Source organism: Platichthys flesus, chromosome 10 (genome assembly GCF_949316205.1).
Source record: "Platichthys flesus chromosome 10, fPlaFle2.1, whole genome shotgun sequence".
NCBI lineage: Eukaryota > Metazoa > Chordata > Actinopteri > Pleuronectiformes > Pleuronectidae > Platichthys > Platichthys flesus.
The window spans coordinates 7,082,814-7,210,673 of record NC_084954.1 but is presented as its reverse complement, the minus strand read 5'-3'; the positions used below and the strand labels follow the sequence as shown (position 1 = coordinate 7,210,673).

The following is a 127,860-nucleotide window of genomic DNA, read 5'->3' as shown; positions in this document are numbered from 1 at the left end:
TGTGAAACTTCGCCACTTTGCATCTAAATGCCGGGACGCAGACAGTAAACTGAGTGAGAAGGAGACACGTCTAGCTGCAGATGTAAACAATTGGTCTATGAGGAGAACTGGAGCTGGATTTATTGGCCACCGAGGTGATCGAAATGGAAAAACGTCAACTTTCAATCTTATTTCACTGATGAACAAGGAAATCAGACTTATAAATATTTCAAATATCAAGTCAAACTAATGTTCCCTGTGCGGTTTGTTGTACTTCTTTCCTTCTTTTTTGTTTTACATTAATCACACCCGCTCAACGTTCTCTCTCAGACAGTAATCCGTCCTCCCCCTGAAGTAAAACACAATCCTGAACTGGTCATTTTTTATCAGAATATGTTTCATTTTTCATAATTTCTCCTTCAGCAGTTATGTTGACATTTATTACCTCCATGGCCCATCAAGAGGCCACCAAGAGAGGTAACAGAGCCCTTAATAGTTTATACTGTCATTCATATAAATACAGAACACAATGAAGTATGTTGTACTTTAACACAATCAAAATATAATCAAGTTTGTACGCTTATTTTTCGGGAAGATATTGTAGATAAAGCGTGGACATAATGTTTACAAACCTTTGTGTTAACAGTTTTGGGAAATTGATTTAAGACTATTTGTTTGTTATTTTTGCTTTAAGTGAACAGCTTATTTTTTTTAATCAACTTTATATGGTTATACTTATTTTGTGTTGTTATATATATCGTTTCACAAACACTTTTGGGAATCACCTTTAAGAAGGTTTGTTAATTTATTTAATAACAGCTTATTTTGTTTAAATTCTTCTTCACATGGTTACACTTATATTTATGGAATGCATAGAAGATAAATGTGTAGACATAGTGTTAACAAACCTTCATAAAACAGTTTGGTAAAAGTCATACAATAGTTTTTTTGACAACTCAGTAGTGAGGGAAATTAATGTATAGAATATTCACCTAACATGTTGAGCTTAAAGTCTTTCATTATGTTCATTAGTGTGTAAAATAAAGGGGTTAAAACGGATCTAGTGGATTCTCTTCAGTGGTGGAGTGTGAATCTGTGTCCTGCAACAAAAGATCTCATTAGAGCGTCATCTGAGGAATCCTGGGACCAATCAGATCAAATGCTGCACTAAAGCACATGGACAGATTTATCCTCGTAATATGCAGCTGCAATAGAGTCCACGTTTTATTATGACTTTCAAAATTCATTAATTTCATTCGATATAATCCCCACAGATGTTTACTCACTGCCTTTGCCAATGTAGTTCATCCAGAGCTGGCAACAGGTAACCGCTGTGGATGGCTATTGTTTGAAGTGAGCAGCTTTTTATTGTCTTTACCGGGCAAACTTCATCGAGCTTCAGGGTTCCTGGGAATTTCCCCACACCAGTACTGAGACCAGTACTGGGGACAAACTGCAGAGGTGGATTCACTCTCTGGTCCACTGCATATGTGTCATTGTCACAGTCCAGGGATTTGGCTTCAGGTAATGATTGAAGAGTCTGCAGGTTTTGGCTCAGTGAGACAAGTGAAACTCACTGAAACTTGTCTAAAAAGTTTAATTTCCACAGTAAAACACATTTAATCAAAAACTCAACAACTAGAATAAGTGTTGCTAGTCTGAGATCTTCAGCTCAGATGAGTTTAAAAAAAGAAGGTCAGAGTGATTCTTTAAAGTTTGCTCTGGAGAGAACTTATTTTGTTAATCATTATTGATCTCCTCACTGACCCTGACAGGCTCTGGTTGCACAGTCCTATGCCCCGTTGAGCTCTTCACTGCTGAGCCTTTAGATAAGTACCCATGCAAAAAGGTGCAAATCATTGGCATGTGCGTGGTGTGTGCATCTGTGCGTTCATGTACATGTGTGTGCATGTATGCATGTGTGTGTTTGTGCACTCGTCCATGTGTGTGGCTTTAGAAACGTGCTGTATGACTCAAGCCACTTAGTGTCCCTGCACCTTCTCACACATACCATCCGCATGACTCTAGTCGCTGGATCTCAAGCTGTGATTGTCTCATTTCAACACCATTACTAAAACCATTTGTGTTTGGGGACCTCGTCATGCACAATTTATTTATCGGTCGGACCTCTCAGGCCTCGCTTTTCATGTTTCCTGTTTTCACTTTCAAGTTTTAATGACTGGGATTAATCATGCTGATGACCTAATGGTGTATGGGTTTTTAAAAATGATCCAGCATTCCTCTTGGCCAGCCAGCGCCTCATGAATTAATATTATTACATAATTGAAGCAATGTTCATCTTGAATGCAGCTGAGGGTCCTTCAACAGCTCTGCAGGTAGACGGGTCATATCATATTTTTCACAATATTACAGTTTTGAATGACTGCTATCAAACCTGCAGCTGTTTTCAAAGTTATTTTCTCACTTTAAGTCAGTGGTTTGCAAAATGTTTAAAATTGGATATGATTTACCTTTTTTATTTATTTATTTTTAACCTTCAATCCCTTCAAGTCAAAATACAATGTGACACAAAATCCCCTAATAAAATGTAGTAAATCATTAAAAAAAAACAGAATTCAAAATAAAAACAACTGCAATCTCAAATAAAGAGTGCATACCTTCATTAATATGTGTTTGTGTCAGATTTTTACATTAATTATTCCTTGGGAAATCTGTGAAAGTGATGTAAACTTTAAACCGCCCTATCTCACACTGCTAAGAAAGTGAAAATAAGTCCTAAACCTGACCCCGGATCTGGATCCACATCAAAATGTTATGGGTTCTTCTCTGACACGTGGCGCATTCTTCCAACAAGTTTAGCCAAAATCCTTCCAGTTGTTTGTGTGTTATTGAATTACAAACAAAACAACAAACAAACAAATGGACTGGTTTTGAAAATATATAATGTTCTTTGTGGTGGTAATAATAAAAAATAAAACGTCAAATTAATTCTATAGTTGTGCAATACGTCAGTGAAAAATGAAATGTGCACTTTGATTAGAACACTGCTGTTTATTATCTTTCAGTTTTGATAGTTGTTAGACCTCATATTACTTCATTTGATTGCACTTCGTTCCCCTATCCATAACACATGTGACGAGACACACGTGACTACACATTGGTGCAGTCTTACACAAACATCACAACAGCACTGTCTGTTCCAGGTAAACTAACAAACACCGAAATCATTACACAACAAGATGCATCTGTGACATCACTGAGACATGAGACCCCCAGATGCCACGTCGGTGTGTAATCTGCAGATGTTTCAAAGACAATCAGACAAGACCACACCGGCACAACCCAAGACCGCGAGATGCAAAACTGCAGATAAACCTCAAAACTGTCACGAAAACAGAGTTTAAAGACATTTGTTTTGCTCAGATAAGATAAACATCCACCTGTGTAGTACCAGTGTACCAGTAGAGTGGAAAAAGAGACGTTTGTATAGTAACAGATCAGATCGTGCATCAAGTGCGTCACTCGTCAAACATAAGGGGTGGAGTTTATGTGAGGGAGTTCTTTCATGCAATTTATACGTCTGGACACTATGCCACAGACAAAGGGTATCAAAGTATCATACAAGTTTCTGCTTTAATGTAAGAAATATCATGTTTGATTTTGTTTTAAATAAGTTGTAACCGCATTAGACAAACTGCACCAACACATTTGTTTAACGTTAATGTCCCGATTCACATTACTTTACAGAAACTGTATATTTTACAGATATGTTTAATGGTTCCAGCAGATTTTCTTTGTTTACATGTTTCTCTGGACCCTGCTGATGGCAGCAGTATAACAGTATACGGTTGATGTTACAAACGTTATAGGTGTTGTCCTAGGTGTTGACCAGGCTTAGCCCCTTTGAGCCCATCCAGTTCCGAAGGAGATTACCGACTGCGGGTGGCTTAGACCCGCAGGCAGAAATTTCCCTAATTACGATCTGAACGTACGATCCAACAGTGCTATTGTCGTGGCATGGGTCGACAGTAAAAAATAATCTAAAAGTGTCCAATTAAAAATCCTAAAAAGGAAAGTATCTCATGCATCCATCCAACTATAAAGTTATTTTCCCACTTTTTGTGTGATGGAAAGGTGACTGCACAAACCTGTGGAAGGTTCACCTGCCCTAACTTTCCTTTGAGCAAGCTGAGCACATAGTCGCAGAGCTCCCTTATCTGCTGACATGTGCCTTTGGCCATTTAGGGGAGAGGTCGGCCGCTGCTTTGCTGTTTTCTCGTTAGTTTGGAGTGTGGGGTCATTTCACCTCTGTGCGCCCGTGTCACTAAATCCTGCTCGGAGCCGCTCACCTGTGAACGCCGGCCCTTAATCAGCAGCAGCTCAAAGGCGACCCGGCCACGTAGACCCCGAGCCCAGTGTCATAACACACCTCCATTTTCTCTTTCTTCTCTTTCAGGCGCTCCGTGAAGTGTTCACTAGTGCCGACACGCGCCGCAGCCATTGATCAAACCTCAGCTTTCACTAATGCTCGGACCTCTCTCGTTGGAACATTCTTCAACCCAGCCGCCTTGTGTTTCTTTGGGTGCTCGGGCCGCTTGTCCTGTAATCCCCTAAACCAGCCCTGGGACCTGAAAGCCTGTAAGTGGTGTGAGGGGTTAAGGGAGGGAGAAGGACGAGGGAAACAGAGTATGAGGATGATTGGACAAACTATTTTAATCCCTGTAATGGAATTGGCATGTAAACTCATGAACCTAGAAGTAAACAGTAAGAAAAAGGAGAGGGGTTGGATGTTGAATTGAGCCTGGGGAGCCGGGGGAGCTGTGTCGAAACTCACATCTCCCAACTGCTCGCAGCCCCCTACCCCCCATCCCTCCTTCGGCAGAACAAAGATAGGGTCGAAGTCTTTTCCGGATCTTCTTCAAGCCACATCACTGTTTAGATAAACACTATAAGTTTCCTTCTAAAGGGAATGTTTAGGTTTGAAGTCAGAGATTTTGTTCTAGTGCTGTCGTCCAAAACAGAGAATAGAGAGTTTTGGCCTGACTAGCTTAGAGGGTATCAGCAGCCTGAGTTGTTTTAATGATAAGATAAAAAGCAACTGGGGTCGGAAATAAAAAGTGGCCATCCAGCCATCATCTCATCTAACACTCTTGCTGGAGAATATCATCAAACCCATTAGACACTCCAGCGTGTGCGATTAAGGTTCAGTCTGCGGATGCTGTGGAGTTGCGGGCTGCCTTCCTGCCAAGTGAGTGGCAGGACTTTAATGTCCTTCCATCTCCTGCTGTCGCTGCTGCAAACCTGCCCCTGCCAGATGTTATCAAAGGCAGCTGGTCAAGTGAGTGGTGGAGGGGGCCTTTTTTTAGGCCTTTCCTTCCCTCTGTCAGGGTGCAAGGAGACACACTCTGGCTTCAACACTGTCCAGACGCAGCCTGAGTGGGGCAACGCCTGCTGCCGGGCCTCTGGGGGGTTGCGTTGGGAGAGTTTCTCAATGGATTAAAAAGCTTTTTTATCACCATTTGGACCGGCACTTGAAGATACTCCTTTAATCTGAGAGGGGAATTGACTTTGCCCACACCATAGTCCCTAAGAGGCCAAGCTAAGAGGCAGCTGGCCTTGCGATAGAGACCCTCACAAGTGTTGTGTTCTGGAGCGTGACACAGGAATTAATGGAAATTTACCAAAATAGAACTTAATTAAATAGCTTGAAATGCATTAGACTGATAGAGTTCCATAAGAAGTGTGATGTGACCTGTCTCAAAATTGAAGATATGGAATTCTTTGAAGGCCAAACTGTAATATCCTTAAAATGGTATTTTAATTTACTGCTCAAAGCTACCATTCAATTCAAACTTTCAAACATTCCTACTCCAAATTTTCCAAAGGTCACCTAGACTGAAGGCGAAAAGGCAAAAGCCTCAAAAGTATTGATACAAATCAAACTGCACGTCAACTCCAGTTGTTAGTTCTGTCACTGGTAAAAGGTCTAACCTCGTAAATCAGAAATGGACCAGAGACCAGCCGCAGCCATCCCAATAAACCGCTTTGAAGTAAGACGTCAACACAAGACCTAACAGAGGCGGAGCACAGTCAAAACCTCTGCCCTCATTTCCAAACTCACCACCCCTCCATATTACAGTTTCACCGCATCCCCATCGCCTAGAGCCGTCTTAGCATTTAAGGCTACGAGGAAGCTCTTAAAGGGGCGAGTGTCAACATCGTCTTTTCGAACCATGACATTTAATACAGCATGTAAATCACTCCGGGGACCTGTTATGCCGGCAAGAATGTAATTGCATACTTTCAAATAAAACATGAAAGGGCCCAACAAGTTTTAAAACGCAGTGTGTGCTCTCAAGACGGCAGGAAGGAATTCCAAGCAGTTGGAAAATGCTAACATCCCTACGTGGGCGAGGAGAGTGTTGAAACGGGAAGATAGAAAATGATACAGTGCTCAATTCAGTGATATTATTTTTAATCTGGGTTTGTATTTTACTGGTTTAGCCATTAATGTCATCAACTGGCCCTCACCTGAAAGCGCCACACCAGTTACTGTTGCTACAGCTGTCAGGCTTTCTCTTCTCACATTACCCACAGTTTACTGTAATAACATCGGCAGATTTACTACTTGAAATCCGCCGTCGTTATTTAAACAATGGGTTTTCAGTTTCAGACAAAGATGGAGGAAACACAACCGCCTCCTTTCCAGCCAAATAAATGTCACTGACAACCTTTATCAGCGGTAGTTTTCTGGCAGAGTACGCTAACGTCAGCGCAACGGACTGGTTTGAAACTGTCTCAAGTTTTAAAATGAGAATCTAGTAAAAGATGATTTAATATGCACTGGGTACAATTATACAGGTGCTAAAAGACGAAATCTAAAGCTGCATGTCTCAGGCCAAACAATAGCACCCCCACTCACTGATGAGACTAATGGGGAAAAGACATGCTTGTTCTCGTATTGTAATGTGCAGTTTTTTTATCGTTAACCTTTAAAAGTTCCAATCCAGTAGCTCATTATACTCCCTAAAACTTTTCCTTCCTTATTTTTGCGAATGGAATCTAGGAATATGTTAATATGGCCCCGCCCTCAGCTTCTGACCACACCCATACAATGACAGGATTTATTTGTGACATCACAAACCCTGGCTGTTTAAAATAAAACAAATGTCAGACTGGCATTGTGCATTGCAGTGTGAAGGTGGAAATAATCAGCCAGGTTATGGTAACCAGGTTTATGATGGTCGGGGTTCCTAGACAGTGCGAATGATGTGATTTGAACTCTGTTGAAGGTTAACTTTTCCCCTGTTAGCACCATTTAATTACATTACAGCAACACAAACAGAGCCCAGTTCTTATTACATGTCTATATATCATATCTTCTTATTTTGACTGCAGGTCAAAAGCTGTGGTCCTTTGTGAGTAATCTACATATGCTGTGCAGTCACCTCACTGACTGATTATGTGCTTGACTCAAATGTCAAAACACTAATAAAAGCAACATGAATTGATTTATTAGGAGAGACTGATTTGTTTATCAAGCTCGGGGTCTCCAGCTTGGATATTTGTCAAAGTGAATTTTTTTGTAATGTCAACACTGCACAACAGCTGGATGCCGAACAGAGGGGATGAGGAGACCTTTGTCAAAGAAATATACACTTGATTGACTGGAGAGCATCAGTTTGTCGCTCCGTAAAACACGTGACACTGATTTTCAATTACTCTCAGCCAAATTACATTTTGTCACAAGAGACTTTTTTTAAACCGCAAACGTTTGCAGTGAAACGGTTGTGTGGTATTTCTTTCCCATATGTGTGAAACAGCATCTCCACGGTATCTTTTAGCCTCTCAGCGTCCATTAAATGTACTGTAACAGTGTAAACTGAATTATACGGCTGCCAGAGATGACAAGTTTCCTCTCTTTGATACGGTCTACTCACCGGCCTAATCCAGTCTGAGCAAAGCTCCTGTGTTTGTGAGTATGTAAAGCTTTTCAGACCGTGGCTCAGTGTCCAGTGACTCATTCCTGACGTAATATTTCACGGTACAGTCGGATGTTACTCTCAGGGGTGTCTGGCTGCTGCTCGGGATTTGGCACGGAGCAGTAGGTGGTCAGGCGATTAGGTCACCACACAGCTCAGAGATCCAGGAATGCTGTAACCCAGGTTTTGCGATCGGCCATGCTTCCGATCTCTCTGTGGGAACCGATACGTTGCATGCTTGTGCCATGGAAAATGCACTTAGGTCGGGGCAGAGAGGAGAGAGTAGCCTCCAGGTTCCACCCTGCACCACATAATTAAACTAGGAGGGAATTTTGCACACTTTAAAGAGAGAACCTCTCCACTTTGCTTTGGGGGGGGAAGGAGCATGTAATTGCTTCTGCTGGAACGGTTGACGTTTTAGGAGTGGTCGGAATAGCTTGGTGGCAACAAAGCTCTCGTGCTTGGAAGTCTGAACCTTTTGTGGTTGTTTGGGGAGGAAATTCTGCAGAAATGACCGTGATGTGACACACGCACACTCAACCACCATTTGTCAGTGTTCTTGGAAGCTTCATAAACCCTTTAACAAAAGCCCAGGGACGTATTTAAAAAGCAAGTCCCTTCAACAGCCTTGATGGTGTTTGAGGAAAAAAGGTACTGCAGGGTGGACTACTGAAGAATTCCCTTCTGCAGGATATCCTGTGATCTTTTTCTGGATGGCTGACTGAAAACTTAATTTCTAGCTGGGCTTGTAATTGTAGGTCATTTCGCTCCATGAGTGCAATTGCAGATTTGATAAACAAGGTCCTCTGGCAGTGCACTGTTTACTTTCAGGACCTTGATTTGAGAGCTGAAGCTCAAGGGTGGGATACAGTTTACCCCACATGCACTCACACAGACACGCTAACACAACATACTGTATGGGTGCACGCGCACAGTCATGCACGGATGAACCTTGGACAAGTGCTTGTTGAACAATGTAGTCCAGTCAAAAGGTCCTTTCTTACTATTTTATTCTAGATTTTTCTTATCATCAACTAAATGAGATGAAAATATTGAAACCCCCAAACTGATCTTCCTTCTTTCTCTATGATTTCCCTAGACTGACGATGTCCAAGACTGGATATACATCTTTAAAAAGATTTGATAAAAGGTCACGGAGAGAGTTACTCAAACAGGAGCAAAAATGTGTTTGTTTGTAAGCAAGACAAACAAGAGTTACTGGACGCAATTTGGTGGAAGGTTGCAGTATAGGTCAGGGATGTATTCATTAAAATGGATCCGTGGGCGGATCCAGGAATTTTTCTTTCACTTTCTTTGACATTGCGAGATAGGGAGTTTTTCAACAGTTTCCTTGAGAGAGTATTCCATTCCATCTTGATATACAAAAATCTGGCTTGTTTAGGAGACTGATATGATAGTGTGCAGTTTGGTGCTAATTCAAATAAAAATGTGTACTTGAGTATTTAAGGCAGCAGGACAGTTGTAACGAAAGCAAGCTGCAATGCCCATGATCATCGTACTGAAGTGAAAGTAAAAGCAGTGAGACCCACTCACTGTTTGAATGGCTTTTGGACTAAAATGGAGATCTATAGCACAGAGACTTGAAAAAAGCATCTGTTGATTGTTAGTTCTGGTCTTTTCACGATTATAAGAAAAAGTTAATTTATCATATCATCTCCAGATCTCTTCTTTAAATTCATATCACTGCTGAGAAGAATCCGATTCATGAAGAGTCATGGTCTGCCCTTGTGGTGGTCCAGTGCAGATCCTAAGTCAGATAATTACGAGGCCCGGATGTAACTGAAGTCGTTGACTGCTGGGAAGCTCTTAAAAGCCTGCTTAGTCACATTATCTGTAAGTCCACGTCAAATCAAGCTTCTCGGTGAAAGCACAAGTCTAACGCAGGGAAGTTTGGAATGCCGGCACGGTGGAATACCAGAGGAGGCTTGGTCCTGTCGTAAAAGATGCTTTAGTCTCTACAAACAAACACAGACTCAGAACAAATAAAGCTTTAAAAAAAAAAAAAAACAGGGGAGGGAAAGCGAGTTAGGTTTATCGGCTGTAGTTTCGGAGACATGCTAATGGACGCCGCTAACTGGAGCCACATTTCCCTGCTCTCTGTGTGTGCTTGGTCCCCGGGGCCGGGTCGAGATGACACAAATTTTCCGCTGACAATAAAATAAATAAACAAATAAATAAACAAAGGGCTTGGTGATTCCAATATGAGTCAGGAGCATTAAGACTGCCTGTGCTTTTTTTTTATTTTACTGCGTGAGCATAGTTTGAGGCCTGCAGCTGGAGATCACACACAGGTTTAGGCGAGGGCCTCCAAGGGCCTGCTGGGTTGAAGCAACAAATTAAACTGAAAAATGAGCATCTTGTTTTTCCAAATAACCCCTCAACTCAAAGTCCTTTCCCCCAATAGCACAACCGAATGTACGATGATTGCGTGTTTATATATCCATCAGTCTCCGTTTATCATTCAGGAAATAAAAATACGCCATTTCTGTGGTCGTGCTTGCAAACAGTGTATCCTTTTCACAGAAACCAAAATATGCTCCCACCAAAGTCAGGGAATAAAAGCTTACCGGAAAAAAATGTTAAATACAAAGAATACCACAGTTTTAGTGATATTAGCCAGGATAGTGATGCATGTGTTGTTATGAAATGTTATTCCAGTTTCGTGGTTTGGCTCACTTTAAATTGTATCTGAGGGCTCATTTGCAATGTTTTGTTTATTTATACGAGCGCGGATATCCGGGAGCAGGATCTAAAAAAGATGCATATAAACATATTACTCGAAATTTGATTTTAACCAGAACACAACTAAAAGTCCCAGCAAAGAATGAGTAAACCTCCTTCCCTCGCTCCATCCTTTGGGCCCTGCAGCCGACACTCTCCCGCCCGAACAGCGTCCTCTCCTCTCGAGCTGTAAGGTGTGAAGGGGAAGCCCGATCCGTGCTCCGGGAGCTCGCTGGTCCCCGTGGCAGCTGCTCAAACACGGCGGTGATTGGTGTTGGGTTAACTGCCAAATTTGTTGCGTTACTCCACCGGTTTCCCTTCCAGTACCTCACCCCACCCACAGGGAGCCGTGGTCGCAGCAGGGGAGAGGAGGTGAGAACACGGGAGGAAGGGAGGAGAGGAAGGAGAGGGGAAAGAGGGCAAAGTTCCCATCCTTCCTCACAGCACACTTCTCCGTGGCTTTCCTCTTCTCTGTTCCTAGCACAGAACTCGTAGGTCTTTGTTATTTAATAATCATATATGCTGCACACATCTTGCGTCTCATGCCAAAAATGTAGATCAACACCACCCATGCTGTCCAGGCCAAATATAGCAGACACATTAATTCCAATGAGGAGAAAAATTGTTGAACTGGGAACACAGTACAACCTCGTCTATATCGGCCAATCAGATACGTGCAAGCACATGTTCCTGGTGGCGGGGCGTAGCCAGAATTTTGGAAATAATGACGTAATGAGTCCGAATTCCTCCGACAGGATCGCCTCTGCACTGAGAAATGTTTGACCGGCAACCAACCAAAATAATCACCAAAATTCTCTGGTTTCACTTCTATTCGAGTCCAATAACAGTCAAGTTATTTAATATTGTATAATATATCTAATAAATATCTCATGTCTCATGTCAGAGCCTAATAAAACGATATTGTTACAGGTCTGTAACTTCAAACTCCTCCATGTTATCAAACCACAAAGAGATGTTTCTGAGCACATGACCTCAGTGTCCTCAGTGGCAGCTACAGCTGTGCATGGTAACGTGCTTTGTAATGTTAATAACAACCTTCTACTTCATGAGCAAAGTGATCAGCTGTCAGTGGTCCTTTCTCAAAGTCACTCAATCCTGTCACAGTTTTATAAACCACTGAGTACAAATCAAATACATTTCAGTTTCAAGTGCTTATTGTATGTTCAAGTGCAATTTTTTTCGAGGTGAGTGGGTTTAAATGAATTATTCGATGCTATAAAATGGGGTGAAAGATCATGATTGACAGCTGAGACTGACTTATGATTGATTGTTGCTGATTCTGACGTCACTGGGGAAAGATGGCAGTGTTTGCATCCGGGGTATTCAGGCTCCATTTCTGTAAACTGAATATAAGTGGAGACGGGTCAGCCATCTTTATAAACAGTCTCTATGGTTCACGCTCATTAATCTGGAGGCGGGAGAGGTTGTTTTCTCATGCCAGCCACTGAGCAATTATCAGTCAGTGTCTGTGTTTGCTGAGGGATTGGATGAATTGGGTTTTCCCAGGAAGGATTCCACACTGTGCAATCAGTATTACATACACTGAGGTGACTCACGGTCTGATTTAACTCATCCACCTTCGTGTCATTTCGGTGTGATTCCAAATTAGCCGGCAGGCTGCTTGAGAGGGGTTGTTGACAAAGGGACAACAAACATTTACAGAAGCTGCTGCTGCACCCTTCTTGGCAAGACTAGCGGGAGATGACATCAGAGGAAATCACAATAATTCACTGTTTACGTGGTTTATTTTGGGTCCTGATTCCGTGTAACTCCGCGGCTTTAAGAACACCTCCAACCATCGGGGCTTCAGCCGTTGTTATTATTTCCTGCATCTGTCGAAATCCAAACTATGGCGGGTGGTCACCTGTCATCAGGGAATGATGGGAATGGGTTCCGTGAGGTACAACCATATGGCGCAGGCACGGCTGTGACATCATTGCTTTTAAATTTGTTTTCTGTCTGTTGGCTAGCAGTGACAGGACTGGGCTGGTTGGAGAAGGCGGGGTGATCAAGGGAGTAGCAGTGTGTACGTGTGTGTGTGTGTTGTGTGTGTATGTGTCTGTACTTGTGATTGCATCCAGTGCAGTATGTGTGATTTTGTTGATCCTAAACGTTTGTTTTTTGGGTTTCACCTCGTTTTTTAAGACGATCACCACGAAGCTGTTTAACCCACTTTAGACTTTGAGCCTCGAGACACTAGCAGGAGAACGATTTGCAAGATCGCGAGGAATGTGAGGTCTTCTGGGTAAAAGTCGAGTTCACCCAGAGACAGAGATAAAGTAGGTCTGGAGCGGCCGAGCACTGATCCACCTTAAAACTCTTTGACACTCTTCCGGTCTATTCCACTAAGCTTGTGCTATTTGTGCAACCCAGTCTGCATTAAACGCACGTATGACTGCACACACAAACACACACAGACACACTGCTACCCACTACCGCCACCCTACCCACACTCTATTTCAGTCTGGACTTAACCGTTCCAGGGACCACAGGCCCCGCCACATAGAGAGGACTGTGTTGGGCTCTCTAACCCGAGTCAGACCAGGCTATTCGCAGGGTTGGGGTGGGGTGGGGTGGTGGTGCTGGTGGTGGGGTGACGCTGATGGTGGTGGGTGGCGGGGTTCAGTGCTATCTCACAGCTGTTTCGCTAAGGACAGACGAGGTCTCTCGGCATAAATTTCGCAGATATCACCTCCATCAGAGGGCTATAAAGCTGATTTATTATAAATACAGCTCTCGTGTGTTTACTGCGCGCATTCTTGGGCCTGCAACATCTTTCAAAGTGAGCACTTGCAGGTGCTCTGGCTCAGGCTCCGTGGGGCAGCCTGAAGGAAATCAAGGAAAAAAGAGGAGAGAGGGAGAGAAAAACAACGACGGGGAGCCACAGAGAGAGAGGGGTGAGGGTGAGGGTGGGCAGGAAGTGAGAGGGACCTGATGAAGGTGGCAAATTAGGAAAACATGGCAGTGGTGACTTTACTGTGTCTTAGCTGATGAGGATAATATGGGGAAGTACTGGGTTACTTTCCGTTGTCTCTTTTCCAGGTCCCAGAAAATCAATCGGCTGGTGAGATTCCATCCTCTGCTGCGGACAACACGTTCCTCCATCAGAGATCCTCACACCAGCAGCTCCAGCATCGTGATGGACGACTTGAACACAACACGCCACAGCAGCAGGAAGTCTTTAGGGTTGAAGCTGCAGCAACAAATGTAGAAAATTACAAATTACTAAGAATCAAGGATCATTATAATTTGGGTCATTGGACCAAACTTTATTTCTGCATGGGCTTAGCTGAAGACTAAAGATGGACGACTGCAGCAGACTACCTCCTCCATGTAAGTGGATGGGACTTGGTACACACAGGGTTGTCATTTAAGGTCTTATCACACTGATGTTTTTTCAAGTGTTCATTTTTCCAGTGAGTTTGGTTTTAGGTTAGTCATTAGAAGCTAGACTTGGCATATGACTCGCACATGGTTGATTATGTGTGTATCAACCTCGCTGCCACAGCTCCATTCCTCGATCACTACTGTTCAGACTCCGGCTCCAAAAGAACGTCATCCGCAGCGTTCATGTATGTTTTGGCTTCATTTGTGGATAGTTGGAAGGGAGTTGAGACACATCCACCATCTTTGTTTACCTTCTATGGTTTGACCAGATTGTTCTGAAAGTGATGACATCACAAGCTTTCTCATTGTGGTTGCTCAGTGGTCACCGGACAAACATTTTCAAACTTTCGATGCTTTTGAGAACTTCTCATTCAAGAGGTTGTTATTCTGCATCTTGCTTCTTATTGGCCATTTCATAAAAAGCAACCAAAACCACAAAACAAGATTTAAATCATAATTAGATTTCTGAGGACTTTATACATTTAAATGAACATCCTCAAAGTCTTGTAAATGTAATCATAAAATATTTTTATACAAAACAAACTGAAATGGAAACTCTCCTAGTTTTCCCACATTTGTTGTTCTAGTCACCAGTTTCCATCTTTAAACAAATCTCAATTAACAAACTGCTTCTGTTCTCAGAGGAGCAGGGGGATAAAATCTCGTCTTTTCCGGTTTCGGGCCTGAATCTGTTTTTGTATACCAGCGCTGCTGTCAGAGGGCATGGGAAAAACGTGTGTCAGTGATGACATCAAGCAGCATTTAATCTTGTTTATGAAATAATAGACTTGACAGCGATGATGCAGTGGTGAGAAAATGAACAGTTCTCATCTTACAACTCCTGTTTATTTTAAACACTTTAATCCACTCACATCACAGCCCCCCCCCCCCCCCCCCCCCCCCCCCCGCTTGTCACTTCGTTGTTTGATTGCAAAGCAGAACGACCAAAAAGATAACATCTAAAGGAAACAAAATGGAGTCCAGATGACTCGAGCTGGGAGGATTCTCCACCGCTCGCTCGGTGGATTCGCTTTCTCTTGATCTCACCTCGGTTTCCGACCATGACACGGCAGAAAAGACTTGTCAGGGGGGAGGAAATGAGTGTGTGTGTGTGTGGGGGGGGGGGGTGGGTATCTTGGCTCTGCGAGTAGATGAGCAATAATTAAAAGAGAGGAGAGAGAGAGAGAGGGTCAAGAGAGAGAAATGTGAGTCATTCCAGAAATGCGAGGGAGCTGCTTCTCTTTGTGGATACAACAGGAGATTGACTGAACCCAACACCGGGAACTGGGGGCACACCACTGGGCTGCATCCTTGTGTCTGACCTCTCTCACACACACACAGAGACACACAGAGACACATACATACACACTTCAATATTTTCGTATCTGATGCGAAAGATGATGCTGGAAAAGAGAAGCGATTTTGACATGAGAAACACAGAAGTTACGAGACCAAAGAAAAGTTAAAAGAACGGCTGGCGGCCCAGATTGTTTTTGGGCATGTGAAGAAACCGGGATGATGATGATGAAGAAATTTAACAGTTTATTGGAAGCCTTTAAACAAATCTGTCAACGACGAAAGTGTTCATGTCAGGCTGGAACAATCCACCCTGGCTCTTCACTTCTCATCAATCCTCTGTTCCCCCCGCTCCATCCCTCCTCTTTTCTCTCTCTCTTTCTCTTCTATTTGCTCATCACTTCACAGTAAAAACAAGGGAAGCAGCTTCGGTAAACAGCAACGTGAAGCTACCATTGTTTTGGAGGCACCTGCTCTGCCATGGAGCGCGGTTAGCCTCGGTATTTATTTTTTCGAAGGCACTCCACACACGCACTCGCACACACGGCAACACGTAAACAAATACCCACAATCGTCCCACCACCGCTCCGCAATCTGGCTTGTGTTTGCTTTCCGGCATTTCTCACAGGGTGGAAATATTTAGCCATGATGAAACATGCATTTATCTTGCCTTTTCTTTTTTCTTCTCCCCAAACCACAGCCTCTAAAAATCAAATAAACGAGGGAGCCCTTATTCTTTTTTTTACCTCCATAAAACCCCATCAGGAGGAGGAATGCTGGTAATCCATGTCTACTCCTCCATCGTGCCTTGTTCCTCTCATTACCAGCCATGTTGTTCCTATTACGCCTCAACATCCTCCGCCCGTATCAAGATAAATGCGCTGAGATATCATTTCATGTTCCCCCATTTTGCTATTGCCTGCCCCAACGCGGAACACAGGTTCACTGCACTGAACCAATTTGCTGCATGGTTGTGGTGTGGGAGTTTCTTCTTCTCTTTTTTTTAGCTTTGTCCACTCTTCCTTTTTTCTATTCTTCCTGAAAGCTTTTCCACTGACATTCCCGGCTGCTCCAGGCATTTTTTTTTTGTCTTTAACATAAGGAGTTGTTTACTTGGCTCCGGTCAAAGAACACAGGCCTCAGAGACTTGAGTGAGTTAAAGTGATGCAGTGAAAGAGCGGCAACGACGTGCATGTGACAGATACCACAATAGGGGCACAAAAGGGATTACTACAATAATTGAAAGGTCTTACTTTAGAGGAGGTAAATATGGATTTTATTTTGAAAGTCTGTGTTATTCATCATTTTGAATCCTGTACAATAAATTAAATATAATCCTTGAAGCAATAGCATCCTGGACAATTAAGCACCTCACATTTGTTTATGTTCAAGGACAATGCATGGAAGAGAATTCTACAGTCGTTAGGGTTAGGGGTCTCACAGCCACTCGCTCATTGTGAACTTTCCATGTTTTTTCAACACACACACTTGTCAGAATAATAACTTTTAATGTCGCCCTAACTGTTTCTCCCTCATCTCTGCTTATCCCCTCTGCCGTCCACTGAATGCTGATATCAGATGATGATGCACAAACCCAGATTTCCATATCAATGTTACTTAGCATCCATCATGTCCGTATTTTAAAACCACTCCTCTCTACGGTATCTGCACATGGAACCTATGGGGCTGGTTCAAGGTCAGGCAAAGAGTGTGGCTGTTGCAGGTAAACTATGATTAATGTTAGGTCAAGAAGAGATCATGGCTATGATTTATAGGGATAAAACCACCAGCTGAAGGTCTGTCACATGACGTATTACATGCACATCTGCCACACTTATGCTTTCCGCCCGGCTACATGAAGGGGGAATCTCCTTCCAGCACTGTCATCGAATGTTGACCCGAGACGCAAATCGTACTTTCCCTCTAGGAATCCTAGTAAATGACTCTATTTATATTTCAGCTCAACCGTTCGAATCAAATTCACATGCACATACTCTTCTGTCACACATCGTTCATACACTGCTCATAGCCATCAGGGGCCATTTATGGAGGTTCAGTGTCTTGCCCAAGGACACATGAGCATGAGCCGGGGATCGAACCACTGACCTCCTGGTAAGTGGATTACCTGTCAACCTTCCAACAGAGTGTCAGAATATGTTTGTGAAAGTCTTTAAAACAGATAGATGAAATATATGTCAATGTGAAATATGCATTTTTGAATATACCATAGATAAAGTTAGGGAGTAAAATAAAATATATTGATTTTTGAATTAGCATTTTTATTTACTGGTAGAACAGGTCTCTATGCTGCCGTCGTCTATCATGTCTTCACTTTACATGCAAACTCAGAGTTGTCCAAGATAGAGAGAGGGAGCAAGAGAGAGAGAGCAAGAACAAGAATGAGTACAATTAGCCAGTGTGTGAACAAGCTCTTGTTTATTGACTTTCGGGGGGGAATTTTATTAACCTGCCCGGCCCTGAATGGAAGACACCTGCTGTTGGCACTTAGGCTGTCATTACTGCAGTGGAGAGCCGCGGGGAGGGCCCTCGCCCTGCCCAGCGCCGCCTGTTGTTCCATTGTCCGGCACCCCATCATCCAGCAATTGAACGCTACAACGTTTACAATGAGATTGCCCTTTGTTGGGTATCGTCGCTAAGCTGACAGACCTTTCTCCCCTCACTTGTCAGCAATCAAATTATGGTAGGCGAACCCACCTACTCCGGTTTTGTTCCTTTTGTCCGTCGGCGGAAAATAGGCGCTGCCCGTGATTGACTTTTTTTTGTCGAGGTTGCCGTTGGTGAAGTGGGTGATTGCGAAAGAATTGAATTCACTACAATGCCAACAAAAACAACCAGTTAAGGTGGATAAAGAGCCAAACTGGGAGACACTGAGCCTTTGTCGGCTGTGAGTGAGTGAGAGTGGACGCTACAGATAAGACGGGCCTTCACACTCTGTCCTGTCAGAGAGGAATTCAACCTCACTTGGTTTCCTGTAATTTGCAGTTACTCTGTCAATGCAGGCGATTTAATAAAATTTGGATATTTTGGATTTTATTCTCACACGTGTTTGTTTACAGCACATCGACACCAGCGTCCGCACCAAACACCAAACATTCTCGAATCCTGCTGTTTTTCCAAGCTGACACTTTTTTGGCGTTACATGATACAAAGGTCATCAACAGGTCCACTTGTAGGTTTTCCAGATATTCTTTTGCTGTAATTTCACATGGGCCACACTCCGATATCTTCCAGACATTATAAAAGGGGGTCAGCAGGAAGAGATCAGGGAAATGTCCACAGAAAATGAGACACTCCACAGTCCCTCTGGAAGATTTCAGGGAAATATCCTGACTTCAGTGCTTGTCTGATAGCAGCTCAAGGGTCAGTGCCCCTGAAGTGTTGGTACTAATCTCTCATTACACGGGAAAACTGCACAAACAGCTGAAGTGAGTGTTGAAATTCCCATTTGAACCAGAAAAGCAGTCCACTTAAAATTGAAAATGGTTCAAATTTGACCATTTAAGCATTTCCCTTAATATCCAGTCCCAAAACAGGAGATCTTACTGATGGTTGCATGAATATCTGATATTCGTGTGTCATACCCTCGTATTTCTAGTTTTTCTTTTTCTTAATAACTGGATTACAACAATCTTTTGTCTGTTAATGCAGACGAATGATTGTACTTTATGCAGGTATTGCATTACAAGCATTACTTCAGTCTTATGACAAACAGGAACGATGAGCAAAATTACAAAAATATGATTCAGGTTGGATGAAACCAGTATCTGTCGGACTGAAAAAATTTAAATTCCAAATGTCCACAGTCCGTTTTGATTCCGATCATTGATATTTGTTGCAATAATTTTTTACTTAATAAACCCATTGGGTCTAATGTGTCTGTCTGTGTAAACTGAATGAGGACGATTCCAGTCCTGCCCCAGAAAGGGCGACTAGCTGTCACTGAGGAGATGAGAGGATGGATGGGTCCTCCTACTGAGTGATACTTCCTCTAAAGTGCATGGTGTCAATGGCTGACTTTCAGCAGCAGATAAAAACCCTGCTATCCTGGCTTTTATCGTCCGTCTCAGGGCTCACGGGGCACTGATACCAACCATTACAAGGACAGCACTGAGGCGAGCCTGGATGCGTGGGCTTTGTCATGTCTGCAGCTAAAAGGAGTGTCAGTGTGTGGATGCGTGTGTGTGTGTGTGTGTGTGTGTGTGTGTGTGTGTGTTTGTGTGTGTGTGTGCGTGTGTGTGTGCTAGTCCATGCTCTTATTTGTGGTCACTAAAAAAAAAGAGTCCGGAGAGGGAGAATTATGGCGATAGAGCCGGAGTGTGCTTCACCGTCTAAAGTCTCTCTGTACAAGTGTGTATTTAATTATTTGTTCTCATTCAGGAAATTAGGTAACTGAAAACCAACAGCAGTTTAAAACCAAACATCCACAAATATACAAGCTGTGCAAATCCCACTCTTAACCTTACCGGGGGCCAACATGTACTCTGTGGACCCCTCCGGCAAACATTATGTTGATGATCACAGCTCAACAAAAATAATGTTGCAATGTCAGCTATTGGCTTGTCCTTCCGTCCTCTCAGTGCCGGGCAACAAACTTGTTTATACAATGTTGGAAAAGACTCGATAGCAGACGCTGAATTTCCTGCTTTTGCTTCTTTGTGTGCTATTTTCTTTCTTTCTTTTTTTTTTGTTGCTGCTCTCATTCCTGTCACACTGGCCCGCAGTTCTGAGCGTGTACGAGGGAGAGAAAGAGAGCTGGGGTGATTAGCTGTAGCAAATTCCAGAGGATTACCAGTTAACTAACAGGTACAGGTCAGCCCTGCCTGCCTTCAGAAATACCAAACTGTAAGCGAGTCAAAGCCTGACATAAGCACATGTTTCGGTCCGGCCCTGCTGCAAGCCTGCATTCTACTGTACCCTCCAACGAGCTGCTGTGTGGTTTGATCTAAAGAAACTGTACGCTGGAAATGAGGTGTCAGCACTGTAAAACAAGAACCTGAAAAATTGCCGTGCACACTTTCAGTTATTAAATCAAGTGAAAAAAATTGATATTGTGAGTTTTATGTATTTTCTTTAATGAAATAAACTTTTTAAACTTTCATTTGTAAAGATGCCCTCAATACTAGTAATAATATATTCTACTGTTCATCACTATATTTCTTTCTCTCTCTCTCTCTCCTTAAGGGAAACAACCATTTCCTGGGTGGCTGTGGCCCAGGTGGGAGAGCAGGTCTTCCACTGAGCATAATGTTAGTGGTTCCTCCGATCTGCATGCTGAAGTTCCCTTGGACAACACAATGGAACCTCACCCAGGTAGTAGACACATGTGGGAAACTTCAGGCAATAATGGTGTAGCACTTCTGGCCTTGTGGCCTGGGAAAAAAAAATATATGAGCCTAAAGTTGCCCACTTGTAAAATAGTGATCGTGGCCCAAATATCCTAAAACAATTGTGTCGTATTAAAACTCATAATATGTCTGTCTTTATTATAATTATGTTGGCATAACCGTAAGTGTTTTTTTTTAAAAACATAGTAGATTGAGTTAACCTCAAAATTAAAAATTCTAATGTAATAAAGTTGCCTCGAAGTTCTGAGTGTACCTAACTTTTACATTTTTGCCGTGTGTGCATGTGTGTAGTGTGGGAAGTGTTAATTAGGTGTGGAATGATGACCTTTGCCTGGCCTAACGGGACCTTTTATGCATAGCAGCCCCCGAGAGATTAATAGATATTGCCGGGCAACATGAACGAGCGGTCTGCACATTCTGCCTCATATCATTAAAACCACTTCATTTGGCCAGTCCATCGCCAGAACCACGTGCAGGGCTCAGATGTGGATTGTAAAGCTATGATTTAACCCATAAAGACTACCTACGCTCATTTTGTGCCAGGTTTCCCTGAAGTAAGTGATTCCAATGGGTTTGTATCCCTCTTGACTTCTTCCATTTTGCTGACAATGATAAACAATGCAAGGATGAGAGAGGCCGAAGAGTATTGCTGAAGCTTGTTTTCATTGTTTTCTCGCTTAGCCTAAAGCTACCAATAACACAGATTATCAAGGACTGATGTCTGTTTAACTACAAATGTATTGTCGTCTACCAGAGGTGGATTTTTCTCCCAAAACCTCCCTTCCACCCTGCGTGCGCTGCTTGCTGGCCAGACTCTGTTCACCAGCCTGCTCCAGAGAGAGGCAACCTCTGTGGTGGATAGAAACATAAAAATAGATATTATAACTTGGACGCCGTGCCTCTCTCTGTCTCTCTCGCTGTCTGTCTCATTCCGTCTCTTGCTTTTTCTTTCTTTTCTGTCTTGAGGCCTTCTATCTGATCCCTGTTGCGTTTGAGCTGAAGCCACTTTTGTGGCGCTTTTCAAGAGGAACCCCTTTCAGAGGCAGCTCCTCCGGGACTGGGGACAGGCAGTCGGCCAGCTTCCAGAGTAAACATATAATCATCCCTCGGACGGCTATAATTAAATCTGGGACGTGAAGGAACAGTAGCGAGCGTGAGGCAGGCAGATACACAGTAGCCGAGGTAAAGCCGGGAGACATTCACTTAATATCTGTTTTCTGCCGTTAAAATAAAGATCAGGTTTGTGTTCGGGCAAACAGTGTGGGGAGTGGAGCCGGTGAAACGGCAAGTCGAGCTCGCGGCCTGTCGTGGCGAGTTCGGAGGTTCGTCCCGGGCAGTGGCGTTTTTTGCCCGATGCAGACGATTCATGTTGAGAAATGTCTGCTTCCATGCACGTGCGCTCGCACAAACGCAGGCACACCTTGCAGGCACATCTCAGCCCACATACGGTTGAACCACATGAGGAACAGTGGGTGGTTTCAGTGCCCCCCCCCCCCCCCCGCCTCCCTTCCCGAGCCCTGTTCTTTAATTCAGCATCTCTCAACAGAGCGACTTTAATGCGGTTAACTAACTAGCAGGCTTTGTGGTCAGCTCACATTCCTGAAGGCCACGCTGAAGAGGAATTGATTGCAGCGGCTGGCAGGAAATTCAAATGACTTCCAGGATGTTTTTTTTTATTTTTTTCGAGATTAAAAATGAATTTGTCACAAGCAAGCAGAGGAAAGGAAAATGGCCGCTGAGTACCTGTTTGCCTTCGCATCACCTGACTTAGCTTGAAACCAGCCAAGCCCTCGTCTTTTATGTGAAAGTTCCCCTCTAATTTTCCTTGTCTGTGGTGCCCTGAGGCGGGCTGGATGGGAGTGGGGAAGGGTGACATCACACCATTTAGGCAAATTCCATATGTAAGAAAGAAAAAAGAAAAGGGCTCAAGTTATTCTCTATAAAACAGTGGAAACACTATAAAGTTATAGGAAGCGATTAGCTGATAATTAAGCAACCTAAACAAACCCCCCCACTGTTCTCACACATCATTACTGCCTCCCAAACATACAAAGATGTGCACATGGGTGTACAAACACACACACACACACACACACACACACACACACAGAGGAGGCTGTCTCCAGGGCCGTGGGTTCAGGCATCAGGAGCAGAAGGGACCGAGGAGGGGGGGGGCAGAGGGAGCAGGCTGCAGCTGGGGTCAGGAGAAGGCACGTTAATCACCGCTATCCTGTCAACAACAAAGAGCGGGCCTCACCCAAATGCTCCGCTCAGTAGCCATAATAACACCGCACAGGTATCACTGTGAGTCAAGCCGAGGTGTCACCAGAGAGCTGAGGAGCAGGAAGTGAGGACACAGAGCCATGATGCAATTACAGGAGTAGAGCAAGAGGAGGAGAGGAATACGAGCGAGATGGAAAAAACACTAATCTCACGTGGTTCCTTTTCTAGTTCGAGAAATGACTTAATTACAACCACAAGGGTTTTTTTCTGGAGAGGGATCCCACACACTCGCTCAACCCTCAATGAAAACGCTATAAATTATGATCATTGGCTGTTGTGTGACATGACTTAATGTTTGTTGGCCCCACCCATCCCCATAAACACAGCTACTCTTTTCACCTGGACCAGACGCGCTGGAAGAGAGTCAGACACTGAACTTGGACACATGCACTCCCTAGATTTTCTGTATTTCTTTACTGTAAGGAAGCAGGGTTTATTCATGAAGCATTTTCACGGTCACAAGTGCGTTGTGAAAATCTAAAAAAGACTGAGATAAGAACAACACAAGAGAAACACACAAGGTACCACATTAAATATACAGTGTGAGGAAAGTAGATTTAAGACACTAAATATGATTTAAGTTACCGAAATAAATGTCTGAACAGATGTATTTTTAACTTCTTTTAAAAGAGTCTAATATCTCAAGCTTATAAGGAAACTATTCTAACGTTTAGCTACATCAATTAGTTTTTGTTATAAAACGCATCATTGTTTACAACTGTCGTCCACACCACTCCAGAGTTTATAATAGTCTGAAAACTCTTAGAAACAAATCCCTCTCGGTACTTTTAACCACAGTTGTTTTTCTTTCCTAGTATTTTCGGTAACCAAAGCGTTTTTCAGACAATAAATATTTTCTGGAGCGTTTCGATTCACGTGTGAAGAACGCAGCAGGAGAACGTCTGAGTCACATTTAAGGAGCTCAATTCCGGCTGCAGAAAGCTCAGGGTTTTTTGTTTACAGCACATTGACATGGGTCCTTACAGCGGGAAAGTCTTTCTGTGTCAACATCTTTGACTGTGTCTTCTACACAAGCTCCTATTTTTCATCCGAATGCCCACTTGCATGCACCATATTATCCGGGACTTTTCTTGCTGTGTTATCCGGACATGTTAGCAGGAGGCTGGCTGGACAAGCTCTGCAAAATGTCTGGAGCAACTGAATCAGACACACTGTCTGGACTTTACTGCATATGTCTGAAGGAAGTTTGAGCAAACGACTGCCAGTAAGGACAGAAATCATTTTAGTTTTTAAATAAAAATGCATTAGTATGGCTGTAGCCTGCGAATTTACAAAGAGGCATCTTGAGTCCCCCTCACCTCTCTGTGCACACACTCTCATGTCATTGAAACACAAGCCCTTCCTGCAGTGACCAGACTCCGACCCCTCGTCGGGTCACATTACTGAGCAATGGACATGTTTAGATTTTTCACTCCAAAAGAAAACATCATTAGGATGTGAGAGTGGATTTCACTTTTCCCTCATGTCCACAACTCGAAGGTAATGACCCCCCTCCCCCCCTGCGAGGACCGACCTCACCTTCAACCTACTGGCCTTTCACAGCACACACACACACAAACACACGGAGAGACTACACGTTTTTCGCCATTTGAAATTTAAAACAGCATTACCATTTACACAAGTGCAAAGTGTCTCCAAGTGGTGATTTTCTTCGCTCCCCCATCTGGACTGTCTCTGCTCCAGCAGTTGTCTGATCTGACACTCAGCCTGATAATAGGGTCGGGCCCAAGTGAAACCAGAAACAATTTGTTTTGGTCTGAGCTATCATTCCATTTCCCATAAGCCTTGCCTCTCCCTTCTCTCCTCTCAGCCCCTCTTTGTATCTCTTGCCAAGAATTAAAAGGCATGACTTTAGACACAGTTACAAAAAGCAGCTGCTGAGTAGCTTTCCTCCTCGAAACATACTAAAGGCCATTCCAGATTTACATATCTTATTCCAAATCACGGACTGCATGCCTTTTAGAAGAGCCCGGAGGCTCCACAGCGAGGCCCTCTCCTCGCTCAGATGGAGCAGCGCTTCAGAGCCCTCCTCTGGAATGAATAAGGGAGGAAGTGGAGAGGCCACACTCACCCTAAGGCAGGAAGTGACATACGCTCAATGACGCTGGACAGCAGTTGTTTTGAATCTTGCAAGACAAAAAGAAAGTTCTTAAAAGCAGCGATAGAGCGATGGGAGAGGATGGGGAAAGGAAAAGAGAGTAATTTGATTAAAGTCGTTGCCTACAGCAGCATTTCCAAATCTAAACATGTCCGTCCTAAACCCTGTGATGTAAACACAGCATGCTCTCTGACCTCTGTGGTAAACATGTGTTCAGGGATAGGCTTTCACCCTCATCTGAGCACCGTCTGACGTTACATTGATGAATACGCTTTTAATCACCAAAAGCAACACATAAAATGAATCTTCATTATCTACTTAAGCAAATAAGTAAACACTGCTGTCTTGTGAGAACCAGAGACACAAGTGAAGCTTCACATCAAGCTTTATTGACACAAACGAAATAGACGTTCTGAGCCTGTGATTAGTTAACTATGAAGTCTCTAATCCATGAAGGGTTTACACAAACTCAGAGTCTTGAACATCAAATCAGATTGGGGGGGTTGACGACTGAAACTGAAATTCCTATGACTCCTCTTCATCACTTCTAACCACAAACTAGCGAATCTGTCCTCAATCTTGCCACCAAACATGGTCCACATGTATATGAAGTTCTATTGGTATCATCTGCAAGAGGAGACAAACGGAGTCTCGGTGCCTCAGGATGTAGGAAGACATGCCTTGGGAGAGAAGGAAGACCCTTGAAAGGGCGAGCAGCAGCCGGTGGGTCCGGGGCCTGGGCCTCATAAAAAGAGCCGCAGCCGGCTAGGCCAAGGGGGAGGAAGGAGGCAATTACAAGAGCCGCAAGTGGCTTTAGTGTTGGGCACCAGCTGAATTTTATCGTGTCGTGAAGTAACTATATGCAAGGGTGATGGCAAAGAGAGAAGGAAGCGGAGAGAGAGCGAGACTGTAAGCGAGAGAGAGAAATTAAGTTGAATATAGAGGTATGGTGTGACTGGTTTGGGCCTAGATCTGGTCGGACCACCGCTGAGAAAAGGAGCACGCTATCAAGACAGACGACTTCCTACTGGAGTTTGATTATGCCCTGGAGGCCCAGGGAGAGCCCAATAAAAGCCTCCTCATTAAGACCGGACCATTTATAGACGGCTTAATGAGTCTAGGCCACTAAAAGAAGAGAGGGACCAAGGGACTGATAAAGAGAGTGTCCACTTACGACTTTGGGGTTCATGTCTCTGCACCTCCCTGCCCTCAGAGGACTATTTGTTTTAAATCACAACAACTAGGTCCAAAAGAAAAATGTCACATGTTCCAGGAGAGCAATCTAAAAAGAGCATACTCCAAGTTCAGACATTTTATTTCATATAACCAAAAGTCAAGTTATTTGTCCTAAAAATCCTTGTCTGTACCTCTGCTAGAACTGTTTCAGGTTTTGATTTACAGTCCCTGGGGTTGAATCCCTTATTTCAAAGACTCCCAAGAAGTGTGAATGGGACTCCATGGTACTTCCGTTTTATCCAAGTGTACAGTACGTTGGAATGTGCTCGACCCCCTCCCCATGACCTTTGATACGATTAAGGAGTAAGATAAACGTGCTACTTGGGTTACACTGTTCCCTGATCACGAATGTATATCCAAACCTGATTGCTTTCTTAACCTGGTGCAACAGGTCCTGCAATTGAATTCTTTGACGTTTTGTTTGAAGTTACTACTCGTTAATTTTTACTTAATCATTCTCGAAAGGGCCGGCCCAACGGCTCACACTTTTTCGCCCGAGAGGCAAAAACTGAACCTCAACCAAGTGGGGTTGAATGGGCCCTCAGCATCTGATAAGTCCGGCAGTACAAACAGAGCGATAAGCTCCTATAGGTCATTCTGCATACCGCTCCCCCCTCAAGCACCATGCATCCTGGTCGCCGCCCACCATGACTGATAACCCACACTGATCCTATCTGTCCCTCTGAGAACAACAAACGCCACATCTTGACACCAGCTCTTTTTAAGTGTACACATGACTTGCATGCGTGTGGACCCACCTGTGGTAAGAGTGCACAAGTATTTAGATGCACAAACACACATAATCGAAGCCACACACCTCCATGATGTTTCATCTAATTAAAACCAGATGCTCCTTAGTGAAATGTCTTGAGAATATTTCAGCTTCATTCAACAAAAAGATCGGGGAGGGGGGGAAGTATTCCTCATTTACACTTTATCCAACATTATCCTCCAGACCACATTGTAAAATCCCTGTCAGACTAATCATGCAATACTTATAATAATGCAATACCCATAAATGGTGCAATAAAAGTGTTGGCAGAAGTCCTGGAATCCTTTCACAGGGCCCTTCTAATGACTGCAGATGGACGGCTCTCTGCTTCTTCCCCTGCTCGGTGGCACGCTGGGTGTTAGTCACCCTCTTGGAAATAAAGAGGAGTTTTGTTCTGTGAGAGAAGGGCTTTGGGGTGGTATCACTGCGCCACTTTGTGCCAAGGCGTAGAAAATGAAAGTGAGAAGCATGTGAGACGGTCTGAGGAAGAAAGGTTGTCAAGCGCGGACGATTACTGACAGTCCCGCAGGCAGAGGGCAGTCAGACAGGTAGTCAGACACAGCAACAATAAGACTGGATGATTAGAATCTTACACATTTAATGAGATAGTTCCCCTCCTGCAGATCCCTTTAGCATTAGAATCGAGGTTACAGCTTAATGCTGCGACTCCCTGGGACATCGGCAAGAAAACTAGACAATCGAAGAACAGCGGAACCCGAGGGATTTTTTTTCCCCCCTTTCAGCCAAACCGGGAAGCACCTTGGAGCATGAAATGTGGCTCCAATTGTTTCTCTGTGTATCCACCCATAGCGCTGCAGCAGGGTTATTGGCAGGCAGGAGGAGGAGGAGATGGGGGGGGGGGGGGGGGGGGGTTCGGGAGGGGATGCTGAGCTGAGAATGCCAGGAATGTCCAGCCCTGTTTACAGCCCGGGCCGGTTCACACCTGCAGGTCAGGGTGCTATCACCAGCCCCGGCCCCTCCCCTCCCTTCTGCCCCCCTCATTACAAGAGGGTCAAGCTCAGAGGTGACCTAATTAGAAGCTCATTACATCACAGACAATCTCCATTAGCATGCCAAGCTGGCCTGTTAATCCATTAGCACCACAGAGGCCCCCAATGCAGCCTTTACATTCCTGCCCCTGTGGCCCTAACTGAGGGCCCCCAACACACAAACACATAGTCACACACACGCCCATCTCTATTTAGATAATAATGCGGCTATCCCACCACACATATGAGGAATGACTCTAATGTCAATCAAGAGCGAAAACGTAATTGCCTGGTATTTATCTATTAAAATATTCAATTGGTTATCACCAGTTAGACGACAGGATCCAGCTCCAATCATTGTTCTAATGTTAATCCATTACATTACATTACATTACATTACATTTAGCTGACGCTTTTATCCAAAGCAACTTACAATAAGTGCATTCAACCCCGAGGGTACAGACCCAGAACAACAAGAATCAAGAAAATACAGTTTCTGCAAAATAAAGCAAAACTACTATAATCCAAATAAGGTGTGCTTTGATAGCCTGTTATCCTTCGTCCAAATGGTTCAACCCACCTAGTCTTGGATTTTAGTTTTGGCAAGTTTAGTTTTTCATAAATACAGTTTAAATGCTGATGTCAGGTATCTGTTATCTCTTGGTACAACCCAGCACATCATCAGTGGATGAATAGGTCAACCTGTCACCACTGGCATGTAGTGAAGTCCAGTTGAGAAAATCAAAATACCTCATGCAGAAACTTTGGTTGTGCAGATTTTGTGAAAGGTACAATTCAGAAAGAAATCACTTTTCATTTTAGATGGGCCCCCGGCCAACATGAAGGTTTGTCATTTCAATGAGGCGGTGATGCCCTGACACTTCAAGGTCTGTAGGCACAGTGGGACAGACAGGAGGGGGGAGGGGACATGTCAGTTACTTTTTATATGAGTGTGGGCTCTAAACAGGGCTCCCACAGTGTTTTGGCGGGAGAACAAGTTGGACACAAACTCAGAACATGTTAGACCTGCTCTGTCTTTTCTACATCTGCCGAGGAGCAATGCGCAACTCCAAGATAATTCCTTTCCTCCCCCTTTTGACCATTAGAGAAAGAAAGTCATATTTTGGCAAGGTGTTTTTTGGAACTGAAATTGCTAAGTTACAACCCTCTAAATACTTTTGTGTATTTAACCCGGGTGTGCCTGTCATTATTATAAAATTAAAGCTGTTTTGAAAAGTAAAAAAAAAAGTGAAATATTACACATCCTCTCATTGTAAGGTGCTGAGATGGAGTCAAGCATGTGTCAACAAATTTCCCCTCTCCCTTTTCTTCTGTTTGCCCCCATATATGAGCTTCCCTCGCTGTGTCTTTGTTGGATACGGCCTCTAAAGTGCCGGGTGCAGCTGTGCGGCTCTGGCCCGGTGCTGGGGACTGAAAGGGTCAGTATCTATCTCCTCGCTGGGGACCTGGGAGACACTGAGCCCCACTACCTTCCCTTTGAAACCTTCCCCTCTGGTGACTGGCAGACCATACAACGCTCAGAGCTTTGTAAGTGACTCCATTGTCGGGGGCAGATTGAGAGGAAAAAAGGGGGCTACCCCTAGGGATAGAAAAGCAAGGTGAAACAAAAAGGTCTGGCTCTGTGGTCTGAAGAGGGCAGGAACGGATCAAAGGGCTGGGTGCTGACCTGCGGCCTTTGTCCGTCAGACAGCCCTGGCTTCATTTAACCTCTCTCTGGAGGCCGGCAAAGCCCGCTGGGATATCGAGCTACACAGGAGCCATGCCCTATGGGGACATCTCAGTGCCTCTTCTGCAACCCCTCCACCCTTCCCTCTGTCTCCTCCTCCTCCACCCCTCCACCTGGGACAATATCACAGGTGAAAGTGGATGGGAGGGGTTGGTCTGTGCATCGCCCCAACCTGTCAGGGATCCACCACAAAGGGAGCTGAGCCCTCTCTCCGGATGCCCGGCGGCCAAGTCTTACCTTACTATACAGTGTTCACATGGCCTCGCTGCCTCCCTGCCCTGGCTCCACTGGGAGAGCCGCAGCATGGAGGGAATCACAACAGAGGGGAGCTCTCAGTCGCTCACCTGGGGTTGGTAAACCTCAGCTATGTGGCAAACAAAGGTGAACTTAGTGGATCTCTGCTGCATTGTTAAGTTGTGGAAACTTAAATCTTCTAGCCTTAATGAACGGTTGAATAGGAAGGATTTTCTATGGTTCAAGGGGCCATGTGTGACTTTTGAAAACCTGTCCATCATTCTTTCTATAGAGGCAGGCCCAACAAACAGGCTGCACACAATCCTAGGATCTGTTCTGAGGCAGTCATTACACTTTTAGGCCCACTGTCTCTTGAATTGATATTGAGCAAATCATTCACAAATAAAAACAATGAACATGTAACCTGCTGGTTTTAGGTGAACGCCCCCGCTCATCCTGCTTATCATGAAATTAAGGTGGGTTGGCGCCTTTAGAACAACAGGTTGTACTGGCGTACGAACGAAATACAAGCATTTCTAAAAGATTTGCCAATCAGAAGCAATTTGCAGTATTACTGCGTTGCGTTGCCCCAAAATGGAACTAGGGGTCACGATTTGCAGATGTCAAAGAAGAAGAATGGAGCTGAGGATGGGAGACAGTGGAAGCAGGAGGAGTACCTGCACTGAGATTGGGATGGGGATGTGGAGGTATAACTATGTTGGGAACGAAAGCGGCCAAATTGTCCGGCTTTCATTAGTGCGCTGAGTGAAGCCTCTGCCGAGGCCTCGATTCCCAAGACTCTCAGATAACAAGTGGCTTCCCACACTGAGGCTTTCTGTTTTCTGTTTCCTCTCCAATAAAATGTAGCCCGAGTGCAGGAGAAAGAGAGAGAGAGGGAGAGACGAGGGAGGGCGAGTGATAGACGGGTGGGGAAAGGGGAGAGGGGACCCCCGTGGTCTGCTGTTATCTGTCTAATTCAGCCATTTGGGTGCATGGTGGTGGTGGTGTGTGTGTGTGTGTGTGTGTGTGTGTGTGTGTGTGTGTTTGGGGGTGGGGGGCAATTTGGTTTATTTTCCCCAAGCCCAATGAATGGCTGCCGACAAGGCATTTCTGATGGCCATGATAAGATATCCCACCCCCAGTGTCCAACCCCTCCAGCCTCAACCAGACCTCCAGCCCCAAGCCTTTCAAGTAACCTGATTAAACGTCTCTCCAAGAGCCGGTAGTGAAAGACAAAGTAAGGTGGTCTCGTGCTGAAATGCTCAAATGTAGCAGGCTGAGTGAAAGCGGAAGGTAATGAGCGGAGGTCACTTATGACCTCCCACACACACAGTAATGGACAAACCAAGACAAAAACATTCCAAACGCACTACCAGCCGTCCTGTTAGTGACAGGCTCAAGATAGGGTCTATATAGGACTCTACTCTGTGCAGCTGGCTGGTGTGTATGCAGAGAAAGTTGTGTTTGTCTGAGGCCCGGCCCCACTCACATGAATGCAGATATTTTGGATGTACAGAGGTCAGTGCTGTTGACTGTTTAACCAGCTGCTGTCACACTGTAAAATCAATGCATTTTTTACAACAGGACAATTATTGGTAAAGTTTCACCTGATAGACGCTTTTGCTTTGTGAGACTAGCTCATCTTCAGGTTTGAGAAAATTCTACATCGATGATACAGGTGCTTTCATATGAGCCCTGCAGTGTGTGATAACATGGATGGACTCTGTCTTCTGTAGACAGGCCAAGTTTAACACCGCATAAAAAAGAAATACGGAGGCCAAGGAAGAGGTGGAATCCAGCAGCGAAGCCTTACTACTTCCTGTCATATCCGCTATCATATCTATACATCATCCCTTCCCTTTAAAAGACAACATGACAGTAGCTCCTTCAAATATACACACAATGGTCCCACAAGGAACGTTTCATTTTTCTTGATTTTGGTACCTCTGTGGACAAAAGCAGGAGTGTTTCCACTCTCACCTGTCGTAAAAACCAGCGTCCAGACAGCATGTTCATTTGTTTTGCAGGGAGTGAAAAAGAACACATGTAGCGAGCTCAGGAAACATGGACTGCATCAGTTTACATCCTCTTCTCAAACCATTGTCTCTCTCTCTCTCTACAAAACACTACATACTTCCCAATTTGACTCGTATCAAACCACATCAATACACACAGCTGTTTGCAGAATGCATAGCGATGAGGTAACATATCGTAATTCTCATTCTGACCTCATCCATCTTGTTTGTTAGAGACTTGGAGTTGGCGAGGAAAATACTGGTCTTACTGGTGGTTAGCCTTTAGCCTAGCGTGTAGACCGGCTCGCTTCCCTCCACCTAAACATCTAGAGGCTTTTCCAGTCTGACTGCCAAAGATCTTTGCTCTGAATTGGCAGATAATCCGTACAAGTGTAACAGACATTTAGAATAGTTTATAGAAAAAGCCAATTTTCTCCCTGATTTTCTCATTTGTTGTTGTATGTCATAAAGAGGAAACATTATCCTACACTTTCCTTGTAGGTGAAAATAAACACACAGACATACTAATTTACATAGTTGTTCATCTATAGCCAATATAACAAGCAGCAAGCAAGAACTTGCAAGGCTTTCTTGTCAGTCCTGAGAACACAGCATTCAAACTGGGATACTGAGAAGCAGCATGGGCACAGAAGCCAAACACATGCACCAATATACACAAACACACAACCGCAGCATACTGAGCCAATCTGCTTCTCATTTAGACTTTCTTCTGCGGCACGCTCGCACACGCACAACACCAAATGGTTCTAATCGAAACCTCCATGCTCTGCCCCGTCCGCTCACCTCTGCTGATAGCAGCTGGAGGATGCTGGGCGAGGCGGCCGCACAGAGGCCGCGAGGCAGGGGGGGACGGAGAGCGGAGTGAGCGGGTGTTTGTGTTGGAGAGGTGGGGTGGCAGGGGTGATAAACTGTGACCTTCCCCTCATACTGCAACATGCCTAATGGCCGCCCTGAGTGCCCTAACTCAAGGTGTCTGAGCTTCTAAATGGAGGGGTATTTTTATCCTCCTCACTCACACACACACACACTTACACACATACACACACACACATATTAGCAAACACTAGGAATGGTTCATATAGCCGTAGCTGATGTCCGGGTGCACCACAGGGTGAGCAAGGGCTGGCGAGTTGGCACGCAGCGCTGGCAGCACTCAAGTTCCTGATAGCTTTCAGGGCCCTCTGATGTTCTTTGCATCCCCCCAGCCCCCTCACAGTTCCATCCCCCTGGCCTCCCCCTCGCAGGAAATTGCATTCTGTCCGCTGCCATAGCAGATAAATGAGGCAGGAGAGGGGCTGCACACTGTCACCAGCCGACCTGGCCTGTCTCACACGGCAACCTGCAGTGTGTTAGCCGCGTGTGCTCCGATCCAGCACCCACCGCCTGGCCTTGAGGAGACAGAAGGCATATGCATACACTCACACACACACATGTGGAGAAGCACAAGCCTGCCGTTGTATAATCTCTCACACACACTCAATCCTGGTAGCTTAGATGTGTAGATGCTACCAACTGATACCCTGCTAGTTAACACAAGAATTACTTCAATGCAATTATGCAGGTATACAGAGAAATAACATATTCTGCAACAGTGCAAACCTTGTACATAAGTATATGTGTTCACACCATCTCTCTGATGTTACATGTTGCTTTAGTGTCAGACATGGATAACAACACTCTTCACGCTCGCAGCTAGCGTGTGATATCCGATTACCTCATGGGGAGATTCCTGCAATCCCTCCGTACACATTGTCTGGGAATGTCGAGATATAATGCAGCTAAAAGCGGCTGCTCACGCAATGGGGACCCCAGTGGTACTTATGGGCATGGAGGCGACTAGAAACTTACGGGAAGTTGCCTATGTGAGCGTGTGTGCATTTGCATGTGCATGTGTGAGATCATGCGATGTTTGAGATTGTGTGCATAGTGTGCACATGTGACTATAGGTGCACGGCTGAGATCATGGGCGTATGTGCAAGCGACTCCACTCAGCCGACAAGTATGTTTGATTAGTGTTCCACTACATTCAACAGGGTCCACTGTAGCAAAATGAGTTACAGCTCTGAGGTGATGTCAGTGCCATTGGAACCCAACAGCACGGCTCCACCCTCCATGCTGAAGGCTTGGCGCCCCTACACCAGGGGGCCACTATGTCACAATGTTTAAATAAAAAACTAAAGTGGTGTTCTCTAAAAAAAATGTCAAACTAATGGGATTTCACATAATAAACTATAAAAAGTATTTCAGTGTTCAACTAATGCTATACATCTGACCCCGGCTATTATCTTTTGGGAACCTTAGGTTCATCTATAAAGTTTTATGTGGCGTATGACTCATAGAGGCCATGAGCATGTTCATTACATGGAACATTTATACCTTTAATATAAACTTGTCTCTCATCCCAGTCGTAAACCCTCCTCTTTTCCTAAGTCTAATGACTGGAGATGTTTGGCTAATGCAAGTGGGTCTGTAACAAGTTGAGGAGAGCACCACTGGTTTAGAATGAAGACAATCTGTTCCATCTTCTTAGCTGCGTGTGACCAAGAAACCACAACTCTTTAAGATAATATGTCCTGACCTCTGACCAGAAGGGTGTTTGTAAATCATTGTGTAGAATCACTGCATATATGTTATATATGATGTATAAATTCTGCTGTGGCAAGCAGTGATTTGGTTTTGAGAACATCAAATTTGGCGTCTGCTCTTATCGGCAAAAGCTCTTGAATCCCGTTGTCTTTCCAAGTGGAAATTTCATTTGCATCTTCTTCATGTACGAAATCTCCACACATATCAGACGAGAGGTGGTGCAGGGGGCAGAGGCAGGATGTAACATATTGATTCTGCTCTAGGATCATGTGATTTTGTTGAAAGCACATCAACACACTGGCGTCGGCTCTTTATCACCACAAACTATCTTGACATCTTTGTCGGTGTTTTCGTGTATAGCTCCGCTTTTTCACCCAGAGATCGGAGTTATTGGAGTTAAACTTGGACGTTTGTGTTCACAGACACACATGTCTTCCGGAGAAACTGTGGAGGATCTCCAGGTTCGGTGCTTGTTTGAAAGCAGCTTTACAGGGAGTCCAGAAGTCAAACTGGGATTCGTAACATTCTTGAGGAAGGAATTTAACCACGTTGGTGAGGATTAACTTGAGTTTTCAAACATTTCCACTTTGCATTGAAAAGGCCTGTCTTAGAAAAACCCAAAAGCACAACAAATTAAAAAATTTAAACAGCAAACCAGGGCCTTACACCCCCCTACCCATCCACCCCCACCCTTTCTTCTGTGTAACCAGCAACACACCCCTCCCAGCAACACTCTTCTGTTGATGGGAGTGATCCTGCATGTGGTGAGTGAGGAGTGCAAGGACACCATGTGGTTCTCTCCTGTGTAACAAACACACCACATGCACACACACACACACACACACACACACACACACACACACACACACACACACACACACACACACACACACACACACACACACGAACACGCACACGCACACACGCACACACACCGACCCCATTACCCACCACCACCACCACTGCAACTGCCCCACATGACCCTTCATCCTCTCCTGAGCTGTAGCAGAGCTCCCCTACACATCAGTGGGCTCCTGATTGACAGGCCGTGAAGATACACCAACATGGTCTCCATTTAACTCAAGTACCACACCACCATCACCTCAGACACCCTCACCCGCCCTCCTCTCCACGTCCCAGGAGAAAACACACTTGAGCCAAAGTGTTTCAGAGCAGGATGTTTCCTGGGGAGAAAAGGTTTGTCTCGGGTCAGCGTGCACTGCTGTGATAGAGGGTGCTTTTTCACGAGGGTGTAAGGGGGGGGAGGGGGGGGGGCTTATGGTGAGAGGGAGAATGGAGAAGAGGAGGGGCAGGGAGAAGTAGAAACAAGGCTTTGGGATGTTTGAGGAACCATGGCATGGGTAGGTTGGCAGGAGTGTGTGTGTGTATGTGTGTGTGTGGTCCAGGTATTACTCATGTTGTGAGGACCTAAATCCATTTCCTCAGTCACATTATTGAGATGTGTCTTTCTTAAGGGGACTAGCTGCGATGACATTTAATAAACATGGCATGAATCATAAAATGTTAAGGTGAAGACATGTTTTAAAGGTTAGGTTAAGGTAAAATTAGGTTAAGATTAGGGTAAGGCAAGTAGCTACTATGGTTGAAGGAAATGTAATCTCATCTGGAGTCACACAGACATAACTGTGTGTGTGTGTGTGTGGTTGCACGTGTTTTTGTTTCCTCTTCGGGACTTTTTCCACCATAAACACTGCCCTTGTCAGGACCAGTAGACCTCCAGTAGGCCAAACTCGAATTCTGCGTCCTGGATAAGGTTAGGGTTAAAATGTAAGGTTTTGGGATAAGGTCTTTGTTCGGCTGTCCACAATGAATGGAAGTCAATTCAAAGTCCTAATATGGATAATCTCGCTAACCTGTGTGTGTCTGTGTGTGAGGGGTCGTCAAAGTGGAAGTCGGGTGAATGGACGGTGGGGTGTAGCGGGTGTTTAGGGGGTTAGAGAGTTTGGAGTTGTGAGTAGCTGGCGGGGGTGCTGAGGGTGTTTAGTCCTGAGAGGAAACATTAGCAAAGCGAGGAGGAAAAGCTGCCAAATTAACTTCTCACCCTTTCAATCACACCCCTGAGAGTTCCTGTCCCACTTTACTTCTGCCGATCTGGCTCCACTTTTTGGATGGAGGAGTTGTTTCTTTTTTTTTTCTCCTTTCTTTTTTTCTTTGGCCCCACACTGTAGAGAAACATCGCACCCTCACACCAGCACAATCTTATGACCCACTACTACACCCTCCCCCAGTTGCACCCGCCGGCCAAAAGTCAGACTACAAACATCGGTTCCGCAGCCAATCCGCTCGCGGGACCTCCCTCTGCCTCCGCTCCTGATGCTGTAGCGGTGGACGAGCTTCAAACATGCCCGTCCCGAGTTATGGTCTGTATCAGAAATCAAACTCATACCTTGTTAAATACATCCCCTCCTAAACACTGGCCAAGAAAATGAATTGAGCTCCAGAGAAAAGAGAAAATCACTCAATGTATCACATCATTCCAGGAAGAGAAAAAGAACGGCATTAATGTGGGTTTAAAAGATCACCAGAGGAGTGGAGCAGATGGTCTTTCATGACTGGTGCTTTTGTAAAGCCGGCCATGTGCATTCAGCTCAGCCCGCTCCAGCCCGAGCAGCATGGTCTGGAGTGTGGTAACACAGCTCAGACCTCTCTCCTCCTCTCCGTATTTCCCCTCCCGCCCTCCCTGACATTCCTACACAGAGCCATTCTGGCCTAATTTGTTTGTACTTGTGCATTTTTCAGCTTCCCCTGCTTTCTGCTTTGGCTCTTTTCTTCCCCAGCTCCCTCTCTATCATGCATCAGATTAGGTGGCTGGGTCCTCCTCTTTAGGTCCCTTCAATCTAAAATTGATGATTAGAGTCATTCTGCAAGACAAATGTAACTTTTCTGGATGCTCTAAATCTGTTTAGGCACATTTAATAGTGTCAATTATTGTGGGGCCAGACGGGGGACTTGGGCCGTTCTGTAGTCAGGGCCCTTAATAACATTGGCTACAATGAGAAGCAGATGCTGACCTGCTTGGTCCCTTTGAAAAAAGACATTTGAGTAGCTCTGCTTCTAATTTATGAGCCTCCCTCAACATCTGGAATTCTTTATAATTAAAACATAAACCCCAAAGTTCTACTTCCACCTGTCAAACGCTGAGAAGATGAACATAGTAATGGGCTTCTCCTGCACTGGTGGAGAGATGGAGAGACTGGTTTTGCTTGTTCTTTTTTTTTTTTAAAGAAAGGAAAGGGGAAATAAGGGGGTGGTAGAAGAGGCCTCCTTTTGTGATTGTTTTGCTTTTATGGCAAAGTCTTGTGCACTGCTTTTCAGTTTTACCTGGGACACAACTAATACACCCCCAAATGTAGGAGAGAAGTTGAAATTACACTCCGGTTGTGGAAGGGTTCGGTTCGCACACAGTCGAATCCTCTCCGGGTCAATTATCGGTAAGAAAAACAAGGAGAAATGTGGAGCTATTTTTCTTTTGAAGTCCTTTTTTTTCCCCCTGAGAATCTGATTCAAAGAGCTGTTAGACAAAAGCATTACGGCCAGACGGAAACAAAGATTTCCGATCTCACACTCAGCGCTAACAGGAGGCATCACGTTCAAGCTTAATAGATTTCCTCTCCTTGTATTAGCAAGTAATGAAAGCAAAGAAATGGATTTGCCATGGCTGGTGAATAACATAATTGCCCATAATAGGGTTTGTTCCAACAGATCAATAGGACCTACATGCATGTGTACGTGTCTGTGGAGGTGTGCGACCGCAAAGCCTCTCAGACTTCAAGCTCCCTTCATTACATCGAATTAAGATCCTGCACCCTGCAGATTCATTTTCTTTGTCTTTTTCCCCTCTTTTCTTCCTCTCCTCCCTCCTCTTCCTCCTCACACCCTCCTCCCCTGGAGCGCAAGACAAACGCAGCTGTGCGAGGGGTCGTGGAGCTTGTGGAGGTTGGAGAGTGCAGCTCGTGCAGTAATCCTGCTGCGAGTACGGCCATGAGGACGGCATTCCTTCCATTTTCTCCGCTATTACCAGATCACCATAATTAAGCCCTCGTTGTTAACGGGTCAACCGGGCCAGGGCTGATCCTCACCGGCTTCCTGTGGCTACTAGCAGAAGAGCGGGGGGGGGGGATCCCACATGCTGTGTACATGGAGATGTCTGAGAATCTACTCCCTAATGCCCACATGTAACACCTGCAATAAGACTCATGGACATGTGAGCCGACACGGACGAACATAAAAACGCAGGCAAACGCATAGTTTTTATTCCCAAAGTGGAGGTCCGGATCCTGCAGGTGCCATGCTCCTACTGGGCTCCTCGCAAATCTTCCTCGGGCCCTCTGCTGAAGACAACTGTCCTCCATCGCTACTGTTAACTCATACTGTCAACTGTGATGAAGAGAGGCAACAACGTCTGCAGGTGTGAGGCCGTTAAAACCAGACCACGAGTGGTTCCCAACAATGACATAAAACGCACCGCCTCAAAGGAGATGGAGGCGGGTGTTTCTTTTTCTTTTTTTAAAGGAAGGAGGCTAGGTCGCTGTCCTGAGGGAAAGAAATGAGCACAGTATGTGACAGGTTTGGTGGGGGGGGGGGGATGCAGAGCAGCAGAACGGAGAAAATGAGCTAAACAAGGTGGATGGAGAGTGAAAGAGAGGGGGGGGGGGGTTGTGCACAAGAAAAAAGAGGGGAAAGTGACAGAAAAACAGGGTGAGAGGTGGGGAAGGGGAGAGCGAGAGGGGGGCGAGGGCGAGCTACTACACGGGGAGCGAGCGGGAGCGGGCGAGCGAGAGGAGGGCCTCTTTGTGGATCATTGGCAGATAATGGGCTCATTAGGCCAAACGTAGCTTAAAAAGGCTCTGGCTCTCTAAACAAACAGAACAGGCGATGAGGAGATGGACTTAAGGGCCCGACATGGAAAGAGATATAATGAGGCCGGCCACCCCCGTCCTGCAGAGCAAAGGGAAGCCGACCAACCGGCTGCCCGCTCGAATTCCCCCAACGATCTGCCAACCGGCTCCCGTTGCTCTCAGCTGCCTCGCAAATAAAATGTCCCGTTACTTTGCTTCTCTCTATATTTATTCTCATCTCTTTCTCTTTGGGAATGTTGAATTATGATCTAAATAGATGTATTATAGTGGGAAAGCACATTTTGTCCACCTTTGGCCTTTCCTCAACACGAAGCCTTTTAAAAAGTAAGTCTCTTCTGTGTTTTCTGTTCCGCTGCTCTTCGAGGTAACTTTCGGGAGTTATAGTTTGGATAGAGTTTATGCATCAAAGAAAAACACTGGTTGGGGTTAGGGACAAATTTGACCTCAGGTTAAATGAAACGCAAATCAATGTGGAAGGACTGTCTTTCCCACTCCACTCCACTCCCCTCAGGACAAATACAATGAGTTTGTCTCATTTTCCTACTTCTATGGACTTTTTGAGATTTAGACCCTCATGTGAATGCTGTTTTTGGACATGTCCTGCTTGATACAGGCACAGTCATCTCTCTCAAGCCGTTTTCTCTTATGAACTCCTGACGATGTTCGGAGAATCAGGTCCTAATAAAATGCTGTTTTGCCCTTTCTACCACACGACGGGAGATCCCCCCTGTCAGACACAGTCTTAATGGGGGGGGGAGGAGGAATAGGTCACAAATATTACATTGGGGAAATCGTGTAATGACGCTTCCTCCTCACCCCTGGATGTGGGTGTTTTTCTTTTGTTTCACTGTGAACATCCCACCTGTTGCTTTTCTTAGGTGGTTCTTAGCTTGCATGCGTACCCCCTTTCATTTAATTGTCGACCCAATGCCAGAAAAATGCCACCCTGGTTGGCTGCCCATGTCGCATATATATCTAAATCCGCCACTGCTGCTTATCCTTGACCGACTTTATACTTCACACTTGGGCTCAAGCAAACATAACCAGGAATTTCTGAGCTGGCAGGGTCAAGTTAGTTTAATGCCTGGTGCGACTGGTTTCAAACATTTGCATTCTCTCACATGACTTTTTCTCCTCTTAGTGGTCTGGCCCACACATCATCACCCCCTAAACACACATACACACACACACACACTCTCTCACACACACACACACACACACACACACACACACACACACACACACACACACACACACACACTGCCAGCCCGGCCTTACTCACAGTTCTGTTTGTCTACGAGAAGGAAATACTCACATTGACTCACGCATTAGTTTGGTTCTCCACCACGAAACACCTGGACTTATTTATTTCACCTTATAAAACTGACTCGACGTTGTATACTGTGCGTCGTTGCGCTGCATTATTCATTCATTACGCTTAGCAACCCGGGGAGCTGTCCACATCATCCCAGCTCTCCCAGAGGAGCAATAACGCAAAGTAAAACCCTGCAGTGATACAAATAAAATGTTATCGAGGAGGCAGAAGAAATGTGAGCTGCTGCAGTCAATGCTTGTGGTAAAAGGATCCTGGTCCAACAAAGACGTTTGTGGGAAACTCGGATTCCTATTAAGCAATTGGGATGGGAGTTGCGGCTGCCAGAAGGGGGGAGGGGCCAGTTGTGTTTACCCACTTACAGTAAAGAACCATCTCCACACACTGATCGCTTTGATGAAATTCCTGCAGAGGTCCAAATTGATATTGCATGACAGCGCGTGCGATTGAAGTGCCCCCCTGTAGCAGACTATTAGGCACAACGGCTGTGAGCAACAACAGAGCAGTTTGCCTTGAACTTCTTTGTGATCAACTCGGGGAACCTTTCACACAGAGCATCGGCCGTCCAGCCATTGAAACTGTCACAAGATTTATAGTGAGAAGAAGCAAGAAGCTGCCGTCTGGTTCTCCAGGAAACCGCAACATCTTCCGCTCCTCTCCCATTACATAATGTTTGCCTTTGTTTGCCTTTATTAATACCAATATATTACACTGGGGAAAAAAGGCAGGAGAGCATTACTTAGAAAGACTGAAGGGGGGGATAAAAAATGGAGGGATTGTGAGAGGGGGGGGGGGGGCGGGGGGCGAGCAGTTTCTGTTCATCTCCAGCTGCTTCCCTGCTCATCACGCTGAGAACTAACATGAAACACACTCACGCTACGGTCTCCTCTCACAAACATCTGACATCCATTAAGGATTCTGATGGAGAACCGAGCCTCTGAGGGGACTTGCGGTCCTCGGCTCGAAAAGAAAAGACGGGAAGGAGGGGGCAAGAGAAATTGAAAGAAGGAGATATTTCTGACAACTATAAATAGGTCCACACTTGGGCCACAACGCGTGCTTATTCTCCTCTAGGTGGGAAACCAACCACCACCACATGTGATTGTTTTAATCAAAGAGCTTGTGTAATAAAATTTGCTGGAACGTGAACGAGGACTTTATTTTTTATTTTTGCATATTGGCCTCCCAGTCAGATTTCATCTCTCTTAAACCTGCATTATTTTCAGCCACTAGCGGTCTCTCCCTCAAAACAATAACAAGAGCTACGTTTTCTGATGTAATGGAGCAGTGTAGGATCATGGGGGATAGTTTTTTCAACCACCATTGCTAATGAAGATCTACCTGATGTAACTCTGTGTACTTTTGTGTCGTTACTTTAAGCAGCGAACTGCAATGAACAATCGCGCTCCACCATGAGTGACTGTTGTTAGACAGATTTGGGATTATGTACACAAATCAACAAAATACATAACATAGTCATTTTAATTAAGAGTTTTAGATTTTATCTTTAATACGTAACGATCCAATCAATAACAATTAATAAATAAATGTTCAGAACACAAGATGTATTTTTGTGACATGACGTAATAATATTGAAAATCAACAATAATCCTTAAAGACTATTTGGAAAACAATATATGAATACACACATTATGCATTCTACACACAATATTATTTCCCCAAATTATATAAATCCCAAATAAACATATCTGTAAATTGAAGTGATAAAGAACATAAATATGTATTTATTGCTTTTTTTTCTTAGTCTATTCTGATTGTCTATTTAACTATTTTACCTCCAAGTGATGTTTGGTTACAGACCGCGATGGCTGGTATAGAAAGATAGAACCCAGACGTACCTATGTGATTTTATTTTGCCCCAGTGACTCAACTACTCCGATTTCTTTCTTTATAGTCTATACTCTATATATACTCAGTCTGGAGTGTGGCTGTCTTTGAGGGTCCCCAGGCCTTTCTGTAAAAACATTCCAAAGCTGTCTATGAGATATGTCTGTTCTGTTCCCCGGGAACTTTTTCCCCGCTCAGATAAGTCAACCCTGACAGTGTGAAACATCATCTGAAAACACTGAAGATCAGCCCAACACATGTAGGTCTCCTCAGAGGTCCTAAGGGCAGAGCACTCACCTTGTAAACGACAGGCGGATCTAAAAGACTTTACTCACAGACGATGCATTAGGCAGCACCTTTGTGCTCATATGGGAACTGCCATCTTTCCTGTAAGGACGAATAAAGCACAGATATAGACAGTAACAAACAAAGAAATAACTAATCCATACATGCGTGCACAAACACACCTAAGAGTTAGATCTTACACTGATCAGCAGCCAGTTTGACAGAGATAAGCTGCTTTCAGACATACACTGAACTCTGGACATTTCCTTAAATTTTCCGGAGTGGGTTGCTTTGCACTTTTTCCGGAACATTTCCAGCCATTCAGCCCCTGAGTGAAATATCCAGAAACTGTCCAAGTGAGCGCATTTGAGAATAGAGCAGGAAAATGTCACAGCGAGCCAATGTGTGTTGTGATGACATTTATAACATGTGATGGACAGGAAACGAAAAAACAAACAAAAGAAATACTCAGGATGTAAAAGAGAAGCCTACGCGACGAGGTTGCCTGACGAATTTGTCAACTTTTAAAGACAACTAGATCTGAGAGCTTTCAACGATATAAGGGCCGACGCCGGTATCCATGTGCTGTAGACAAAAACATGTGATTTCCGTATTAGTATTTATACGTTATGCTCTGCCTCCTTCATGCTCTACCCAGGCACTGACCTGGACGACCCCCTGCTGCTTTCTTCATATGTGAAAAGCAAACTCCGGCTCAGGGTGAGAGTTGTCTCAATACTTGCATTTTACCCTTTGGCAAGAAAGCAAAAAGACAAATATTTCCTTCACCGGCGACGAAGCAAGTCAGGCGATGAGCTTGTGGATGGAAGTGTCTTGCAGGAGAAATGTGAGGAGTAAATGAGCTATAAAAAGTGTTAGTCCAAACAAGCTAACACCTGCTCCCTGGTGGATCGGTGTAGAGTAGAGTGAGAGGAACATCCCCCTGCTGTCTCCTCTCCTTGTTTACCTCAGCATGTTTCCCCGTTTGGCCACCCCGCACGGACCCCCGCACACACTGACCAGCACAGACAAACACAGGGACAAAGAGAAGGATCGTGTGAGAGAGGGGAAAGACACACCTCGTTAATCTTCCTGGCACTTTCCACTCCGCGGCTGTCCGAGTCACCGGCAAGTTTACTTTTGCGTGGAGGTGAAATTGACTGATGCCCAAGCGGCCGCCGTACAACGCAAAATGGGCCGCGTCACCAACAAGTAATAATTTACACAGTTTGTGATTTGCACACTGATCTGTTTTCTGAACTCTTTCATGCCCTCTGCATTGATCTTGTCTCTTTAAATAGAGTTCTCAAAATGTTTGGACACACACTCTTTCAGTCAGCACCTTGAGGACTGAGGAGAGCTGAGGAGAACACAACACTACACAGTCAATGGGTTATCCTGATGAGTGTAATTGACTGAAGGTGAAGGTACACCATGTTTTCCCTTTTTCTAGTCTCTATGCTGAGCTAAAGTAAATGTTTCCCGGCTTCAACTTCCAATCGAATGTGCAGACATGAAAGTGGCCAATCTTCACATCTAAATATTGGCGAGAAAGCACAAGAAGTGAACAGCACTTACCAAAATGTTGCACTATTTCTTTAATATGCTTTAACCCACTTAAATTTTAAGTATTTTAGTTTTTTCAGGTCAGAAAACGAGAGACAGCAACACGTGAACTCACTGAGGAGTTGATTATTTGGCCCCTAAGGACACATTGTGATTAAAATACAACCACATATTTATTCAAATTGTTCCTGACAAGCTCACATTGTCACACACAAACAAAAAGCGGTGACAGCAAGTCAGGCAGCCCATCCCAAGCCAGGCTCCAGTGCGGAGGGTTGTCAGACTTGTGAATTGTTGGGGGGGAGTCTGAATGACAATGGGTCTGGTAGCCCTAGAGGAGATTGTATGGGCAGCGGGACCAGGCAGCGGCTTCTGTGTGCTGGAGTCAACAGCCCCAATCACCCGCCTGGAACCTGGGGCCCAGACAGCCGGGGGGGAGGTGGAGCCGCTGGCCTGACATCGGCTACGGGGCTGCAGGGACGGAGGAGCCCCAGCCCCAGACAGATCCTCCAGGGCTGTGATGTCTCTTGCTCCAGGTCTCGCCTTGTCGGTGACCTGCATGGGCCGCTCCTTTCCATCACATTTGCCCAGCCTGCTTAAAAATTCCCCCTCCTTTCGCCTTCATCTATTACCAACTCCTCCTCTCCTTCAGGACCCCGGAGACCACACCCCACCAAATCCCCACCTAAAGACTGCCTGTGCTCTGGTTTAATCACCGCTGGATGTGGGTGGAGGTGGGCGGGAGGCGAAAACCACATATTACATCATGTATTTACTTATCCAGGGTAGCGAGCGCACGACATGGAGAGTGGAGCTGGAGGTGAAAGGTGAAAGATTCAGGAGTAAATGACTCATGACCAAAGCCAAAGGGGCTGGGTTGTGGGGGACAAGGTTGCTTGAACACCAAAAGGTAGACAACACCTCCTCAGAGACACTGGCATGTCTGCCATCGGAGCGTAAAAGTCCTAAAACATTTCACCATGGGCTCGACGTGATTGCTACAGACAAACTTTCAAACTAATCCTCAGAGACTTTCCAGACCTACGTGTCCTGAATACAACAGCGTAATGTTTCCCAGTACGGAGTAAGCACTTTCAGATTATTTGCTATTAATGAAAACAATTAGGGGGCTCAGGCTTTTTGGTAGGCCGCCAACTACTGTTTCAACATTTCCCCCCTTCCTTGCAAGTGGAATTTGAACTCTCTAAATTGCTTCCCTTTAGTAACAATGCAGTAAACACCCTCCAATCCCCCTTTCAACCATCTGCCCATGGTCAACATCACCTCGGTAACTGCTAATGACATGTGCCGCAGCTCGGCCTTGTAGTGCATCCAACCGTCCCACCTTGTAGCGAGGTGGTGCGGCTCCGAGAGACCCAACAGAGTCCAGAGTCAGTGGAGTCGGTCCGCAGATTGTTACATTTACCGCGAGTGTGGGGTTTCTTTATTTTAATGGGGAAAGGGGGGGGGGGTCACCAATATTGAGAAAATTGGTGTCCTAGAAGGAGTGGGAAAAAAAGAAAAATGGCAGCAAAAGAAAACAGGAGTAGAGTTAGGAAGGGTGCATGCATTTCACTTTTTCATCTCCCATGTCCCTGGCAGCCCTCTCGCCTGTCCTCTGCAGCAGCAGTGGCCCTCGCGGAGACATCAAGCACATTCCAAGAGTCGGCCCAATTATGGACAGATGAGGGGCAGTTCTCTTTGTTTAAGAACAAAGCCAGAAGTGACACAACTGATCTTAAAAGGGAGCTCTCACAGCCGCGGCCGAGGAGAGGGGGGCCCGATCGGGCTGGGGGAGGTGACCAGCTGGTTATAAATATCTATTTGGTCAGTTACTGGAAGGAAAAATTTGCAGTTTGTTTGTCATCCACTCATCCAGGTGGTGAGCCTGGTGATTGCAAAACATCAGGGCAGTGAGAGAAACAGAGAGAGAGAGAGGGAAGGAAAGAGAGAGAGAGAGAGAGAGAGAGGCCAACCTGTTTGAGTTTGCCAGAAATGAGGAATTTGACTAATTCCTATATGAAAGCCACATGTCATCCTCGAGTGTAAACCTGCAACGAGAGAAAGCTCTTGGAACGGTCGCAGTGCATATTTAACCCAGTAATTATTCTGATCCTGCACATTAGATATTGCTGCAATGAAAATTTGCCTTGTACTCATAATTACTTCATTTTTAATGACTGTCATCTGGAAAATAAGAGTATCGGAACATTCTTGTTCAGTTGACTGGGACTGCAGATTATTCATATTCCATACAGAAACTTACTGAAGTAGAAGGTTCACTCAGTAGAGCGTAAGCCTTCGCCAGGGCCCAACAGTGTCCCCCTCAATTCATGCACCGAATTTCACACACACTCATAGATTATCAGTTCCCTAAATTTGCCTGATTGTTTTCATCAAGAGCCTTGAATTATTCCCTGGGAAAACTGTCAAAATGTTGAAAAACGCCCTTGAAATGTTAAAGTCAGTTGAAAAAAAACTGTATCCGCCCCCTGACCTGGAGCTGCAGAAACATTTTATGGGTTCTTCCGCCGTACCACATACTTCCACCAGGTTTCATGGAAAACCTTTCAGTTGTTTCTATGTAATCTTGCATACAAAACATCCAACTTACCTGACAGGGGTGAAAACATAACCTCCTTGGCAAGGGTAATAACTTGCCAGGAATAACGGAGCTTTGCACAGCTTGACTTCTGTGAGTTTTCAGAGTTGGCAAATACTCAAACTATCCACAGAAGCACCTCAAATCCACTTGTGCAGAACAATCCACTTTTCAGAAAACCATCTACAGCTTCCAAACACTGTACTATTGCCCAAGAAAATACAAGCTCTCCCAGAAAACAACTTTTTCCTTTTATTCATCTGCCTGACAAAGCCTACAGGGGGTGTGGGAATTGATACTAAAAAGTCGGATTTTTGATGGGGTTACACTTTAATAACGCACATTATGCAAGTGGGTTGGTGAAGCGTGCAGCATTGGACTGCAGAGGGGCGGGACGAGTTTAAAGTTTAATTCCCACTCTGCAGTAAATTAGAACACAGCAGGATAATTTCTGTTTATTCCAAATACAGCTGCCTGGGCCTCTCTCTCTCTCCTCTCCCTCTCCCCCCAACAGACCACACCACGGCCCCACGATCACCTGGACCAGCAGTAGACACACAAACACACACAGACACACACACACACACACGCACACAAATAGCGCCACACAAAACACACGTTATGCAAACATATGCACTCGCATAAACAAACAAACGGGCTCTTGCATACATGCACACATTATGTACACAGATGCAAACACACAAACTCACACTGCAGGCATGCACACACACGCTCACACACAAGGATGTAAACACACTGGTTGCCACTAGAACTGATACATTACAAATAGATTTTGCAGTTCAATGACACGAGGGCGGAACTTGTGTGAACAGGGAGGCGAGCGCTTTGTGGCCACTTGCTTGATTTTGGTTTTCATTATAGAGGTGGACAATGTCTTTATAGAGTGTATCTCACTCTATGACTCTGTTAGTCATAATATATTAAGAATATACTCATGGAAAAAAAGTCTACAGGAAGGTTTGTTTATTGACATTTAAAATGTTCAGTTATCAGTTATTTTCGACCCCTTCTGACTAGAAACTTTGCAGAATTGTGTAACAATGTTTTAAGGAAGTTTTACTCCAGAGTTTTTCACAGCAGCGACCCGGCTTTTTCAATGAGCGAGCCGCTGCTGCTCTCTAGTGGCAGATCATGGCATTGCATGTTATACGAGCTATTATGATAAGGTCTGTCACTATAAATGAGCTTTTGTCTCCATCTAGTGCTTTTCTTAAAAACACACACATATAAATATAGTAAATGTACAAATAGAATGGAAAAAAATTGCATTTCTAATTTTATTCCATCTCCCTCTTTTTATTTTCCTTCTGTCTTCTTGTCTCATTTGGGTTAATTCTTGTTATTGTTAGTAATTAGGGCCCGAGCACTGACAGTGTTTTTCGTTTGAATATTCATGCAAATAAATCACATTTTTGACGGCTTGAACATTAGTCAGGCCTGGTGAAGATGTACATATTCTGAGCACACACACACTCATGCAGACAAAAGTTCTTCCCGCAGATTATCACTCAACACTGTAAACTTCATTGTTGCAGAAGAAGCATATATAGTATCAAGTTTTCATAAAGTGAGAGATTAGAAAACACCGGAGGAGCAGAGTCACTTGTCAGTGAAGTGGTGCTGCAAAGGGGGGCCAGGTGGGGCCACCTTCATACAGTTAAGGATATAATCAGAGTTTGTGCTTTTAAGCAGCACATAGGTCTAAACTGAATGAATGTCAAATCAGTGTGGAGAGCCGTGACCACAAAATAAAAACTGTGTTGTGTATCTAAGGATTAAGGTGAAAGAACATCACTTGTTTGGGACTTACTTTTTAAGAACCCTTCAAAGGGATTCATTAAGCAGAGAATTCGTTGCTGACAGTTTGTTTTAATGTCACAGTGTCAGTGGTGATAATTCCTTTGATGTCTTGGACTGGTGAAAGAATTATACAATCTAAAGAGTGTTCTGAACAGATATATTAGTCTGTATGTAGTTATGTTGATAGCACCATCTACGGCCAGAAGGAGGTAAGCCTGGTTTTACAACTTTTACTAGATTTACATGAAATGTTCACCGTGTGGTCTACAAATGATGGTGTGGGCCGTAATATGTGATAACTGGGGGTAGTCCAGGGCCGCGAGACGGACACAGGAAGTGACATGTTTATCCTTGTTTGTTTTTTAAATTGTTTTTTTTTTTTTGGGGGGGGGGGGGGGTTGGTCCTTGTAAATTCCAGTGATGCCTCATTGGTTTTCTAATTATGCAAGGGATCACATTCGAAGTAATAAAGGGTGTAAAATAAGAATAGAAACAAGTAAACAAAACAGATTGCAGAACGTGTAATAGGACTAATTAATGAGTGGTGTAGATACTCACCAGCTTAATCCAGTATTAATACATATATAAAGAAATATATAAAGAAATAGTGGCCGAAAAGGGCCGACGTATAACGAATGCGGAAAATACGTGCAAGATTAGAACATCTTCATCAATTTGTGAAGTTCAATCTCCACAAATTGAAGTCGGCGAGAAGCCAGGTCCATCACTTTCTTGGGTCCCCCTGGACACATGTCCGGTGTCGTTTCCACGTGTTAATGTTTCTATGTGCATGTGTTTTTGTCTATGTGCATGTGTTTTCTTAGTTTTCACCTGTTTTTGTCTATGTGCATGTGTTTTCTTAATTTCCGGTGCGTTAGTAAACAAAGTTACAGAAGCGGGATTAGATGTTGAAAAATAGCAGAAACCTCCCATCTTGACTTACAAAATCGATTTGTCTCATTCTAGTGGAGAACACGAGTACTGCATGTCCGGTGGTCACGTTCGCGTAAACGTGCGCGCTCACGAGTGAATCCTGTGATCCGTGCTCGTCAGCTGTCAAGCCGCACGCACGCATACTACAGTATTGTCTCCGAGCGGAGGTTTGTTTGGACAAACCGACTGAAGTGATATTCCGCCGGGACCAGCGGACAACTCAAAGTGCGGAGACCGGGTGACGACTCCCGCGCAGCCGGACTGAAGCGACGCGGTGACGGGAGGACCTAGTTTGACCCGTGTCCGGAGAGGGTTTGATTAGGTTTCCGGTTGTAGCGTTTAGTGAGACGCTAGTTCCACGTCCAGCACCATTAGCTTAGCCGCCTAGCATGCTAACATGCTAACAGGCTGATGTAGCCGCGGCGCACTGGAGGAAATGCGCCGGCAGCTCGTCTGGAGCTCCGTGATTTGGGTGAAATTGATGTTCTACTAAATAATTAACCACTATGACGTGTTGTTGGTGGATGTGGTGAAGTGGTGGCAGCTCTGACGAGGAACGGCGGCAGACGAGGAGGCAGGAGGAGCAGCAGGAGGAGGAGGCTGGGCTGCTCGGAGAGTTATGAGCAGTTTCAACATCAGAACCGACACCTCCACGCTGAGCTCCTCTTTGGGAACCGACAGTCAGGGCTCATCGCTCGGCGTCACCACCACCACCACCAACAACAACACCAAGGACTGGGTCGTGGGGAGCGATGGGTTCCCTTGCTGCCACGAGATGAGTCCCATGGACGAGACGGTGCAGGCGGGGATGTCATCGGTCCAGTCGGGACATGACGGGCACCTGCCCTTTCTACACGCCGGGCACCGCAGCCCAGAGGACGGCTTGCTCCTGGACCTCACTTCCCCCGGAGGCTACATCGACAGCGGGCCACTCGGGTACAGCAACGGCGGCGGGAGCAACGTCGGGCCGCTGTTCGAGAAGAGGAAGCGGTCGCGGTCCAACAGCTCCAGGAGCCGCTTCAACGAGGTGGTGACGGAGCTGGGACCCGAGGAGGTGCGGTGGTTTTACAAAGAGGACAAGAAAACTTGGAAAGCCTTTGTCGGGCATGACTCGCTCAACATCGAGCTCATGTTTCGGAAATACTCCGAGCTGCTCCTCAAGGTGGCGGAGTCCCGGGGCAGCGGGGAGAAGGAGCAGGAGGAGGGCTGTGGTGGGGAGGGCAAAGAGCTGAATGGTGCGGTGCCGGTGGAGACCAGGACCAGCAGCGTGCACGGAGGCCCGGGGTTCCTTGACACGTCCATCGTGTCCTCAGAGGACCCTGACTGCTTTGAGATCAACGTGGAGCCTGTGTGCGTCCGGGGAGGGCTCTACGAGGTGGACATTAAGGAGAGGCAGTGCAACCCCGTCTACTGGAAGCGTGAGTATACATCTATAAAGTCATATCTTTGTTCTGCAGCAGTCACAGGTTGTGTTGCTCAAGATCTCTGCAGCATCACTGATCGAGCGTCCGAGGCCCTAATGCCCTCTTTGCACATATAAATAATGTATATACTGTACATTCTGCAGTATAATGGCCGACAGCATACCGATTGATGACCCACATCCACTCACAATTCTGCTGCTCAATCAGAGACTCTGTGCATTGCAACATCCATCCCTACTCCCATAACAGATCGCTAAGAAAACCCACAAACGTAGCAGGTGATTCCTCATTCATCTCAGTCGATTGCTGACTCCTACATGGTTTGTATCAGTATTGTTGTTTAACCAGCTCTGCAATTACTTAGCCTGTATCTGTTGGGATCATCTACACAACCCAGGAAGTCGGCCTATTGGTCTCAGCTGATCTGCGCTAACTAATTCATGGACATTTCCAGGAAAAGGCAGGGAACACAAAGCCGACCCCCTGATGAAAGGGTTCATGGGTTGCTGGTTCTTTTGAAGGTTAATGCCTTGTGACATTTAGAGAAGCCAGTTATTTTTTCCTGAATGTTCATGCTGTGGGATGTGAGTCCTTAGCAGACTGTTCATGCTCTTACTGTGAGGTTTCAGCTCAGCCTGTAACCCTATGCACAAGAAGGTTATATAGAAAGTAATTAAAAGTATTTCAGCTGTGAGATGTGGAGGAGAATTAATCCAAGAAGCCCTCCAGATACTCTGATTCAAATTTAGAGACATATATTCACGTCCTAATATCACAATGTTGCAAATAAGGTGGAAAGAAGTTACAATATCATTTCACAGGAACTTGAAACCTCACATCTGTGAAGCTTATCTTCTCAGACCAGATATGAACCACCCTAATAATGAGTGACTGCACCTTACTCTGAGCCTCAGTGTGTCTTTCAAACACCTAAATAGGAGCCTGCTGATATGTCCAGATGTGCTGTGTCATTGTCCATAGCAAAGGTTCCTGTACTTTTCAAAGTGTGCCTACATTCAGTTCAGCTCCTACACTTTCACCACCGGAGAATCAGTTAATAATGTTGCTCGGTACTGTAACCAAAGCTGGGCCTCGCTTCAGAGGCCGCTGAGACTTGGTCTCTCTGGAATTAGCAGACTTGTTGAGTTAGATGAAAATTAGTTTACATCGTCCAAATCACACATTTAAAATGAGTCAGCTCCTGGAGAGTGACTGTGGCAACATTGTACTCTGGAGAATTTCTGCTTAAAATATGCAGAACAAAACAAAATGGAACTGTACCTTATTTTTAATTTTACCCAAGCCAAAAAAGTCAAGCCTCCTGGATACAGAGGACTGGCTCCAAAATGTTTATCCTAACATCTGAGTTATACTTTTTCATCCTAGACTTAATCTCTTCTTTGTTTTACTGTCTTGCAGAACAAGATCACATTCCGGTGATGAGAGGCCAGTGGTTTATTGACGGTACCTGGCTCCCATTGGAGGAGGAGGAGAGTGACCTCATCGAGCAGGAGCACCTAAGCCATTTCCGCGGGCAACAGATGCAGGACACGTTCGAGTCTGACCTGGTGGTGAAGACCGTCGACAGCAAAGATGGTGAGAGAACGGGGTGGGCACAGGCAGAAAAATAAGGATGATATGTTTTATATATTAAGTGCAGACGAATGTTCTGAATCCGGAAATCTGAATTTTAAACAGCATCATTCTTTTAACTGAGGTTTGAATAAATAAAGCAGTTGTCATGGAGTCATAGTCGAAACAAAAAACAACAAAAAACACCTTATTGTAAACCAGCAACTTGAAATACATACACTCATTTTCTGGTGGATTCACTGTTTTTAAAACCAGTCAGGCAGCAACCTGTAAAACAACACCTCCTTTTTGCTTTGTTATGGCAGTGATGTGACTAACCCCCACTGGCATTTTAGTAACGAATTCCATTTAAAAGTAAAGTCATCTTCTTCACAATAAAGCCCCAAGAAACGCATTGTCATAGTCATAAACTGTGAATTATGTGGCAGCCCTGCTTGTTGAAGAATCGAAGCACAGTCGAGAGAAATGAACGGAGCAGGTGCCTTCTTGTGTGCCCGTGTAGATTTTTGTCATGTCATCCTCGCGGTGTACAGCAGGTGCAGATCGTTGTGGCATTCTTCATTCTGGCACGTCCGTCTCACAGGGCTGGCTCAGGCGGACACGTTGTGGGCTTTAGCTGTGAAGAGCAATAAGAAAGAGGCTCTTTGATTCAGCGTTGGCCTTAAGGCAGCCAGATCTGCGGGACCTTCTGTGGTGATGAATGTGTGGGTGTTTGTGAATGTGGCAGATAAACAGAGCAGAGCAGAGCAGAGAGAAGAAGCAGCAACTGTCGGAGGGAGGGAGGAACTGTTTAGTCCGTGTTCCCAACAACAGGAGAATTATTTGGAAGGTTCAGTCGAGGGTGGTGCCTGAGTAAAGCATACAGGAGGCAGGACATGACGCAATATCACTGCTGTGGAAATCAAGTGTGTTTGTTTAAAGCCCATTGAAAACAGTGTCATCCCTTAGTGCCAAAGGCCCTTGCATGTCATTGCCTTTCCAAGTGGACCTCTTTGTCGGCGTCTTCTACGTGTGGGCACCTGTTTCTCATCCGGAAATATTAGTAATGACTTTTTTTAGAACCAGTTTGACGTACGTCACATATTAGATATTTCATCTATGTGCCCACTCTTGTCCTATGAATTTCCCAGCAATTCTCCTGATGTATTCTCAGATGGGCTCACTCTGCCATTTACCGGACGTTTCTGGAGTTCTTTTAAATGTCCAGAGCAACTGACTCTGGCTTTTGTGTCCTCATTTGAACGCTATCGTGCACGGAACTATCGCTGCTCCCTGCTGAGAATAAATGAAGCTCTGTAAATAAAACCATCAATAGAGCAGAGCAAAGTCACTTTCATCGTCACCCTTTGGGTCTTCCTTCATATTACGTCACATAAGCTTAAACAGAAAAAACTAGAAGGTCACTCCTGTTCCACGAGCAGAAGTGTACATGTACACACGGACACTAAAATATCTGTGCTGCCACGTTGGGGACACAAACGGTCAAAGACAGAGGGATCACAGACAGATTTATCTGTAAGGTGTGTGACATATTGCGCAAGGGCACACAGAGATTGGTTTTCACGTGGAGTCCTATGACTAATGCTAAACACACAGATCATATTCCATGATCATAGTTTGACCAGCAAGGGTAAATGTAGTATAGTATTTCTGTCACTAGACTAGACTTAGAATTGAATTCTTATCTTAGGCAATTGACTTATTTTCACACCAATACTTCTATTTATTAAGGATCATAAAGCAAGCCGGCTGGGTTCTGACATTACCGCAGTACGTCAATTTCCCGTGCTATTGCTCACACTCTCCCTCTCCTTATCGCCTCTCTCCCCTTTCTGCCCCTCCCCTTGTGCCTCAGTGAGTAGCTGAGACTAAAGGTTAGTGAAGCAGAAGACGTATGATCTGCATACCAGCGTACCATGCAGGCCTAAAATGACAATGTTGGAAGCACTACTGCAAATCCTCCTGGCCTCTCACGATCCAAATGTACTTCTCTGCATATACTCTCTCCATGAATCGTGTAGTCAGCCAGTTACGGACGGTTTTCTGAGAAGAATGACTGTTGACGCAGGAAAGTTGGCAGTGGTGACAGATGGTGAGCTTGTGGCATCAGAGAGGAAGCCACGGCTCTTAATTCAGTTGTTGAAGCCAAAAATGGCCATGAGGGGATTGCATGCATTTCATGGGCTTTATTAATTGGGTGTCAATGTTTAATTTTCCATTCGCCTATTTTTGTTCCGGGTAGAATTCTTAGTGTAGATACTGCCACTGTCAGTTTCCAAGTTGAGGTAAATACACAACAGAAAAAAAGTACCTAAACATTTCCCCCATTTATTTTAGGATTTTCCAGTGCGCGTGTGTATGTATTGAAGAGTAATCCTATGATGGAAACTAGAGGGTGTTTCCCAGTCGGTCAGGCTTCTCGGATGTCAACGAGAAATCCATTTATGCCCATGAGGCCGAGAATACACTCTGTGACTGATGACACAGGTTTAAAAGAACTGGACATACATTTTTCACCTAATAACCTTTTAATCCTTAATGTTTCATTTGCCTTAATCTGGATAGCTGTGAGATTAAAACATTACGAGGATCTGAGAGGGTCAGACGTCTCTGCTGGTTGTAACATCAACGTATAGTCTTGTTTGGTGGGATTGAGAGGTGATTGTTGGCCGTCCAGTTTCCCCCTCGGGTGATGTAGAAGTCATGTGTTTCCTGTTCCACACTATAATCTATGGCACAAGTTAAGGTTATTTTGTTCCTTATGAGGAAGACTGTGGGCTTGGTGAACACCCCAGTCATCAGGCAACAACTATTTATGGATGAACCCATTAGTGCTGCGATGGCCAAATGGACTTCACTGATAGCTTAGCAAATACACATCGTGTGTACTCAGCAGGTCTTCCTCCTCAGACTTTCACCTCAGCTGAGACACACACTGCTGACATTTGCAAGTCTGATTCACTGAGTGAGTGAAGCCCTGGGATTTGTAGACTTTGCTGATTTGACTAACAGATGCTGAGAAATCCTTCTCTTTTTTTTTTTTACATCAGATCAAGCGAAACCCTGACTCAGAGATTTAAAGTTAATAGAACATGGTTTGATTGAGCTTCAGCTCTGAGTGTAACTGTTCAAGATTAGCATACAAACACATGAAATTAATTTACAATGTAAATCCAGCAAATTTTTACCAACCTGTTATTAGTTTCTGTGCACCAGTGTTAAACGGCACATTTTTTTACGTAAATCACCACAAATTATTTTGTTATTGTGGGGGTTTTTTTCATGATGAAACTGAAATGAGATTTGTTTTTTTTATCAAATCTTAATCTTAAAACCTTAACCACTCATGTCAGTGAAGGGTCTTAAATGAAATTATTCACTCAATTTCCAAATTATTATTTCAGTTTTATGTATAAAGTGATGTGTGTTATTGTGGAAAAAATATCTATCGGGCATTGTTTCACGTGAAAGACCAATGCTCACATTAATGACTCCACTTACAGAGCATTAACACAATTATAAATAACAAAATACTACAGTCTCAGGCACATCTGAATTTGGCTCATGTAAAACATTTGCAGCATCATAACTACTTATTTGCTCCATTTTCCCTGCAGAAACTTCCCTGATTTTCATATTACAGAATTCTTTCACATATGTTCAAACCTCTTTCTCTTTGTATGGTTATAGCTGGTAAATGTCTCTGGCTCTGACTGGGATTCTGTTTTCAATAAGTTATGAGTTTTCATTAACAAAAATCGAAACATAAATGCTTAGTGTTTAGAAAGTGTGCTTTTATGTGTGTCTCGCATTTAACAAAAACTGTTCGATAACTTTATGCCATTTTATATACTCTCTTGAAATTTTGTCATGATCTGTGTTGTTAACGATTCTCCCCCAAAGTACTTTTCATAAACTTCCCTTTGTAATACAAAAACACAAAAGTTGAAAATTTTAGAGAAATTATGCTTAATAGAATGTTATCTTTATAATTCACAGTGAGGACTGTTGATTTCTGTATTAAGTGTATTTCTGAATCTACCTCAGTATGTCAAGAAGCGCTGCACTTTGGGCTTTTCTCCAGCTTATTTTCGTGATATCTATCTGCAGCCACCAGGCCCTGTCGGTAACCAGTACAGGCTCTGTGTGTGGGTAACCTGATAGCAGCGTTACTTGATAGATCGGCCTGTTCAAGAGCAATGACAGTGGTAGCATGTGTGACTGATGCCAGGGTTGTGGCCGTTACTCACTCTGTCGGTTGTTAGTTTTCTCCCACCTGCCCCCTTTCTACCTCCCTTTTCTGTTCAAATGGAGTGGATATCCGACGAGTGCTAAAACTACATGTCACAAGCGCAAACGCTGTCAAGGTACTGTAAAATACCAAGTTCTTTGTTTTGTTTTATTTTACCTCTGCTGTATTAGATCTGCTAGCTTGAATCCTCTCTCCTCGTAGAACCTATAGGTCTCCTTGGAGCCAGATTTCCCTTTTGTTCATGGTTCAGACCTTTTGCTGTTTAAATCTAATAGATAGAGCTAGACCTAGGCTCAGTTAGAATTGGCTGTGTTCAATTGAATTAGGCTGCTCTCCCTCTATTGCAGCCATAACTGGGCCTAGTTGCTAGAGCGTCTCCTTCTGTGCTGTGACCCAGAGTTTGGTACTTCTGCTGTAGCTGATGCTGCTTGATGAGGGAACCTATTGATCTATCCCTCATCTCCTTGCTGGGATAGTAACATGGTTCTGTAATCTACCAGGGCAACACCCCTTAAACCAGTGGATCTAGAGTGAATAAGTGTGTCCTCACTAAACCTCCTTTACCCATGTTTATCTCTCCGACCCAGTCTCCCACTCTCTCTCTCATTGCTTTCTTTTTCTCATCTCATTCCCCCCCGGCAGTTTGAGCATCATTAATGAACTGCTATCACTTGCTCCCGCGCTCGGGGCAATGAACAAAGCGCTCTGTTAAGAGCCCTTGCACAAGTGATGAGCTTCACAGAGTAGCCATTGTGGCCGTTTACTATAGCCCCCAAACATGGTGTGTGGAGTCGGCCTCTTAGAGGTCCATCACCGTCCTAGTTCTAGGTGCATTGACCCTCTCTGGGTCTATGTCCCCACATCATATAGTAAATCCAAGCAGCCGTTGACCTAAAATCGATTGTCCTAAGTAGAATTTCACAGAGACCTTGAATAAGAGTATTATAGTTTTGCAAGTAGCACTCGTATATTGTAGAAAAACATAGCCAAGAAAAAATAGATCCTTAGGAAACAACTGTTACAGCCCCAGACTACATCATATTTATGATTCATTCAAAGAGCTCCATTGCTTCTTGCATTTCTCAAATTGTCTCACACAAATTCCCCTGTTTACTTATCAGCTTATCCAGCCTGTTCCCACAGTCCTGTACTTTGCCCCTCACTCCGTACTGTGAAATCCTCCCTCACCCTCAGTAGATCTCCACAGCCATCAGAGAGCAAGCTCAGTAAACTCTTTAACCTTGTCTCGGTTGACTGCCAGCTCCTCAGTCCACCTCGACCCCCCCTCCTCCTTTCCCATTCCTTTCTGATGCATTGGCCTTCATTGTAAAACAGGAAGTCTTTTTGTACAGCCCATAAACATCTCTCCACGTTACTGGCAACATTTCCCTTTCTTTAGTCTCTTCAACTTTCACATTTGATATTAATAAAATATTAAATAAAAAAACTGCAGAAATATGCATGTTGTAGCTGACCTCAAAGACTTCCTGTCCTACAATGGACTTGGCTAACATAAGGCTCAACAGTCTGAAGTGGCCCTTCTTGTGTAACAGTTGTAGGTCTCATCTCTCAGATCAGCTTACTCCTCCAAGTCTTCACCTGTGAGAGCATGAGGTAGAGATAAGAACAGGGGGCCACTTTAAACTGTGCGGTGGTAGAGGTTAAGCATCCGCTTCCTTTTGTTGCTGAGCAGTTTCATCTCAGGACCTGCAGAGATAAATGGAACCGCGTGAGAGAAGAAACTCAATCGCTCACCTTTCGTTTCTCAGGACTTCAGCTTTTTTATTTTATGGTGGGGGTTAGATTTCTTTTTAATTCAAAGTTTGATTAAGGCACTTCTTCTGTCCAATAAGTGTTCCTTGTCGTCTTCTTCGTCGGGTCCCTGCTTGTCCGTCTCCTGTAGAGGCAGTCATTCATTTTCACACTGGCTTCACTCACTGTGAACACACACACACACACACACAGATAGTTGATATGAAGTATAGATTGTTTTATTGATTCGCGTGGGAATTGGAAAGGGAGAGAAACTATTTTTTTCGAAATTTCCTGACAAAATGTAATTTACTTATTTTGGAAGGAAGACATGAATTATTCCTTACTCTACTCTTGTACAATGAGCATGTACAAAAGACATTAAAAAACAGTACAAAAATAACGCTGTATGTCTTCTACACTTGTGTCCTTGTTTGTGAGTCAATACTGTTTTGAGCTCAAACAAAGGCATTGCGTCTCTCCAGCTCTTAAGGGTTTTAATCCCTAGATTGGATCCGAGCAGTACAAAGAGCCATGACTGTGCACTGGACCTACGCCAAAGCCTTCCACCAATCTCGATATGAACTTGCCTGCACAGGACATCTAAGGGACATGCTGCTGCAGGGACATAAATAGATCTCTCTTCAGTCTACCAGTTTCATTTATCGCTCCTAGCTTTAGTAGTAGATGGTGTCGCCTCTCGAACCATACCTCTACTCTCATTTGCTCCAGTCGCTGCATTATACTTTGACAACCTGGAGAAAAGTAAAACGTAACCGCGACTAGTCAGGAAATATATTGAAAAAAATATATATGTAGATACCTAAATGTTGAGGATGCATATGCAGGACGGACAAGCAAGAGCTGAAATATGCAATCATGGTGTGTGGTATTTTTTATTTTCTTTCTACAGGCAGATCAATGCTCCAGACTGCATTTGATTGGGCTGTTCAGATGATTCTAGAAATTTCCCTTTTTTGTAACTCTGTGTTATTCTGGTGCTGGATTCAGTCTCTCCCTCTTTGCGCTCAAAACACTTTGTATCGTGAACCTTTCTCCTTCGTCCGTTTCCCTGGTTTTTCCCTTCTCTTTGCCTAATTTCCCACTCTGTCTGACAATGCCCTCCTCTCTTTCCACTCATTCAATCACTCCTCTCTCTCTCTCTCTGCCACCCTCCCGCAGCCATCCACAGTCTGAAGCTGAGTCGGACCCACGTGGATTGGCACAGCGTGGATGAGGTCTACCTCTACAGCGACGCCACCACCTCCAAAATTGCTCGCACCGTGACTCAGAAACTGGGTTTCTCCAAAGGTTTGTAACCACCAACTGTCATCGTCTTTTTCCAGATATTTAATTTCCCCCTTATTTTTCGTCTAGCATCACCTTGTGGTTGACATAAGCATATAGCTCAAAGCGCCATTGTGCAGTGCAGTACAGAAGCGCTAGCCTGGCTTTCCACCCTCAAATATAAATAGTTGTTTATTTATAATTTGTGTGAAACCAAACACCACTGCCCAATTCTGTCTCCAACTGATGTACAAATTAAATTCTTATGACTGTAATTTCAATGCACAATCATTTTCTTGTATCAATGACCTTTTGCAACTTGCTTAAACATGTCTGGGTACAGTTCAGTCTCTTAAATGGATTAGCCCAGATAATCACTGTGTCCATCTGCTGTTATGAGGGGTTAGTTTAGATGAAATGGCTTAAGCGTAACTGTAAAGATGGCGCCTGCACTTTAACCCACTGTGTGATGTTTGATCTGTAAAGAATCTGAGAGACTCCCAGCTCCACGGTACATGTTCATCTCTGTAGGAGGAGGAGCGGGCCCTATTTATCTCCATCTCCCTTGACACACAAATGCTTCGTGAGGGGAAATCTCCTTAGTGCTATCCAGACAGCAACCAATGCCATTGGCTCCTGTAACCTTGCCGCAGAGCACATGACTGGACAAGACTATAGATTCTAAATAAGGACCCACACTCGATCCTCCAGACACACCACCAGTGTTGTCACGGTGCATTGGGACACGACGCCAGCAGAACTTTGTGTCTCACCTGCTGGCCTCTTTTGGAGTCAGAACAACACATTACTTAACCATCAACAAGATATATTAATAGCCTTCTGGCGAACAGACTGAAAATGTGTTTATTTAGCAGTGCTGGATAAAAATGCTGTTAATAATGATTTAATAACGACCCCACCCTGTCATCTTTCCTCTTCCAGCCTCAAGCAGTGGTACAGGGCTCCACCGGGGCTTCGTTGAGGAGGCCTCACCCGAGGACAGACCCCCTCAGACTACACACATCGTCTTTGTTGTCCATGGGATTGGACAGAAGATGGACCAGGGACGCATTATTAAAAACACTGGAATGTGAGTTGCGGTATTAAATCAGTTGATTCAATTGAGTATTTGCCTGTTTTAGCAGTTGCACAATATTTTCTGTTTTATCCCTTTGGATTTAAAAGGACATCTTCCACCTATCTATCTTTGGAATTTACACACTTCCTATATCCAATCTAAGTTATCTCATGTAGGCGGTGAGAGAGAAAATCTCCCCGGGATGATGTGATGCTTGAAAAACCCTGAAGTTTGTTTGCTCTCTGTTCCTCTTCTCTTCTCTTTTCAATCACAATGTGTCCCTCACACTTCTCGTTCGTTTTTTCCTGTGACTTTTGTGACGACTGTCCTCTTCTTCCCTCTATCTGTCACGACACAGGCACAAAAGCCTGATAATATCTGGTTGTTTGGAATGATTATGAAGTGTATTAGAGCAGATTCTGTGTGTTCAGTGCCCTGGCCTCCTCACTAAGCTCCTGTTGCACATTGTGTTTGTAAGTCGCTGATCAGGGGTTTCAGATATCAACCTGTCCAACAGGTTCTTGGGATTCCAGATATGGTCATCTCGGTAACTAGTCCATTTATTGATCTCACAGCTAAAGTGGTTGCAGAAAATTAAGGTACTGCTCATCACTGTACATGTTAACAGCTGGTATTTAAACATGATTATACAATTGTAAACACAGTGGGATAGTACTGCATTAACTAAATCTGTTTTACCCTCTGCTTCATTCATCTAAAGCCTCTCATAGTCACGGTAGAGGAAGTTATTTCCAGCATTTCTCTTGATACCACTGCACCTGCAGCCTTTGTTTTTTGTTCTCTTCCCCTCCCTCCATCTTTCTCACTCTCTTTGTCACCCCGGCTGTTCTCTAAAGTTTGTCCTTCTATTGCCAAGAAAGCGCTAAACACTGAGAACTGAGGAAACACAACAGAATAGGGAAATGCACTGCAACACTAGCCAAACCGAAACTCTGTAAAATGCTTGCAATGCATCTGCGGCAACTTAATGAAACCGCTGCAGGAAACACTAAAGACTTTACAAATTATAATACTGGGTAAAAATCCAGATTAAATGATGAAAAGTCCTTGATGAACTCAGATCAGAGATTTACTACCTAGTGTTAAAACTCATATAAATTAGGACTCAGCAAAGCACATACCTCCGAGGGCAAGGCCCCACAGTCCCCTTCAATTCAATCGAGCTGCACCAAGTCTTACACACTCATAGATATCCCTCCTCTAAAGACGCTAGTTTTATATCATCAAGATCAATTAATTATTCCCTGGGAAATCTGTGAAAATTTGAAAAACTTCTCTTGCATTGTTAAAGAAAGTGAAATAAAATCCTGGATCCACCCCCTTATTCAGATAAGAACCAAAAAGTAATGAGTTTTGTTGTTTTTGTTTAATCTTCTTTACAGACAAACAACAAACCCAGAGGGGTGAAAACATAATCTCATTGAAGGTTATTACAATAATATTCAAGCCTGTGAGTCCAGACGGCTCAAATGTAATTCTTGGACGGTTTGAGAAAATCTAAATTACTTCCATTTTGTTTGGGTGGTGGCTCAACCTTCAGAAAAAGATACATCCCAATACTGTGAGACTGTTAGCAAACAGTTTAATCAGCCTGCTGAGATCTTTTTGTCTTTCACAGGCTTCATGTTGGAACTCTATTAATAGTAGATGTTTGTAGGAAGTTACAATTGCACCACTGTATTTACCTTGGTGCCCTCGCAGTACTACCGCAAGCAGTAGAACAGAGGAACAGGGCCATGTGTGTCTGTGTGTCACAGAGTTGGTGTCGGGCCATCGGCCGTGGCTTTGGTCAGCTAAGCAGGTAAAGTAGACCGAGTCAAGCTGCAGAGCTCCATAAGCCTCACTGCCAGCTCCTCGTGGATTATAACATAAACACTTTCCCCAGCCGGGAGGAAAGATCAGCCTGTCTGGCCTTTTCATTGTTTATGCTTTATTTATGTTGAACCTGAATTAAGTTCAGCCTTGTGCCTTTCATTGTTACATTATATCATCAGCAGTGATGATGGAGGTAAACAGTGGTGGTTGTTTTTTTAAATGTGAGTTCCCCTGCAGACACTCACTAGATGGTCCGGTCAAAACCTGCATTATAAGATGCCCCATTCAGAGCCCAGTCGTCTAAAAGCCACTCTCAGCCTCTATTTGCTCATTCAACACCGCACCTCATCCTCTCTCTCCTGCGAGCTAATGCTGCCCCATATATGAATAGCAGCGGTGTAGCCATTGTGTGTGTGTATCTGCGTCCACGTGTGTGCATGAGGGAAGCTGCTGCATCAGTGAGCAGGAAAATGGACGTTGTTATTCTCATCACAACAGACTCTGTTGTATCAGGGCCAGACATCCACTCAGAACCTGTCATGACGACACTGCTGCCCATACAATGTGAAACCCAGATACACTCATTACTCTTTACTGTTGTCCTGATCTGTTGTTTGTTCTTCATTGTCACGTGGTCATTCAGGCTGAGGGAGGGTGTGAGGAAGATGGAGGAGAAGCACTTTTCAGAAATCAGTGACGAGCGTGTGGACTTCCTGCCGGTTGAGTGGCGCTCAAAACTCTCACTGGATGGAGGTTAGTGTGTGTTCTGTGAAAGTGATCATGAATGTGACTTTATGCACATTTACACACACCTCTTTGTTTAGTTTTTGTTTTACGTGTGAGCAGTTGAAGATAGTTCTCTCCAAACAAGGAAAGCGAATGAAGCAGAGCTGTCGGCATCTGTTGATCTGCTGTTCATGTATCTAACCTCCTGCCAAAACTATTGGTTGATAAATAACTGTGTTATTGTTTGAATGTCTCCGTAGACACAGTAGACTCAATCACACCAGACAAAGTGAGAGGACTGAGAGATCTCCTCAACAGCAGTGCGATGGACATCATGTACTACAACAGCCCCCTGTACAGGGACGAGGTGGGCGTCACCCACTTTGAGAAACTCTCTGACTTTGTCAAACACCGTCCGTCCATTAAACTCCTCCACTTCCTGTCCGTCCCCAGATTACCAAAGGCCTAACGCAGGAGCTTAACAGGCTTTACACACTCTTCTGCTCCCGGAATCCGGAGTTCGAGGAGAGGGGAGGAAAAGTGTCCATAGTGTCCCACTCCCTCGGCTGCGTCATCACCTACGACATCATGACGGGCTGGGATCCCGTGCGCTTCTGCCTACAAGAGGATCGCGCTGTGGGAGAGGAGCTGGACCTGCGCTGGATGTCCTACCAAGAGAGGAACATTTTAGAGCAGCTACGGCTCACGAGGATTAGGTAGGGTTTACTGATGTAGATCTCAGGGGTTGTAAGTGTATCTGCGTGTGTAGGATCAGGGAGAGATCTTTTATGAGAGGCCTGAGGTACAACTTTTGATATGTTTTCTGTAGGCTCAGCAGAATACAAAAACAATGAACTAGTTGGATAACTTCTAATACCTTATCCACTCTTCTCTCATTTAAATTCAACATTAAACTGAACTTTGTTTTGTTTTTTAATACACATAATACAGCGTCTGCTTTTCGTATAGTTCATTCTATAACAGTCAGGCACCAGGTCGTGCTTCCTGCTTGGGGCAGTGAATTGGAAGAGAAGAGGTTTTTTATTATATCTCATCATTCTGTTTGTGCAATATAATTTAATGTGTGCACCATTACCTTCGTGTAACAAGAAACAGCTGGAGCAAAGGTCGAACTGAGATAGAAACCTGGCTTAAGAATAGAAGGTCTGCAGATGATGAATGGATGGGTGGGTAGGCACCTGGAGGTTATAGTAATGTATACATGAATGTATAAGGGGAATTATACCATTTAAGATTATTATATATTCTATAATGTGCTTTTTGCTTTCTAACAGGTTGCGAGAGTTGGAAACTCAGCTTGTCACACTGGAGGCCTCTAAACCCTCCGCACCTCCAGCCCTGAAATTTAAGGTAAGATGCCTTAATGTACTGTATGTTAACCATTACAGTATTAAATTACTCTATTTTAATGAATATTAATTTTGGTTGTTTGTGTTGTAAAGAACTGCTAATAAGACAAAAGAGAACAAATGTCATCGTTTTTTCTTTTTCACAGGTGGATAACTTTTTCTGCGTGGGTTCTCCTCTGGCGGTGTTCTTGGCCCTGAGAGGCATCCGCCCTGGTAGCAGCTGCCATCAGGACCACATCCTGCCCACTCCCATCTGCAGCAGGCTCTTCAACGTCTTCCATCCCACAGACCCTGTGGTCAGTCTTACTTTTACCCCACTCTGTAAAAATTCTTTATCATTCGGGGTAATGATAGCATGTGGAGACTCTTTTGTTATTATTGTCTCTTCAGCATTTGTTATTTCTTTATTGCTTAGCCAGCACATAATTTGGGTATTTGTTATAAAAAAGTTGCTGTTTTTTTAAGAAGTGTTCTGACATAATGTAACTGAAGTGTGTTGCTCTCTGCAGGCATACAGACTGGAGCCCCTCATCCTTAAACATTATAGCAATATCGCACCTGTTCAGATCCACTGGTAAGACCTTGACTCTGACATCTTATAACACTTGATATTCTTTGTACACACAAGTAATGTTTTGTAAGTATAACTGCTCTGAGTTGCTGTGATTTTCTTTCTTTCTCCCTGCATCAGGTGTAGCGCCACAAACCCCACATCCTACGAAGAGGTCCGGCCAACCTTCCTCACCCCAGTCAAAGACCCAACATCTGACACCGAGAGCATTCCCAGCCCGAGCACCTCCCCTGTCCTCCCCCGCAGGCACTATGGAGAATCCATCACTAACCTGGGCAAGGCCAGTATACTCGGTACGCCATGAACCATCACTTTTTTAATCCTGTATATCTGTAATAGGATGTATGACTGGAAGAGTTGTTAACTTTCTTTTAAACATACATTCGAACCTGGCGGAGGTGACTAATACGAACTCGGACAGAAACAAAAGCCCCAGAGAAAGAGCAGAGCAAATTAGAGGTTACTGTGGTCAATATTCTATAGGTAAAATCAATTCTCTGCTGTGCAGTTCAATATTTGAAGTAATGTGAGATGCTCAGCTCGACTACAGTACTACATCAACAGTGCCATCATGTGGAGAGAAGGAGAGTGGGTTCATACACTTTGCTCCCCCTGCAGTTTTAAATAGAGTTAAATAAAGAAACGTTAAAAGGAAAATACATTTCCACCATTTCTCGTATTTGCTCCTAACCACATCTCACCAGCTCTTTCTCTTTTTTACTGCCTCCATGCAGGAGCGGCGAGCATAGGCAAAGGTATCGGAGGCATCCTCTTCTCACGTTTCTCACGCTCCAACAGCCAGCCTTCAGTGTCTTTAGGACTGGAGGGAGTGACAAACACTGAAGAGGAGGAGCAGAAGCGAGCAGAGAGCCATTCAGCGTACGGCCTCTCCACCTTGATCCGGCCCACCTCACCCATCGTTGACACATCATGTGAGTTTACTTACCTCTCCACATCTTGTTCTGATGATCTCATTTGGAGCCAGAGTCTGTGCTATAGTAGGTAAGGAGGTCCCAATGAGACCTTCTTTCGACCAATCACCAGTCAGTCTCAGACGTCAATCAGTCAGAACACTAGAACATACAGCAGTGTGATAGGAACTACCTAAAATGACAGAATCCATCTTTTGATTAAAATGTATTTGATGAATACATTGAACTTGTGGTCTGGCTCATATCCCTTCTGCGAACATGAAGGAGGCGATCAAGATGCCTGGGCTTCTTTTTTGATGAGCCGTCATGTTTTTCATCTTTACTTACAGTTTATGGTCCACACCAAACAATCCTAGAGGAAGTCTCCTTACCAGAGTTAATACAAAATGTTAACCTTTAAAGTGCTTTGGGAAGGTATTAGTTATTAACTCACAAATGTTTGTACAACTCTGTTTCTCACAGTGGAGCTGGAGCGGCGCATCGACTTTGAGCTCAGAGAAGGTATGGTGGAGAGTCGCTACTGGTCAGCAGTTACCTCCCACACAGGCTACTGGTGCTCACATGACATCGCTCTCTTCCTGTTGACTTTCATATACAAGCAGAAGACGACCTCTGACTTAACAGAAGACGCTCCAGAGCCAGACTGAGTCTGCACATTACACAACACACTCTTGAATAATGTCTGACAACTCTAAAAGGGTTGGCGAGACACAGAAATAGACTTCATCCATTTATTTTTATGCGCACAAACTGATTAAATACACTTATCTCTTTCCTTTATCACCCTGTGATCCAGCTTTTTTGAATCTTGGAAATCAACACAGATGAACTGACGTAACTCCAAGATGTGCATTTAATGTCTCTTTTTGTTTATCTCGTACACAATTGTGCACCCTACGGGTGACAGTGTTGGACCAGGAACCCCTAAGGAGGTGCCCCTTTTACTAGTATGAGCAGATGTTGCTTATAAACATGAAATAAGAGCTGAATGAGTTTGATGCACCAAGTGGAAAAGACTTAACTTCATCCCAGACAACAGCAGCATCCTGTTGGTGAAGTGTCCATAAGTTTACGGTTGATTAATGCTTCTGCCCAGCCTCCTTTCCAGTGACTCTGTCTGGAGCCTTGTGACACACATGCCTGACCCTCGGTCACTGAGGCTTTCAGATTAAAGTTTTCTTTGATATCGAGGATAAAAGAATTAGAGCTGTCAAAAACAGTTTCATCCTTTCAAGCATTTCTAACCTGTAACATCATGTGTACTTTATCTCTGATGCTAACAAGCAAATTGTATGCCTTTCAAAATTAGCCAAACAATGTTACACATAACATACGTGTGGTCTGTTATACGGATGAATTGGTATCTCTGTTATTTTCTTTTTCTTTTTTACAGAACCTGAGGGCATTATCCCTTTAACAATGTTTGGGAGCATGAAGAGAAACATAACAAACATATTATTTTGTTTTTCTTATTCTATGCCATGATCACCTCTTTTATTTAACATTCATTCCTAAATCAGACACCATGAGCAAACCACCACTTTTATGCCACACACACAGTCAATGTTGAGTTTCTATTAACTAAACAATTTTGGGGATAAAATGCATCTTATTACAACAGTTACAGTTTATCAGGACATTGTTTTCCATAAATGTTTACAGCCACATAAGGCTTGTATCATGATACTTATAAATTAAGCATTGAGCATGTGTATTTATTTTCTTACACACAGTTTATGAATGTTGATCGTAGTCTAAAACGCTCACAAAGTATTTTGCTCAAAACAATCTTACTGATTCAAACTTGCATGATTCTATTTAACTGATGTGATACCATGTTCATGTTTTTATAACCATATCCAGATGAAATCCGTGGGACTACATGCATTTTGATCTTTAAAAAAAAAAAGAAATATATTCATATATTCTTCCTAGCGATTTTCAGTCTCTTTTGGACATGAACATGGTTCTCATCTCAGGAAAGTGGGACTCAAACCTGTGGCCAAATAACGTGTCTAGCTTTCTACGCTCGGATTTAGTGGTGCAAAGGCTAATTCATTCTTCATGAAAAAATGTAATTGGCCTAAGGTAAAAGTAGCATCTATTGTCATTTTGTGGCCAGTGTACACAAACATTAATTGTATCTTATCGGCCTTTTTTGTGAGTTGGTGACTGGTTCACACTTTGAGAAAATGAATATGATGCAGCCTGTCTTTTTATTTATTTAAAAGATGGGCTCCTTCACACTTAAAAACCTGAGTTTTCTAAAAAGAGAAAACAATATGGACAAATAGCGAAAGCAGATCATGACCATATTTTTTTTTATAAAAGTTTCTGCTAATCGTGATTTATGTAGAGGTCTTTTCTCGACATGGTCCTTTGACATCACAGCCAGTAGCAGTTATGCAGAAAGGAGAAAAGCTCACTCACTTTACGTGGTGTCATATATGTATAGTAAATGGATGCTTTAAGAAGGAAGACATTGCAGAGAGCGCCAACACACATCTAATGAACTGTGTTGGTGTCTTTATTAAGTAGAAAAATCTCCTATGAATGTTATTGGATGTCTAATTAGATGATTTGTGACACAACCCCAGTGGATGAAGAAATGGAACGACCCTCAGATACACATGTGACAGAGCGTGTTGCCCTCTGTGTTCAATTTTCCCAGTTAGAATATCAAAGAGCTTATTTTAATTAGAGACACCGTCACACGCTGTTTGGGATCAATTTATCGGTGTTGTGTGTCTGTTATGTCCGCAAAGGCCTAATGACTGAAACCAGGCTGCCTTGTAGTCGACCAGATGGTATAGAATGGACAAAATAGAAGGGAGAAGGATATGGAAGGATTTCTACATTTGACCTGGTGGATCTTGCACATTCATCAGCTACGAGTTGCACAGAAAGGATGTAGAATACCGCCCGATTATTAATGACTTTATTTATTCCTGTTTGCACGTGTTCCATTGCAGCAATAGAAATTTGAAGGTGTTTCTCGGAAAGCAGCAATGCTATTTATCTTGGAGACCTTAGGCGTGCAATGCAGAATACGTAGAACACTTCCATTGTTGCCTCTGCACCTGAAAAATCACACTTTCAAATCCATATTGTAGGAGTGTGTACAGGCCCTCAGATCAATCGCGACAAGGTTTGTGATTCGGCTCCAAGTTTCCATGATTTATGTGAAATTTGCACATTTTCCATCAGAGCAATTCTTGATTCCCGCACAGATTTTAAACGGTGCTCACTCTGCATAAGAAATCAATAAATAAACAACTAAACTTGAGAGAAAGACAGAGTTTTGTCAATGTAAATTGTACTTTTGACTTCATGAGCATTTTATGCACAACATTTTGAATGATGACAGTATGCTCTATTTTTTTGGTCAAAGGTGCAAGCATCAGGGAAAAGGCTTCTATACATTTTTGTAGATTTAAGTGTTGATTCTAGTTTGAAGCCATAATTCCTTCAAATGATCAAGAGCTGTCACGGGTGTGTTGTCAGTCTTTAAAATATTCTAAATCTAATCAAAGAAGGGCCTGCAGCCATATGTCATCACACACTGGGTGAGAAAGAGAAAACTGCACATTGAAAGTTATTGTGTTTTTGAATGAAAATTTTGTCAGTTACCACTGTTAACTTTTAATGGATGTCTGGAAAAGATTTTTTTTTGTCTGTCCTTAGAGCTGTGCAATAACCCATGCCTGTAATGGATTCTAACTGCCATCCAAAGCATTGTATTTATTTCCTTTTATTAAAGTATTTCTTTACAATGACTACTACCGTTGTCTGCCATATGTCCTAGACAATCACCAGGGAAATGTTGACTGTAGCTGCTGTGTAGGAGGAGGTTGCAAATCATCAGAGAGTTCTATTGTCCATGTTTTTTTGGACAATAGAACTGTCTGTTCTTCTGAACCGGGTCAGATTCCTTCCGAGGGACCCCCTCACAGGAACATCAAAGCTGAATTATAGATCATAAATGGGCTTCATTGTGATCCTCACAGCTTCCAGATGAATTACTGAGAGTTTTTTAATGCAGTTTAGTAACATCTGCAGAGCGAGACTCACAGATGGGACCAGTTAGCGCTGGGGTTATTGGGTTATTCTCATAAATAATGGATTAGGCCCTGCTGTTCTGTGTTTGGCCAGAAGAGGTCAGCCATCTCTCAGTTTAAAAATGAACAAAGGCCCCGACTGACCATTTTCTGTTTTGTGCTCTCTTAACCTTTTTCCGTTTATTGCCTTTATGTAATTTAGCTATTTGGACAGATGCTAATGCTCTTATTTCTAATTTAAGTTGATAAGATATGTTTAATATGCTTAAGATACATAAAAATGAAAATTTGCATTACATACAACCCAAAAGTTGACTCCCCAGGTCATCTTTTGAGCCATGGAGATGATGTGAACCTCCTGGTCTCCCCTCCCTCCTCCCTCCTCATCCACATCATCAACATCAGCAGCCAAGCCAGCGCCGCATCTGCCTGACTCAAATGTTTACCCTGCAATTAAAACACGGCCTATAAAAGGCAATGGGCCGCCAGACACTGACGAGGGGGTCCGAGCTGCAGGAGGGAGAGGGAGGTTATAAATCGCTTTGATGCAGACCTGTCGTTTGAAGGCCCAGATTCCTGAGCTGGAGGACTGGAAGACTGGAGCTGGAGCGAGATCACCAGGGGACCGAGCCAGAAACGCAGATGATTCATGTGTCTTCCACTGCCAACCACTTGGAGAGTGTGGGCTGGAGTGTGCATTGTGCTGCTGCTGCTGTGGGGAGAATGGAAACAGCATCTACCCCCTCAAACGAGTCACTTGTGTGATCATTTGATTGAATGCTCGTATAAAATACTATTTGTCATCTGAAGCGGTGAAGATGTGAACAACAGCACACAGACATTATGGCTGATTGTCAGCATGAGACACTTCTGCAGATGGTTTTTCCATGTGTCCAATTTTATTAATAAATCAAAGTCAAAGTTATTGAGTTACTGTAATTTACCGACTGTCCGATGATGCATGATGACCAAGCTTGTGTGAGAGTCAAATACTTTGTACAATTTAAAGTGTGAGTTTCATATTTAGATAATTTTCCACAAAACTGATGCAACTATACAAAAAGTACAGGAGGAAAACTCTGCGTGATTATCTTGGATGAGTCATGAAGTACATGTACCAGTTTTCCGCTGGAGCATTTACAGTGCAACACTTTTTCTTTACTTATAAAACTAAATTGACAAAAAAAAAAATTCTTGTTTTCTGCTGTTATTCTCGGGACCAAAGACCCAGAGGTCCCTGGAAGCTGCTGCAAGCCTCTGCACTGTTATTGCCATAAAAGGCAGCTTGAGATTTGAACTGCACGTCCATTACCCCTGTCACTAACTGTTGACATTTGGACTGTGGCCGGTTGCACTTTGCCAAAATCTACAATAAAACACATCAACAAATACAAGCGTCACTTTATGTGTTCTCATTTACATACATCTGAGAGTCCCTTCTTATATTTATTGGTATTTAACTGAGCCCACAGGGAATTTGACAGAGCTTCAAACGTGTGGATGTTCTTTTTATCTTTTTAAATTACAGAAGTGGATAATTGGCCAGATATTAAACTGAAATTATGTCAGAGGTTAATTTCCCATTTTCTCATTTGTTATGCTGCAGAATTTTCAATGTGTGTGCGTGTGTACTTGTGTTTTTGGCCTACGTAGGGACTTTTTCCAGCATAAACACAGATCTTGTCAAGACCAGCAGACATCAAGGGGACCAAAGCCTAGTCCTAATGAGGCAAAGAAACATTTTGAGATCCATTTTGAGGGAAGGTTTAAAAGACCACAGGGGGGCAGAAGGAGTTTGTTGGGCAGCGGGATTGTAGTTCTGATGGTTAGGGACAGGACGAGGGCTCAGGACATATTGTTCATAATGGTCCTCCCAATTATAGAAGGACAAGAAAGTGTGGTGGTTGTGTGTGTGTGTGTGTGTGTACAATCGTGTGTATAATAATGCACCAAATCTAAGTCCTCCCAGGATAAATTACAATAAATTACAAAAAAAAATAATGAACAATAAAAAATGAACTTGCAAAATAAAATAATAAAAAGTACAATAACTGTTATTTGAACTGATTAAGACCATGAGTGAGTAAAATATTTGAAGTTAAAGTGGTAAAATGTGAAACATGTGAACTTTACAATATAAATGTTGAAATAAGTGCTATAATAAAATGAAAGGAAAGGAAAAGTAGGATTGGAGGAGTTATATGCTGGAGAGAGAGAGAGGTAGAGAGTCATAGAGTCAGAAAGAGAGGGAGAGAGGGGTAGAGAGTCAGAGAGGGAGAAAGAGAGAAAGAGAGAGAGGTAGAGAGAGAGAGTCAGAGAGAGAGGTAGAGAGAGAGAAAGAGAGAGGGGGTAGAGAGAGAGAGAGGCTGGACTCCATTAGTGTGAGGGAAAGTGGTCGGGACTCTTCGCCTCTCTCGTCCTCTTCTTCTTCGGGGATTTCTCTGTGTTTTCCTCGCGGGAGTCGGACTCATACATGGTTTAAAGAAGGTGGAAGTTGCAGTCGACGGGTTCAGAGTGTTTTTGTCTTCGTGAAGGTGAGTAACACGCACACACACAGACACACACACACACACACTCTTCAGTGTTCCTCCGCCGCTGGGAAATATGGAAAACGTCGATTCTCCCTCTTTCTCCGTCGCTTTTCGCCTTCAACTCGTTTCCACACACAACTTTCCCGACACTTTAGCGGCTGGTTCGCTCGTACACGCACTTTTTCCTCTCGTCTTGTGGGTTTTTACTACACACAAGGCGACACCGAGGCGAGCGTGTGCATGCAGCCGGGGAGTGTGGTCCACGTCCCGGGCTGAGCTTACATAAGGTGCTCCCTCTCGGGTCTATTTGTCTCAGAGGCCTTTACCGTTACTTCTAACAGGTGAACCGGGACTTCAGCGGAGAGGAACGCGGTCATACACCCGGGGTGAACTTGTCGTCCCGGGGCTGCAGCCTTTGTTCGCTCCCGTCGATCGATTATGAGCTGTTTGAATCGCCTTGATGATTCGCGTTAGCCTCCATTCATATCACAGGGTGACAGCTATAAGGCTACATATGCAACTTTTTCTTTCCCGGTGACTTCACTTCATATTCGTCTTATTCACTATACAACACACACACAGGGATTCAGTGTAAATGTTTCTTTTCTATCAGGATTTGTTCTCCTCCATATTTTTCTAAAATCACGTTCATGCTCCTGATAGAGCTAAGTTACCTTCTGTAGCCTGGGGCCACAGCAGTGTCCCGCTTTGACACTTCAACACAATGACCCCCAATGAATTATGTATCATTTCAGGGCTGGAGAACATAAGTAGAAGAGAAATTACAACTTCCACCTATTAAATATGGTGGTTCAATGTCATAATAAGAATGGGACAAATTGTCCTGAATCAAGAGTGAAATGTCTTCAAGTGAAGGATGAAACTTTTCACAAGTGGAGAATATAAGTAGGAAATATATGTACTGTATATAATAATAATGGTTTATACAAACATATACATTGGATGAGTTGAATGTGGTCTATGGAATCATAAACAAATGGACATCTTAGCAGTCGTTTTTTGTCTATCCAGTGTATTTCATGTCTGACAAGTCAAGAAGTCAAATTAAATTGCAGCCTTTCCTACAGTGACCTTCCTACTACACTGCAGTGGTTTTGTGTTGTACTTCCATAAAGCTGGTGGACTTGCAAGGGTGATAATGTAAACTCTTAATTTGGAAAGTAACTAGCAACCACAGCTGTCAGGCTGGTGAAGTAAATGTACAAAATCCCACCAATGTCCTGTTGAGAACGCTTTTGAAATGAAAATATTCTCGATTTGTACTTTCCTCATTCAGAAATGTGTGACGAGTTCCACATCTGCAAATACCAATTTAGAGATATCAGCCGGGTGTCTGTTTGAAATATCTACAGAAAGTCCTTTCCAAGAATCATGCCTGGCTTCTCCAGCAAGTCAAAATGTTTCTTTACACCCCAGTGAGACAGAAGTTTAACTGGACCTCTTCTCTCCCAATTGTGGGTTTGTTCGGCAGGATGGCGCTGGACGGGATCCGGATGCCCGATGGCTGCTATGCCGATGGGACGTGGGAGCTGAAGATGCATGTCACCGACCTCCACCGGGACGTGTCGCTGAGGGTCACTGGGGAAATCCACATCGGAGGAGTCATGCTCAAACTTGTGGAGAAACTAGGTAACGCTTTCAAAGCTTCTTATCTGAAGATGAATATAATTGAACATGGATGAGCATGAGTTCTGCAGATTGAACATCCATATTATTTGCAGTTAAGTGGAAATGCGTCAGGTTGGCAGCTCTTGCCTTTGACCTCCTACCCTGCACCATGCTTCTATAGCTAGTTTTGTGTGTGTGTGTCAGTGGCTGACTTGTGTTATCTCTTCTTATTTCTTGGGCAAGAAATACCTTTCTATTTGCGAATAGTTACAATTTCCGAGATTTGAGATTCCACTTAAGTACAAAGCTGTTTCGGAGCACTGGCAAAGTGAAAAACAGACCTGCCTTCTTCTGGCTCGGAACTCAGAAGTAAGAATTATGTCTGGGACACTGAGAAAAAAACGCTCAAAATCACAGGCTGAGGATCTGCTTGTGTACAAGTTGTGTTGTTTAAGGAGAAGAACAGGAGCCTGTTGGTTTCTTTCTTTTACATCAGTGCAGGATATTCACAAGAACATACAAGTGTTGAGTTTAGTTGTCTTTGATATGTGTTACTTGGAACCAGGTCCAACTGAGGTAAATGTTCCTCTTTCTTACCCTGCAGTGATTATGGGTCAGTTACCCAAGGTATAAAGAGGCCATAGACACTGCCCTCCCCCCACTGTATCATGCACTGTTCTGCAGCCATGCACTTGACAGGTTTGGGTACAAGTAAGCATAAGAGTCCTCTGTTCCAGTCACTTGAACACTGTCCTGTTTCATGCAGGCTGGAGAAAGGTCAGTGCTGGTGGCGGCAGTGCAATCCGGGGAGTGACAGTGTGTTGTGTGTGTCGTTGGCGCTCGAATGCTCGGCATTCCTGCAGCGCTCCCAAGGTTTTATTCCCTGCCCATGGTCCCCTTTTTAGCTCTCCTGTTAGAGCCTCCACATAATTGAGGTCTTTGTTCTGTGTGGTCGTCTGTGCCGAGCATGCATCTATGCAAGGCGGGCGCACTGTTGACTGCCGGAAGTGGGACGTCATGATTTCATTGGTTCTCCCCGACTCCACTCGAGGCCCGGCCTTATCCGTAGTTTGCTGTGTGTTCGCGTTGTGTGTTAAGGTCTTTTTGAAGGGTATGACTTTCCTGAACGTGAAACCTGTGCTGTGGTCTAGTGAGAGGGAAGTCTGGTGACATTGGCTGGTTTGTCATAACAAGACGGATACAAAAGGGAGAACAGTGCATGGACTTGTATAACGGCTAAAAGAAAATTTCCCACATGTGTTTGAAGTTGTATTCATTGTATTACAGTTATATTGGGTTCTTTTGTTGTCACTGTTCATAATGTCTAGTTTTCCTTGTCTTAAGGATGCAGCTATTTTGCTGATGACGCCCTTTTTTATCTCTTCAGGATTCTGGCTGTTTGATTTCCTCACAATCACACTGAATATAGTTTTGATTTGTTTACCATGATCTGTTGTTGACTTGCCCAAGGGAAATAATAGGACATGGGTGTGCACAGTTGTTTCTGCTGCCGTCCTATCAAAATGTTACTATAACTCCAGCCTGCATGGGTCAGTATTCTTAAACATATTTCAGTCTTCCACACCAAACTACCACCACCACCATGTAATATAGCCTCTTACTGAGAGGGCAAAACTCTTGAAGCGGTATTTACAGCTCTGTGAATATCCACGTGTGTATTTGAATCCATTTGCTGGTTGTAAAAAAGTAACATTTAATTTGCCTGCCATGTCCCTGCTACCCTGGGCCAACAGGTTGTTATTGCATTGTAATCATTAACCGACCCACCACATGGGTTTTCCACATGGCCACACGCAGCTCGTAACTATACACTGTTGGTGTGGGACGTGATCATCCGTGCTTGAAACAGGCAGTGCAGAGCTTTTATGCTTTTTATAGTCCTAAAGTCACTAAAAACAGCAACATCTTAAGTGTGATTAAGTTGAGATAAAGCTATTCGTGCATGTTCAAATGTATTACTCTAAAAGAAGTACGCTGCACAATTTTTTCTGTTCTCGACATGACAGTGCGGCTCAGTCCTCACTGAACACCTTGTATTTGTGCGTATGCACTTGTATACAACTCCACAGTGCTGTGAGCAGGGTCACGTAGATGGCGCTGAGTTTTGGAAGGCAGTGCGTCACTCTCGCACCCAAAGGACATCGTTGTGCAATGACAAATCTCTCTCTGTCCTTCCCCAGCCATCTCTCTCTCCATCTCTCAGTCTCTTACACTTCAAACTGAAGGACCTCTTGTGTTCAGAAATTGGCTGACCCTTCCATTTTTGTTCTGTGGTCAACATTTGTTCCTTGATACTTTTCTTTGTCCAGCGAAAATTTCTGTCTGTAGCTTTCACAATTGTGCGGACGTGTGTTGACGTCAGCTGTCGTCTACACATCTACCAGTGTTCACATTAGTAGTATTACATGGCTGTGTGGGTCGGTGGGTGTGTATCCTCCACATGTATCCTGCTTCCCTCGCTCGGCTCTTCCTGTCGGCCGCAGGTCTCCCTTCCACATCGCAGGCTCAGATGGCCTTCGATAATGGATTAAATAGACAAATGCCAGGAAGGCACTTAGCTATTGATCACGGCAGTGAACGTTGCCTCCATTTCCCCCAGCAAACCCTTGAAGGGGAGTATTTAGAGAAAACTGATTGACCACCCTCTGGTCCCCAGCTCCAGTAATCATTTCATCCCTCTGTTGGTTTCCATCATCGTTGCTTTTTCTGCCTTAGTTGATGTTTTCTAAAAGCTCTGCCGCTCTCTCTGATCGCAAACATTGCTCCATTACAGAGGGAAAGCAAATAAATCACAAACAACATTAGCTAGCGGAAATTTTATTGGATTTAAAAGGGGTTTCTCCCAAGTTAGATAGCTTTTAGGACCTCGGCTTGCAATAAGTGTTTGGAGGATCTGTTTCACACAAATACATCGCCACTTTGCAAATGCTTCAGGTGGACAAGAGCTTTTTAAGTGCAGCCTGGGCTAAATGTCAAGGATACTGTTTAGCTTATGGATGAGAATAATGCATTTTAGCTAATTGCGAAACCTGCAGCAGAGGCAATCTTGGAATGAGTAGCGTGTTGGGAAATGGGGAGAGATTGATATTTCAGTGGCTCTGCTTATCCTCACAAAGACAGCTGAGGGGAAAGGGACAGGATGGAGAAGAAAAAGGGAGGGAAACAGCGAGAGGGGGAGGAGTGAGGCGTGTGGAGCGAGGACTGCCCTGCTCTCTTCTCCTCCGTCCCTCTCTTGCGTTGTGACGTTAGCCATGCTGCTAGAATTCCATAAAAGTCTTCGCTGGAGCAGGAAATGACTTCCAGGGTTTGGCATGTTGTGCTCTGGTCACTGTCGTCATCGCTGGATTCTCTGCTGACTACTTCACACACGCCCCCCACTCCCTGTAAGCCCTCCCTCTTTTCCTTTCTCCCGCGTTCTCTCTTTTATTAGTCCTTCTTCTTCTAAATATATGTTGAAGAAACTATTTTTATGATTTAGTTTCACTTCTTCTAGACCCATATACTACTCCAGCCACGTAGCAAGGCCTTACTAGCAATAGGAAAGTTCACATTGTTCACTTTGTCATGATTTAAGAACCAGATTCATATACAGTGACTGTTCATTGTTCCTTAAATAGAACATGAGCAAACTAATTGCTCTGGTCTGACTCTGATAGTCCATTTGCTTGTTTCCAGTGAGAGGCCTCTAGTTTTTTGGCTGCGTTAGCACCAGTTAGCCACAGAATTTTCCCTGCATGTCAGAGAAAGTGTTTTTTTGTATTAAATTTGAGATGACCCACATATTGAATTTCATCATCCCATATTTATTTCAATTGTTGCATTGAATCGTGCAGGAACTGTACTATAAGTTTTTTCCTTTCTACACCTCTGTTCAGAGCCCCTCACAAAACATCTGGAAACTAAAATCCAGTTATAGCTTTAACGTTCAACTAAGAATGACTTTAATGTTTCCTGTTTTCATGATATCGCTCTTTTTCTTTTGCCAACTATTTGAATTCCGTGTTCTTTTTGACCTGCTAAGAGGCCGTCTGCTGAAGTTGCGGTGGCCAGTTGTTGCTTTTGACAATGGAGCACAGATTTCTCTAGGAAACAGACCAGATTCAACACAGGATGCTGAACTTCCGCTTGGCTTTTTTTTGTACGCGTTCTCCCTTCTGCCGTCCCTACATTCCGGCCTTCCGGCCCCTCAGTGTGTTCATGTCGGAGGTTTTGAAGGGACATGATTTTACAGAGAGTTAGTAGAATCTTCTCCTTCAATATCACTAATCAGGGGAGAGGAGTATTTTTTGGCCAAGTCCACTTTCCCTCTGCTCATAATCTTGCCATAATAAACCGTTACTGTGGAGCCATCCTTAAGGCTTGGCATTATGAAGTGTGAAATGTCCTGGCAGCCTCTGAGATCGTCCTGCTCTCTAATCTCTCTGACAGGAAGTAGTTAGCCTAAGTAGCAGTCCTGCCCAGGCCAGAGCTTTCCTGTTTCACTCCAAGATGCTGCAGTGATTGTGCTGTTCTGTAATCAGACGTCCACATATGTAATCTTACTGAGACTCCTTGTCCTATACATTTCCTTGCACACTCGTTGTTTCTCATAGTGTGTTCATTTGTCATCCCAGCAAAGTAGATCTATTTTTGTTTACTTTCAATATCTGATCCACAATGCAGCTAACACTTTGGATTGACTAACTTGAGCTGAAGCCGATAAAAAAAAAACTGTGTCCACAGCAAAATTATTTGACCCCGAATTAAATGCAGATAGTTTCCATTCTCATTGCACACATCAGCCAGATGTTGGTGAGGGTTAGTGGGTTTATTGACCAGTGGAAAAGGGCCTTTATGTTATTTTCCTGAACAAATCGCTCTAAACGGGCATGTTAAAGAGATCATGTCAAGTAAGAGAGCCAGCTGTAATTTGCGCCGCGCTACTCAGTTTGTAAGTAAGTGCTACTTTCACATGACTCTAAACTAAACCAAACTTGACTTTGACAGCTGGTGGTTTTCACTCCCTTGATGAAAGGTCATGTGGGAACAGAATCAGCTGCTGCGTGCTCCAAATATCACAAGATGCATTCATCTGAACAAGGCAGTCAGCTCTGGACTATTTAGCCATTTTACAAATGTATCGATGAAAAGGACAGCATGATCAAATATCTGTAGCTTTCCACTGTTTGTCAAGTTTTTGTGGAAGGTCACTGTGCTTGCTAACATGCAGTGGGACAAACTTTCATGGCTCCTCTGGGGAATCTGAAGCTTTTTAGCTCCTGTAGCGGCCGGCAGCCCAGTGGCTCCAGTGGAAGGAAATGTTAGAGGAGCACATTGTTGTTGTAACACCACACCTGTGTGTCAATGGAGTAAACTGAGCTTGAGTTTTTGTTGAGGCTATAAGCCCACATTTCATTCATTTAAACCTGTTCCCGCCCGCAGCCTCTCTCTGTGCTCGCCCTATTCACAGAGCAAAGAAGCAGGAGGTGCATGTGTTCCAATCCTCTTTTAGTGGAGTTGTGAAAAAATCTCACTTAATACATGACATTGTCTCTATTTTATACTTCTTTTTATACCTTTTACTAGTTTGTGCTTTTACCTCAAGTCTCTTATTTTAAAGCTATGTTTGAATATTTAAAGTAATGATTAATCTCTATAAGCAGTGGCCATCCTTAATTTCTGCTCCTTCAAAGCTATAGAAGCAGCAGGTTTTTCCTGTCAGTATTAAAGTAAAGCAGCACATTTTTCACATTTAAAAGCTAACTAGTAAATGTTTGATTTATTATCAAAGTCTTTTTCATTTACTACTTGATACTTTATTATTCTATATTCATAATTTAATTATTTCTGCATTGCTACAGATTTTCCAAATATTAAACCTGAAACAAATCATACTTGGTGGCCTAGAATATTCAAAAGTGTCACATTAACGTGTAAACACTGATGAGCTTTTCTAGAAAAGTGCAGCGAGAATCTGTAGAGCAACTGAGCTTCCTGTTGACCTTGTAGATGCATCACTGGGATGGCTTATCGGCGTCCTGAGGGGTTGTCTGGCAGGATGCGAACATGGGTACAAGGAGAGATGAATATTGTCTAACTGCACCATTGATCTCGGGCCCAGAGTTTGTAATGTCATTATTCCAGCGGGTCCCTGAACACTTAATTGTGTAAAGCTGTGTGAGGGCGGAGGGGAGTACTCCCTCTGTTTGGATGTGTTTGGATTATGACACAAATGGATACAAACTATATGTCTCCAAGGAGGTTTCTTCTAATGGTCGTCCAGGCCTCTGCTAATGCATCAGAGCCAGCACTGCTCTGTTGCTCTCAATGGATGCTCATAAGTTTCCTTATAAGATTTCTGCTTCACCACACTCACACAGGAAAATATCTGTTTTCAATCAATCAGTTAGCCTCCACATCTTCACCTGAAGGCCTCTGTGTTCTGTCCCATCTCTCATGTCGACCTGAGTTCTTGCAAAATGGTTTCATCTCATCCTCTGGAGATCTCAGATGAGCTAAGATGTGAACCTTGGTGAACCAGAGATCTGGCCTGAAGCCCAAGATTTAACAGCTTGTTTACAAGGTTTATCCTGAAGCATAGCCCAGGCTCATCTTACATTCTTCAGGCTGTGTGTGTGTGTGTGTGTGTGTGTGTGTGTGTGTGTGTGTGTGTGTGTGTGTGTGTGTGTGTGTGTGTGTGTGTGTGTGTGTGTGTGTGTGTGTGTGTGTGTGTGTGTGTGTGTGTGTGTGTGTGTGTGTGTGTGTGTGTGTGTGTGTGTGTGTGTGTGTGTGTGTGTGTGTGTGTGTGTGTGTGTGTGTGTGTGTGTGTGTGTGTGTGTGTGTGTGTGTGTGTGTGTGTGTGTGTGTGTGTGTGTGTGTGTGTGTGTGTGTGTGTGTGTGTGTGTGTGTGTGTGTGGTGTAATCCGGCAGAATGTTGCATTCTGAAAATATATACAATAAGTTATGTAGTTTTAGCCTGGATTGTGTCTCTGTATGGAAAACACTGTACATTTTTCACTATCTGAATGAGGTATATGTCCCACCAAAGCAAGTATCGCAATACTTTAGTATTGTATAGTATTTTGAATTGTGTTATAAACTGTGTCTATGGTGACATTCCCAGAAAACAACTTAGTTTAATTGCTTCCAATCCAAAAGAAAAATTCCTGTCTCCACAGCTTCACAATAAAAGCATTTAACAGGTGAAATACACATTTAATTTCATCATGAAGAAACTACAGGAATTGCGTGTTTGTCAGAGAGCTAAGCACTTACTGCTGTGCTTCATTAAAACTGCATCTACAAAACAAGACAAGTCATTTTCTGCCGTATTTGACAGTGGGTCAAAAGAAATTAATGGATCAGGGAGGAGATGAGGGCCTGCACACCTGACTTTCCTGTGAGGTAACCAACTCCTTTCACTGTGTCCTGCTGTTTCCAAACTTTATTTTTAAATACTGGACCATGGAAAACAGTTGAATCATTCCCTTCAAATACAACACAGTCAAATTCACGTAGAGCTTTACAATTTTTATTTCAAATATTAACATTAACTTATTGACTGCCGGGCAGCCAATAGAGAAATGGTGCACAAAAATGTGCACCATTATTGTATAGTCATCACAATTTTAAATAATCAGCACAAAATATTTTATATTATGTTTTACCTAATTGAAAGACATTCAACTTCAACAATTGAGTGTGTGGTTGTCTTTTGAGTATTTGCAGTGCATTTCCTATTTGGTGCTTATGTGTTGTCAAATTGATGTTTTTTCCAGGTGTTGTGTTTATCTGCCTGCATTTTCTTAGACTGCAGTGTGTTGAGCTCTCAGAGCCACTCTACCTTTTGAGTCTGCCGTCCCTTAGCTACCTGATCTTGAGCAAATTCAAGTGGGGGGAGTATTGTACAGCTCCTGTGAATTTGACTGCGTTGTATTTGAGGAATGATTCAACTGTTTTCCATGTTCCAGTATTTAAAAAGAAAATAACCAAAAGAAATCGCAAGAATTGGTAATATCGGATCCCAATACTTACAGAATCACAATACCCACAGAAACGCAATACATGTCGTATCGCCACCTAAGTATCGTGATTGTGTCATATCGGGAGGACCCTGCAGATTCCCGTCCCCACTGAATACAATCTGTCTTGCATAGTAATGCCTGTGATAAATGGCCTGTTTTGAATTTTATTGACTGTTGGCAGAAAGCTGAGCTGTTGTATAATAACTGACTGAAATATGCTCAGCTAACCTCAGTCAACTGGGCCTGTAAACGGAAAGCACTTGGGTTTAAGTGGTATTGGTTAGTGAATACACAAGGGACTTGACTGAAATACATCAACACTTTAGTCAATGATTTCACCTTTGCTGTTGTCTGGAGTCTGGCAACAAGACTTGTAGCCAGCTGTGTCAATGGATGATACAGATGCACTGAAAAAGACGGTGAGATTGTCTTTCCATCTCCTTTCACAAGTCCAGAAACATGTTCGTGTGCTCCTCATGCAGCTGAGTCGACAAATGCAGGTTGTTTCGAGTCCAAGCATTGTTGAACTCCCTGTATCACTTCAATCTCCCATTGTAAATGTGACACTATCTCATGTCTGCAAGACAGATAACATCATCGCCTGTCTCTATCGAACCTGTTGTATATATGTTGTGTATCTGATGGCGATATAATCTGGCGTTACTGCACGAGCGAGCGGCTGCCTCAAGGCCATTTACAGTTCCCGATCTAATTTGAGGAAGGGACAGAACACTTGCTTCCTGTATCTTATCGTGTGTGCGTGTGCATGTCTCACAAACCTGCTGCTGTGTGTGCTTTGTTATATATAAAAACACATTGTCGCTATGCACCATTGCACCTGTGGCGTCGCCAAGGAAACAGTCAGACCAACCTCATCCCCTTGCCATGTTTTTATCAGCTGATGGTGGAAAATGACAAAGCTTTCCACTGGTTATCACTGACAACAACAGCTTTGCTCTGACCCCTTGTAAAAAACATTATTAAAAAGGCACTCGCTATGCAAACTCAGTGAAAGGTCCTGGCACAAATTGTGTCTCCTCACAAATCGCCTCCATCGGTGATGCTAGAAATGAGCCGGCGTGTTGCTTTGCACCAAACTTGGAGGAGGGATGAGGCATCAGTAAGAGGCAATTAAAATGCTTGTTGCATATGCAGTTAAAGAAGCAGATCCAAGATCACTTTCTGACCACTGTCACTGTCACTTCTTTTTGGCTTTGTCATCAATCCCTCAGGAAGGAATGTTTGGAAATTTGGGCCGGAAAAAATGGATATCAAGATAAAACATGTTCACATCAGTCAATATCGATAATTGTCACATTGTCTTTTTTTGCTCTTGATGAAAATTATACTGCGATAATTATGGATATTGTTTCATTGCCGAACCAAATCCGACATACTAAGGATTGTTTGACTTTGTTTGGCTTTGGTGGAGGTATTTGTATTGTGTATTAAATGTAAACAAAATAAAAAGTCTGGCATTGAATTAGATAAAGCAGTTTTTTCTCTTCGACTCCCTCTAACTCCCTCTGATATTCTTTCGTCCCCAGTTTGAGCTCCTCCCTGTCCACTGCTCATCCTCCTCTTCTCTCCTTTCCATGCCCTTTCTCTCATTCCTTCTGCCTCATCATCTCCAATTTTGTCCCCGCCCCTCCCCCTCACAGACGGTCTTCTACAAACATAGCTGCAACTTGGAGTAGGAGGGGAGGGACGTCGCGAATAAAGTGGTTGGAAGAAGAGCGACAGTTTAGTTTCCTGTATTATTTAAATGAAGGCCCTGCAAACTGTTTCAGCTTAAATGTTTCGAGTTTGGGTTATCTTGTTAAATTGCTACTCAGAATATTACAGTATTAATCCCTGTGTTTTGGAAGCGGCATCTCTATTTGTGTTATCGGGTGCAGAAACCTGAGGAAGACGTCTGGGTTGAGATCTGCAGCGTTGATGGCGCTGAATGAAAAGAACTCAGTTTGACAGAATTTATGGATTAATTTAGCTTGTTAAAGCACACACACGTACGAACACACAGAGCTAATGTCGTTAATGGATGGATAAGAACACCCTCCCTCCGACAAACCTGCACACACTTCTGCACGCATAACTCACACAGACACACACACACACTCCGTATCATCTTTCACGTCCTGCAGAGGTCATAAAACATGTCTTTGTCATTCTGTTTCCCCTCCCCTTGTCTCTCAGGCCCTCCTCGCGCACACACCCACATACACGCATGCACCAGTCCACTCGGGGTCTGTGGGTCCACATTTAATGCAACCAATTACTTAAGCCCCCCCCCCCCCACACACACACACTCCCGGTCTTCTGGCTGCTGCATTACGTCAGGCTTGGCAGGCTGTATTTTTAGCTGGGAGATGCCATTGGCCCTCTCTCCCTCCTTCTCGGTGGATTGAGTTTCCACCTTGTTGCTGAAAGAACCCAATGGACGCCTCTCCCAGCTGCCCTTGTCCAATCACATCCCCTCGAACCACTGTGTAGGAAGCAGAAGGAGAGAATATGTCCAGTGAGCTTTTGGTGGTGAGCAGCGGCAGAGAAACATTGGAGCAGGGGCCAGTGGGAGTGTGTTGAGGGTAAATGAGACCCGCCAAGATGTGCATTCATATCTCGCCACAGACTGTATGGTGGTCATGCATGCTGAGTATGAAGACGCTGCTATAGAACGTCTGTGGTGAATGCTGGAGTGCCAAATGTTAATGCTAGCTGTTTAGCATTTCTCCCAGACACCAGAAATTATAAGTTTGTGAGAGGAAAAACAGTGAGAAGAGTTATAAAAATACACGCAGCTCTATTTTCAATTCCCCCCTTCCTTTTCCCCTCTTATTATTTCAGCCTTTAATAGCGACTATATACTTAAGGGAACAGTTTTTCCCGACGGTGGCAATGAAGCTGTGTCCTGCACAGCTGAGGCATGAGGATGGAGCGATGACAGCTAGACCCCATGCTGCTAGAGCAACTCACAGAGGGTCAAAGAAAGCTTGGAATGTTTTCACTTGAGTGAAACACCCAAGTGTTAGCCTATCGGAGTAAACAGTATAAAGACCCAACAGCTTGACAAACAACCCATTGCAGTTAACACAAGGCCGTCACAGTGACATGTGCATTGAGATGCTGTTTGGCTCTCTTCTTCTCAAACTTTCCTCCCCTTCTCAAACACCAGTGGAATCTTCCCCTCGTCGCAGCCGTCACGTTTCCTGGGTCAAAGCGGCAAATCTGTTGTTTCACCAATTCAACCGCTAATCCCATTCACTCCTCTTTATAAACTGGATCAGCAGGAGAGTGTCAACAATGCATCCGAATGCCCCTATGTAAAGTTAAGGTCAGGGAAAACAATAGCAACTGGTGGAAAACGGAAGGCCACTCAAGGTTTAGGTTTCCATGGCACCAAGCAGCCTGATTGACAGACCTGAGATGTCAGAAATCACCAAAGGGAAACGTTAAGTGTCATTCAGGCGTCTTTTTGCATGTTAAAAAAAAATCTGACTTCAGGATCATACTTATGAAGCATGTAGATTGCATTTACTCGTAATAGAAAAACTTGGACATTTTAGGAGTTACAGATCAGCTGTTTCACACATCTTGCAGGGAATTTGTCAAACTCTTACAAATAAGTTTGCATTACTATTTCTTATCGGAAATTAATGACCTTTGCAACTGACTCCACTCTGTTCCTGCTGTAACTGCTGTTTGCTTACTACGCTATGAACTAGTAGTGCATTATGGTTTCAGTTTGTCCATTTGTAGCTCTGGTCTTCCTCTTGTAGTGTGTGTATATATACCACATTTAGCTAATGGGCCACCAGCCTTGAACACAAATAGATGTGTTTCCTCATGGGGATCAAAATGGAGCTGGGATTCCTTGACCAAAAGCATTCTTATTTCTGACTCACTGTTATGTATTCATTACTACGGCAGATCATGATGCAAGTGAATGGGTTGGGTAGCATAAAGTTATCGTGGTAAAAATTTGAAATAATCGTGATAGTGATTTCAAGTCCTATCGCTTGTCTATATGTTTGTCGATTGAAAGAAACTCCAAAAAGTCTGAAGATTATTATTATTTATGAAGGAAAAATACCAATTATGTGCTGGTTTATACATCCTAAATGTGAGACTTTGCTGCTGCTCTGTCTTTTATATAAATGTAAAGGGGATATTTTCAGATTGTGGAATGTTTTACAATCTGACCTTGAGGTCTCAAAGCTTGTGTTCGGCTGATTGTGGCCCGATAGTACTGTGCAAGGCTACCTGACATGAACAATTTATGTTATCGAACTATTATATTATGCATTGATACATTATTCATTTAAAGGACACATTCAATTTCTATTGATGTTTTTCTAAGTCACATTTTGCGGATTCATGTTTCTTGTGATATTAAACATTAGCTACGACAATATCAATCAGGTTTTTTCCACTTTTCCACTGACACAGCATATTTTAAAAACCTAAAACAGTTCAGATTGAAAGTTTTGATTAAGCGATGACTAAGGAAACCAATGTCTGTGTCTGGACACTGACTCATTGTGGGGAGAGAGAGAAAGAGAAACCCGGAGTAAGGCTTGAGAAGCGATGAAGGGGTGTGTGGGTGGAGGAAATGAGACACTGCTCTGGGAAGTGCCTTCCTGGACTAATGCTAGAGTAATGACCTCACTGTTCAGGGGGATTTCTGGAAGTACAATTAGCTTAAAAAGTATCGGCCTCATTCTTATCGATCATAATCTGCACAAGGCAACATGCATGACTTGGGGAACACGTAACCACCCAAGACTTCTGTTCTTGTGCCAGCTAACCTGCAATTCATTTAGACCTGCAGCCTAGCATACTTCACTGAAGGGTAAATAGTGCTTTTCTAGTCTTATCAACCATTCAAGGGCTTTACAGTGCAAGCCACATTCACCCACTCGTGCTCTTATTTCATACAGCTCAGTATCTTGCCTTAGGACACATCCGCATGTGGAGTGGCCCAGAACCACCAACCTTCTGGTTAGTCGACCCGCTCTACCTCCTTAACCACAGACACCACCTGCCATTAGAGGGTTAAATAAATATGACATGGAAGCAGAGGAACAAATGCTCTGCTTGAGTTTGGGACTACTGTTTTTTTTAACCTTTTTAGCTTTGAAGTGAACTGCAGCTCAAACCCAACCTCAGCCCGTACAGAAACCAGAACAAGGTGATCCTGAAAACCAGCTGCTTCGAGTTCCCTTAAATCCCTGCTGTTTTCACAAGTCAGTCACCCATCATGAGAGCACAGGTCCGTCCCTATTGTTCTGAGCCCCTGCAGAGCGAAAAGCCTGGGAGCTATGTGGGGTTTTGGGTGGCTTGCCTCTGCTTTAGAGGGATCATAGGGTGACTATAGAACAAAAAGGGAGGTATGAAACTGATATCCCCACAGTGTCGTACAAACAGCCACATCTTTCATGCACTCAGTTGTCTCCTCCCTTTCACTTTGACTTCACCGCCCCGTGCAAACCTTTTCTTGCCACCCCCTCCCTCCCTCATCCTGAATGTGACCCCTGCCCTGAAGGGACACATTTGGTGAGCTTAGGTCAGTACAGTGAGAGGTATACAGCCTGAGCGCTCTGGTTACACCTTCCCTCTGCCTACAATATCTTCTACTTGCTGATACAAGTGGTCACCACCAATATCGTCTACATCCATACTACTACATGTATTTTGAAAGCGGCTTTTTCAAAATAAAACTTTCCAAATACGCATTTTGGCTCCATATCAGTATCAATCCCCGTCCATACTAACACCCTTGAAAATTCATATTACGTGACCTCTCAAGTACACTGGGCAGGCACATGCTGTTGTACACGAGAATTGCTTGTCTTTTAAGCATGTAAGCATTTGTAGCAGCGGGTGTTAGCAACACTTGTAAATGTTCATCCATGTTGCGTCCTACACTGGTATTCGAGGCTAATTCCGGTTGTTTTCCTATAGAAGGGGGTAATGTTATTGATAGGAGCCAGAGTTCCAAACTAACATGTAGTGGTATGGATGTGGCCATTGCTTTGTTATGAGATATGATAGGTTTTCTGTTATTTCCATCCCTGCAGTTCTTATTAAAACTAATCCACTATTTTTTTATTCCTCTCCCAAGATGTGAAGAAGGACTGGTCAGACCATGCTCTATGGTGGGAGAAGAAGAAGACATGGCTGTTGAAAACCCACTGGACATTGGACAAGTACGGCATCCAAGCCGACGCCAGGCTGCTCTTCACGCCGCAGCACAAACTTCTGCGCCTCCAGCTGCCCAACATGAAGCACATGAAGGTCAAGGTCAACTTCTCGGACCGCGTCTTCAAGAATGTGTCCGACATCTGCAAAACCTTCAGTAAGTGGAGCGATGGACGGAATCATTAAGAGAACAGCAGGCGAGGCAGTATTCATATGTTTGGTGGTGATGTGGAGTTCAGTCCTACTGAAGATGTCCAGCGGGCTCAACCTCAACTTCCCCCAGTTATACTATTTTTGGAAAGTTTCTGGAGATTATCTAAAGAAAACAGAGCTAATCATGTTCTTCCTCTAACTGTTTTCATCTCCGCCAATTTGTTGTGTTTATTAAACACGCTCTGAGCTCTGTGCACCGGAGTCACTTCTCCTGATTGGCAGTCCACTGTTCAACTGGGGCGTCTTGTCCTTGGAACCTGGGCTCCATCTGCTTTACACTAATGTTTAGTAAACTGAGATTATGAATCCGTCTCTGGATCATAACACAGACGCACATCAACAGACTTATTCATGCACATGTAAATACTCCTTATGACTGTCTGACTTACCTACCTACCATCTCTTGCACTAATAACAATACCAAATTTAACTGTCCCACATGGCGTTAGTAATACCGAGGGGCTCACATGTATATAGCTTCTATCATGGGCCCCCAGTCAGAGGTTACACACTGGACCCTGCGGCCCCCCTGACTTGATAACACCCGCTTTTTCTTGGTTCAGCTCTCGCCACTTGCCCCTGACTCTTAGTCGGTGTCTACACTGGGGATTTGCAGGTTTGGAGAACACCCACACATCAAAATCCTTCTATCAGGCAGGGTCATCTCACCCCTGTTGAGAATTTGTCACTGGACTCGGCAGAGCAGTCATGATCAGGAGCTGCAGTGTTGCTCTCCTGCTTTTATTGGCTTCTAGCGTTTAACCTTGTTTTGATTTTGGTACGAGTGGAATATTGAAATGATTGATCAAGAAAAAATAACACATTACTCCTCTTTGTGTAAATACAAAGATGTTGTTTTGCTGGGGCACGGGGGAACATGGGGGAGAAACAGGCCTGCAGTCTTGTTCTCAGCCAGGCCTGATGAGGAATATGTCTGTTGCTTCTCTAATAAGTCTATTTCAGGACAAATTGCTTTTGGCTGACTTTGTTGTGTGCCAGAACATTGAAAGAATTATGGTGGCTTTAAAGGGCCCCACAGTGAGATGTGCTTCTACTGTTGCATTTCAATCACTGTGTATTATAGCTTGCAAAAAGCAGAATTTAAGGAAGTGGACAGCGGGAAGCTATAAACTATTACCGAGATTATGACAACTGACTTAGCTGATTTACAGCTGGTCTGGCTTGGAATTGGTTAATTTTGTTACCTGAACTGCACAGCACAGAGAATCGGAGGGGACAGGAAGAGACCAAGCCTTTTACAGCTGGCCCTCGCTCCAGACAGCAGAAAGGGAGTGGCGGAGATCCTGGAAAGAAAGTGGGGATTGCTTTTAAATTGTTTTCAATTTCTTTTACTCTGGCAAGTCCACTCAGTTGGTGACACAGAAGCTATTTCCTCTTCCAAAATAAGTTCAGATTTCCGTCTTCGAGTGATGTAATTGGCAGTTTTTTATCCCCACCCTCTTCATGGTGGATTTATCTTATTATGCCCTACAGTTTAGGATTATTAATGTGCCATTGACGCTCTGCTATTTTAACATATAAACAACCCACTATGTTTCTACCTCAAACTTTCTATTTTCTCTTTAGCACAACTTAGATTATGTCAGTGCGCTTCCCATACAGGACCAAAGCATATAAAATCAACATAACACTCCCAAGTTAAAAGCATAAAACCAATTATCACTGCTGTACTTCTCCCATGTCCATAGCAGCTGGGTCCTGACACAGACGCAGTCCATCTGGCCCGACTGGGAATGAGGAGGACTGTGCGAAAGGTTGATTTACTGTAACAGATGAAAATCACTCAGTTTCACTCCTGTTCTGACCTCTGTTTCCATTTGGCAGCACCTACGTCCCGTGCTGCTCTGCTTACAAGATAGTTACGGTTAAGGAATTTGGCTTTTCCATTTTCAGTTGCAAGATAACATTATGATAACAATTCAGAGAATGCTCTGCATATTTTTGTGCTTTCAGATGTTTCTGAATTTCTTGTGCAATAGTGCCATTTTCAAGTTGACATCTTCGTTTGCATCTTCTACGTGTATGGCACCCCTGCTGTATTCTCACATGGGCTAATTTACCTGACATCTTACTAGGTGACTGGTAGGAACCGTCTAGAAAATGTCTGGAGTAACTGACTTGGACATTCACATTCTCATAAACAGCCCTTTCTGGAAGATTTCAAGAAAATATCCGGAGTTCAGTTCATGTCAGAAATCAGATATTAACAGGGCCTGTTTTGTCTCAATGGCTGTAAACCCTAATTTTTATTTGACAATTTTCTAAAATACAGAACAGCCATTGATACTCGCATACAAAGTCAGAACATACAAATATAATGATCTTTTTCTTGATTCATTATATTATTCTATAAAAAGAGTGACTGTTGTCAAAAAAATCTAATAATCATCTAATAATTTCAGCTATAAAATGCTAAATGAGTTACATAAAGTCATGTCTGCAATGAATTGGATCTTCTGGCTTTTCTAAAGAATGAGTTGCCAACTGAAGACTCATAGACATAAGCTTCTCCTGTCTAGACAACCTGGACTCACTTCCACACACGCACACACGTCCTCCCTCTAACAGGAGGCTGTTTTTTTACTCTTCCTGTGGGACAGCACACAAAATGTACTCTTCCCAAACTGACTAACACATGACTTTGGACCTGGGACTCGAGGCGAGACAAAATGAGGCTGCTGCTCTCTGCGAAGCACCACTTCAGGGTAACAGGAATCAGGCTGTTCCACTTAAGCACTGTGTGTTTTTTGGTAAAAACTGCTTTGCTACCGTTTGTTGGAGTCCTGAGGCACCAACATGTTTGGTAGAAAATAGAGGGGGCAGCAACGCTACTGTTACTTCTCTGCAAGTGGAGGTAGCAGGGATGAACACAGAGGGCACAGGAGGATGAGTTTGAGAGTCGAAGTGTTTGCTCACTGCGCGCTGTCCTCCAGAAACCTTTCTCAATGTGTGGCACTGCTGCTCCATCGTCTTGGTCCAACAGATTTATGGCACATCAGCCTGTGGTCTGCTTGACTGGCCCAAGCCACTGTTTTCATAACACAGGAGGAGCGCGGTGTGGCCTCGGCTCCGGTTCCTAAATGAAAGTGCATTATTGTTCTTTCTGAAAGACCTTGTTGCACCTTTTCAGTCTCCTGTCTGATAAATGAAAGACTCCTCAGATGCCAATTGCTGTTATTGTTTGTCCTTAAAGTTGGTCTGAAAAACCCTAAAACTGCTCTGTGACGTCTGTCTCATGTTATTGTATTAACTCAAAGCATCACTTGACTCAGCTCAGATGCCAAACATCTGACCTCACTGCACTTCATCACAAGCTGAATTCCTTCTACGTTAAAAAAATCAAAATCGTGTTGTCTGTTTCCGTTTAGACCCAGAATGTGCCAGTCATTTCTCAGCCCTGGTTTTATTGTGTCTTCCCTGGAGCAAATGACACATTTATTGTTCCACAGTATTGATCATTCCAGCGAGTGCCTCTTCGAATCAGCAAGAAATGTGCAAAGGGGAAAAATAGTTGATGAAATCTCTCCTCTATAATTTCTTTGTCCATGTAGGGTCTCCATCTGTTTGTACTGTAAACCTCAGTGCTGTAAAATTAGACTGTGACGGTGTTTGTGATTCTTCTGCGGCTGGCCTTACTCACTGCAGTGAATCATGTGTTCCGAGGAGTAGGTCCTGCGAGCCCAGCTGGCTCCAGTTCACCCCCCCTCTTCTCTGGCTCCCGGCCTGGAGTCTGCAGAATGGAGGATTGGGGGGGGTCTTATTGTCAAAGGTGTCATTTCTGCTAATGGAAGTCGACCAAGCTTTTGTAAACACTCAAACCATCACTGACTCTTCCTCCTCGTCCGGACACTGGCCACAAGTATGCAGTTGGTACAGGAGAAGTCTTTCTCACCAGTTCACGATTCCCTAAATTATCTCTATAAACAAACAATTCAGAACTCGACTGGGTATGTCAGCAGAAACTGACTGTTTCGTGTCTAGTGCAGTGTTTTTATATAGTTTTTATGGTCTTCTTTATATTTTGGATTGTATTTGTGCTTCAGGACACAACCGTTACACCTCCACTCCTTTCATTGGAGTGATAAGTTCATATGTCAATTTATCTACCGCATCTTTCCTCTTTCCCACACACTGGGGCACAGCAATCTAGTAAATGGGTCTAAAATATAGATTTTACAGGAAGATTAGTGTTTTAATTTCTCCTCTGATAATGGGCAGTTTTTTCATCAAACTGAGTAATTGGTTAAAAAATCGTTGTGACCAAAATCACTGCTTTTGAGCCACACGTTTGATCTATAGATGTTTATAATATTCATCAATGTAAGGAAGCTACACTATCATTAAAATACTTTCTATTTCTATTTATAACATTTATTTACACAGGGTTTAAAAACATAAAAAAATTCAGTAATCTTAATTTTCGGCTTACATTTTAGATACCGATATCAGCACGCCATAATTAAACTACAACCAAGACATACGTCTTGGAACTGTTGTCTTAGTTGTGGGAAAGATTTTGAATACCAACTGTCTCTGTCTGTAGTGTCCAAGTTAACGTGGCATTTCGAGTGTTATTCTAAACTCAGCTACTTCACCTTAACCTCAATTATGTGGAAGTCTAAGGAATTCAGTGACTTTGATATTCCTTCGTATCTGTCGTACTTGACATAGCCTTAAGTTGAGTTTATTATGGTATTAAATACCCTTAAATTGAACTTGTTGAAAGCGGCAGAAACCCTGTTATTATCACTTATTACACTGGTCAGCTTGTTCTGTATATGGCTCATACTGTACTTCCATTGTGGACAATGAGGTCATATGTATGAACAATTAAAGCAACTTTGTAGTAGAATACCACATGCCTCTGTAATGCCTCAACAAAAGACAGGAGCCCTGTGTACATACACAATTTGATACACACTCCATTGTGTGTATTAAGCTGCTTGCACAGCTTCGTGGGCTGAAGCTCGGCAGCACGCCGGCAACTCACATGGCTGTATAAGGGCACAGGGATTGCACTCCACCACTGCAGCAGAGCAAGAATGAGGGAGGAGGGAAGAGGGAGTCAGCAAGGGACGAAGAGAGAGGGTGAGCTCCCATCTGGTAGTTCTTAAAACTCCTGGAATGCTTTTGCTTTAGTTACACAAACCAAACAAGATCTCTCACCAAGCCAAGACGTTCGCTCTCTCCCCTCACACGTTTCTGCTTTCCCCCACCGGCCCTCTGCAACCATTTTTTTAATTAGTCTGCATCACCTTGTCAATTCTTAATATATAGAAAATGAAGAAAGGTTTATTTCAACTGATCTCAGAGAAAAACCTTAAATTTTTTTTTAACGTTCTTGTGTAAAGCAAAGTGAAAATAATGAAATAAGATTCTCGGATATCAGCTCACTCCTTAATTCACATGGAATCTTTGACCAAACCAGATCCAGCTGAGGATCCAGATGTTCCTAAAGCATCTAGACTATAGCCGCATGTCTCCTGGTTCTGACACTTTCTGACTGTCTCACCCACTAGATCAGAACCGTCCCAAACTCATCATAAAACGTCATAGCCGCCGCTGAGTGATGGCTCCCTGGCCTCCGAGCTCCGGGGCAGGAGGGAAGAGAGGGGAGAGAGGCTACTCTGTTTTAGTCATTATCTTCAGTGCGATATCTCATTTTCTGATCAGGATCTTGCACACAACTCTTTAGGCACGAGTTAATTCGTGGTTGTTTATTTAATTTATACTATCTGAGGACCATCAGTGTTGTTCTGTCTTTGTGAAAGCTGCGCTCTCTTCCTCCTGGTTCTGGTTTCATGTGTGTGAGAAGAATGATCCAGGTTGTGTCTGGCATGTGTCTCGGTTGGAGATTGGATACAGTAAAAGAAAGATTTGCGGTGGCCCAGAGAGAAGGGATTTTCAATTTTCCACCCCTCTTGTGCTCAGCACCTTTCTTGCTCATCTCCTTCATCCCTTTGCTTTCTTTACTCCTTCTCCCTTTTTGCCTCTCAACTCATTTCAGTTCAAGTTTCTTAAGCTTCTTTGTATTCACTCAGAATACTATTTCTATGCATTTATAGCCCATGCAAGAGGTTGTGTGGTTTATATGAGGCCTGTAGTTGAACAAAATATAAATGGGTGTATGCTTTTAGGAGGATTCTAACATTGAAACCTGCACATCTTGGTGTCCAGATTGATTTTGCCTCATTGTTACCCAAGGTTATTTTTATGAACTTTCTTTCTCTCTCCCTCTCCAGATATTCGCCACCCAGAAGAGCTTTCTCTACTGCGTAAGCCCCGTGATCCTAAGAAGAAGAAGAAAAAGCTGGAGGAGGCAGAGGAGGATGATCTTGAGCTGGAGGGACCACTGTTAACCCCCGGATCAGGTGTGTTGATGGACAGTAACTCCGCCACTAATGTGGAGATGAAGCACGTATGGCTTCAAACCACTTGCTGCAGTATTTTCCATCTGAATTTGTCATGTTTATGCGGAAGGACGAATAGAATTTACAGATTATTAAGCAGAAAGGAATAATATGAGACAAGTAAGTGCAAGTTCTGCTGAGTTGAAAATGGTGAATTTATAGAAATGGAAGTCAGAGGAATCCGGGCTTTAGGTTCAGATACTGAACTCTACTCTACTCTGAAGTTTCATTTTTGTATATTTTGAAAAACAATAATCTAATTTCCCTCAAACAACAGGGTTGAATAAAAGGTTCCACTGGCTGCTACAGAGCATCTTCCATTCTTTTTTTGTTTGATTGCACTTGTGGTTCAAAACAACCCACTAAGAAAACTCCAGACTTTTGCAGCCTGCCTCTAATGACCAAATATGAATGTGTAAGTTTGAGGCCTGCATGGGATCTGCAGCCTGGGCTTCCTGCTCCTTGGCAGGCAGGGCGAAGAATGGTTGAGATTCCACGCATAGTTGGTCACGCTGCCATTTTAAACCCAACCAGGCTGCACGACTGCATCTACACCGGCCACTCCTCCCTCCTCTGCCGCTGATGGGAGGGTTATGACCATGTGAGCCGAGAGGGGCAGAACAAAACAGGGTACACCGCTGTCACAGAGTTAGCATTGAGCAAAACTGCAAACTCTATGAGACAGGGTGAATGGGACTCTTTGTACGCTCTGCTCGGGCCTCGAGTCTGTCTTCTTTCTCCTTAGACCCAGCTCAACATGCATATAGACACTCTTGAGTGGAAAAAGGCCTGAACTGTCACTGTGAACTTGGTGAACCTTCACAATTCCCTGCAGTAAAGAGGCTAATATTGCTGATGTGCAAATTTGAATTCATTGTCAATTACCCTGTATCGAAATATGAGTGATAGAAAAGACATAAAAGCAGCACTCTTACTCACTCTTTTTTTCTTTCACATTTCACTTTTATGGACACAGCTCATGAAAGTCACACCCAAAGTTGCACCATTACATTTAATGGGTGTGCTTCATTGATGCCTCTATTGTGGATACATTTTTTTCCCATTAGGCAACTGTGGTCACAATACTAGGTGGTGCAAAAATAACAGTTCCATCAGGAATGTGCAGAATTTGTTCACTGTCACTTCACCCACACACTTCCTGTCATCCTGTCCATCAGATCAGTCACATGCTGCAATCAGAAGGTGTATTTCCTGGCCAAGTTGAAAGGTGTTGTTGTGTCCCTTGTGGGGAAGGGCTGACCTCTTGATAGGAATCACAAGGTTTTTCACAGAGGCAGTGATGCAATCAGAATCCTGTTACTCTCCTGTGCAGCTAAAGGCTCATGTGTAGTCCACACCACTTTGGGGACAAAGAGAGGAGAGGTCACTGTAGCTTGCCGTGGCGTTAGGTAAATACTATCCTGAAGACACCTGAATATCTGTCCCCAGATGTGTCTGATTTGTTTTCTCCTTGTCGGAAGTAATAATATTTTCCAGTTAATTTTCTCCCACATGCCAAAACTGACGTGTGGAACTAGCATTGTTGTTAAAAACAGAAAAATAACCATTTCACAGCTCAGACGCATACAGTAAAGAGGATGTGCAACTGTACAGTGAGGTGACACTGACCTCACATCACTTTATATAGATGGTGACTAATTATTCCCACTTTAAGACAATCCTTTTCCATAACCTCAATCTCTGTCTTTAAAAGTACCATTTTGGGAACTGGGTGTCCCTTGTCTGTCTGCACGCTCGTGTCAAGTTCCCACAGAACTGGTCATTTTGGTAGAAAAAAACATGTTACTAATCCTCAGCTGCTGTTTTGACTCAGCCTTAGATCCACTATGTCTCCCAGCACTTTATATTTGTGCTGCATTTAATACATGCAGGGTTGGGTCACACTGACCGGTGTCTTGCTTGGGCTTTCTATCAGTTGTGCTGCGTGGATGGCAAAGAACACATGGATGGAAAACGACAGAACCTCGCTAGTCATGCCAGGGTGTTCTCCCTCTGCAAAGAGGGTAAACTGAGTCATCCGCTCTGAGGCTAGCAGTTGGCATTCTCCTATTTCTCTATTTTTTGTCTTTTCTCCTCTGTGTCCTCACCGCCCTTGTCAAGTTTGTCTCAAATCTGTCCACTTGATGTTTTTTTTCCATTCCTTTTCCTCCCTCTGCTTCCTTTCCTGTCCTCCTTTCTCTTTTCATCCTAGCCTCTGAGATAGTATACATCGGACCTGTCAAAGGTAAGCTTTCCTCTCCCCCTTTCCTTTTACTCTTCAACACTGCTTCCTCACCCTTGCCTCCCGCCTTCCTATCTACCTTGCACCCCCTTCCCACAGCCACAGTGTTGAGGTCACATCTGTAACCTTTGGGACTAGCGGCCTAGTCACCTGACCGCTCCTCTAGAGGAAGTCAGCTGGTTTGAAAGGTCACATGATGTAAACGCTTTGCCTCTCCTTAGAAATTGGCTCAAAGCTCACTTTTTTCATTACAGCTACTCCAGGTCTGCTCACAGCCACACTTTATACCAGTTAGCTTTAGCCATATTCTTGTTGTGGTAACTACTAGATGTCTGTGGGCTAACTTTACGGGCTGCACCAGATTTTGGTACCAATCTCTACTAACGATTGGTCAAGCTCGTGTTTTGGTGGGACCTTTTTAAAAGTGCTCTATGCTATGATCACTACTGAGCAGCTTCTTGCTCCAAATGACGTTGAAAGAGCAACATTACCGCCCTACTCATTTAGGACATGTTAGTTACATTCTTGTACAGCAGAAGAAGCTGAGACCCGTTGTCCATCTTTATATACAATATGGTTTTTGCTATACATTTAGTCCAAGATTCTTATTGGTCCACTACACAACATTTTTCTAATAAAAATCTAACTGACGAGAGACACATCTCATTATTTTTCCACCCTCTCTTGGTTTATTTCTCGTCTTAACAGCCCATGTTGGTCCAGCAACTTCCATTTAAGCCCTCTACAAATCCCCAGTGTGGGAGCGTTAGGAAGTCAAGTCATGTTGACATTCTTTGTGTAGTTAGTTTTGTATTGGAGAGTCAGTAAACAGGATGGAGGAGGACCAGTTGTGTTGTTCAGTGGGCTTCCAGCTTTCACCTTATACATGGTGTCTCTGAATATTTGGGATTCCTAAGGAACCCCTATGGGAGATGGGAGTACTCTCCCTGACCCGATGAACTCAGCATCAGGGGGAAAACCCTTTAAAGAGTCACTGAATAAAGCCTTCCCCCGCAAGGGATGGGTGGCCGTAGCCTGCACCCTGTTCTCATGACCTCAGCTTGCAAACACAAACACACATGTACACACTCACAGACACAAGCCAAGCCCACTTGATGATTTCAGAAGGGATTTAGTGGTTTAGCCAGTGTTGCTTCTTGACCTGAGCCCTACAGAGGGAGAGGGGGAATGGAGGGGTGTGGGGCCAAAAATACTCCACAAGGCACAGCCAACAGGAAATGCAGAAAACTTCACATTGGTGTCCTGCTTTTGTTTGGACCCAAAAGCCAAGGTTGAAAAACAAATGGATAAACTTAACATCAAATGTAATGGAAAAAACAACATTCAAAAATATGGGAGGATTTGACTTTACAGTTGCATCTTATTGTAATCCAGGCATCCTCCTCCCACATCTTTGCGTTCCTCCTCTCTGCAGCACGTTGTGCAGTAGTTTGCTGTGTGCGGTGCATTCCTGCAGGTTTTTTGACTGTGAGTAAGCGGGTGACCCCAATCATGTAGTGCATCATCTGCATGCTGATCCACATCAATCCCACCATCAGCAGGAAGACATGGATGGTTGAAGTCACTCATCTGCAAAGTGTGGGCTCGTAGTCACATGGTTGTTGTTGACCGCTAGCTGGCCTGGCTATAGGCTGCAGTTGTGTGTGTGTGCTTTTTGGAAGGTGTTCACCATTTTACCCCATAGCTGTTTTTAATGATCTATTTGTGATTGTGCACCTAATTGGATTGTCTAAAGGAAACATTAAAAATAATGTTTATTTAATGAATACTTTGTGTGTATTCTTTGCACTACAAGAACTGATTGATTGCTCTGTGTTTCCAGGGAGCATCTACTCCAGTCCGGGCTTGTACAGTAAGACAATGACCCCCACCTATGACTCCAGGGATGGAAGTCCGCTGTCGCCCACCTCTGCCTGGTTCGGGGACAGCCCCTTGTCCGAGGGCAATCCCAGCATCCTCGCCGTCAGCCAGCCAATCTCCTCACCAGACATCCTGGCGAAAATGTACAAGCCCCAGTCTCTGCTGGACAAAGCCAAAATCAACCAGGGGTGAGATGAACTCTGCTCAGTGGTTTGGTCCTTTGGTTAAACTGGTTTAAGGTTTTCCTCTGATCAAAACAGTTTCAAGAGTCCACATCTCTTCCAGAAAGACAAATTCTAAGCAGCTCATTCATTGTCTGCACAGGTGGTTGGACTCATCCAGGTCTCTGATGGAGCAGGATGTAAAGGAGAATGAGGTGCTGCTGCTGAGGTTCAAATACCACAGTTTCTTTGACCTCAACCCTAAGGTATGTCCCACAGGCAAAGCACAACAACTTTACCTTACAGTCTGTTGAAAACTTTCCATACTGACAGACTTTTAACCTGTGTAGTTTTCAGTATATTATATAAAATATGACATCATACTGTCACTGACCATGACAGTATTCATTGAATTTCAACTGACCTCATATTTGACAAAATCAGGGTCGACTATAACACACACAACCGTTTAAATATTGCATCACCAGATTTTTTGACGTCCTGTGTGTATCGGACTGTGAGACAGCGTTAGTTTGTTTACTGTTGGTTTGTGCGTGTCCACAGTATGATGCCATCCGAGTGAACCAGCTCTATGAACAGTCCAAGTGGGCCATCCTGTTGGAGGAAATCGAGTGCACGGAGGAGGAAATGATGATGTTTGCTGCCCTGCAGGTAAGACGACTCAGCATGTTTGTGTCCTTCCCTGATCCTATTTTTTTCCTGTTTCAGCAATGTTTAGTCAGGGTCTGAAATTTGAAGATCTGTACACTTCTCTTCATCAGCCAATGGGCACATTTCCTTCTCAACCACAAGCTAATAAACGGATTGGGCTTCCAGCCCAGAGCTGAGCCATATGGCTGCCAGCTCAGCTGCAGCATGCATTCTAAAACTTGGCCATTTCACAGTCTTGCAGGAGTCAATAGGGGTATTATCGCACAGATTCCCAATGGACTCATCACTATGCTTTGATATCAATCAATTCCATTTATATCTGACTTAGTCAATGGAAAAATGAGTCATTAGGCTTTTGAACCCAAAATCCTTAATGAATAATTAATGACAAGTAACTTTAATGGACTTTCCTTACTTAGCTAAACAGAGTGAAGTCACTTTGATTTCTAGAAACAGTGTAATGAAAAATAAATGAGATATTTTAATATTATATTCTTATTTTCATTAAGATCTTTGTTGGTATCTAGTAAGTAACAACAGAGCTGTATTCTTCACTGTATTCCCGGCCGAGGCTTTTAGCTTCATGTGACCAAGTCATTTCTGGCAACCTCGGGCCTACTTGCTGTAGCCACTCACACCGAGTTGCTCTGCCCTGGACAATCATGGCATTAGACAAACTTTCTCTTATGAGACAAGTGTAAAGGACGATCAGAGGAAAGTGAAATGACAACAAGTGGCTTTAAAGGGGATCAGTGGAAGTGATATGCAGATGTGAGCACCTTTGCCCCCTCGGGTTGCCCCCTTCAATCTGGGGTTGGTGCCCCTGCTATTTCTGACCCTCATAAACTGTGGGTGCCAAGACCAGTGGACGCCATCCTGTCCTCACCCCCGGGGTAATTATAGAGCATCCTGGTCTCGGGACCCAACGCTGAAGCCCAGACCACCCACCCCATCATGACACTGTCTCCCAGACAGAGCTGCTCACATGCCTCTAAAAGCCATTTTACGCTCTGAGGTGTTAGGTGTGACTCATCAGGCTGGTTATAACTACACTTAACTCGTTTCTTGTTTCATTTCCTGAGAGAGATGCTGATCTACTACACTGTTGCTACCTGTCTGTTAGGGAGCTACTACTATGTTTCAGTTGGGTAGCGTGGGCTAATGTTTCACCGTTGAGAGTGGATACACAGGGTCTAAATAAAGAGCAATGATTGTCCACTTCCAGCATGTTGCTGGCCTGTGCTACTGTGCCATCACCTGGAAGTGTCTCTTTGGCCGAACATAGACATGAGGTGATCATTAGCCGAGAACAGTAATCGACCTCAGAGTCACCATGCCCACAGGAGAAACATAGGGCACGGGTTGTACTTTGTATCTCAGTAGATAAACAGTCGAGTTCAACCATCTATACACACAAACAGGAAGCAAGCCCCACACTGTGAAAGCATGGAGGGTCATCGAGGGCCCTTTGTCCCACATGCTGTAACCTTAGCTGACTAAAGCCTCACATATCTCTGTCAAACTCTTGTCTCTGTTTCTCTCATCTGCTCGACAGCTGTTCATTCATATATTGGTGGGGGGTTGGTGATGGGTTGACATTATAAATACCATTTGTCAACAAGTTGTATTTAGTATCTGTGACTCACGGTAAGAGGAAGCCACACGCGGGTTTTTCAGTAATGAGTCCCATCTTGATGAATTGCTGTCTCCATTGTTACAAGAGCGCACTGTCTCTTATCACATGCTATTGGCCCAGTTGCACATGTGTTCCCAGTAAAAAACGATTCACGAGGCTGTTATAGTTGCTGAGAACACATTGTCGAAATCGTCTAAACTATTTCTGTCAGTGAATCATCACCACCAAGCACTTTATTCTCCCCTCTTCCTGAAACTAGTCTTCTCATCTTTAAGGACATTTTCCCATCGCTGCTGAACTCAGAGCTGCACAGTGGCATTATTTGCTAACATAAATGGCAACAAAGCCTTTCACTATTGAAATGGTAATTAGCAGAGACCAGTTCCCTTTTATAATGCAAATTCGTAGTATTTGTGCACCAGTCAAACAGACATTGCATGAAATCAAAACTGTAGCTAACATTTGATAGTATATCTGCAACAGCCTCAGTCTGTCTCTGTCTGATGCTGTTTTTCTTTTTCTTTTGGAAGGCTTCCATTTATCTGCTGGATAGAAACATTTTGTAACTGGAAGAGTTTAGATTTTAGTTGTGGAGGATAATAAATGTGAAACCATTTTCCATAGTACTTCAGACTTTTGCTACAACTCTCCTCCAGTAAAGTACATATTGCACATGTGTTTCTGAAAGGAAGACTGTAATGAATATTCTTATATTTCTCTGTGCAAGTGAGTGTAGAAGTGTTGAATATCACTTGTATTGTAAATATATCATGTTTGTTTGTCAGTTCATTTTACTGTGAAATTTTTTCACATCTGGAATTTCTGAATATATCATGGACTGTCCAAAGACTTGTACAAACCCTGGTTTAATGCAGAAAATTGGTGTAACTGGTGCATTTCTCTTTTTCCGTCAGTACCACATCAACAAACTGTCAATCATGGCTTCAGACAACCACATGAACAACAGTGAGAAGGAGGTGGACGAGGTGGATGCAGCCCTGTCAGACCTGGAGATCACGTTGGAAGGAGGGAAGACGTCCAACACACTGGTACGAAGACACTGCCACATCATCACATGCACTGGAGGAAATAACCTCTATGGATCACTTGCACTGGGCTTTTATTTCCCTTTGTTTCTCTACTTCACTCTGATGAAGTCTCCTTTCATTCGTCGTATTAAACAGGAGCATAAACCTGTGTAAACACTGCACACTGACCCAGTGGAGGGGGAATTAACAATGTCCTTCACTGTGAGAATTAAGTTTATACAGCTTATCAGAGGAAACTGAGGCCTGAGATATTACGCAGTGTTTTTTTTGGAGTATTCCACTGAGTAATGAGATTGAAAATGAGCAACGTTGATCCTCGAGTCATTGTTTTGATTTGAACCACTCTCTTATTCTTGTATATTAAAATGTTCTGTGTTTTTAGTGAAATGTCTCCTTTCCTTCCAGGGTGATATCACATCTATTCCGGAGCTTGCTGACTACGTCAAAGTTTTCAAGTAAGTCCACTTTCTCTTTCAATGTTATCAAAAAACTCCCTGTGTGTAACAACTTTGTATGAGATGATCTTGTTTGTCGAAAAGATGTTGAATCTATTAGAGGAAATAGCATCTTCTGGCTAAATACGAGCACCCTTGCCTGTTTTGCATCAGTGTAATAGACCAGGTTGTTTGCCAGAGGACATTTGCAGGCTGAGCTTGCAGTTTCGTTCTTTCTTTTTCTAAGTGATTACAGTTGGACCGAGCATATTTTGAACCACAATCATTTTTGGCTGTAGGTCTTTGCTGACAGGCAGGTGGCCCCTGGGGTGGTTGTCTCATTAAATGTCTAAACCATCAAGGGGGGGGGGGGGGGGGGGGGGTACGATATCGAGAGGCATTTCCTCTTTAATGGTTTTCCATTAATGTTCATGTCCAACGCTGGCTCCTTTCCTGTTCGCCTCGCTGACTTTGCACTGGAGAACAGCCCCTTCCTCCCACTCCTCCTCCCTCTTTGTCCTCACTTATGATCTCCTGTCCCCCATTAACAATAACATCAATTTTTTTTTTTTTTTCCATCTGAAGTGTGACATGTTTCCCTCTGTCTCTTACATATTTTCCAGACCCAAGAAACTGACGCTGAAGGGCTATAAGCAGTACTGGTGCACATTCAAGGATATCACAATTTCCTGTTACAAGAGTAAAGAGGAGGCGCACGGGACACCTACTCTACAAATGAATCTAAGAGGTGCAGACGCTCATACAATTTACATAGACCAAAATAAAAGCTGTTTCCAGACACTCCAGGGAATGGCAGTACGATGGGTTCCGGACTTTCTCCAGAGTCTGCCTTCCATATATATAGGAAGGAGCAGGACATTCTCCGATAAATCTCTGGAGTTTTTAGACGAGGGGTGGCTCAACTAGATCACTAGGTTTATACGTCACCATTGCTCGCCCTTTTAACCAAAATGTTCTCTTGACTACCTTTTCATCCTGAGATATGGACATTACCCTGAGTTTTTACTTGAGGGCTGGCAGGAGAAACTCCAGAGAAAGTCTTGAGCCTCTCACTCACGTACAGCCCCTCAGGAGAATATCAGGAGATTATCTTGAATTCAGTGCATGTCTGAAAGCAGCTTAAATCACTTCACACCCATACAAGAATTTAACGCTTTATATTTCCACTGCAAGTAGGCTTCCTTTCTGAATGGCCGTGACCGTTGACCCTTTTTTCCTCTCTGCGCTACGGCTTCACATGTGTAGGTTGTGAGGTAACTCCAGATGTTAACATCTCTGGTCAGAAATTCAACATCAAGCTGCTAATCCCTGTAGCTGATGGCATGAACGAGATCTGGCTTCGGTGTGACACGGTAAGACTTGACATCGATCCACCGTTCACGATAGTTCCTTGTGGTTTGTCGTTTTTTTTATTATAAGCGTGGTTTGATTTTTCATCTTCAGGAGAAGCAGTACGCCCACTGGATGGCTGCGTGCCGTTTGGCCTCTAAAGGGAAGACCATGGCTGACAGCTCTTACAACCTGGAGGTCCAGAACATTCTGTCCTTCCTCAAGATGCAGCACATGAACCCCGACCCTCAGTTCATTGAGCCGATCACAACCGACATCAACCCGGAATGCCTGGTGTCGCCGCGCTACTTGAAGAAGTACAAGAACAAGCAGGTAGGCGTCTCCGTCGGGAGCTCTCACGGAATTTCCATATTACAACTGTGAGCAAAGTTAAGTGTGTTGTCGGGAAAGAGACCAAAAGACGACAAACATCTTATCTGTCGTCATGTGTGTTTTCTGGGAAGCTGTTTACTTGTTTGATGAGTTGCTTGTGAAGTTAGACCGAGCAGCGTTTGATGCTTCCCAGATGGGCGCCTCCTGGCATCAGGGTTGTCTTGCGATGGAATGCAACCTCTCCTCTACTCCCCCTCCTTTACATTTCCTCCTCCTCCTCTTCCTTCTGCTCCTCCTCCCCACGCCTCTCTGTCCGAGGGGAAACCAGGACAGCAGGCATCCAAACCACTCAGGGCAGCACACAGTGGATCTCCTCATGTCCGACAGAAACAGATACACAATCTCAGCTCCCAGTCTTTATGCGTGTAGACAAAAGGGCTTATAGCCAAGAGATCCCAAGACGAGACAACTCAATTTATTTGTCTTTTAAGGAAGGAGTGACTATAAGCAGCTGTCAGTAGCAAACATCCTAATAACCAGGTGTAACATTCAAACACTGAGAATGAATCTTTGTAGGCGTTAGGTAAATTCTACGATGTGCGCAGCAGATTTGCATGTAAGCAATAGGCTGGTGTGTATGCACTGGAACAGCTGAGTACACGTACACCATGCCAGTGTGAGATGAGGAAGAGAGGGAGGGGTCTGCTCGCATTAGCTTACTCACTCAGCCTGGTTTTATTTAAGTCATAGTAGAATGGTGCAAGGGGGTAGGGGAGATGTTGGTACATTAGGTAATGACTCAGAAATGGTCAGAATTATTATGATTGTCCAGAAAGTGAGGAAAGATTAGAGGGGAATGGAAAAAGATTGAGAAATGATGCACCACAAAGATCTAAATGTGTGTTTTATATTCAAGATCAGTGACTGATAATACAGGAGAGAGACGATTACAGCAGACACCTTCGATAGTAGACGAGTATACACCAGTGTTGTTTCTCATTTCTTTGATGATTTATCATACAGGAAACGTGTTAATGTTAAAAGTTTGAATAATCCAAATACCAAATGTGGCTACAGTTTTCCCTCTTTCTGTATGTCTCCATTTAGACAACCCCTTAAATATAGTTTGAGCCAATGTGTTCCATATATATTAGTTGTTGTTTTTCTTGAAAAAGCGAAACCTTTCGGGGCTCATCACTTTAGTGAGGTGAAGGAATACTACATTTTGGAGCATTTAAGAGTTAAAGCTCTATGCTATCAAACCCCAATGGCAGTTGTTATTGTTGAAAACTAACAAATTCCTTACAACGATAAGCAGCTCAAATATCACAGTTCATTGTTTACTGACCCAGTTTTGAAAAAAGGAAGACTCCAGTGTCATATTTCAGTGTTTTTTACTAATACAAATAAGAAAAAGAAACCTCTTTGGCTTAATTCATTGCCTGGAACCCAAGGCCAAATTGAACTGGAGGCAGGACGTGGACTCCAGAATCACCCCAGCAGGGTGTGTGTCTGTGGTTCTTTCTGGCTCAGTTCAAATCTCTTCTTCTAACACCAGTCTGATAGCGGGTGTCCCCAGGCTAAACATGAAAGTATGGGGGCATTATGTACAGTATGTGCATGTACACACAAACTCATGCAGTTGCTGTGAGGCAGCAGGAAATGAGCCCTTCCTGGGAATGCTGCGCGGGAAAAGTGTCTGGGAAAAGCCTGTTAGCTCCCAGTCAGCTGTGACCCCTCCCCACCTCCCTCAAACTGGACTTCCTGTGGTAAGATTTGTCCGAGGGGACTTCCGCGCTGCAACTCCCAGCGGATACACACACGTACACTCACTCACACACACACACACACACACACAGTGCACACTTCACCATGATGATCAGATCTGTACATTTATATGAGAGAAAAAGAAAGATAACGGCAAAATAATTATCATCTGGAGCTTGGAGACATGGCACTCCTTCACATTTGTGCTTCCAAAGTATGTTGCTTGGTATATATCACCATCTTGTGGATATAAGAGGGATTACAGAGAAAATGTCTGATTCCTATAATGACCCAATGTGGAAGTCTGTAAAGAATAAACAGACACTATCTAGACCTGAAATATATGAATCCAAAATTACGCTGTTATTCAAATATACACTGTTATTGCTGCTACACATCCCTCTTGTGGGCCAGACACTGCATGACATACCAAACCCTTCTCTTCCAACTTCTTTTTATTTTTATTACAGTTATTGTCTACTTGTTATTTTGTCTTTCGCTCCCTCAACATTTATCTTATCTGCTTGTTCTCTTTATCCACTCTGTCTCTTTCTCTATGCATCTCCTTCATTCCTCTGCATCTTCCTTCCATCCCCACCTCTCCCTCCTCAGCCAGGCTTTATCAGGGACCTGGTAAGTTGAGCTGTGTGTCCACTGGGTGCCGAGCAAACCTTAGCTATGTGCATGATTGTCTCAGCTCCGAGCTCGTCACTTTACCAGAGAAGTAGTTGTAGGATATCAGTGTTTCCCAGAGTCAGAACTTTACTTGTGTTGGTAGCTGGTAAATATGAGAAAATGGTATTCAACATGGCTATAAACTGGGAATAAGTGTGACCGTACACATTTAAAAATGCACTGAATATAATTTTTTATTTGAATAATTTATTTCACAGATCCAAAATAACCAAACCCTCCCCTCCGAGTATAAAGCTCTGTCTTTCTGGATTTTTCAAAACAAGAGCTCCAGTGTTTGTGCGTATGTAAATTAACTACAAAAATGAGATGCAAAATATTTGGCGGTGAAAGAAAGATCAAATCCATCACCAGGTTTACAAAGGAGACATAGATTAAGTGGCGCTGCTGCAGATTTGAAGCCGAGGTAAAGATTTGTGCACTAAATAGACTCTTGAGTCTTGGATCCAGCAATGCAGAGGCATGTTATCATTAATGTCTGAGAACATAATTACACAATAAGCAGATAAACCTTTGCTTTACCTGATCGGGCCTTATAATAGATGCTTGAACAGGAGGATTAGAGCGAGGGAAGTTTTACCATGAATTAATTGGTCACATTCTTCAGTTGGTTAGAAATGAAAGAAAACTTCCAAGATGTGTCAACAAATACACTTGACAGCCATTGATCCACCTGTGCATTCAGCCCAAGTAAAGTCTGTGTGGGAAACATTGGACGTAGTCATCATAGTGGCCAATACAGTAGAATAATAAACAACCTTCGAGATGGTTTAATGTATCTTCTCTAAAGTTTTCATGGTGATATAAAACCGAGAAATGACATTTAACTCTATCGATGTGAGATCTTGGACGTCACTGTTGTATTTTCATGGTCTTATTACATTGAAGGGACAAGTAGTGATGGTTCATAAGAAATTCATTTCCACCGACCACTTATCAAACCAAATCACAAGATATTATATCGTTTTAATGTGTTTTGGAAATGTTCTAACCCTGAAGGCTTAGATATAAGGAGCAGAGACCAGACACTTGCTGAGGGTTAGTGATCCGTCACAGTGAAGCTCAATAATAACTTTAATTATTTAATTGGAATGTTGTTAAACTGAAACGTTGAGCTCAACTCGAGAAGGGAAAAGCTGGGTTCTCGTGCGTAAATCTTTAATTTGATTCAGAAAGTAATCAGCAGTGTGTCTATAGACGGAGAAGTCAGAATCCTCATGTTGGGTGAATTATAACTTGAATTAGTAAAGGACAAAAGAAAAGGATTTAAGGACATGAATATACACACGCATGCATGCACACTCACACAGACTTAAAACTTCTCTTTGCTTTTTAACCGTAGTCTGGCTCCCCAGGTGCTCATGAATTAATTAGTGTGTGTCTGTTTTCTAGTGTAGACTTGTGACACCTCTTTGGTTTATCTGTTGACACTGTGTGTGCTGATGGCTCTGTGCAGTTGGCCTCAGCTTGTTTATACAGCGGGGGGCTGACAATGTGGGAGTATTGGGTGGTTTCAAATGTGGCGATGTTCTGGTGATGGGGAAACATTTGTTTACTTTGGGGAACGGGTCAGTGTTTGTAGTGACTGAGATTCTGGGAACACACAGAGATATTGTGGGTGTAATGTGTACGATTGTGTGTTTTGTCAGATTTCAGCCCGGATCCTGGAAGCCCACCAGAACGTGGCCCAGATGAGTCTCATCGAGGCCAAGATGCGTTTCATCCAGGCGTGGCAGTCGCTCCCCGAGTTCGGAATGACTCATTTCCTCGCAAAGTAAGTTGTCATAGCCCGACTGAAGTTCAATAAATTGCTAAACTTACTTTATAATTTAATCTCCATTAAGAAGCACACATTCAATTTTACGTCCTGACACCGACTGATTGGGTCATTTTCTCATTTTCATTCGGCAACTTCTGTTCCAACTTCTTCTCTGCAGGTTCCAGGGAGGAAAGAGGGAGGAGCTTATCGGCATCACCTACAACCGTTTGATCCGGATGGACGGCGGCACCGGAGATGCCATCAAGACCTGGCGCTTTAGCAACATGAAGCAGTGGAACGTCAACTGGGAGATCAAGATGGTACGAACATATAAAAAGTGACCGTGTGGTTGATTAGCTTTCCAATCAGCATGACACTTATTTTATTTATATCTGTGAGGATTTGACACAGAATGTCTGATGTGACCCGCCCCTCTCTGTGCGCGCAGGTGACGGTGGAATTCGCCGACGAGCCGAGCCTGTCCTTCATCTGCGCCGAGGTGGACTGCAAGGTCGTCCACGAGTTCATCGGTGGCTACATCTTCCTGTCCACGCGCGCTAAGGACCAGAACGAGTCTCTAGACGAGGAGATGTTCTATAAGCTGACCAGTGGCTGGGTCTGAGCGGCACCCCCCATCTACCCCCCCCCCCCGCCCTGAACAAGCCAGGGGTCAACGATTGTGGGCCGGGGGGGCCGGGAGTGGAGCGGTGGGAGTGGAACCACGTTGTATGGGGTTTATTTTATTCTACTTTTCTCAGTCTTTTAAAGTTTTTTTTTTTGGAGCTGTGCTGAAGAGTCCAGAGCTGTGCCGACAACCGTGTTCTCTGGGGTTTTGCCGACGAGGTCACATGTTCTAACACTAAATTGTGGTTGAATCAGTTCAGACGAACTTTGAACTTAAACTCCTGTGGTTGAGCAGAAGCCTGTTTAGCTACGACCATCCGCCACATCCTCCGTCTCCTCCTCCTGCTCCTGGACCAACGGCCATCAACTTAGCGTCCATGACTTCCCTTTAAACAACAATCATACACCACATTTAATCCCAAAGATCCTTTGATTTTCTTTTTTCCCTCTTCACTCTTTTTGTCTTTGCCGCTTTCTCTTCTAGAACCGGACTAAAGAGCTGCTGTCAAACTGTCTTTGAAACATGTTGTGATTTAGTGCCACAGATGCCCACAGTCATATCTAATTATTTATCCTAAAACACAGACTTCGAGTCTGATGAAAGGGGGGGGGGGGGGGGATCTGTAAACAACAGCGTACATCCTATCCGCTCTATGAAGGGTTTAATCTCTATGAAGTCACGTGTAAGCACTTCTACACTACACAGTCCTGATTTGAATAAGCTGTTTTTTATTTTAAATGTCTTTTTTTCTTTCGAAGTCGGTGTCTCCACAACTGGAGAGAGTCTAGTCCCTCCTATGAACTGTCATCATATTCTCTGACCGGTGCGACACCGAGAGCCTCAGCTTAGTCTTATGTATATAACGGACTGCTGCTAGTGAGCATGTCTGGAAACACACTACAGCTCAGTGCACTGTAACAAGCATCCCGTTTGTTCAGAATTTCGGGTTCAAACCATGGAAAATAAAGATGGACGTGGCCTCTCCGCTTCCTCCCGTTGAACAAAACTGAAGCTCGGATATCTAAAAATGCGTCCGTCTTGCACTTTTGACTTGATTTGGAGCCGGAGTCTGGGCAGTAGTGGTTGTTCTGGAGCTGAGACGCCGAGGTCCTGCCGATGCACGCGCTCAACCAATTGCAATCATGATGTTTCACCTTATTTGTATAGCATCAAATAAAACGGTTCAACAAGCATGTGTGATTAGAGCTACCTAAAACAACCTATTTTAATCCATGTCCCATCCACTAACACAGAGGAGGCGGAGACCTTATACTGCCGCCAACCACCAGGAGGCGACCTAACAGCAAAATTAGCTTGGTCTAAAAAGTCATGTATTCTCATGTTCTCGACATTTAGTGTTTTCTCAAAACACGTTTTATAAACACTAATCACTAAAGTTGTCAGTGTGCGTTTATGGTGTCTCATCCTATCCACAGGTTTTTATCCTTGTTTTTTTAATATTTAAACACTCAAGAAGCGAAATGATTTGTCGACATGCCCACTACGTTTAGAATGTTCTTTCCTTGTCATGTGACCTTGAAAGTGCACATTCAGAAACCATCAGTCGGCTCCCTGTGGTCATTCAGTCTTTTGTCCACAGGGTGTTCGAGCAGAGATCTTCAGGTTTACTGACAGTAGATCTCACTTGTAATATCTGCGTTTTCTGTAAATCAGGTTGAGATGTACGTCTTCTCCTCATAGCGAGTGTCTGTGTCGTCCACCTACTAGAACCCGACTTTCATCCACTGAGGATGACACACGTGTGCTGGTGGGGTAAATGTGTTTTTTAAAACGTCTCATCCTATTGGCAGTGATTTTTCAAAGGGTCCACTCCCTTTATCCAACCTTAAGCTCGTCTGTTAGGCCACCTTCTGTCCTCTCCTGACCCGCAAGTGCAGATTTAGAAATAATGTGCATTAACATTTATCCAGACGTGTGTGTTTTTGGCTGCATTTGAAAATTAAGGATTATCATGCGTTCGATTGCATCCACATTTAACAGCCCTGACATCGCATTGCTCTGTGCAATGATACTACATAACACAAGGGGGCATCCCTCCCTTCTGCCACCTTTTTCCTCCTTCTCGCCTTTCTGTCTGTCACGCCGTATAGTATTAATATTGTTGTTATTCTTATTTTTATCATTACACACCAGCAAAAGGTCACTGAGTTTGAAGAATGAATATGCAAAATGTTTTTTCTTTTCTCTTGTTCTCAGTTATGAAGGATCAGTCAGAAAGTATTATTTTTTTGTAACTAATGTAAAAACACAAACATTTTATAGAAATTGTACAGTTTTTTTTCTGCTTTTTTTGGGGGGGAGGGGTTGGAAGTTTTTCCTTTAAGGAAAAAAAAAAGAGTGTGGTGTCATCTGTCAATGTGTAGTACTCAACCGTGCCTGCTCATGTTGTGGTCTTACCGGGTTTCCAGATGAAGATATATATGATTATATATGAAGATAACACGAGTCTCAAACTCCAAATTTGATGAAGATGTTTGTCGAGTACATATATATTTTTTTGTTCTAAAATACAGATACGTATGCCTTTTAAATGTGTTCTTTTTTTTCTTGTATTACTGCTTAATTTTATTGATTTTCTGCTCTCTCTCCTACCACCTGTGGCGCAGAGTCTCATTTTACGCTCATTCTTTCGACTGACGGTGAAAATTTACGTGCATTTTTTTGCTGCAAATTTAATTTGCACTGTGCCTTTTTTTTGTTGTTGTTGAAGTACTTCACCTATTCGTCTGATATTGTGTCACAACCGAAGTGTGCCATTTAATAATTGTCCATATGAAGGATGAAGGAGTTTGAGACGAATCAGCAAAAATGAAGTTGAGAGGAACATCAAGCCTCGTCTTTGTTCTCTGATGTGTTTGTTCGCCTCCAGTGTCGGGAGCAGCAGTGCATGTCCTGCTGCTCTGTTTTCTGACTGTAAAAATGCATTTATTTTAAAAATAATAAAGTAATTTTTATTTAAACTGGGTGTTATCTGGCCTCGATTATAAGCCACGTCTAGTTACCTCCAGTGGGTGATCTGACAGTCCCTGTTAAATACGCTTAAATATCTAAATTAGCCTTATATTGGGTTTAGATTTACAATCGGCTGCACCTCGGTTCCTGTTATGTCTACACACCACTACCAGCTGTCAGATGAGGTATAATACACTTTTTTAATCCACATAGGAGCCCCAGGAGATAAAAAAAAACTGAGCAAGTGCAGCTGGTGACAAGAGGCTTGCTCCATTAGTAAAATCCATGAGCTTGACCTTGTGTAGACATCAGTCTGAAATATATAAGTTTAAAAATGGCAAAATAAAAATCTATTTATTTTATGAACATAACTATAGCGTTTGCACTTGTTTGTCCATCAGAGGGCAGTGTTCAACCACCTTCCTCCCCTGTGCTCTCTCTCTCCCTGAGGCCTCATCCTCGTTGCTGTCCAAACTTCTCCAGATCTGACATGTTTACCTGTCGTCCCAGCACCGACCGAGCGGCAGATTGAGGAGATTAGATCAGAGCCACCTGCAGACAGGCTGTCTATTCGCAGACTCCCCCCCCCCCCACACACACACAAACGCACACACGCACACAGTTGACGTGGCACATATTAGTGCTGCCCCCTTTTGAGCAGCTGGTATATGGCTGTCTCTCTGCATTAAAGAACAATATCTCTTCTCTCTTGTTGGTGCAGCAAGAGCCCAACAGTCTTTGCTGGAACGTCCATTCTTCTCTTGTGCATCTAATATTTAGATTTATCAGTTTCTAAGTATTGTCTCAGTTACAGCTGACACACAGATTTCTGCAGCTCCCAGTCACGTCTGAGTGTCGCAGTGGGAGCGATGAAACTGAGCTCTGCAGCCACATCCTCCTTTTCCTGAAGACGAGTCTCAGTACAACACTTACACTGCTGTGTTTGACGGGAGTAACTTTCAAGGAAGCTTTCGAACAAGGTCCCCTGTTCATCTGGCAGCCACAATATTAAAGCAACACATTCACATAGGAACAGCGCCCTCTGCAGCCCCATGTGGTGATTGATTCTCTGTGTCCAAGTGAATAACTTGTTATCTCATGTTCTAGCGGTTGTTGTGAGTTTACGCCACATAGCTGATTTACAACACAGGCTCACAATCGACATGTTCTCTCATTAGAAGAAGCCCTCTACTGGTATGTCCGGTCTGCTCTGATTGGCCACTTTGTTTAGATATTTAGACTCTGGAAATCAGTCGGAAGAGGAAATGTGTTGGCGAGCATCTTGAAGAGTTTACATATTTCTGTTGTGGAAAATAAACAAAGACTCGGCTCCTTTGACAGCGAGTTCTAAAATGTGTAGAAAATCAAACAGTACGAAATAGTGGATTTCATGTGGAGAAAAGACGAAGCCTATCATCCTTTGACTGGAGCTCTGACTGCCCAGTAAAACTCACTCAACTGAAACACAACTGATCAGTGGACATCACCCATGAACCAGAGGAGCTGCCACTCCAACAATCTAACAAAGTCTGGTTAGAGTTCCTCATATTTCAAAGGACATAAAAGCTGTTTTTTAATGACTTAAGACTTTTTGACTGATCTACTGTTCGATGTCACTCTTGAACTTGGGTCTGATTCCTGGAATCTAAACTGTTACATAGAGGGAGAGTTGGTGTTCAGTGGGAGGAGCTGGATTGAAAAAGTCAACGTTCTCCTGATTCCAGGTCATTGAACCATCAATATGATTCTGAAAAGCTGCTGCACTGTCCCTTTAAAACCTCTTTTAACGCTCCCCGTACACTACAGCATATATTTCTGAGGGACTCTAGCTCCACCTAATGACGAGGAATTCCTCAGAGACCTCTATAGGACGCAGGTGGATCGAGGCTTTGATGTGAGAATGTGGGAGGAGACCTGATGTAGACTGTGATGCTCACAAACAATTAAAATGCAGGAAGTGAAAACATAAAAGAGGTTGCACAGGACAAGGAGCAAAGTGCCGGGAACCATTCAAATGCAGCTTCCTGGTTAAATATTGTATATTCAGGGAAACGTTGATCTCCTCGTTCCTGACGTTCACTCCCAGTACGGTTACTGGTATTGTGTCTCTCTCAAATCCTGTCTCCTGCAGTGAGCAGAGTTTCTGAGACGATGTCAGATGAAGTGCAGATTGAAGAATCCTTGAAGAATCTCACTCTTACTCCCTGTAGACTTTATGACCTTGTCGAGGAACAACTGCTTTTAAAAGACGTTCTCTCTCTCCACTGTCACCAACCGTCAGGAGGTAATTTCCGCAGTTCACTTCGAGGCGGCTGCAGGTGAAAGCTGCAATTGTCACGATGTTAGAAAGAGATGAGATCCTGCAGGTTTCTCTGGGGACCGCCATGTCGGTCCGTCCGTTCATCCACCGCTTTGCTCCAGGCTGAAATATCTCAACAACTGCTCGATGGATCCCCACCAGATTTGATTTTAAACGAGATATGAAAATGTTGTCATTGATTATCACGAACATTGGGAATCAATTTATCTAGAATTTCCAGTATCTGTTGACAGTAACACATTTTGATGCACTGTGGGCTCTGGGTTAATTTTATTATTATTATTATTAGTCACATCCTTAAGGTCAGACCTGAGTTTAAACAGCAACATCCACATTGCAGCAAGGGAACAGCCCTTTAAGAAATTCAAGAACGTTCTTCAGATACTTCAATCGGGTACTGATTTCCGCATCACTTTTGGTTTGTTTATCAGTGCAAGTGATTTTCTCACCACGACCACCTCTTGCCCTTTCAGGTGATGCCTCAGCCTTACTTGTGGCTATATACTGTGTATATATATATATATATATATATATATATATATATATACATATGTCTTAGACTCTTAGTTGAAAATGTGAAGCCAATGCGAAAGTGCCTAAAACCTGTATTCTCTCCATTGACCAGCAGATGGCGACTCCAATAATGTCAGTTTCTATAGAAGTCTATGTCAATGTGAAAAGTACTTCTCACTTGATTTATAACATTGGTAAACATTGTCATGAAGTGTCTATTGTCTCAATCACTAGTTTTCACTAGTCTTCTTCGAAACAGCAGGATGTTCATTTAGTAAATGATGGTCCTGTTTAGAGTCAAATGGAAAATCAAGCTCCATATGCATTGAGGTGTGGATATCGTATGATGACAGCTCGTACCATCCAATGGGTGCAGCTTTCAGTCTGGTTCAGCCCCCATATGATTACCTTTGGTTCCAATCATAAAGATCAAACATTTATGACAATACAATACAGCATAAAATTCCACCAAAATAATAAACAGAAATAAATAAAATAAGAAAAGTGTTCACATAAGTCAATTCAAAGTCTGTAGGTCCAGTCTTAAATGTCCAGTTTGTAGATAGTTGTTGGGCCCAATCCGTCTTTGTACAAGGTCTGTCCTACCGCACGGTGGAGTGAAGAACGTGGAAATCCAATATCTTCTGAAAGACCATAGGTTGGCTCGCCACCCAGTTAACTGGAATCTTGGTTCCTCGAAGTCCTCGCTGACACCGGAGAATTCTTTTCTTCCGCAAAATCAAAAACCTGACCTATAAACATGTCACACATGTAGATCGAATGAATAAATACAACTATAATTCTTTTAGATCAAACTCAATGCTAAATTACATTAGAATACTATAAAGTTCAAGTATTAATATGAAAACAGAAACACATATTATCAGTCCTTTGGTTTTTTTATGTAATGACACATGCTATTGTAGCATTGCTATTTTACGTAATGGCTACATGCTAATACTGAAGCTCAATTAGTAGAAACTCCACAGCTATTGGACAAGAGTAAATTAACATGAAGCAGTGCCTCAAATCTGCCCTAATAACCTCTATACTAACATAGCTAGCAAGGTAGCTTTTGATATTCACGTATAACAATACGTAATTAACATAAAAAGATCTGAGGCGACAGAATTGTGGTTAGCTCACAACTATTTCCCAGAGCTTATATGCTAACGCTATTAGCGAATGACAGTGGCATTTTACATTTTAGCCGTTAGCTTAGCGGCTAGCGGACTTTTATGCTCCGTGATCTACTTTAATTCTCAACTCAATCAGCAGCTACGGATGTCGTACTACTCACCGTTGAATCGTAATAATCCCTGCACCTTTCAGCAGGTCAGCAGGGTTACTTCACACATCTACACGGTCATTTGATCCGAGCAAAGCAGAGAGTATACTTCTAGCTTGAGCGGCAAAATGGCGGACAGGATGAGGACAGGTAAAAAAAACTCACAACAGAGTAGCTTAGGTAGATGGCTGGTAGCTCCCCCTACTGGCTAGAATACGTCACAGCATGTCAAAGTTTACATTCTCCCTTTCTCTAAATATATTGTCACTGGTTTTCTAATCTGGGCAACAACAGGATTGCAAGTCTAACCGTTTTGGATTCTTACTCAGATATTAAAACTTGTGTTTATTTGCCATAAACAGCAAAAATAAATAGTTTTGATGATTTCTGTGTGTTTGACCTTTTTGTTTTCCCATCAAATTCTACCTTAAAAAACCTCACATGTGTTCTTCTCATCATGTTTCAGTGGAAAAGGCTCAGTCTGGGCTGAGCAGGGACGAGAGCCAGGACTCTTATCTTGATGTCATCAGTTCTACTCTGGAGCTGCTAAACTGTGCCTGAAGGCTCCAGGAAAACATGGATCTGGTAAAAAAAAAAAGAAAATAAATTCTCTTTGGTTCAAAGCCTAGAAACAACAGCTTTATGCGCCCAGAAAATCATGTCCAATTTAACCATTAATTAAGTCATGTCAGTGACATTTGTTAACAGATGTAACGGGTCAAGAGCTTTTAGTTTTCTATTTCAGGAAGAAAAGTTAACAAACAAGTTATAGTCATGACGTTCTTCTCCCTGACTCCATCTCCATCTTCTACAGAGACGATTCCCTCACGTGTGTTCTTCTCTCCGTATGAAACCTGAAGCAGTGGAATCCGTAAACAGCCTTCTGCGCCGCTGCACCTGGAGTATACGTGGAGGCCTGAGGTCATCCGCTCTGTAAGTCTTTCCTCACCGTCTGGGACATCACGCGTGCCGCTGCAGAAATCCAAAGCATGTCATTAAAGTCTCCGAGCCGATCCGCAGGGTGTCCTCTCAGCTGATGAGGTCACGTCACATGGTGTTTAAAGAGATGAGACGGGACTGTTGTGAGCCAAGATGCTAAGACCATCACTTTGTGCGGCACGCAAGAATTACACGGCCCTGCATACATACGCTAGTATAAGCACACAGCCGTTTTTGAGTGTGTGTGTGCGTGAAGTTACAGCTACAGATGTTGTGTATTCCAGCTCACATAACAAATTCAAGTTGAATCTTCTCTCAGGCTATTTGCTGTGGAGTCTTCTAAAGTAATGCACTTCTCCCACGGGGGGGATCTCTGGCTTTAAGCACTATTGAACAAAATTGGGTTATTTGCATCACTCACTAAAACCTGTTGCGTTTGGCAAAATTCAGTTTTTCTGCAGAGTTAATACAATTTAGAGGCCTGACGTTGTTATGGAATGCAAACAGACCGAGTGTCAGGTTACTGTGTTGTTTTCTTTACATGGTGTTTAAGAACCGGACAGAGCGTGGTGCACGATGGGAGCATGAAGCTGCTGAGTTTTCCTACAAGAAGGAAACAAATCCAGGGGAGATATTTCATCCAAATCAAAACATGACAAAAGTCAATATGGAATACAACTTTAAAAAGAGGAAATAAAGAGCAAACAGAGGTTGAAATGGGACGCCAGGGGCAATTTTCAATTAAGATGGCTCCGTGGCAGATACTCAGATAATTCAGCTGTTTATAAATTGATCCCTGTGGATCCACAAGCTAAACCACATATCAAGACGTTATTGGCGCCCTCATCTTCAGTTTCATCAATTTGCTTTTATTACGTTTGCTACAAATTGTTCCAAAGACTTAATAGGAAACAGGTCTGTGTTAATCTCAAACTCTCCAAGCCCCCTGTGTGCTTCTCTACGGCGTTACGAGTGTGACATTGTCTGCGAGTGACACCGCTGGTCCGGCGACAGTAAAAAGACCAAATTGAACTCGCAAATAAAATTGGATACTTGGCTTTTTGTGTTACCCAGAGGGGCCCCGTTCATTGATCGGCCAATTTAGCTGCTTTTGACTGTTATCTGCCAACCAAAGGATACAAAGGGGGTAGAGGGAGTGGGTTTACCAGCAGAGCAGCAGGGACAGGAGAGAGAGGACGCTGGAGACACGACTTGCCGCAGCCTTTCTGTGTCTGAATGCAGGTTTTCACCAGGAACTCCGGGTTCCTCCCACAGTCCAGCGATGTAGATTGGGGTTTAGGTAAACTGGAGACTCTAAACTGACTGTACGTGTGAATGTAAATCCTGGGATACTATCTCTGTGTGTCAATACCCAGCTGCACCCGTGACCCTCAGAAGGATTAGTGGTATAGGCAATGGTTAGATGGATGGATTGATGGATGGGTGGAGGGATAGATGGATGTATGGCTGGATGGATGGATGGATGGATGGGTGGAGGGATGATGGACAGGTGGACGGATGGATGAGTGAATGGGTGGAGGGATAGATGCCTGGATGATGGATAGATGGATGGATGGATAGATGGATGGATGGTTGGATAGATGGGTGGATGGATAGATGGGTGGATGGATAGATGGATGGATGGATATGGGTTCAACATCGATCACACTGTTTTTGTCAGGGGACAATTTGGGCTTCACTATGTTGCCCAAGGACATTTCTGCATGCATACTAGAGGATTTCCAGCGATTGAACCACGAACCCTCTGGTCAGTGGACCACTCGCTCTACCTCCTGAGAGATAGCCGACACCTTACAAGGACCGATGTTCGTAGCAGAGACGTGGCGCCAGACGACCTCAAATGGTTTTCAGTTATTTCTTGAAACAAAAAACATTCACATTTGAATACAAAGCATCTGCTTGTTAGCCACAAGTGGATCTGTTGTTCTCGACTGACCCTAAGGACATCTGCTGTAAACTGTAACCGGCCGTTATCATGACAAATCATGACAAATCAATCACTTATCGAGTCCCTGTGCAACGTACAAGTGATCAGCTGCAAAGTTCCCGAGGTGGAAAGAAAAACGGAAGCCTATTTATCTTGAACTATCTCGAGTTAGACTGTACGTGTGAATGTAAATCCTGGGATACTCTCTCTGTGTGTCAATACCCAGCTGCACCCGTGACCCTCGGAAGGATTAGTGGTATAGGCAATGGTTAGATGGATGGATGGATGGATGGGTGGAGGGATAGATGGATGTATGGCTGGATGGATGGATGGATGGATGGGTGGAGGGATAGATGGACAGGTGGACGGATGGATGAGTGAATGGGTGGAGGGATAGATGCCTGGATGATGGATAGATGGATGGATGGATAGATGGATGGATGGTTGGATAGATGGGTGGATGGATAGATGGGTGGATGGATAGATGGATGAATGGATAGATGGATGCTCAAAGGATATAACCAACACTGACTGATGCATGCAAACAGCTCCTGTTACCCAACAAGGTCCTGACATTTTCATCATTTCATCGACCAACGAAGCTGAAGAATGTGAAGGAGTCATATTCTTCAATATGACTGAGACATTGGGTCTGAACCCTGTATAGTAACAGAGGTGACTTGGTACATTGAGAAACACGCCACACACAACCACACACTCCCCCACACATCTATCACTCAGCTGTCTGACTGCCACGATGGAGATGGATATAGTTTGTGGTGTTTAATGGCGTGTGGCTCCATTAGAGAGTCTCCTACCCGGCGAGCTGCTCAGAAATCTGACTTCAGCTCACCCCAGAGGATTCACTCTGGTTCAGGACGGGTTTTTCCCTCTGAAAATCCTGTTTTCACTCCAGAAACTGTATAAGCTGCCGCCTGTGGGAGCAGTGAGATTAAATGTTTCTCCAGTGTTGGCATGATGTGTAACAGAAGGCGAGGAGGAAACAGAGACGTTAGACTGAGAGACACATCTCCCCGTTTTGTATTCCACTTGGTATTTCTCTCTGTACTCTGTAGTGAAACAGATGTAGATCTTAAACGACCGGGGTTTATGTATTTACCATTTTCACAAAAAAAATTGCCTTTTCATAACAACCCAGATGTAGAGAATGACCTCTTACGGTCAGTTGTATCGACCTTGTGTTAACTGCATTGGCACCGATTTCACAATGTGATAATCGGATATATGAAATCAGAAAAAGAACTTTGACAGACAAAGTAGACAGAGGGAATAAAAATTCACACTAATGACAACCGTTTAGAAATATAAGCAATTAGAAGTCAGTATCAAGCAAAAAACAATAAAAAGTTGACATAACATAAAAGTAATTAATTACAAATGAAAATAATAAAAGCAATAAAACAATAAAAAGTTTAAAAGATGACATCACATTTAGGCAAGTCTGTAAAAAAAGGGTTTAATATGTGATTTATAAGAAAACTTGCAGATTTATGAATCTGCAAGTCCCACCTGCTCAGGCGGGTCATTCCTAAGTCAAGGGACCCTGATAGACGCCCACCTTTAGACTGAAGTTTCGACTGGGGATGACCAGAGGTGTCCCACCTTAGAAGGCTCTGATCCGGGGCCTCAGCCGCTCTGCTGTGAAGTTTGGGAGCAGACCAGGTGGGCTTAGAAAGTGATCAGTAAAATCTTCAAATCAATTCCAAACCGAGCAGGGAGCCAACGATTGAGAGGAGCAAGGATTGTTGTGATGTGACTTTGTTGATTAAAACCAGTAAGAAGCCGAGCTGCTGCGTTCTGAACCAGTTGGAGGCTTGAGCTTGACTTGATTTATGCCAGAGAAAAAATATTAGTCACAGTAGTTGAGTCCTGAGATCAAAATTAATAGGAAAAACTTCTACCAGGTTAGAGTGGCAGAGAAGACGTCACATTATTGAGATAGTTTACTTCAAGAAAAAAACAGAAACTTGAACAACCAGATCAGGTAAACAGAATAATACTGTTGCGTTAGCAATACCCTCCTCTTTCCCTCAGAAACCAGCCGTCTGAATTTGATTAAATATAGATTTTTATATACATATTAAAACTAAATACGTCAGCGGCTGAACCACAATCTCTTTTATTACTAATGCACAACTCAAAAAATGACTCAGAAGAACTTTCTTTGCCATATTTTCTCAAGTGTCAAAGCAGCTATGATTGATCAGAGTATGAAAGCGGTTACTTGAGGCTGGCTGGCGTTCACATGATGGATGGTTAATATTTGCTTCAAAAGACAATTAAAGTGGCTGCTGCTGGCACAGAAATGTTCCAATAACGGATCCCTAAATCCACACTTGAAAAAGATTTCAAAAGCCATGTCCATGCAAGAAGTTAGGAAAATATATTTTTGAAAGAAACGACAGGCGCCTCTGCTCCAGCAGTGTCTCATATAGGTCAAGTGCATGATTCCCATCAAGTGACAGATCCTCTTGTCTAATCAGATGAATCCTTGTTTCGACTATTGACCCAGAATCACTCAGTGTAAAAAAGAAATGAAGACATGGCTTCAGAAAATGGCTGTAGAAGCTGTTTCTGCTGTAGAGAGACATATTATTTGTTGTTCCGTGGTACACTGAACCAAACTCTGCTTGAAAAAAAGAAAAAAACATGATTTCTGCAAGTACATTCCAACTGAGGCTGATCAGCAGAGGATTAAACCAAAACTCACTTAGGGGAGGAAAGCTAATGAGGAATAGGTGAGATTCAATATTGCAGGACAATTTTGTTTATCAGGACACGTGCAAGTGAAATCAATGCCAGATCTGAGGTATTTGTAATTTCTGTTTTTACGCCTCTCAAATATTATCAAAGTGGATTGTTAAACTTGACCTGGTTTGATAATGTGAAATGTGCGCACACACACACACACACACACACACGCACACTCACAAACTCTGATCCTCTTACTTGACAAGTGAACCTGAAAAGATTGGTTTCAAATGACCTCCTCCCAGGGGCCAGACCAGGAGTGGGGCCAGGGGTCACTGGCCCCAGTTAAAATCTGATTGACCCCTATAGTGCCCCTCTCCTCCAAGCAGTCTTTTTTATTATTATAATAAACTAGTCACTTACTAACAAACAATAAATATAATATGCTTTTTTCATGAATAATATTCAATGATGTGAGGCTTTGCTATAGATCTAACAGTAAACAAGGAATCGTGTATCGATGTTGGACATATGTAAATTGTGGATTTACACAGAGGGGCCCCGTATAGATAGAAGTATAGTATAGTATAGAAGTATAGATCCGCCACTGCGTTCTCCTCATATAAACACAGTCCCACCTCTCTGAATGTGCAGAGTTCCACGAAGTTACAGAGAAACCACAAACTAACACAAACACAAATGAGAGAAAATCAAATACGCGCTGTTTTATTTCCCCCACCTGGAACACAGACAGACTTGCAATGAAATCTCAAATAAAAACATGCAACAACACACACACACACACACACAAACACACACACACATTTTGAAGTAATGTATGCATGTCAGCTCAACCACAAAAATACATGTTTTTCTCCCCAGTGCAGCTCGGTATGATCAGTGTGTGATGTGTGTGTGTTTCATGCCTCACACTGTGAAGACTAAATATCAAACCACACGAATGCAATGTCTGATAAGTGCAGCAGAGAGATGGAGGGAGAAAAAGTGTATGGGGTGTGTGAGTGTATGGCGGCCATCTGGCCATTTGGGGGAGAAGAGAAGCAGCTGGTGGTTTCGGAGCAAAGGTTCCCTCGCACCGTTCCATTCCTCCATCGTCAGATCTCCATGTTTACCCTGCTTGCCACGGGGACTGAGGCAACTCCTTCTCCCTAATCCGGCCAGCGCGCATTGCTCCGTGAGTGATGTCACAGGCAGGAAGGATGTTTATGTTTTCCAGGATTTTAGGATGAGGGATAGAGAGAGAGGGGGGGGGGGGGGGGGGGGTGCCAAGAGAGAGGGAGGAAAAGGGGAGGAAACACCAGGTAGCTTTCTCCTGCTTTCTGTGGGAGTGTTTCAGTGATGGACTCAGAGAGAAGTCACTGGTTAACCCCTCAACCCCGCAATGCTTTTTAGATTCCCGACATGATTCAAAGGTTTTAAATAATGCCAAATACCTAAGACAGAATTGAAACGTGTATAAAGGGAAACGGATGTATGATGAGTTGAGTGAATCAGGAAAACGACAACAACAACAGCAAGTAATAGGAACGATAGAATCAAAAACAAGGCAAGACAAAAATACTTTAAAGTATAAGTATGTAAACAATAGAAACCATCCATGGGAAAAATCTATAGATGTGTTCTTAGATATTTTAGTTTGGTCCATTAACATGGAGGAGGCAGGATTTATGACCTATGCTGCAGCCGGCCAGTAGATGGCTTCTGATACGTTCAGCTTCACTGTTGAGGAGCCGTCATTTCGTCCATCATTCTATACAGTCTATGGTTCACGCTGCCATAAGCAGGTACACATGATATCAAAGTGCCTTATTATTAAGTTTTTCTAAAAGCTTATGGAAACTCAAAAGGGAACAATTGGAAGATACATTTCATAATGACGTGTGCTCAGGGTCATGGGAAACAAAGATGCTCCAGAGAATCCAGAGTAGCTCAACCATTGTGTCAATTTGGCGTGGTGTAAAAAAAGAAACTAGCCCAGTCCGACCATTTGACCACTGCATTGAATATTCAGGCCAATCCACAAGGAGAGCCGCAATTGGTTACATTCCCCTGCCGTTCCCAAAGATTCCAATCCTATAACACATCTCGGAAACTTCAGGCCACATGAGCAAAAACCTGGAGGATGTTTCCGTCTCTGTGGTGTGTCATGGATCCAGAGCCCAACCTCAGGACTGGATTGAGCAATAAGCTGTTTGCGAGCTTTCAATGTGTTTGCTGGCCGCATGTTCGGCAGACCGAGACCGGCGGAGCCATACAAACACAAGACCCGGACGTGGTTCAGTGTTTCGCCTCTTTCATCGGAACAAGTCATCAGCCAGCGTTTCCCTGGAGAGACTCAACTGCCTGAAATCCCAACCGCGCCGGCAGGAAACAGCTAATGCCCTTTTAACCCTCTCTGCTGGTGTGCATCACTCGGTGTTTGCACATGTGTGTGTGTATGTGTGTGTGTGTGTGTGTGTGTGTAATGCATCATTTTTCCCCCTTCGGCATTCTGCTCTTTTTCCCCTCCACCTGGAAAAAGTGACTCATTACTGTGAAAGTGTTTGCTCGTGCAGGGGAGCAACAGAGACACAGTTCACTTCTTCTACAGTGCCACGGCCTAGAGAGTGCAGCTCGGTCCCTGTGGCCCCCCCGAGCTAAAGCTGCAAAACACATCCCCCTTCACATCCAAATCTCTACACACACAGACACACACACACAGCAGAAGAGCCTGCGTGTGGAAATCAAAGCGGATTGTCTGGAGGTAAACGTCTCAGAAGACTCTGCAAACATTTTTCAAATCTAAATTCTTCAATTGAACTATTTCCACATGCTGCAGCAGATGGTTGAGCAGCTCGTGGACTCACTGGGCCAGACGAGCTGTAACGTGATCCAGATGAAGCTTCAAGGGCCGGAGAAAATAAGGAACATCCACATCTGATTATTGTTGTGCCAATGTCTAACTCTGATGTTGTTTGTTTTTTTGTGGATTACAGCTGTTGTCAGTGTAATGATGCTAGTTGGTGAAAATGGAAACGACATGGTCAGCTGGTCCTGCTTATATGATAAATGAACTGTATTTATAAAACCTTGAAAAAGGTTCCTGGTTCCAATCCCAGTTTGGCTGGGGTCTTTCTGTGTGGAGTTTGTATGTTCTCCCCATGTCTGTGTGTGTGGTTTTTCCAGGTACCACCCTGCAGATTGGGATTATAGGTTAATTGGACTCTCAATCTGAGGGTAAAGGGTTGTTTGTCTGTGTACGTTGGTCCTACAGTACGCTAGCAAGGTTGGCTCTAGCGCCCCCTGGTTCCCTCAAAGATAATATATGGATGGAAAAAAGGCTTATACCTGTTTGACCCCAAAATTAGAAGGTATATGCCAGTTTTTATCAACGCGAGTTAACCCTCTAAACAAACAGAGGGTCGACTCCCTTCCCATTGCCAGTAAAGGGCTTTGTCTTTCTGTTTTATTCCCTAGTGCTGAAGAAAAACTGAGGCTCTCTCTCACTCATATGTCTTGGCAAGTAGAAGCATTCACCCGGGTTTCAATTTCCATCACGGGGGTCCATTCCCACTGCAGACAGAAACCCAGTTGTCTGAGGGTATAATTGGGTTTTTGACCAGTAGAAAATGGGTTCAACATCGATCACACTGTTGTTGTCAGGGGACAATTTGGGCTTCACTATGTTGCCCAAGGACATTTCTGCATGCATACTAGAGGATTTCCGGGGATTGAACCACGAACCTTCTGGTCAGTGGACCACTCGTTCTACCTCCTGAGCCATAGCCGACACCTTACAAGGACGGATGTTCATAGCAGAGACGCGGCGCCAGATGACCTCAAACTGCTTTCAGTTATTTCTTGAAATAAAAAACATTCACATTTGATTACAAAGCAGCTGCTTGTTAGCTACAAGTGGATCTGTTGTTCTCGACTGACCCACAGGACATCTGCTGTAAACTGTAACCGGCCGTTATCATGACAAATAATGACGAATCAATCACTTATCGAGTCCCTGTGCAACGTGCAAGTGATCAGCTGCAAAGTTCCCGAGGTGGAAAGAAAAACGGAAGCCCATTTATCTTGAACTATCTCGAGTTAGGCGTCGGCGGCGTCTTCGTCCAAGTCTGTATCGATATGAAGAGAGAGCTCGTAAAAGACGCCAAATCTATCAGGAATGAGATCTCTGCAGGGAATTTGGATGACTCACAATCAGCCAAGGAAAACATTCGGCTGACACAATCGCACACAAAAACATGCGAAGATAGAGAACGAGTTCCACTGCCTCCGTGTGTGAATTCCCAGAGGAACAGATTTCTGTTGGCATGGCTGTAGAAACGAAAGATGGTGGTCGACAGCTGTTGGTGATTCGACTTGAAGTTCACTGTTACAAGTCCTGCGAGCAAGTTTCAACAAGTCTGTCTGTTGTTGTACAGTTCATGCAGAATTGTGAGATTAGCCTACTGAAGTCAATGTTGTGCAACGTTTGACTGACAGGGACAGGCAGCGTTAAGGCCTGTAACACACCGTGGAGTACTTAAAGATACTTTTCAGCATGTTAGCATCTAGAAGAATTGTCCAAACATGTATTAAAAACACAAAGCTTCCTTTTCTTTCTCTCTTGACCTTAAGAAATATCTTATTTACTTGACATTA

General features: G+C 43.6%; 2 protein-coding genes across 6 annotated transcripts; both read left to right on the top strand.

The window, feature by feature from the left end:
* The first annotated feature begins 50,124 nt into the window (after positions 1 to 50,124).
* Positions 50,125 to 70,601, top strand: ddhd1a (DDHD domain containing 1a). Of its 2 annotated transcripts, XM_062397117.1 has the most exons (14): positions 50,125 to 51,422; positions 52,848 to 53,024; positions 57,287 to 57,388; positions 60,208 to 60,336; positions 61,255 to 61,402; positions 63,870 to 63,979; positions 64,213 to 64,319; positions 64,406 to 64,668; positions 65,248 to 65,323; positions 65,469 to 65,618; positions 65,832 to 65,896; positions 66,014 to 66,186; positions 66,628 to 66,825; positions 67,288 to 70,601. In XM_062397117.1, exons 1-14 carry the CDS (start codon positions 50,624 to 50,626, stop codon positions 67,470 to 67,472), a joined length of 2,682 nt encoding a protein of 893 aa, XP_062253101.1. In that variant the 5' UTR covers positions 50,125 to 50,623; the 3' UTR covers positions 67,473 to 70,601. The 2 variants fall into 2 exon arrangements, with proteins under 2 accessions (XP_062253101.1, XP_062253103.1); XM_062397119.1 differs by lacking the exon at positions 57,287 to 57,388 and having other exon boundaries at positions 50,126 to 51,422.
* Positions 70,602 to 73,219: 2,618 nt separating this feature from the next.
* fermt2 (FERM domain containing kindlin 2) lies at positions 73,220 to 113,492 on the top strand. Of its 4 annotated transcripts, XM_062396785.1 has the most exons (17): positions 73,220 to 73,417; positions 74,907 to 75,064; positions 89,189 to 89,422; positions 95,742 to 95,870; positions 98,122 to 98,154; positions 99,995 to 100,220; positions 100,357 to 100,459; positions 100,758 to 100,865; positions 103,416 to 103,550; positions 103,956 to 104,005; positions 104,608 to 104,732; positions 105,251 to 105,357; positions 105,449 to 105,667; positions 108,047 to 108,067; positions 109,777 to 109,901; positions 110,065 to 110,206; positions 110,335 to 113,492. In XM_062396785.1, exons 2-17 carry the CDS (start codon positions 74,908 to 74,910, stop codon positions 110,506 to 110,508), a joined length of 2,088 nt encoding a protein of 695 aa, XP_062252769.1. In that variant the 5' UTR covers positions 73,220 to 73,417; position 74,907; the 3' UTR covers positions 110,509 to 113,492. The 4 variants fall into 4 exon arrangements, with proteins under 4 accessions (XP_062252769.1, XP_062252771.1, XP_062252770.1 ...); XM_062396787.1 differs by lacking the exon at positions 98,122 to 98,154 and having other exon boundaries at positions 73,221 to 73,417; XM_062396786.1 differs by lacking the exon at positions 108,047 to 108,067 and having other exon boundaries at positions 73,221 to 73,417.
* The last annotated feature ends 14,368 nt before the right edge of the window (positions 113,493 to 127,860 follow it).

What these genes read in the sequence shown, in the direction of transcription:
- ddhd1a (XM_062397117.1), top strand. Translation starts at nt 50,624, where the DNA reads ATGAGCAGTTTCAACATCAGAACCGACACCTCCACGCTGAGCTCCTCT. An exon ending in ATTATTAAAAACACTGGAAT is followed by an intron (nt 61,403 to 63,869) that starts GTGAGTTGCGGT and finishes GTGGTCATTCAG; the next exon opens with GCTGAGGGAGGGTGTGAGGA. An exon ending in GCACCTGTTCAGATCCACTG is followed by an intron (nt 65,897 to 66,013) that starts GTAAGACCTTGA and finishes TCCCTGCATCAG; the next exon opens with GTGTAGCGCCACAAACCCCA.
- fermt2 (XM_062396785.1), top strand. Translation starts at nt 74,908, where the DNA reads ATGGCGCTGGACGGGATCCGGATGCCCGATGGCTGCTATGCCGATGGG. An exon ending in CAGGCTTTATCAGGGACCTG is followed by an intron (nt 108,068 to 109,776) that starts GTAAGTTGAGCT and finishes GTGTTTTGTCAG; the next exon opens with ATTTCAGCCCGGATCCTGGA. An exon ending in ATGACTCATTTCCTCGCAAA is followed by an intron (nt 109,902 to 110,064) that starts GTAAGTTGTCAT and finishes TCTTCTCTGCAG; the next exon opens with GTTCCAGGGAGGAAAGAGGG.